The sequence below is a fragment of the Rattus norvegicus genome, chromosome 2 (assembly GCF_021556685.1).
Source record: "Rattus norvegicus strain SHRSP/BbbUtx chromosome 2, alternate assembly SHRSP_T2T, whole genome shotgun sequence".
Classification (NCBI taxonomy): domain Eukaryota; kingdom Metazoa; phylum Chordata; class Mammalia; order Rodentia; family Muridae; genus Rattus; species Rattus norvegicus.
Window position 1 is genome coordinate 128468379 of NC_141535.1, and position 144179 is coordinate 128612557.

Here is a 144179-nt window from a genome sequence, read left to right on the forward strand (position 1 = left end):
GATTGGTCTTCAATAACAACAATAATGACAGAAAGTCCACCTATACATGGAAGTGGAACACTGCTCTATTCAATGACAACTTGGTCAAGGAAGAAATAAAGAAAGAACATAAAGACTTCTTAGAATTTAATTAAAATGAAAATATGACATTCCCAATCTTATGGGACACACTGAAAGTGGTATTAAGAGGAAAACTCATAGTTCTGAGGGCCTGCAAAAAGAAACAGGAAAGAGCATATGTCAGCAGCTTGACAGCATACTTAGAACAAAAGGAAATAAATAAATCAAAGAGGAGCAGAAGGCAGGAAATAATCAACCAAGTAGAAACGAAAACGCCTATACAAAGAATCAACAAAAGCAGGAGCTGGTTCTTTGAGAAAATCAACAAGATTGATAAACCTTAGCCAGACTAACCAGAGGTCACAGAGAGTGTATACAAGTTAAGAAAATCAGAAATGAAAAGGGAGACATAACAGCAGAATATGAAGAAATTAAAAAAAATCATCAGATCCTAATACAAAAGCCTATATTCAACAAAAGTGGAAAATCTGGAGGAAATGGACAATTTTCTAGAGAGATACCAGGTACCAAAGTTAAATCAGGAACAAATAAATCATCTAAACAACCCCATAACTCCTAAAGAAATAGAAGCAATTACTTAAAGTCTCCCAAACAAAGAGACCAGGTCCAGATGGATTCAGTACAGAATTCTATCAGAACTTCATAGAAGATCTCATACCAATACTGTCCAAACTATTCCACAAAATTGAAACAGATGGAGCACTACCGAATTCCTTCTATGAAGCCACAATTACTCTTATACCAAAACCACAAAAAGACCCAACAAAGAAAGAAAACTTCAGACCAATTTCCCTTATGAATATTGACACAAAAAATACTCAATAAAGTTCTTGCAAACGGAATCCAAGAACACATCAAAACGATCATCCAACATGATCAAGTAGGACTCATCCCAGGGACACAAGGATGGTTTAATATACAAAAATCCATCAATGTAATCCACTATGTAAACAAACTCGAAGAAAAGAATCACACGTTCATTTCATTAGATGTTGAGAAAGCATTTGACAAACTTTAACACCCCTTCATGATAATAGTCCTGAAAAGATCAGGAATTCAAGGCCCATATCTAAACATAGTAAAAGCAACATTCAGCAAACCAGTAGCTAACATCAAACTAAATGGAGAGAAACTTGAAGCAATCCCACTAAAATCAGGGACTAGACAAGGCTGCCCACTCTCTCTATATTTATTTAATATAGCATTCAAAGTTCTAGCCAGAGCAATCAGACAGTGAAAGGAGGTCATAGGGGTACAAATTAGAAGAGAAGAAATCAAAATATCACTATTTGCAGATGATATGATAGTGTACTTAAGCGACTCCAAAAGTTCCACTAGAGAACTACTAAACCTGATAAACAACTTCAGCAAAGTGTCCAGGTATAAAATTAACTTAAAAAAATCAGGAGCCTTCCTCTATTCAAAGTATAAACAGGCTGAGAAAAAAATTTAGGAAATGACACCCTTCACAATAGTCCCATATAACATAAAATATCTTGGTGTGACTTTAACCAAGCAAGTGAAAGATCTGTATGACAAGAACTTCAAATCTCTGAAGAAAGAAATTGAGGAAGATCTCAGAAAATGGAAAGATTTTTCACGTTCATGGATTGGCAGGATTAATATAGTAAATATGGCCATTTTGACAAAAGCAATCTACAGATTCAATGCAATTCCCATCAAAATTCCTACTCAATTCTTTATAGAAATAGAAAGAGTAATTTGCAAATTCATTTGGAATAACAAAAAAATCCAGGATAGTGAAAACTATACTCAACAATAAAAGAACTTCTAGGTGAATCACAATCCCTGACTTCAAGCAGTATGACTGAGCAATAGTGATAAAAAACTGTATGCTATTGGTACAGAGACAGGCAGGTAGATCAATGGAACAGAATTGAAGACCCAGAAATGAACCCCACATCTATAGCCACTTGATGTTTGACAAAAGAACTAACACCATCCAATTGAAGAAAGAAAGAATTTTCAATAAATGGTGCTGTTTCAACTGAAGGTTAGCATATAGAAGAATGCAAATTGATCCATTCTTATCACCATATACAAAGCTTAAGTCCAAGTGGATCAAGGACCTCCACATCAAACCAGGTACACTGAAACTAATAGAAGAAAAAGTGGAGAAGACTCTCGAACACATGGGTATTGGGGAAATTTTCCTGTACAAAACACCAATCAATGGCTTATGCTGTGAGATCAAGAATCGACAAATGATTCCTCATAAAACTGCAAACCTTTTGTAAAGCAAAGGACACTGTCATTAGTACAAAATGGCAACCAATGGATTGGGAAAAGATCTTTACCAATCCTACATCTGATGGAGGGCTAATATCCAAAATATACAAGGAAATCAAAAAGTTAGACTCCAGAGAGCCAAATCACCCTATTAAAAAATGGTGTACAGAGCTAAACAAAACATTCTCAGTTGAGGATTATCTAATGGCCAAAATCACCTAAAGAAATGTTCAACATCCTTAGTCATCAGGGAAATGCAAATATAAACAACACTGAGATTCCACCTCACACCAGTCGGAATGGCTAATATCAAAAACTCTGGTGACAACAGATGCTGGCTAGGATGTGGAGAAAGAGAAACACTCCTCCATTGTTGCTGTGATCGCAGACTGGAACAACCACTCTGAAAATCAGTCTGGAGGTTCCTTAGAAAATTGGACATTCCACTACCTGAGGACCAAGCTATACCACTCCTGGGCATATATGCAAATGATGCTCCAACATACAACAAAGACACATGCTCCACTATGTTCATAGCAGCCTTATTTATAATAGCCAGAAGGTGGAAAGGACCCAGATGGCCTTCAATAGAGGAATGGATTCAAAAAATGTGGTACATCTACACAAAGGAATATTACTCAGCTATAAAAAAATGACTTCATGAAATTCATAAGCAAATGAAATGAACTAGAAAATATCATCCTGAGTAAGGTTACTCAATCACAGAACAAAACCCTTGGTATGTACTCACTGATATATGGATATTAGCCAAAAAGCTCAAATTATGCAAGATCCAATCTACAGACCACAGGAAGCTCAAGAAGAAGGATGAACAAAATGCAGATGTTCCCACTCCTTCTTAAAAGGAGGGAAATATCCATAGTAGGGTAAATGGAAGTAAAGTTTAGAGCAGCGACTCAAAGAATGGCCATTCAGAGCCTGACACACATGAGGCCCATATATATATATATATATATACAGCCACTGAAACTAGATAAGATTAATGAAGCTAAAAAATGCATGCAGAAAGGGATTGGATATAGATCTTTCCTGAAAGACACATCCAGAGCATGTCCACTACAGAGGTCAATGCTAACAGGAAATCACCAAACTGAGCACAGGACCCCCTTGCAGGGAATTAGAGAAAGGATTGAAAGAGTTGAAGGAGCTTGCAACTCCATAAAAACAATAATGCCAACCAACCAGATCTTCCAGGGACTAAACCACTACCGAAAGACTATACATGGTCTGACCCAGGTTTCCAACTATGTATGTAGCAGAGAATAGCCTTTATGGGGCACCAGTCGAAGGGGAAGCCCTTGGTCTTGCCAAAGTTGGACCACCAGTGCAGGGGAATATGGGTGAGGGCAATAAGGAAGATGTATAGAGGAAATAACTGTATGGGGAATTGGGAGGGGAGGGAATGGGAGTTTATGGGCAGGAAACCAGGAAGGGGAATAACCTTTGAAATATTAGTAAAGAAATATATAATAAAAAATTTAAAAAATCTTTGAAAATTTAAAAAAAATAAAAAACAAACAAAAAATACCATCGCCATCTCACCAAGAAGGCAGCAATTATCAGTAATTTATAAACATTTGATTTTGTAAGTCAAACAGTCTCTATCACAGTTACTCAGTTTTGTTGTTATAGTAGAAAAGAAGCCATGAACTATATATAAAATTTTAGTATAGCTACATTCTAATTATACTACTTATGAACACTGGAAAAAAAAGACATAAACCTCTTCATCTGGAAAATCCAGAACTCATCACTAGAACAATACAGACATTATACGATGACTTCAGTTATACATTCACATACCAAGGAATCACGTGGATATATTTTGGAGAAATCATTGTTTAAATAAGAGACAAAATGAACCAACTGTAGTCTTAATAATGTTTCATGCATTAAATAAAGCTGATATATGTGAATTTCAAATTTGCAACCTGCAAGATACACTAATGCAATTCAGGATACACAATTATAAATGTGAACATAAGTTATAAACACAGGTCCCAACATTTTAAACATAGATAGAAGAGCATGCTAGAAAATCTAGTAACAGTTTATTTTTAAAATTACACAATAATTATATGCATTAACAAATATGACTGTTAAAACAAAGTTTGCTCATTGATTTCCTATGTATTCTTAATAGTCCATTGCTAACGTTGAGACTATACTGAGACAAAATCTTCCCACAGTCTGCAATGTGTCCTTAAAACATGTAGAATTAGTAGCATTTGGTTGCTTATATAAATCTTTATGAATTTTAATTAAGATGTTAATTAGGTAAAAAAAGTTAATGGTGGAGTTAACATCTAACATTTTATGAAGTGTGAAGAAAGTCACAAATGTGATTTTAAAGTTTAGTTCATATGTAAGGAAGAAAAGATACATTCTTGGTCCACATAAAGTTGAGTTTTGAATTAATATTCTTCTGTTTGGGAGCTTTATTTATTTTAAGTGAAATGTATGCTATTTTCTTTCTACATATGAATAAACTAGTAAACAATAAGAATTATTAAATGAGTTATAATTAAATGAAATTCAGTATTTTTAGCAATATTTCAACACAAAGATAATTCTGTTATTCAGATTTAAATTTTATGTTTTCACTCCATGCTGGCTTAAACATATCACTTTGTTTTCAAATGCATATACATTTTCTTAGTTAGAATTTGTGGCAATGTAGTAGATTCTTTTTTAACTGCAAATGACCTATTAATTTAATAACAGTTGATTTTGACAATTCTACCTCCACTATTATTTCAAAACATTAATGAAGGAGAAAGTTGAATAGAACCCAACTTGTTCTCTTTATAGAGACTGACAGGCACAGTGCTCGCACTACAAGCCACAAAAACAGAAGACACACTTGCATTGACAATCCTCTGGAACCATGAAGAGAATAAATTTTCACTCTTTTTCGAGTGGAAATCGTGGGATTTTGTCGCAGGGATGAAAAGCAGAGAACACAACATATAAGCTGACCACAAAGAAGTCTGGGCATACAAGGTAAATTACTTTTCATTATTTTTTATTGTCTAGCCATTGTACCCGTCCCAGTCACCCATCCAACTTTTTCTTATCCCATTCCTCCTCCCCTGCCTCCAAGAGGATGCTCCACTTTTACCAAGCCTCCTTAGGGCCTCAAATCCTTTGAAGGTTAGGTGTCTCAACGTAAAACCAAATACACTGAAACTAGTGGAAGAGAAAGTGGGAAAGTGCCTCAACTCATTGGCATTGGGGAAATTTTCCAAAACAGTTTGCCAGTGACTCAGGCTCTAAGATCAAAAATTGATTAATGGGACTTCATGAAACTGAAAAGTTTCTGTAAGGTAAAAGACACTGTCAATTGAACAAATCAGCAAGCTTAAATATTGGGAAAAGGTCTTCACTAACCCCACAACCACTAGAGGGCTAATATCCAAAATATATAAAAACTTCAAGAAGCTAACCTCTTAAGAAACCGAACAACCCAATCAAAAATGTGGTTTAGAGCTTAACAGAGAATTCACAAACAGTAACCTCAAATGGCCTAGAAACACTTAAGGAAATGTTCAAAGTCCTTAGTGATCAGGGAAATGCAAATCAAACTGAACCTGAGATTTCACCTTACATCAATCAGAATATCTAAGATCAAACTCAGGTGACATTGCATGTTGGTGAGGATGTGGAGAAAGAGGAACAGCCCTTTATTGTTAGTGGAATTGCAAACTGCTACATCCATTCTAGAAATCAAATTAGAGTTTCCTCAAAAAATTGGAAATAGGTCTACATGATGACCCAACTCTACCACTCTTGCACATATACCCAAAAGATGCCCCACCATACCACAGGAGCACGTGTTCCACTATCTTCATAGCAGCCTTATTTTTAGTAGTCAGAAGCTGGAAACAACTAAGATGGATGGCTGGATACAGAAAATATGGGTCATTTACAAGGTATATTTTAATCCATGTCACTAGACATTTTCCTATAGCTAGATCTCTCATTGTATACACAATAGGAACTAGCTTGGGTGTTAGATCTGGAATATCAGGAATTCAGTCATGCTTCAAATATGCCTATAATTTATCGAATTTATCTTTTGCCTCTTTTGCATCTACCCTTTAACCCTAGCCCAACATTTTTCTCATCATAGCACAACTTTTAGATTGTAAAAATGTCCCATATTTGCTCATTTATTTGTAGGATTTTTTTTCTCTGCTATTCACTCTTAGGGCCACAAATGGCATCTGTTACTTACATCAGCAATACCTCATTGCTTTATAGCTACTTGTTGGTTTCTTTCCCACCTACATCTGACACTGAAACAATTTATGACCTTATATTAAGCATTGGCTAAGGAAAGGCTGCGTATTGGATGCAAAGCTCTATATATTGCATTATTGCCTTTGGGTGTTTTGTTTAGATACTCACCCCACCCCCTAAGTTTGTGACCTACTGTAATGATCTCTAAATCTGGTTCTAGAAAGATAGTATCACACTGTGCTAAAACTTCAAAGACTAATGGGGTGAAATGAGGCTGGTGTGAGAGGAATGTACATCTCAGAGGAGAAGCATGCCCTTGCATTTAAAATCACTGAAATGTTGGGGACCATTAACATCACCTAAGAACTTTAAAGATAAAACGTGCCATAAGACTCCCTGATATAAAGCCTGCCATTTGAATGGAATTGCTTCTTTTCAAGTAGAAGACTGTGACTTTTCCTCTCCCCAGTTCCTTTTTGTTTTAGAAACTGTATACAACCTTTAAACCTGGTTGTTTGAGAATTTTATGTCTAAATATCAGAGCTACAAATTAAAGTTAAAATAAAAGACTCACATTTATATCATAATTATTTGAATGGATAACAATATAAGTTTATAGATTGAGATGAAGCAGAAGGTGACATTTATAATAAAAGAGGAATAAAGTCAGAAGACAAAACCGTTGGGAAATAATTGCGCTCACAATTACATGAATCTTGCAAAATTGTTGAGAAATGGAAAATGGTTTGCAGGATAAGGGAGATGCATGCCATGTTTTGTTGTATTTAACCTTCACGAGAAGAGTAAAATTCTACTAATCCTAGAATCATTATATACATGAAGAAACAAAGATAAATGCAATCACATAGCCTTCTATTAGTTTCATAACTATAGCATAAGTGGATTTTTTAGGCCAATCATAAGAGATATTTAACTTGAAACACACCAATAGGTGATATTTTGACTTCTTCCTTTCCAATTTGTATCCCTTTGATCTCCTTTTGTTCTCTGATTGCTCTGGCTAGGACTTCTAGAACTATATTGAATAAGTAGGTAGAGAATGGGCAGCCTTGTCTAGTCACTGATTTTGGTGGGATTGCATCAAGTTTCTCTCCCTTTAGTTTAATTTTAGCTATGGTTTGCTGTATTTTACTATGCTGTATTTTACTATGCTTAGGTATGGGCCTTGAATTCCAATTCTTTCCAGGACTTTTATCATGAAGGGGTGTTGAATTTTGTCAAATGCTTTCTCAGCATCTAATGAAAAGATCATGTGGTTTTATCTTTGAGTTTCTTTATGTAGTAGATTATGTTGATGGTTTTCCATATATTAACCATCCCTGCATACCTGGGATGAAGCCTACTTGATCATGATGGATGATCTCTTTGATGTGTTCCTGGATTCAGTTTGCAAGAATTTTATTCAGTATTTTTGCATCAATATTCATAAGGGAAATTGGTCTAAAGTTCTCTTTCTTTGTTGCGTCTTTGTGTGGTTTTGGTGTAAGAGTAATTGTGGTTCATAGAATGAATTTGGTAGTGCTCCCTCTGTTTAATTTTGTGGAACAATTTGGACAGTATTGGTATGAGACCTTCTATGAAGGTCTGATAGAATTCTGCACTAAACCTATCCGGTCCCGGACTCTTTTTGGTTGGGAGAATTTTAATGACTGCTTTTATTTCTTTAGGAGTTATGGGGTGGTTTAAATGGTTTATCTGTCCTTGATTTAACTTTGGTACCTGGTGTCTGTCTAGAAAATTGTCCATTTCCTCCAGATTTTCCAGTTTTGTTGAATATAGGCTTTTGTAGTAAGATCTGATGATTTCTTGAATTTCCTCTGATTCTTTTTTTATGTCTCCCTTTTCACTTCTGATTTGTTAATTCGGACACAATCTCTGTGCCCTCTGGTTAGTCTGGCTAAGGGTTTATCTATCTTGCTGATTTTCTCAAAAAAAAAAAAAAAAACAAACAGCTTTTCCTGCCTTCCATTTCTCTTGGGTTGATTTGCTTCTTTTTGTTCTAGAGCTTTTAGGTGGTGCTGTCAAGCTGCTCTTGTATGTTCTCTCCTGTTTCTTTCTGCAGGCACTCAGAGCTTTGAGTTTTCCTTTTAGCACAGCTTTCAATGTATCTTAGTCATTCTGGTTTGTGTGAGGCGGATCTCAGTTTTGTTTTGATTTGCATTTCCCTGATGGCTAAGGGTGTTGAACATTTCTTTAGGTGCTTCTCAACCATTCAATATTCTTCTGTTGAGACTTCATTGTTTAACTCTGTACTCCATTTTAAATGGGGCTTTTTAATTCTCGATAATCTAACTTCATGGGTTCTTTATATGTATATTGGATATTAGCCCTACATCAGATATGGATTGGTAAAGATCTTTTCCCAATCTGTTGGTTGCCATTTTGTCTTCGTGACAATGTCCTTTGCCTTACAGAAGCCTTGCAATTTTATGAGGTTCCATGCACTTCTTAGCATAAGCAATATTTTCTGGGTTTGATGGCTATATGTTTATGGACTAGATCTCCAAGACGTGCAGTTTCTGAATGGCCTTTCCTTCAGTCCTGGTGCCAAACTTTATCTCCATATTTCCTCCTATATTAATATTTCTTGATCTTAGAGCATAAGCCGTTGGTGTTCTGTTCAGGAAATTTTTCCCCAGTGCCCATGTGTTCGAGATTCTTTCCAACTTTTTCTTCTATTATTTTAAGTGTATCAAGTTTTATTGGAGGTCCTTGATCCACTTGGACTTAAGCTTTGTACAGGGTGATAAGAATGGATTGATTTGCATTCTTCTACAGGATGACTGCCATGAACCAGCAGCATTTGATAAAAATGCTATTTTTTTCAACTGGATGGTTGTAGCTCCTTTGTCAAAGATCAAGTGACCCTAGGTGTGGGTGGGTCCATTTCTGTGTCTTCAATTCTATTCCCTTGGTTTACCTTCCTATCTCTGTACCAATACCATACAGTTTTCATCACTATTGCTCTGTAATACATCTTGAGGTCAGGGATGGTGATTACTCCAGAAGTTCTTTTATTGTTCTGGATATTTTTCACTAATATGTGTTTTTGTTATTCTAAATTAGAGATGTATTTCGGTAGTGCTGACTTTTAAAACCATCAGGGACCAGTATATCTCCCAGTTAATGACTAACCTTTTCTATAGGGAAAATTCCTGGACATCCAGAAATACATAGAGAAAAAATTGTTTATTGAAGTCCAAAAATATGATATTTTGTCATTATATTTTCAAAATTATACATTATACATTATGGTGTTTGAATATATAATATGTTATCATGTGTATTACTAGAGATATTATACAGTCTCATAGAATAGATGTTTCTAGGTTGATGATTTATTTTCTCCTCTACATATCATGTAATTATTTTTACTTCAAGCTAACTTACCTCTTAATGGTTGTTCAATAGCTGCCATTCACAACTGAATTGAAATAATTTTAATTATTTTGAGCTTAGCAAAGATAGGGGCATTACAGTTGAAGTACTACTCAAAATCTACACAAAGTACTGTTTTTGTAAAACAAAGCACTAACTGCCTGCCCTCTCATTCCCACCTAAACAGTCTTCTAGTATAAAAGTTAAATTTACATTTTCTTAGTGAATGGTGACTACATACATTGCAATTACAACATAGTGATATTCAAAATTCTATGTTCTAATGTGAGGCTTGAAAATTACGAGTCATGCATGTGTCTGTCGTGAGTCAGGAAACACAAGCATTTTCATAGTATGTCTTTGGGGTCTTTTTTTGTCTTTTTTTTTATTAACTTGAGTATTTCTTATATACATTTCAAGTGTTATTCCCTTTCCGTGTTTCCGGGCAAACACCCCCCTCCCACCTCCCCTTCCTTATGGGTGTTCACCTCCCAACCCTCACCCCATTGCTGCCCTCCCCCCCATAGTCTAGTTCACTGGGGGTTCAGTCTTAGCAGGACCCAGGGCTTCCCCTTCCACTGGTGCTCTTACTAGGATATTCATTGCTACCTATGGGGTCAGAGTCCAGGGTCAGTCCATGTATAGTCTTTAGGTAGTGGCTTAGTCCCTGGAAGCTCTGGTTGCTTGACATTGTTGTACATATGGGGTCTCGAGCCCCTTCAAGCTCTTCCAGTTCTTTCTCTGATTCCTTCAACGGGACACCTATTCTCAGTTCAGTGGTTTGCTGCTGGCATTCGCCTCTGTATTTGCTGTATTCTGGCTGTGTCTCTCAGGAGCGATCTACATCCGGCTCCTGTCGGTCTGCACTTCTTTGCTTCATCCATCTTGTCTAATTGGGTGGCTGTATATGTATGGGCCACATGTGGGGCAGGCTCTGAATGGGTGTTCCTTCAGTCTCTGTTTTAATCTTTGCCTCTCCCTTCCCTGCCAAGGGTATTCTTTTTCCTCATTTAAAGAAGGAGTGAAGCATTCACATTTTGATCATCCGTCTTGAGTTTCATTTGTTCTAGGCATCTAGGGTAATTCAAGCATTTGGGCTAATAGCCACTTATCAATGAGTGCATACCATGTATGTCTTTCTGTGATTGGGTTAGCTCACTCAGGATGATATTTTCCAGTTCCAACCATTTGCCTACGAATTTCATAAACTCGTTGTTTTTGATAGCTGAGTAATATTCCATTGTGTAGATGTACCACATTTTCTGTATCCATTCCTCTGTTGAAGGGCATCTGGGTTCTTTCCAGCTTCTGGCTATTATAAATAAGGCTGCAATGAACATAGTGGAGCACGTGTCTCTTTTATATGTTGAGGCATCTTTTGGGTATATGCCCAAGAGAGGTATAGCTGGATCATCAGGCAGTTCAATGTCCAATTTTCTGAGGAACCTCCAGACTGCTTTCCAGAATGGTTTTACCAGTCTGCAATCCCACCAACAATGGAGGAGTGTTCCTCTTTCTCCACATCCTCGCCAGCATCTGCTGTCACCTGAGTTTTTGATCTTAGCCAATCGCACTGGTGTGAGGTGAAATCTCAGGGTTGTTTTGATTTGCATTTTCCTTATGACTAAAGATGTTGAACATTTCTTTAGGTGTTTCTCAGCCATTCGGCATTCCTCAGCTGTGAATTCTTTGTTTAGCTCTGAACCCCATTTTTTAATAGGGTTATTTGTTTCCCTGCGGTCTAACTTTTTGAGTTCTTTGTATATTTTGGATATAAGGCCTCTATCTGTTGTAGGATTGGTAAAGATCTTTTCCCAATCTGTTGGTTGCCGTTTTGTCCTAACCACAGTGTCCTTTGCCTTACAGAAGCTTTGCAGTTTTATGAGATCCCATTTGTCGATTCTTGATCTTAGAGCATAAGCCATTGGTGTTTTGTTCAGGAAATTTTTTCCAGTGCCCATGTGTTCCAGATGCTTCCCTAGTTTTTCTTCTATTAGTTTGAGTGTGTCTGGTTTGATGTGGAGGTCCTTGATCCACTTGGACTTAAGCTTTGTACAGGGTGATAAGGATGGATCGATCTGCATTCTTCTACATGTTGCCCTCCAGTTGAACCAGCACCATTTGCTGAAAATACTATCTTTTTTCCATTGGATGGTTTTGGCTCCTTTGTCAAAAATCAAGTGACCATAGGTGTGTGGGTTCATTTCTGGGTCTTCAATTCTATTCCATTGGTCTATCTGTCTGTCTCTGTACCAATACCATGCAGTTTTTATCACTATTGCTCTGTAATACTGCTTGAATTCAGGGATAGTGATTCCCCCTGAAGTCCTTTTATTGTTGAGGATAGCTTTAGCTATCCTGGGTTTTTTGTTATTCCAGATGAATTTGCAAATTGTTCTGTCTAACTCTTTGAAGAATTGGATTGGTATTTTGATGGGGATTGCATTGAATCTGTAGATTGCTTTTGGTAAGATGGCCATTTTTACCATATTAATCCTGCCAATCCATGAGCAAGGGAGATCTTTCCATCTTCTGAGGTCTTCTTCAATTTCTTTCCTCAGTGTCTTGAAGTTCTTATTGTACAGATCTTTTACTTGCTTGGTTAAAGTCACACCGAGGTACTTTATATTATTTGGGTCTATTATGAAGGGTGTCGTTTCCCTAATTTCTTTCTCGGCTTGTTTCTCTTTTGTATAGAGGAAGGCAACTGATTTATTTGAGTTAATTTTATACCCAGCCACTTTGCTGAAGTTGTTTATCAGCTTTAGTAGTTCTCTGGTGGAACTTTTGGGATCACTTAAATATACTATCATGTCATCTGCAAATAGTGATATTTTGACCTCTTCTTTTCCGATCTGTATCCCTTTGATCTCCTTTTGTTGTCTGATTGCTCTGGCTAGAACTTCAAGAACTATATTGAATAAGTAGGGAGAGAGTGGGCAGCCTTGTCTAGTCCCTGATTTTAGTGGGATTGCTTCAAGTTTCTCTCCATTTAGTTTAATGTTAGCAACTGGTTTGCTGTATATGGCTTTTACTATGTTTAGGTATGGGCCTTGAATTCCTATTCTTTCCAGGACTTTTATCATGAAGGGGTGTTGAATTTTGTCAAATGCTTTCTCAGCATCTAATGAAATGATCATGTGGTTCTGTTCTTTCAGTTTGTTTATATAATGGATCACGTTGATGGTTTTCCGTATATTAAACCATCCCTGCATGCCTGGGATGAAGCCTACTTGATCATGGTGGATGATTGTTTTCATGTGCTCTTGAATTCGGTTTGCCAGAATTTTATTGAGTATTTTTGCGTCGATATTCATAAGGGAAATTGGTCTGAAGTTCTCTTTCTTTGTTGTGTCTTTGTGTGGTTTAGGTATAAGAGTAATTGTGGCTTCATAGAAGGAATTCGGTAGGGCTCCATCTGTTTCAATTTTGTGGAATAGTTTGGATAATATTGGTATGAGGTCTTCTATGAAGGTTTGATAGAATTCTGCACTAAACCCGTCTGGACCTGGGCTCTTTTTGGTTGGGAGACCTTTAATGATTGCTTCTATTTCCTTAGGAGTTATGGGGTTGTTTAATTGGTTTATCTGTTCCTGATTTAACTTCGATACCTGGTATCTGTCTAGGAAATTGTCCATTTCCTGAAGATTTTCAAATTTTGTTGAATATAGGTTTTTATAGTAAGATCTGATGATTTTTTGAATTTCCTCTGAATCTGTAGTTATGTCTCCCTTTTCATTTCTGATTTTGTTAATTTGGACACACTCTCTGTGTCCTCTCGTTAGTCTGGCTAAGGGTTTATCTATCTTGTTGATTTTCTCAAAGAACCAACTTTTGGTTCTGTTGATTCTTTCTATGGTCCTTTTTGTTTCTACTTGGTTGATTTCAGCTCTGAGTTTGATTATTTCCTGCCTTCTACTCCTCCTGGGTGTATTTGCTTCTTTTTGTTCTAGAGCTTTTAGGTGTGCTGTCAAGCTGCTGACATATGCTCTTTCCTGTTTCTTTCTGCAGGCACTCAGCGCTATGAGTTTTCCTCTTAGCACAGCTTTCATTGTGTCCCATAAGTTTGGGTATGTTGTATCTTCATTTTCATTAAATTCTAAAAAGTTTTTAATTTCTTTCTTTATTTCTTCCTTGACCAGGTTATCATTGAGTAGAGCATTGTTCAATTTCCACGTATATGTGGGCATTCTTCCCTTATTGTTATTGAAGACCAGTTTTAGGCCGTGGTGGTCCGATAGCACGCATGGGATTATTTCTATCTTTCTGTACCTGTTGAGGCCCGTTTTTGACCAATTATATGGTCAATTTTGGAGAAAGTACCATGAGGAGCTGAGAAGAAGGTATATCCTTTTGCTTTGGGATAGAATGTTCTATAAATATCCGTTAAGTCCATTTGGCTCATGACTTCTCTTAGTCTGTCTACATCACTGTTTAATTTCTGTTTCCATGATCTGTCCATTGATGAGAGTGGGGTGTTGAAATCTCCCACTATTATTGTGTGAGGTGCAATGTGTGTTTTGAGCTTTAGTAAGGTTTCTTTTACATATGTAGGTGCCCTTGTATTTGGGGCATAGATATTTAGGATTGAGAGTTCATCTTGGTTGATTTTTCCTTTGATGAATATGAAGTGTCCTTCCTTATCTTTTTTGATGACTTTTAGTTGGAAATTGATTTTATTTGATATTAGAATGGCTACTCCAGCTTGCTTCTTCTGACCATTTGCTTGGAAAGTTGTTTTCCAGCCTTTCACTCTGAGGTAGTGTCTGTCTTTGTCTCTGAGGTGTGTTTCCTGTAGGCAGCAGAATGCAGGGTCCTCGTTGCGTATCCAGTTTGTTAATCTATGTCTTTTTATTGGGGAGTTGAGGCCATTGATATTGAGAGATATTAAGGAATAGTGATTATTGCTTCCCGTTATATTCATATTTGATGTGAGGTTATGTTTGTGTGCTTTCATTCTCTTTGTTTTGTTGCCAAGACGATTAGTTTCTTGCTTCTTCTAGGGTATAGCTTGCCTCCTTATGTTGGGCTTTACCATTTATTATCCTTTGTAGTGCTGGATTTGTAGAAAGATATTGTGTAAATTTGGTTTTGTCATGGAATATCTTGGTTTCTCCATCAATGTTAATTGAGAGTTTTGCTGGATACAGTAATCTGGGCTGGCATTTGTGTTCTCTTAGGGTCTGTATAACATCAGTCCAGGATCTTCTGGCCTTCATAGTTTCTGGCGAGAAGTCTGGTGTGATTCTGATAGGTCTCCCTTTATATGTTACTTGACCTTTTTCCCTTACTGCTTTTAATATTCTTTCTTTATTTTGTGCGTTTGGTGTTTTGACAATTATGTGACGGGAGGTGTTTCTTTTCTGGTCCAATCTATTTGGAGTTCTGTAGGCTTCCTGTATGTCTATGGGTATCTCTTTTTTTAGGTTAGGGAAGTTTTCTTCTATGATTTTGTTGAAGATATTTACTGGTCCTTTGAGCTGGGAGTCTTCACTCTCTTCTATACCTATTATCCTTAGGTTTGATCTTCTCATTGAGTCCTGGATTTCCTGTATGTTTTGGACCAGTAGCTTTTTCCGCTTTACATTATCTTTGACAGTTGAGTCAATGATTTCTATGGAATCTTCTGCTCCTGAGATTCTCTCTTCCATCTCTTGTATTCTGTTGGTGAAGCTTGTATCTACAGCTCCTTGTCTCTTCTTTTGGTTTTCTATATCCAGGGTTGTTTCCATGTGTTCTTTCTTGATTGCTTCTATTTCCATTTTTAATTCCTTCAACTGTTTGATTGTGTTTTCCTGGAATTCTTTCAGGGATTTTTGTGATTCCTCTCTGTAGGCTTTTACTTGTTTATTAATGTTTTCCTGTGCTTCCCTAAGTGTGTTCAGGTCTTTCCTGAAGTCCTCCAGCATCATGATCAAATATGATTTTGAAACTAGATCTTGCTTTTCTGGTGTGTTTGGATATTCCATGTTTGTTTTGGTGGGAGAATTGGGCTCCGATGATGGCATGTATTCTTGGTTTCTGTTGCTTGGGTTCCTGCGCTTGCCTCTCGCCATCAGATTATCTCTAGTGTTACTTTGTTCTGCTATTTCTGACAGTGGCTAGATTGTCCTATAAGCCTGTGTGTCAGGAGTGCTGTAGACCTGTTTTCCTCTCTTTCAGTCAGTTATGGGGACAGAGTGTTCTGCTTTCGGGCGTGTAGTTTTTCCTCTCTACAGGTCTTCAGCTGTTCCTGTGGGCCTGTGTCTTGAGTTCACCAGGCAGCTTTCTTGCAGCAGAAAATTCGGTCTTACCTGTGGTCCCGAGGCTCAGGTTTGCTCGTGGGGTGCTGTCCAGGGGCTCTCTGCAGCGGCAGCAACCAGGAAGACCTGTGCCGCCCCTTCAGGGAGCTTCAGTGCACCAGGGTTCCAGATGGTCTTTGGCTTTTTCCTCTGGCGTCCGAGATGTGTGTGCAGGGAGCAGTCTCTTCTGGTTTCCCAGGCCTGTCTGCCTCTCTGAAGGTTTAGCTCTCCCTCCCACGGGATTTGGGTGCAGAGAACTGTTTATCAGGTCTGTTTCCTTCAGGGTCCGGTGGTGTCTTCGGCAGGGGTCCTGCCGCTCCTGGGCCCTCCCCCACGGGAGCCCAGAGGCCTTATACAGTTTCCTCTTGGGCCAGGGATGTGGGCAGGGGTGAGCAGTGTTGGTGGTCTCTTCCGCTCTGCAGCCTCAGGAGTGCCCACCTGACCAGGCGGTTGGGTCTCTCTCTCACCGGGTCTGGGAGCAGAGAGCTGCTGCCGTTGGGGTCTTTTAATGTTAGGATGAACTTTCTTGCGAAGAGGTCTTTATATGATCTAACATTGTCAACTAACTAAATATCATAAATATAGTTCATTAAGTTATGATTTTACTTCGAATTACAAAGATATTAAAATAACTCAAGAGTTTGAGGTTTTTCTCCATCAATAACAGACAGAAATAAAATTATCACTTCAGCTTGCATGGTTATTGCTCAGTTCAAATGATATTACAGATATCAAATTTGTGGCTATATTAGAAAATAATATACAAATATTAGGCAGGATGCCAGAGCAGGTTGATGTTGTTATTATGCAGATGAAGGCAGGTGCAGGATAGAATGAGGCCTGTCATTGGACAAGAAGGAAGGATGGCAGCAGATAAGTTTTAGAGAGGCAGAGTAGACCAGAGAGAGGAGGAGGAAGCATAGAGGACATGATAGAAGGTGTTAAGATTTCTCCCTGCACACCTTTAATGGATAGATGTGTATCAGATTTTGTGTTGTCTTGATGGGCAAATTATATCTTATCAAGTAGATCAGAGGATACTGTGTAATATGTTCTTTCATGTGGTAACTTAATTGAGTTCAAGAGAGTATATGTTGGCTAGATACATGGGGCCAGCCAAGGATTGGGATGTGCATGCCTGGCATGGTGGAATCAAGTCAAGAGAACTATGAGTGTGGACTGGGTGTCCTGACAGGGTGTCATGTTAGAATGACTTGTGGACAGCAGATCAGAAAGTACGCAGGATGCTTTAGTTCTTCTTAAAAGGGGGAAAGAAAATATTCATACAAGGAGATATTGAGACAAAGTTTGGAGCAAATACTGAAGGAACTATCATTCAGAACCTGTCCCAAATGGGGATCCATCCCATATATGCACATTCATCAAACTTACAGAATATTGATTAAGCCAAGAAGTGTATGCTGACAGGGGTCTGATACAGCTAGCTCCCAAGAGACTCTGCGAGAGCATGACTAATACAGAGGTGAATACTAGCAGCAAGCCATTGAACTGAGAATGAGGTTACCATTGAAGGAGTTGCCACTCCATAAGAACAACAACACCAACCAACCAGAGCTCCCAGGGACTAAACTACTACCCAAAGAGTTCACATGGACAGACCCATCACTCCAGCAGCATATGTAGCAGATGATTGTCTTGTTGGGCACCAATGGGAGGAGAAACTCTTGGTCCTGCCAAGGCTGCACTTCCCAGTATAGGGGAATGTCAGGGTGGGGAGGCAGGAAGGGAGAGTTGGGGAGGGGCAACATTGTGCAGCAATAGAATATATCTAACTAAAGGAATTATGATAAAATTAATAGACTTTTGATTAAGAAAAAAAGAAAGAAAGAAAGAAAGAAAGAAGGAAGGAAGGAGAGAAAGAAAGAAAGAAAGAAAGAAAGAAAGAAAGAAAGAAAGAAAGAGACAAAGAAAAAATGGGGGCAGCATGGAGCTGCTGAGATAAATTAGGGCTAAATCCAATGGCCAGCCAGAACCAGCTAATGAGAAAGTGTGACTGTCAGGGTACAATTAGGAACCACTTTGTAGTTTTTTTATTTTTACTGTAACAACACATTTATGTTTCCTAATTTTTTGAGGTGGGAGTTAAACATTTTTATATACTATTCACCAATACTGCTGAATTCTATTAGAATACACAGTTCTGTGTTAACATTTTATTTTAAGGAATTCAACGCTTTCAGAAAATAGTTAAATGGCAATGGCAGGGGGCTTTTGATGTGGCCTCCATTTTGTGTGACTTATGGTCTCCTTAGTTGGGGTCTGACAGCAAAGCAGCCTCTTTTTTTGGCAAATGGTAAGAATTTCCTCCTGGTATTTGTTGGGTGAACACCTTGCAATTACTCTAAGCGACACTGTAATAGTTTCAAATGATCACTATGAATTGGTTGAAGACTTTCTCTAGTCAGTAACAACTTAGAGAGGTTTTTTGTTCTTGGACAGCATCATTATAAGATCAGATATTCAGATAATATTAGAGGACAATGGAGGCTCTTCAGATGAAAATCTTTCATTTTCATAAAACACTTAGTTTTGATCAGTGTTGATATGAGTCTTAGAGTTGCTTTCTATGCAGTTCTAGTGGTTGCTAACCCAAATAATTGCCCCAATTGCATCTCATACCATGTAACTTCTTCTGCCTATTTAAGACTATAGTACAGAACTTCATGGATTGTCAACAAGCTTACTTTCATCTCCCAAGAGCAGAAATATTAACTTTCAAATAAAGTCATTTTTCTCAGTAGTAGTCTTCAACTTTCACTCTGTTACAAGCTGAGACAGTGACATGAAGAAGTGTTAGCTGAAAAGAAAAGGACCTGGATGGTGTGATCGGTCAGTTGAAGAAGACAGAAGAATATAGACCATCAGATAGACCTGTACAATGTGGGATTATGGAGTCTGGTGAAAAGTATTCAGGGTGAAGGGTGAAGGGCTCTGATAGAGAAGCAAATGTGAGCAGGAGCTTATTTCTTTGGTTTAAAGATCTCCAAATCAGGAACACTACCACCTACTCACCAGCTCCTCCAACACTACATGCTGTTAGAACCTAAATGCCCAACTCTCAACATCAGGTACAATCAAGATAATCAGTACTACTGCCAATTGTACCAATTGTAGGTGTTCTTGGAAATAGTTTTGAGGATGCTGGCAGCCAATGTTCAGAGATAGACATGGATTGAACATTTATAAACTTATCTGGCATTTGGGTCCATACATGCTAGTCTTCAAAGTTCAGAATTATGAAGCTAGATCCATATTTACCAAGCCAATAAATAAATATGATGCCCAATTGAGTTCAAGGCGATGATGACATTGCTAACAGTGTCCTAAAAATAGAAAATTGATGATCTAAAGCCATAAAAATCTATTAATAGTTTGGTCCCATGTGGAATGGTTGAGTCGGTGCCATTTCACTTATCTTAATGTCTGAAAAATATAAACTAATCAATAAACTTTGAAAATACAAAGATAAGCACCATGTTTAAAAATCTAAGGTTGAATCCACTAATTGTGCTAAGTGGACTTTCCGCAATGACCACAAACATTTTACAAAGCATAAATTATATATGAAATGTTTAGTTTATATTAAGGGCTTGCTTTGTCCTGTGGATCAGGAAAATCTTGATTATTTTACACATGATGTTAGCCAAAAGGCCGAGAAGCGATGAAAAAAATCTTGATTATTTTAACATGAACTGCTGCCATTTGAAAATCAATATTTGCGTTTGCAGAAGTTGAATAATTAGAGAATATTTTAAAAGATTTGTATGTATGTAAGCCATATCTAAATAAAATTTATTAGAGGAAATGCAAATATTTGCAAACTTTCTGTATTGTTTCACATGAGAAAAAAAACAGTAACTCTATCAATTTATAAAAATAAACTAGCATAGCTTACCACCTGGTCAGGTGGGCACTCCTGAGGCTGCAGAGCAGAAGAGACCACCAACACTGCCCACCCCTGCCCACATCCCTGGCCCAAGAGGAAACTGTATAAGGCCCCTGGGCTCCCGTGGGGGAGGGCCCAGGAGCGGCAGGACCCCTGCCTGAGACACCTCCTGAACCTGAAGGAAACAGACCAGATAAACAGTTCTCTGCACCCAAATCCCGTGGGAGGGAGAGCTAAACATCCAGAGAGGCAGACAAGCCTGGGAAACAAGAAGAGACTGCTCTCTGCACACACATCTCGGACGCCAGAGCAAAAAGCCAAAGGCCATCTGGAACCCTGGTGCACTGAAGCTCCCAGAAGGGGTGGCACAGGTCTTCCTGGTTGCTGCCGCTGCAGAGAGCCCGTGGGCAGCACCCCACGAGCGAACTTGAGCCCCGGGACCACAGGTAAGACCAACTTTTCTGCTACATGAAAGCTGCCTGGTGAACTCAAGACACAGGCCCACAGGAACAGCTGAAGACCTGTAGAGAGGAAAAACTACACGCCCGAAAGCAGAACACTCTGTCCCCATAACTGACTGAAAGAGAGGAAAACAGGTCTACAGCACTCCTGACACACAGGCTTATAGGACAGTCTAGCCACTGTCAGAAATAGCAGAACAAGGTAACACTAGAGATAATCTGATGGCGAGAGGCAAGCGCAGGAACCCAAGCAACAGAAACCAAGACTACATGGCACCATCGGAGCCCAATTCTCCCATCAAAATAAACATGGAATATGCAAACACACCAGAAAAGCAAGATCTAGTTTCAAAGTCATTTTTGATCATGATGCTGGAGGACATCAAGAAAGACGTGAAGAACTCCCTTAGAGAACAAGTAGAAGCCTACAGAGAGGAATCGCAAAAATGCCTGAAAGACTTCCAGGAAAACATAAATAAACAAGCAGAAGCCCATAGACAGGAGACACAAAAATCACTGAAAGAATTCCAGGAAAACATAAATAAAAAAGCAGAAGCCCATAGAGAGGAGACACAAAAATCCCTGAAAGATTTCCAGGAAAACACAATCAAACAGTTGAAGGAATTAAAAATGGAAATAGAAGCAATCAAGAAAGAACACATGGAAACAACCCTGGATATAGAAAACCAAAAGAAGAGACAAGGAACTGAAGATACAAGCTTCACCAACAGAATACAAGAGATGAAAGAGAGAATGTCAGGAGCAGAAGATTCCATAGAAATCATTGACTCAACTGTCAAAGATAATGTAAAGTGGAAAAAGCTACTGGTCCAAAACATACAGGAAATCCAGGACACAATGAGAAGATCAAACCTAAGGATAATAGGTACAGAAGAGAGTGAAGACTCCCAGCTCAAAGGACCAGTAATTATCTTCAACAAAATCATAGAAGAAAACTTCCCTAACCTAAAAAAAGAGATACCCATAGACATACAAGAAGCCTACAGAATTCCAAATAGATTGGACCAGAAAAGAAACAGCTCCCGTCACATAATTGTCAAAACACCAAACGCACAAAATAAAGAAAGAATATTAAAAGCAGTAAGGGAAAAATGTCAAGTAACATATAAAGGGAGACCTATTAGAATCACACCAGACTTCTCGCCAGAAACTATGAAGGCCAGAAGATCCTGGACTGATGTCATACAGACCCTAAGAGAACACAACTGCCAGCCCAGGTTACTGTGTCCAGCAAAACTCTCAATTAACATTGATGGAGAAACCAAGATATTCCATGACAAAACCAAATTTACACAATATCTTTCTACAAATCCAGCACTACAAAGGATAATAAATGGTAAAGCCCAACATAAGGAGGCAAGCTATACCCAAGAAGAAGCAAGAAACTAATCGTCTTGGCAACAAAACAAAGAGAATGAAAGCACACAAACATAACCTCACATCCAAATATGAATATAATGGGAAGCAATAATCACTATTCCTTAATATCTCTCAATATCAATGGCCTCAACTCCCCAATAAAAAGACATAGATTAACAAACTGGATACGCAACGAGGACCCTGCATTCTGCTGCCTACAGGAAACACACCTCAGAGACAAAGACAGACACTACCTCAGAGTGAAAGGCTGGAAAACAACTTTCCAAGCAAATGGTCAGAAGAAGCAAGCTGGAGTAGCCATTCTAATATCAAATAAAATCAATTTCCAACTAAAAGTCATCAAAAAAGATAAGGAAGGACACTTCATATTCATCAAAGGAAAAATCCACCAAGAGGAATTCTCAATCCTAAATATCTATGCCCCAAATACAAGGGCACCTACATACGTAAAAGAAACTTAACTAAAGCTCAAAACACACATTGCACCTCACACAATAACAGTGGGAGATTTCAACACCCCACTCTCATCAATGGACAGATCATGGAAACAGAAATTAAACAGTGATGTCGACAGACTAAGAGAAGTCATGAGCCAAATGGACTTAACGGATATTTATAGAACATTCTATCCCAAAGCAAAAGGATATACCTTCTTCTCAACTCCTCATGGTACTTTCTCCAAAATTGACCATATAATTGGTCAAAAAACGGGCCTCAACAGGTACAGAAAGATAGAAATAATCCCATGCGTGCTATCGGACCACCACGGCCTAAAACTGGTCTTCAATAACAATAAGGGAAGAATGCCCACATATACGTGGAAATTGAACAATGCTCTACTCAATGATAACCTGGTCAAGGAAGAAATAAAGAAAGAAATTAAAAACTTTTTAGAATTTAATGAAAATGAAGGTACAACATACCCAAACTTATGGGACACAATGAAAGCTGTGCTAAGAGGAAAACTCATAGCGCTGAGTGCCTGCAGAAAGAAACAGGAAAGAGCATATGTCAGCAGCTTGACAGCACACCTAAAAGCTCTAGAACAGAAAGAAGCAAATACACTCAGGAGGAGTAGAAGGCAGGACATAAACTCAGAGCGGAAATCAACCAAGTAGAAACAAAAAGGACCATAGAAAGAATCAACAGAACCAAAAGTTGGTTCTTTGAGAAAATCAACAAGATAGATAAACCCTTAGCCAGACTAATGAGAGGACACAGAGAGTGCGTCCAAATTAACAAAATCAGAAATGAAAAGGGAGACATAACTACAGGTTCAGAGGAAATTCAAAAAAATCATCAGATCTTACTATAAAAACCTATATTCAACAAAACTTGAAAATCTTCAAGAAATGGACAATTTCCTAGACAGATACCAGGTATCGAAGTTAAATCAGGAACAGATAAACCAGTTAAACAACCCCATAACTCCTAAGGAAATAGAAGCAGTCATTAAAGGTCTCCCAACGAAAAAGAGCCCAGGTCCAGACGGGTTTAGTGCAGAATTCTACCAAACCTTCATAGAAGACCTCATACCAATATTATCCAAACTATTCCACAAAATTGAAACAGATGGAGCACTACCGAATTTCTTCTACGAAGCCACAATTACTCTTATACCTAAACCACACAAAGACACAACAAAGAAAGAGAACTTCAGACCAATTTCCCTTATGAATATCGACGCAAAAATACTCAATAAAATTCTGGCAAACCGAATTCAAGAGCACATCAAAACAATCATCCACCATGATCAAGTAGGCTTCATCCCAGGCATGCAGGGATGGTTTAATATACGGAAAACCATCAACGTGATCCATTATATAAACAAACTGAAAGAACAGAACCACATGATCATTTCATTAGATGCTGAGAAAGCATTTGACAAAATTCAACACCCCTTTATGATAAAAGTACTGGAAAGAATAGGAATTCAAGGCCCATACCTAAACATATTAAAAGCCATATACAGCAAACCAGTTGCTAACATTAAACTAAATGGAGAGAAACTTGAAGCAATCCCACTAAAATCAGGGACTAGACAAGGCTGCCCACTCTCTCCCTACTTATTCAATATAGTTCTTGAAGTTCTAGCCAGAGCAATCAGACAACAAAAGGAGATCAAGGGGATACAGATCGGAAAAGAAGAGGTCAAAATATCACCATTTGCAGATGACATGATAGTATATTTAAGTGATCCCAAAAGTTCCACCAGAGAACTACTAAAGCTGATAAACAACTTCAGCAAAGCGGCTTGGTATAAAGTTAACTCAAATAAATCAGTTGCCTTCCTCTATACAAAAGAGAAACAAGCCGAGAAAGAAATTAGGGAAACGACACCCTTCTTAATAGACCCAAATAATATAAAGTACCTCAGTGTGACTTTAACCAAGCAAGTAACGATCTGTACAATAAGAACTTCAAGACACTGAGGAAAGAAATTGAAGAAGACCTCAGAAGATGGAAAGATCTCCCATGCTCATGGATTGGCAGGATTAATATAGTAAAAATGGCCATTTTACCAAAAGCAATCTACAGATTCAATGCAATCCCCATCAAAATACCAATCCAATTCTTCAAAGAGTTAGACAGAACAATTTGCAAATTCATCTGGAATAACAAAAAACCCAGGATAGCTAAAGCTATCCTCAACAATAAAAGGACTTCAGGGGGAATCACTATCCCTGAACTCAAGCAGTATTACAGATCAATAGTGATAAAAACTGCATGGTATTGGTACAGAGACAGACAGATAGACCAATGGAATAGAATTGAAGACCCAGAAATGAACCCACACACCTATGGTCACTTGATTTTTGACAAAGGCGCCAAAACCATCCAATGGAAAAAAGATAGCATTTTCAGCAAATGGTGCTGGTTCAACTGGAGGGCAACATGTAGAAGAATGCAGATCGATCCATCCTCATCAACCTGTACAAAGCTTAAGTCCAAGTGGATCAAGGACCTCCACATCAAACCAGACACACTCAAACTAATAGAAGGAAAACTAGGGAAGCATCTGGAACACATGGGCACTGGAAAAAATTTCCTGAACAAAACACCAATGGCTTATGCTCTAACATCAAGAATCGACAAATGGGATCTCATAAAACTGCAAAGCTTCTTTAAGGCAAAGGACACTGTGGTTAGGACAAAACGGCAACCGACAGATTGGGAAAAGATCTTTACCAATCCTACAACAGATAGAGGCCTTATATCCAAAATATACAAAGAACTCAAGAAGTTAGACCGCAGGGAAACAAATAACCCTATTAAAAATGGGGTTCAGAGCTAAACAAAGAATTCACAGCTGAGGAATGCCGAATGGCTGAGAAACACCTAAAGAAATGTTCAACATCTTTAGTCATAAGGAAAATGCAAATCAAAACAACCCTGAGATTTCACCTCACACCAGTGAGAATGGCTAAGATCAAAAACTCAGGGGACAACAGATGCTGGCGAGGATGTGGAGGAAGAGGAACACTCCTCCACTGTTGGTGGGATTGCAGACTGGTACAACCATTCTGGAAATCAGTCTGGAGATTCCTCAGAAAATTGGACATTGAACTGCCTGAGGATCCAGCTATACCTATCTTGGGCATATACCCAAAAGATGCCCCAACATATAAAAAAGACACGTGCTCCACTATGTTCATTGCAGCCTTATTTATATTAGCCAGAAGCTGGAAAGAACCCAGATGCCCTTCAACAGAGGAATGGATACAGAAAATGTGGTACATCTACACAATGGAATATTACTCAGCTATCAAAAACAACGAGTTTATGAAATTCGTAGGCAAATGGTTGGACTGGAAAACATCATCCTGAGTGAGCTAACCCAATCACAGAAAGACATACATGGTATGCACTCATTGATAAGTGGCTATCAGCCCAAATGCTTGAATTACCCTAGATCCCTAGAACAAACGATAATCAAGACGGATGATCAAAATGTGAATGCTTCACTCCTTCTTTAAATGAGGAAAAAGAATACCCTTGGCAGGGAAGGGAGAGGCCAAGATTAAAACAGAGACTGAAGGAACACCCATTCAGAGCCTGCCCCACATGTGGCCCATACATATACAGCCACCCAATTAGACAAGATGGATGAAGCAAAGAAGTGCAGACCAACAGGAGCCGGATGTAGATTGCTCCTGAGAGACACAGCCAGAATACAGCAAATACAGAGGCGAATGCCAGCAGCAAACCACTGAACTGAAAATAGGACCCCCGTTGAAGGAATCAGAGAAAGAACTGGAAGAGCTTGAAGGGGCTCGAGACCCCATATGTACAACAATGCCAAGCAACCAGAGCTTCCAGGGACTAAGCTACTACCTAAAGACTATACATGGCCTACCCTGGACTCTGACCTCATAGGTAGCAATGAATATCTTAGTAAGAGCACCAGTGGAAGGGGAAGCCCTGGGTCCTGCTAAGACTGAACCCCCAGTGAACTAGACTATGGCGCGAGGGCGGCAATCGGGGGAGTGTTGGGAGGGGAACACCCATAAGGAAGGGGAGGGAGAGGGGGATGTTTGCCCGGAAACCGGGAAAGGGAATAACCCTTGAAATGTATATAAGAAATACTCAAGTTAATAAAAAAAAATTAAACTAGCATAAATAAAGAGCCCTTTCATTGCCTTGGTTGGTAGTCATCAGGTATCTCAGCCTAGTTAAAGTAACTTGAAAGTTTGAGAGTCAGAAGGATATGTAGGAGTGCAGAAAATTAGATGTTGAAATGAGAGGTATTTTTCCATTCTAGGAATTGTGACTTGGTGGGATTTGCACCCCAGTTGTTAATATATTCTGCTGCAAGAGGAAAAGGATTGCTGGTGCTGTGGAGACTAATCCTTTTGAAAGTCCCTTCTGCGGTTTATTTCTAAGTAGCAATAATCCAATTACAACACAAAATGGAAAAATGATGTTTTCTGAGTCTGTACTAGCCGATTTGTTCACATCTGAAGGAAACAGAATTTATTTGACAAGTGCTGATGGCTGTGTGTTGCAAAATGGAATATTTGAGAATAGTTTTGCTCAGAAGAGATATGGAAGACAATAAAATGCATAAAATATTATGTACACTAATTTAGCTTTGATTGCCATTAGTTGAACATTCTCTGACTTTGATATGTTACTTAATAGAAGACCGTGTTTTCAAAAAACTAGAAGGTCATACTCATCAAATGCTAAAATTATTAATTTCATTTAAGCTCATTCATAACTCAATCATATCACTCAAATATATTTCAAGTAGTTGCATTATTTTAATACATAATGCAATTACATTTTGGTTTTTAGGAGTGTTGTTTAAGTATTGACTTGAGCCCTGCTTGCTAACTGAGAGATCATATGGCCATCACAAATAGCCGAAGACACTGATATGCTCTACTGTTCTACTCTTCCATTCACCACACTGAACTTGCCAATTGCTGGCCCCAGCTGGTTTTCTCCCCTTTCCACCCTTACCTTGGGAATCATCCCTAATCTCTAACCCAATTTTCTATGAGGGATCCTATACAGACAAAAGCATTAGATCTCTGATCTTGACTCTGTGACTTGAGTACTACTCCAGCGTGGGGCTCTAGACCGATCAGTACACCAGTACAGTTACATAAGCAACCCCACCCACCATGTGACTCAGTACCACATATCCTATACTTGCTTTCCTGTATCCCTTCTGAATTTTCACTCTCATTAGGGATTACAGACTTTCACCACTAGCCCTATACAGATTCCAGAATGTGCCACAGCCTAGCTCCTATCTTTAGGTAGGGAGTGTCGATGTCAACCTTCAACCTACCTCCTCTCATACAGCTACCCTAGGCACTTAACACAATTTTACTTATCCCTCTGACCCAAGAACTCCTTTTTTTCCAGAGAATGGCACTAGTGCAGAATGATGAAGGACTGAATGCATCCCACCAGCTCTCCAGCCCCACTTCTCCCACTGCTTTCCATTATGATTCCAAGACTGATATTGCCAACTCTGCCTCTACCAGCACTCCGGCCTTGAGGAAGAGTTCTAAATACTTCCCTCAGACTTGTAAAGATCACATGAGAATTTCTGAATTTATAGATGGTCTATTCCACGACTCAGGAGCCTCACTTAGCTGGATATAAGCCATGTCTGTTTCTCAGATTCATTTGAATATCAACACTGAATTGAACAATGTTGCACTCCTAAGTATGATATAGTTAGTGAATCACCTGACATACCTGGGTCACAGGAAATAAAAAAGTCAGTCATCGAAGCATAGATAAGATTTTCTTTCCAAGAAACAACACCAATTACCTGTATGTCCACAGTAATATCCACTGGGAATGATGACATGTAAGACAGTGTATTTAAAACAGCAGTCAAAGAAAGTATGAATAAATGTTGAAGCCATGATTTAATGAAAACAATTCAATATTGAAAATAGGAATTAAAATTTAAAGAGTCATGGGGTTTACAAATGCTCCTTCACAACATCCGAGGACTGGGGGAGTAAAGCAGAATACTAAATCACACTTTCTTTAAAAGTGATATAATAATTTCTGATATCTCATATGATGACCCTATCTCCCAAAATCTTAAGTAACAAAAGGCACTAAAATATATCTACAAATAGCTAACATAAATATCCTGATTTATTTTTATATTATATAATTACCAATTGACTGTGCTCATATAGTATTACTTGTAAAACATATTGAAAGGAATAAACATTTTCAAAAGCCAAAGAGTGCTAATATAAAGAGAGGTATGGCAAGAGTCTGACTGAGGGGCCTAGGAAGGCCTGGAGGGAGCAAGGGGAAATGAAAAGTAGCATCATGACATTTTGAATTAAAAATGAAAAATAAATAAAATAGTAGAAGTTAAATAATTTTCTCTAAGTAATTGCCTTTTATTAAAACATTATTTATTTTATTTTTCACGTGTATGTCTATAATTTGTGTGTTCATGTGTGTTGGCATTTTTGTGAGAGTCTGTAGGTGCCTGCCTGTGGAGGTCCCTGACTTATATTGAGAGTTTTCTTCAATGTTTTTTCTAATTTATCCTTTGATTCATTATCTCCCAGTTCAACCCAAAGTTTTTGATGTGTCCAATCTCAATAGTCAGATTAAGGGACCTTGTAGGATGATGTCATTATGCAGTTAGGCAGGTCCAGGATAAGGCAAGGCCTAAGGTGGGGGAAACGTCTAGGAAAGAGAGAGGAGGAGAAGTGCAGGAATCAAGATGGACAAAACTGAGTAGGATGATCCAGATCCAGATGAACTAGTTCAAGTTTATCTTTTCTAGGTGGGAAGTTTATATCTTTTTAATTGGCAGTGAATTTATTATGTAGATGTAGTGTGGATTGAGAATTTACATATAAATCTGATTGTTGGGTTACAGTCTGTTGAGTCTTGATTTTACCAGGTAGTTGGGAGTATATACTTTAACTACCAGGGGCATTTGCTGAGAGTGTGGGCTGAGTCCATGGCAGGGAGCCCTGATAGGCCAGCTGTTGCTGAACTTCTAGAACCATGATTTTATCAGGTAGTTGAAATCAGAAACTTTGTGGTTAACAGAGAGCCAACGGGAGAGATACTCCAATGTCACATTGGAGCTGGAACTAGTGATCTTCAGGGTAAGTGCAGGAACCTGTCCTGTTGCTTTTTTTTTTTTTTGTGGTTATCTCTAGTTTTTATTCATAAGTGCTGAATTACTCAGCATAATATTCTTTTTTTTAAATTAACTTGAGTATTTCTTATTTACATTTCGAGTGTTATTCCCTTTCCCGGTTTCCGGGCAAACATCCCCCTAATCCTTCCTCCTCCCCTTCTTCATGGGTGTTCCCCTCCCCATCCTCCCCCCATTGTAGCCCTCCCCCCAACAATCTAGTTCACTGGGGGTTCAGTCTTAGCAGGACCCAGGGCTTCCCCTTCCACTGGTGCTCTTACTAGGATATTCATTGCTTCCTATGAGGTCAGAGTCCAGGGTCAGTCCATGTATAGTCTTTAGGTAGTGGCTTAGTCCCTGGAAGCTCTGGTTGCTTGGCATTGTTGTTCATATGGGGTCTGAAGCCCCTTCAGCTCTTTCAGTCCTTTCTCTGATTCCTTCAACGGGGGTCATATTCTCAGTTCAGTGGTTTGCTGCTGGCATTCGCCTCTGTATTTGCTGTATTCTGGCTGTGTCTCTCAGGAGAGATCTACATCCAGTACCTGTTAGCCTGCACTTTGCTTCATCCATCTTATCTAGTTTGGTGGCTGTATATGTATGGGCCACATGTGGGGCAGGCTCTGAATGGGTGTTCCTTCTGTGTCTGTTTTAAACTTTTCCTCTCTATTCCCTGCCAAGGGTATTCTCATTTACTATAACACATCCCTGATTCTGTCTTTCTCAGTGCACCTGAAATCACAATTGAACGTCAATGCCCACCCAGAATTTCTACGAATCCCTTGCCTCTACAATCTGGTACTTCTGCTTATTTGTCTAACACTTTGACCACTCACCCTACTTCTTAATTTCTCAATCACTTTTTGGTATCTGACTGACATATACATTTTTCTATCCAAATCAGTTAAGTCTTTTATTTTATCAGTTTCTATGGGATTCTCATTAGTTACTCTGTGGTTGCTTTCCATTCGTGAACATTTAAACAGGTACAATATGCTGCTTTCAGAATATACACAAATGATTGATTTCACGGAATAGTTATATTACTCTTTCATATGTTCCATAACTGAAAATAGAAAAAATGACATTCAAAAACATACATATGTAACATTTTATTAATATAAAATCTGTATTCCAAGTTAGTTTAGTAGATAACAGATATTCAGCAGAAATATAACAAAAGCACATAAATGAATAATTATTCTTTACTTATGTAATATATCTAAGATTATAATAATAAAATTAAAAGTGAATATTTTATATGCTTTATCAGTATTTGTGGTGCTCTCTCTCTCTCACACACACACACACACATACACACACACACACTCACAAACAAACAACTATGTCAGTTAAGGATTTTTTGTTTCTTTGTTTTTTGATTTTTTTAAAATTTATAAACAAGACTGTTACAAAAAAATCAAAAAGGACAATAGTAATACCAAGTTCACAGTGTATTTGTTGTACCAATCCAAAGTGTTTCATAAAAGGAAAGATGTGACTGACTATCACAACTACTTTTTAAAGTTATTGAAGTATTGGGGATAATGAAATGGTCACAAGATATAATTTAAGCCTGTATTATTGTTGAAATTTTATGAGAACTAAAGTATGTCTTTAACTGAATTCATTGATGGCTCAAATTTGATGCTGGATACAAATCCCTAAAGTAGCAATGATATATATAGGTGGATTTGCTTTTCTCTCTTGCAAAAGTGTGCTTATGCTAAACTGATCTTCTCTGAGGTATATCTATCAAAATGATTTTCTTCTGTGTTTTACCTCCTCCTTCATCATTCTCAGAAATTTATCTCTCTCTTCAAAGGATCAGACACTTCATATCTCAGTATAAGTGAGAAAAGACTTGGGAGTACAGCCCTTTCTTCTCTTTAAGGATATATACCATTTATACAATTTGTACATGGATAGCATTTTGTCATCGACTAAACATGCATTACTGTACACTGCCTCCAAAAGCATATAAGCTATTACTATGGAAATTAGCGAAAGCAGTCCTCTAACATGAAATATAAAATTTACAGTATAAGTAAATAAGCTTCAGACCTCAGCTGAAAAGGACACAATTTAAGAAAAAGAATTATTTATTATTCAGGCATCATTAACTCAATAAGGCAGCAGCAGCAACAGCAACAACAACAACAATAACAACAAAATCACTAGAAGGTACCAATTTAAGAGACATTTGAAGAAGCAGGTTCATTTAATGTCAAAGGCAAAAATAAAAAAGTAAAAATAAAAGACACACGGACAAAATTCTAGACCCAAGAAGCATGGATGAGAGTCCTTTTGAAGTGACCTGTTAGCCTCAGGAATGCGTAGCATGAAGAAAACACTGTAAATGGCTCATAGGGGGCCATATGTTTCAGCATGGAGAGGTAAGAGGCCACCTCTATATAGAAGCATGCATAAAGATCAGAGTGCAGCAGATACCCAAATCTAGGTAAACTCTGGTAACTAATTACTAAGAGGCAAAGATTCCCTTAAAATGTTTTTTTTGAAATTGGAAAAAAAAGGGCCACTTCAATTTACTTTTATTTTTATTTTGTCACTAGCAACTTATCTAGTTTAATCAACATCACCTCTAATTATTCCATAAGTTGGTAAGGGAGTACTGAAATTAGCAATCAATAGTATTAAATATGGAATAGTAAGTAATAATTAAGTTTATGGGAAATTGTCAGATAGGCATAGAGAGATGGATAGGTCAAGAGAGAGAGATGGACAAACATAGCAATATAAGACAGAATTTCTACAAAAATATATCTGACATTGTTTTGTGGTAGCCATCTACACCTGGGCATGAGACCTACCTTAAAGTGTAGTTAATATACCAGTCAGTCTCCAGTGGATAGAACCAATTTCTCCTTTGCAAAAAGATGTGAATTGCAGAAAGACTTCATTTTAGAGGTCAAGGCCTCTGTCTACTTTTCCTCTCCGCCCTTGAAACCAATCTAGCTTGAACTTGTTCAGACTCTGTATGTACTGACTGATATAGTCGCTGTGAATTCCTGTCAAATTTAATGCTATCATGAACTTGTCTTTCATGTTCTATTTCCTTTGTGTGTGAGTTTCTTGTTTAATGGTTTGCCTGTTTGTTTTCTGAAGAGATGTGGATTGACTTGTCCAACATTGATGTAATTTTTCATTCTATCTTAATATATTTTATTTTGCTTATTTTGTTATTTGCTTCTAGGAGTCTGTTTATTTCTAACAAGAACCAGAAGGAAAGTAGATCCAGATAGAAAATTTAGGGGGGAGGAACTAAGAACAGTAGCAGTTAGAGAATCAGAATTCAGATAATGTCGTTTGAGAAAAGAATCCATGTTTAATAAAAAGGGATTATTCTAGATGAGATAATGGCTGTGGGTGAGTGAAGAGTTTGGGGAGATTTAGAAGGAGATGGGGAAGCAGAAAAACACATTCATAATATGCTGCATGAAAAATTCAATGAGAATAAGGAAGAAATAAAAGATTAAATGAAAAAACAGAGAGATTGGAAAAGAAGGGAGGGGTATGTTCAAAATGGCTCACCATGTAAAAACTCTAGTCATTCATTCAGGCCTGATGACTTGAGTTTGATCTTTAAATGAATGTATAAAACTTTTCTGAAGATGAAAGGAGGAGGTGTAGCTGGAAGAGGGAAGGAGAAGGAGGTGAGGAAGGACTAAAAGGAGGTGGGGAAACAACAGTCTAGATTTAAAATAAATAAATAAGTTAATTAGTTTTAAATAAGTTTCTACTGAGGGCACATTTGTAATCCTGCAACCATATAGGTAGACAGTCTCAGGGGAATCATTTGCATGACAGAGGTCCAGCTAATCTAGGTGACATTAGCCTAAGTGAGGTAAGGAGACCATCTCATCTAGATAGAAAAAGACTCCTGTGTGTCTGACATCCAAACTCACATAGGTGTCTTCAAGGACATCCCCCCCCCACACACACACCAAAAAGTCAGTAATTTGATATTTGATATCTTTTGATATCAAATAACTTATTTGATAGGATTTGTAGCAGTCAAGCAGACTCATCTGTATTTAATCCCTGGAATTGAATCACACATATTTTCCTCAGCAATGACATTTTCACATGTTATATGTATGCATATGCCTGGACCTGCAATGGGACACAGCACACAGAAAATCAACCAATCAAACTACAAAAACTAACTAACTAACTAACTAACTAACTAAATAAATAAATAAATAAATAACTTAGTAAATAAATAAATAAATTGATTTTACATGGCAAGAACGTTGGCTTATTAGTTAAAAATGCTTTTGTACAAGCTTACGGTTTGAGTTTGGTCCTCAGAGTGAAGGACAGAAGAAAAGAGCCATTTCCTGAGAGTTATCCCCTGGCCTTCATTAGCACAATGTAGCAAAATCATGCATACTGACACCCACACATCATAATGATCAGAGAGAGAGAATAATGTTCCATTGATTTTGTGTCAATCATAGTAAAGCTGTAGCACTAAACATTTTTTTAAAATATTTTTGTTCCTGTGTGTGTGTGTGTGTGTGTGCACGTGTGTGTTTGTCTGTGTGTGTGTGTATGTGTGTGTGTGTGTGTGTGTCTGTGTGTGTTTGTGTGTGTTCGTGTGCCTTGTAAACTATGTTGCCTACACAAGAGGGAAAAGGGTTCAAGAACTCCTGAATGTTGAGCTTCAAGTGGTTGTAAGCTCCTAATAAGTGTGCTAGGAACCAGGTTTATGTCCTCAGGAAAAACAGTTAGTCCTCTTAAATACTATACCATGTTACCCTTTCAGCCTGTGTCTACCTATTCATAAAGCTAATTGAAAGAGAAGTTTCCATGTGCTCAAACATTTCTTGTTTTTGGTTTGTCTCACACAAAACTAAATATTTAATGATTAGGTTCAATAAATGGGAGAGAGGAGTATATTCAATATCAATGTGTTCCACTATTCAAAAATTAATATGTGAGTGCTTGAGATACTAAAATATGTGAAAAATATTTGATTTGTTCAACATCAGAGATGAATTCTGAAATGCCACAAGATGGAAAAGTCGCAAAAGGCAACGGGCAATGTGGCATTCGATAAAACATGACTTTATTCCCCAGCTTACTGCATGCATAACTTATTGAGGCTTCTTTCAATTTATTATTATCATCATATCCAGTAGTATTATGGCCCCATTCCCTGAGTGATCATAAGATTTTATGAGTTGCTGGCACACATATATCACTACAAGGACAAGAACAAAGACAGGCTCCTCAGAAGGGAAAGAAAAAGTATACTTTTACACTGCTAGAGAAAACAAATTGATGCTGGTGGTCACTGCAAATAAGTATGGATCAACCAAATAAGAAAGGAGGCAAATTGAATGACACCTTTCATTATCACAATGCAGACAGTAATTGTAATTCTGAACAATAATAGGAAGTGGACAGCCTTGCATGTTGACAGCCTAATAGTATACCTGAATCCTAAAAACGAAAAGTCTAATATACTATCACGTACTTTTCTCATAGGGAAAGTGTTCACATACCTTCAAGCCTCCATTCCACAAATGGGTTGAATAATGGAACTCTACTAATTTGTGGTTAGATCTAATAATCTCACAATTTCAACTGTGATAAAGGGAATGAGCTACAGATTGCAATCATTATAAGAATTTATTTACAGAAATAAAAAATCTAAAAATCATAATGTGCTGTAAAAGGAAGAATAACCGAATTAACTTGAGCACCAGGAACAATGCCAGAGTCATCATAATATCTGATTACTTATTATGCAACAGACAAATATTAACAAATCCAGTGTTCAACAGGCAGAACACAGAGATCTAAACAAATGAATTAGAACACCACAAATAAACATATGTAATGAGGCTCCCTGATATTTTAAAGATGTCAAAAACTTTGACACAATACCTCTTAAATAAACGATAATAGGAAAACTGAATATCCACATTCAAACAAAAAAATCATATCCCCTTTCTATCATCCCTGTACACATATTCAATTCATAATAGATCAAGGAAACTAAGATATGACCTACAGTTTGAGGTTGATAAGGGAAGAAAATAAGGGAAATACTTCCTGATAAAAGCACAGAACTTCTGACTATTGCTTGGAAAATAATTTTAAGAGTTGATAAATGGAAATTCATGCAATTAAATGGCTTTTAAACAGCACAGAGTGAAGAGAGAACCCACATAATTTGAAAGAATTGTGACAGGTACACACCTGAAAGAGGTTTAATGTCTATTATAAATAAAGAACTCAAAATTACAGCATAAAACAATAATGGAAGCAACTGATATACAGAAAGTGAAGAGATAATTAGTATAAAAAAGGAGTTTAAAATTGTCAATGGATGCATAAAAATCTTACAGAAATCTTAGTTCCCTAGAAAATGTAAATGATGCCCGATGTTTTAGCCCATCTCTGTCAAAATGACTGTCAGTAAAAGATTTAACAATCAGGATTAACTTTAGACAGTGGACAAACACATGATGGACTCAGATCTGTGGACCACTTATGTTTTCATGTTTCCCCAGTTGTCTGAAATTATTTTTGTAGTGTACCAGCTTCTGGGGCATTTCAGATTGGTTGGGCATATTACTTTTTCTTGTAAGGTTTCTTTGGAGAGACTTGTTGAAGAAATTACAAAGAGGTAACTGAAAAGGGGGACCTTGAGTTTGAAGGAGAGTAAGAACTGGGTATTTGGGAAGGACTGTAGGGAGAAAAGGAAAAGAAGAAATATTGTAATTATATTATAATAGCAAAGAACAAATTGGAAAATTAAAAGAACATTCAACAATTTGATTGAATTATAAAAAGTAGGAAGCTGTAAGATTTTGAGTGTATAATTTGGAACTAGAAACAGTCACTATGTAAACCAACAATGTATTGATTTAAAAACTGAAAACAGATTTATAATATGACCCAGGTATACAATCTTGGGGAAGATGCATTTACAGTATCCCAAGGTACTACAGAATGAATATGTTTATTGTACACAACAGCCAAATTCAGATCTCATGTTTATCACTACATGTATGGATAAGTAAATATGTTATGCATACATATTGAAGTTATTTTTAATTTTTTATTAGTTATTTTATTTATTTACATTCCAAATGGTACCATCCTTCCTGGTTCCCCCCTGTAAACCCCTTATCCAAACCTCATACCCCCTGCTTCTATGTGAATGCTCCTCAAATCACCTACTCACTTTTGCCTTATCGCCCTAGCATGTATGTTCTTTTGTGACTGTGTGACCTCACTCAGGATGATATTAACTAGTTCTATCTCCTTGCCTGTGAATTTAATGAAGTCACTGAGTAGTACTATATTTTGTAAATGTACTACATTTTATACATGTATTCCTCTGTTGAGGGACATCTGGGTTCTTTCTAGCTCTGGCTTTTAAAATAAGGCTACTATGAACATAATGGATTGTGTGCCCTTGTTATATGTTGGAGCATCTTCTGGATTTATGTGTATGGGTGGTAGAGCTGAATCCTCATGTAGTACTAAGTCCAATTTTCAGAGTAACCACCAGACTGAATTTTAGAGCAATTGCACCACCTTGTATTCCCACCAGCAATGGAGGAATATTCCTCTTTTACCACATACTCTCCAGCATCTGCTGTCAACTGAGTTTTTGAGCTTAGACTTTCTGGCTGGTGTGAGATGGAATCTCAGGGTAGTTTTGACTTGCATTTCTCTGATGACAAAGGATGTTGAACATTTCTTTAGGTGTTTCTTAGCAATTTGAGATTCCTCTGTTGAGACTTCTTTGTTTAGTTCTGTACAACATTTTTAACAGGGTTTCTTGGGTCTCTGGATACTACCTTCTTGAGTTCTTTGTATATATTGGATATTGGTCTTCTATCAGATGTAGGATTGATAACGATACTTTTCCAAATCTACAGGCTGCTATTTTGTCCTCATGACAGTGTCCTTTTCCTTAGAGAAGTATTCCAATTTTATGAGGACCCATTTGTCTATAGTGGATTTTAGAGCTTATACTATTGGTATTCTGTTTAGGAAATTATCCCCATACACCTGTGTTTGAAGTTCTTTCCCAATTTGTTGTCTCATAGATTCATTGTATCTGGTTTTATGTGTGAGGACATTGATCAACTTGAACTTGAGCTTTGTACAGGGAGATATGAATGGGTCCATTTCCTCTTGCAAGTACTTTGTTCCCCCTTTTAAGAAGGACTGAAGCACGCACACTTTGGCCTTGCTCCTTTTCGGCCTTCATGCTGTCTTTAAATTATATCTTGGGTATTCTGAATTTTTGTGTTAATTTCAATTTATCAGTCAGTGCATACCATGTATGCTCTTTTGTGATTCTGTTACCTCACTTAGGAAGATATTTTTCAGTTCCATCCATTTGTCTAAGGATTTCATGAAGTCATTATTTTTTAAAAGCTGAGTAGTACCCCACTGTGTAAATATACCATATTTTCTGATTTCATCCCTCTGTTGAAGGATACCTGGGTCCTTCCAACTTTGGGCTTTTATAAATAAGGCTATTATGAACTTAGTGGAGCATGTATCCTTGTTGTATATTGAAGTATCTTTTGGGTATAAGCCCAGGTGTGGAGTAGCTGGGTCATGATGTAAGTACTATGATCAATTTTTCTGAGGAACTGCCAGACTGATTTCCACAGTGGTTGTACCAGCATGCAATCCCACCAACAATGGGGGAGTATTCCTCTTTCTCCACATCCTGGCCAGCATCAGTTGTCACCTGAGTTTTGATCTTAGCCATTGTGACTGGTATGAGATGGAATCTCAGGGTTGTTTTGATTTGCATTTCCCTGATGACTAAGGATGTTAAATATTTCTTTAGGTGCTTCTTGACTATTTTATATTCCTTAGTTGAGAATTCTTTGTTTAGCTCTGTACTCTTTTTTTTTTTTTAAATAGGGTTATTTGACTTTTCGGAGCCTTTCTTCTTGACCTTCTTGTATATATTGAATGTTATCCCTCTATCAGATCTCCGATTGGTAAAAATCTTTTTCCAAACTGTTGGTGCCTTTTTGTCCTATTGACAATGTGCCATGCCTTACAGAAATACCTAGACAAAGTGTGGATCAGAGACTGAAGGAAAGGCCATCCAGGGTTGGGGATTTAGCTCAGCGGTAGAGCGCTTGCCTAGAGAGTGCAAGGCCCTGGGTTCGGTCCCCAGCTCCGAAAAAAAGGAAAAAAAAAAGAAAGAAAGGCCATCCAGAGACTGCCCCAACTGCGAATCCATTCACATACACTCACCAAATCCAGAAACTATTGCAGATGACAAAAAGTGCATGCTGACAGAATCCTGAAATAGCTATCTCCTGAGAGCATCCTGCCAGAACCTGACGAACACATAGGCAGATGTTCACAGCCGACCATTGGACTGAAAAAAGGGTGCTCAATGGAGGAGTTAGAGAAAGGACTGGAGGAGCTGAAGAAGTTTTAAACCCTATAAAAAGTACAACAATATCAACCCACCAGACACCCCTGAGTTTCCAGGGCCTAAACCGCCAACCAAAGAGTACACATGAAGTGACCCATGGATCCAGCCCCATATATATATATATATCTCAGATAGTGGCCTTGTTAAGATACCAATGGGAACAAAGGCCCTTGGTCCTGTGAAGCCTCGATGCCCCAGTGTAGGGGACTGCCAGGGTGGAGAGTCGGAAAGGAGTGTGTGTATTGTTGGGGGAGCACCCTAATAGAAGCAGGGGCAGAGGGGATGGCATGGGGGGTACTGGGGAGGAAACCTGGAAAAGGAATGACATTTGAAATTAAATAAAGAAAATATCCAGGGTTTGCAACCCCATAAGTACAATAATACCAACAAACCAGAGCTCCCAAGAACTAACCCACCACCCAAAGTCTACACATGGACAGACTCATGGCTTCAGCTGCATATGTAGCAGAGGATGTCTTTGTTGGATACGAATGGAAAGAGAAGCCCTTGTTCTGCCAAGGCTTGACACACCCCCCTACACCAACCCAGTGTAGGGAAATGTCAGGGCTGGGAAGTGGGAAGGGGTGGGTTGTTGTGTGGCTGAACACCCTCATAGATGAAGGGGTAGAGGGGATGGGATATGGGGTTTATGGATGGGAAACCAGGAAATGTTATAACATTTGAAATGTAAATAAATACATATTCAATAAAAAAAGTTTCCATACTCCACAGAAAAAGGAAAATATCCAATAAAAGAAAAGAGAAAAAATGGGTCATTTTTCAATTGATTACATGTTGACTACCACATAAACCAGCACCATTTGTTCAATATTATATCTCTTTTCACTGGAGTGTTGTTGCTTCTTTGCTAAAGTTCAAGTGACCATAGGTGTGTGGATTCTTTCTGTCTTCAATTTTATTCCCTTGATCTACATGTCTGTCTCCATATAAATACCATGTAGATTTTATCACTATTCTTTTGTAGTAGAAATTCAGGTCAAGGATGTTCTTTTTTGACTGAGAAGTTCATTTTTTTGTTGAGAATAGTTGTTCTTATCCTGTTTTTGTTGTTGTTGTTGTTGTTGTTGTTGTTGTTCCAAATGGATTTGAGACTCTCTGTGAAAAGCTGAGTTGGAATTTTGATTGTGATTTCATTGAATCTGCAGATTGCTTTTGGTAAGATGACCATTTATACTATGTCAATCCCAACCATCCATTAGCATGGGGGACTTTTCCATCTTCTGAGGTCTTCTTTACTTTCTCTCTTCAGAGCCTTGAATTTTTTGTTTTGTTTTTTGTACATGTATTTCACTTGCATGGTTAGAGTTACACAAAGATATTTCATATTATTTGTGACCATTGTGAAGGGTTTAATTTCCCTAATTTCTTTCTCAGCCCATTTATCTTTTGAGTAGAGGAAGGCTACTGATTTTTTGAGTTAATTTTATATCCGGCCACTTTGCTGAAGGTGTTTATAACCTGAAGGAGTTTTCAGGTGGAATTTTTGGGGTGCCTTCAATATACAATCATATCATCTGCAAATTGTGATATTTTGATTTCTTCCTTCCCAATTTGTATCCCACTGACCCCCTTTGTTATTTAATTGATCTGGCTAGAACTTTTAACACTATATTGAATTGATAGAAGATTCCTTTTCTAGATTTTTTTTTATTTTAGTGAGATTCAAGTTCTTCTTCATTTTGTTTGATACTGGCTACTGGTTTGCTATATATTGATTTTACTATGTTTCTATATGGGCCTAGAATTTCTGTTCTTTCCAAGTCTTTCTAAAATAAAGGAGGGATGAATTTTTGGCAAATGCTCTATAAGCATCTCATGAGATGATCATGTGGGTTTTTTGAGTTTGTTTATATAATGGATTACCTTCATGGATTTCCATATATTGAACCATCCCTGCATCAGTGGGATGAAGCTTACTTGATCATGGTGAATAATCCTTTTTTATGTATTCTTGGACTAGGTTTGTAAGAATTTTATTGAGCATTTTTTCATCAATATTGATAAGGGATTTTTTCCCCTAATTTTCTTTCTCTTTTGGGTCTTGGTATGGTTTAGGTATAAGCATAATTGTGGCTTCATAGAAGGAATTAGGCAGGATTTTTTCTGTTTCTATGTTATGGATTCATTTGAAGAGTATTGGTATTAGATAATTTTTGAAGGTTTATAGAATTCTGCACTAAACCCATTTGGTTCTAGGATTTTTTTGGTTGGGAGACTTTTAATGTTTGCCTCTATTTCATTAGGGGTTATGTGTCTTTTTAGATAGTTTATCTGAACCTGATTTAGCTGTGGTACCCGATATCTGTATGAAAAATTATCCATTTCATCCATTGTTTTCAGTTTTATTGAATATAGCCTTTTGTAATAGAATCTGATTATTTTTAAATTTCTTCAGTTTCTATTATTATGTCTCCCTTTTCATTTCTGACTTTGTTAATTTGGATACTGCCTCTGGTTAGTCTGACTAGGGGTTTATCTATCTTGTTGATTTTTTTCAATGAACCAACTCTAGGTTTTGTTGATTCTTTGTATAGTTCTTTTTGTTTCTTCTTGTTTAATTTCAGCCCTGAGTGTGGCTATTCCCTGCCATCTACTCCTCTTGGGTGTATTTGCTTTTTCTTTGTTGTAGAGCTGTCAGTTGTTCTGTCTAGCTGCTAGTGTATGCTTTCTTCAATTCCTTTATGGAGACACTCCGAGCCACTTGTTTTCCTCTTAGCACTGATTTCACTGTGTTCCATTAGAATGGATATGCTGTGCCTTCATTTTCATTAAATGCTAAAAAGTCTTTATTTTTTTTTATTTCTTCCATGACCAAATTATCATTGACTAAAGAGTTGTTCAGCTTCCATGTATATGTTTGGTTTCAGTGTTTTTGTTGTTTTAGAAGATAAGCCTTAGTCCATGGTGATCTGATAAAATGTAAGGAATTACTTCAATCTTCTTGAATCGATTGGGAATTGTTTTATGACCAATTATATGGTCAATTGTGGAGAAGGTACCATGATATGTTTAGAAGAAGGTATATTCTTTTGTTTTAGAATAAAATGTTCTACACATATCTGTTAAAGCTATTTTGTTCATAACTTCTGTTAGTTTCATTGTGTCTCTGTTTAGTTTCTGTTGCCATGATCTGTCCATTGATGAGAGTGGGATGTTGAAATCTCCCACTAATATTGTGTGAAGTAAAATGTGCACTTTGAGCTTCAGTAAAGTTTCTTTCATGAATGTGAATGTCCTTCAATTTGGAGCCTGGATGTTCAGAATTGAGAGTTCATCTTGGAAGATTTTTCCTTCACTGAGCATGAAATATCCTTCCTCATACTTTTTGGAAACTTTTGGCTAAATGTCCATTTTATTAAAATGGCTATACCAGCTTGTTTATTGGGACGAGTTTTTTTTTTTTAATCTTTTGTCTATCCTTTAACTCCAGAGTTAGTGGCTGTCTTTATCATTGAGGTGCATTTCCTGTATGTAGCAAAGTGCTAGATCCTATTTATGTATTCAGTTTGTTAGTCTATGTCTTTTTATTGGAGAATTGCATCCACTGATATTATGAAATAGTAACGACCAGTGATTGTTGCTATCTGTTATTTTTGTTGTTAGAAGATGAATTATGCTTGTATGGCTATATTTTAGTTTGTGTTAAGAGAAGATAAAGATTTTGCTTTTTCTTGGGATTAGTTTCCCTCCTTATGTTGGAGTTTTTCATCTATTGCTCTTTGTAGGGCTGGATTTTTGGAAAGATATTATTTAAATTTGGTTTTGTCATGGAATATCTTGTTTCGCCATCTATAGTATTTGAGAATTTTGCTGGGCATAGTACCCTGGGCTGGCATTTTTATTCTCTGTATGATGTGTGCCCAGGGTCGTCTGGTTTTTAGAGTCTCTGTTGAGAATTCTGGTGTAATTCTGATAGGTCTGCTTGTACTTGAACTTTTTCCCTCATAGCTTTGATAATTCTTTCTTTTTTTGTGCATTTGGTGTTTTGACTATTATGTGACAAAAGAAATTTCTTTTCTGGTTCAATCTACTTGGGGTTCTGTAGGCTTCTTGTGTGTTTATGGGCATCATTTTCTTTAGATTAGGGAAGTTCTCTTTTATAATTTTGTTGAAGATATTTACCAGCCCTTTAAGTTGGGAATCTTGGTCTCTTCTGTACCTATTATCCTTATGTTTGGTCTTCTCATGGTGTCCTGGATTTCTTGGATGTTTTGGGTTGAGAATTTCTTGCATTTTGCATTTTCTTTGACTGTTCTGTCATTTTTTTCTATGATATCTTCTACACCTGATATTTTCTCTTCTATCTCTTGTATTCTGTTTGTAATGCTTGTGTCTATGCCTGTTGATCTCTTTGCTAGTTTTTTTTCTCTCTCCTGGGTTGTCTTTCTTTGTGATTCCTTTATTTTTTTCTATTTCCATTTTTAAATCATGGTTGTGTTTGTTCAATTTTTTTAAGTGACTTATGTGTTTCCTTCTACCTGTTGACCTATGTTCTCCTCTATTTCTTTAAGGGAGTTATTTATGTCCTTTTAAAGTACTCTACCATTATCATAAGTTTTTTAGTTTGAATCACAAATAGCTTCCATGTATGTTGGGATATCCAGGGTTTGCTGTGGTGGAAGAATTGGATTCTGATGATGCCAAGTAACCTTGGTTTCTGTTGCTTATGATATTTTGTTTGCCTCTTACCATCTACTTCTCTGGTGTCAGCTGTTTTTTCTGTCTCTGATTTGAGCTTGTCCCTCCTGTAAGCATGTTAGCCTGAAGTCTTAGCACTTATTTCAGCACTGCTTGGAGACCAGTACTCTCTGTGGTATTAGGTGTGTCAGCAATTCTGGGATGCCTGTTCTCTCCAGGCAGGATTGGTGTACAGATAGTTGTGGCATACGGTCAGCTCTAGGGTGCAAATGAAAACTGGTAGGATTGAGACCCTGGCTGCACTGTGTTTCTTGGGTCATATGAGCTTTGGCCATGTCCTACTTGGAACGTGTATTTCGGCAGCAGTATTGGTCTTACCTGTAATACTAGGTGGGTCAGCACTCCTGGGAAAACTTCTCTCTTTGGTCAATATTCCACATTGTACTTCTAATTCACCAGAAAGAGTAAATATATGATGTTTTCAGGAAAGTAGGTGTAACTGAAAATCATCACATAAATTGAAATAATGCCAACTCAAAACATGTATAAGATATTTTTTCTCATATATGGAATCTAGAATTTCTGAACACATAGGACAAAAACTTGCTTATAGAAAGTGTCAAAGTGCGTACTATAGCTGAGGGAAAATGTGCCCATGTCTTTGAGAGTCTTCCCCACTTTTTCTTCTATTAGTTTGAATATATCTGGTTTGATGTGGAGGTTCTTGATCCACTTGGACTTAAGCTTTGTACAGGTAATAAGAATCAATCTATTGGCATTCTCCTACATGCTACCTGGAGTTGAACCACCACCATTTGTTGAAAATGCTATCTTTCTTCCGTTGGTTGGTTTTAGCTCCTTTGTCAAAGATCAAGTGACCATAGTTGTATGGGTTCATTTCTGGGTCTTCAATTCTGTTCCAGTGATCTACCTGCCTGTCTTTGGACCAATACCATACAGTTTTTATGTCCTCTCTCCATGTGCTCATGGCTGGCCTCTACCCCTTTAATCCTCCTCTTCCTCCTCCTCAGCCTCTTCCCTCTCTGTCTCTGTTTCTCTCTCTCTCTCTCTCTCTCTCTCTCTCTCTCTCTCTCTCTCTCTCTACCTTTCTCTGCCAACCTACTACCCTTTCAACTCCACTCCCAATGCCTTAATATACTAAAAAACAAAGTAGGAATTTTGATGAGGATTGCATTGAATCTGTAGATTGCTTTAGCAAAATGGCCATCTTTACTATATTAATCCTGCCAATCCATGAGCATGGGAGATCTTTCCATCTTCTGAGATCTTCCTCAATTTCTTTCTTCAGAGACTTGAAGTTCTTGTCATATAGATCTTTCACTTGCTTGGTCAAAGTCTCACCAAGATATTTTACATTATTTGGGACTATTGTGAAGAATGTCATTTTCCTAATTTCTTTCTCAGCCTGTTTATCCTTTTCAGTAGAGGAAGTCTACTGATTTGTTTGAGTTAATTTTGTACACTGACACTTTGCTGAAGTTTTATATCAGGTTAATTAGTTCTCTGATGGAACTTTTGGGGTCATGTAAGTATACTATCACATCATCTGCAAATAGTGATATTTGGTTTCTTCCCTTCCAATTTGTATCCCTTTGACCTCCTTTCGCTGTCTGATTGCTCTGGCTAGGACTTTGCGTACTATTTTGAGTCAGTAGGGAGAGAGTGTGCAGCATTGTCTAGTCCATGATTATAGTAGGATTGCTTCAAGTCTCTCTCCATTTAGTTTGATATTAGCTACTGGTTTGCTGTATATTGCTTTTACTATGCTTAGATATGGGCCTTGAATTCCTGATTTTTCCAGGACTTTTATCGTGAAGTGGTGTTGAATTTCGTCAAATATTTTCTCAGCATCTAAGGAAATGATAATGTAGTTCAATTTGCAGGAATTTTATTGAGTATATTTGCATCAATATTCATAAGTGAAATTGGTCTAAAGTTCTCTTCTTTGTTGGGTTTTTGTGTGGTTTTGGTACAAGAGAATTTGTGGCTTCATAGAAGGAATTTGGACATGCTCCAGCATCATATTTAAATGACAACAGAAAATGACTATGAAAATCAAAACTACATTTTGAATTAAGAAACTGCAAAGTCATGCTGTGAACTGTTCCGTGTGTTTGGCACTTAGGGCTTCTATTCTTTTGTCTGAGACATGGTCCCATTCTCCTGCCTCATTTTACTAGAGTGGGTCTCTATGAAGGCTGTTGGATGGCAGAGTGACAGCATATCAGTTCTCAGTTCATCTTTATTTTTTATTATTGGATATTTTTATTTAGATTTCAAATGTTATTCCTGGTTTCCCACTCATTAGCCTCCGCTTCCATCTACCTCCCCTTCTTCTATAAAGATTTTCTTCCTCCCTAACCACCCCCTTTTCTGCCTCACGCTACCAACATTTCCCTACACTGGGGGGTTTGGTCCAGCCTTGGCAAGACCAATGGCTTCTCCTCCCATTGGTTCGCCAAAAGGCCATCCTCTGCTATATATGCAGCTGGAGACACGGATCTGTCCATGGGTAGTCTTTGGGTAGTGCATCTTAACACACTCTCTGCTACTTTCCTAGGCCACCATCTTCTAGTTTATCTACACTGAGGCCAAAGTCATGAGGATGTTAATTGCCTTGTCAACAGTTCCTCAAACTATCATGTTCTGAGGCTGCAGCTCTGGCCAGTAATTTCAATGTTGTCTTTTGTACACTAAAACCCAGAGCTATAAATCTATGTTGTCGGCAGATTTCTGAATCTCAGAAAACAAATGACATAACATACTCAAGGTTATTTTCCATGGTGGTGAATATCCATAGAAGCTGACATTCCCCATTTTCTCTGTGCGTACTGAAGCCCACAGAGATAATAGTGCCTCAAAAGCTTTAAACTTTAATACTGAACTACACTATGTTTTGATAAATTAATTTAATCTCATGGTAATTGTATAGATTAGGTCCTTATGTGAACAGTAGAGAATCCTTCTCTATGGAATAAGCAAAAGACAAAAGAAAAACAAAAATAAAACTACACTTATTCTCAGAGATAAAGCCATTTGTGATATGTACTATTAGATTTTCACATATATATTATATGTCATAGCATTATAATTGCTATGATGAAACACCATAACAATAGCAAGTTGGGGAGTAAAAGCATTTATTGGCTACATCATAGTTCATTATCAAATAAACTATTCGCAGGAATTCAAAGCAGGGCAAGAAGCTATAGGCAGGAGCTGATACAGAGGCCATGGAAGAATACTGATTACTGGCTTTATCCTTATGGCTTGAACAGCCTGGTTTCTTATGGAACTCAGGACTACAAGTCCATGGATGGTACCAGCTACAAGGGCTAGTCACTTCCTATCATAACTAGTTAAGAAATGACCTACACCTTTACTTAAATTTTGGCCCTTTAGAAATAGTTTGCCAATTGAAGTTTCTCCTTCCTGATGACTTGATTGATATCAAGGTCACATAAATCTATCCAGCTCACCCATTTTATTATTAAACTTGTTAATGAGAATATCAGTAGCGGAATCAGCAAAATAAATTAACTTTTAAATTTTCTTCATCAAAGACCTGAGAGCAGAATAGGCGGACCTTATATGCTCATGTAGCCTTCCTTTGATGGTAGTGAACTGACAGGAGAGTAGTCTTGGGTTTTCTTATTTGCTTAAATCTCAATATAGTTTTCCATTTGTACTTCCCCTCAATTAGTAGACCATAAACTCTAGCTTTTAAGTGAAAACATACTAGAAGTAATAATTCAATTTTCACAAAGACCAAGCCTTTATGTCAACTGACATTAGAGAAAGGAGAAATATTAGAAAATATAAGTTGACAGAGTAAAAATAAGAAATGAAAGAAATGAAAGATCAAGGAAATTATTGGAAAGAGTGTGGAAAAGGTATAAAGACCATGAAAGAAGCTTACACATTAAATATGGAAATAGTAAAAGAGCAATTTGAATCTGTACAAGAAAAGTGGAAAGATGATTAGTAGGCTCTAATTTATCAGTCAAAGTACATACATACTCAACACTTTTAATTAAAGTATGTGTTTTAGTATAATCTTACACTACATTTTCATAAATGAATGATCTGATTAACCTCATTTATCAATCCTCAAATTGTCTGCTTTGTAAAGCTTTAGGCAGTGTCTCATAGGTTTTAATTGTAGAAATGTAATCCCATAAAAAGTATTCTTATTGCCTGTCAGAGAGAGCTTAATCAGTAAGTATGTTAATGTGAGGAACCAATTTCAGCACCTAGTTTCTATGTAAAATGATCAGCTTGATGGTATGTACTTGGAACCCCAGTACTAAGAATGAGAAAGCAGGATCTTGAAGTCTCTCTTCTAGTAAACCTGCCTAGTCAGCTGCAACCAGATCCCAGATGCCAGAGAGTAATTTTCTCTAAAAACAACAACAAAATCTTCCGTTGAAAGGCTTTTGGAAAACAGTACAGAAGGTACACACACACACACACACACACACACACACACACACACACACACACACACACATTGTTACCATAGTGTTAATTCTAATTCAGTTTTGAGATTTTTGCACAGAGAAAATATCAATTTATTATGGAAGACTAAAAGGAACTGTGAGTCTAAAATATTTCAAGGAGAAAAGCTTGATTTTGAATACTTTCCAATATTAATGACAAAAGTTCTGAAATATATCTTGGTAAGCCAGGACAGTCTTATCTTCCACTTCTGAAAGTATTTATTGGTTTGATGGTATGCATTTGGTTATGACAGTGATATTTATGATATTTTCAAATTATCTTGTTTCTACTTAAATACATTTTACATTTAAAATATATTCCTGGGGATGAAAGGAATTAGGAACCTTTGCTACTCTTGAAGAAGGTCATTTCATTTGCCTGAATCTGCATGTTGGTTGGAAACAATCAGTAATTCCAGTTGCACTGGACTCTACACTCCATTGGAACTCTGAATACATCCAGTGCATACATGGTACACATAAATCCATGTAAGCAAAACAGCCTCATAAATAAAATATAATAAATAAAGTTTACACACCTTTACAACCATACTGTAATATTAAGGCAAACAAAATTCCAGTCAATACTGACATCTGAGCCAATCACAACTCTCTTCTACTACATGGATTAATAGTTAACCAATCAATCAAACAAATCAAAATAAATATCAAAAATTGAAATTTTGTTTGTTTACACAGTAAAGTGTTTTTTTAGATATAAAATTTAGCATTATGTACTGTAGCCTGAATTTTATGTAGATTTTGTTTTTATAAAACACATAAAGATTAATTTAGACCAATTTCTCAGACCTTAATTCTGCCACACAGTGGTGGTTTACATTTTTATGATTCTCTGTAAAATAATAATCTTTGGCCATCTTTTCCACATCCATTCCACAGTTGTAATGGAAAGCATATAAATGAGTAAACAAATGAAATAAATAAGTAAGTACACAAATAAATGAGGACACAGGCAAATCATTTATTACTTCCCTAAGGAAGTTATGGGACACAAACAGAAAATGACAAGACAACACAAGGTCCATGTAGTGATTCTTATCTACAAGAATCAAACTTTTCCTTTTTCACAGAGATTTGAATTTAAAATGCCCTTGGGATGATTCATAGTTCACTGGCAGCTGTTTACCTTCAAACACACCTCAGATAATTTAGCCTTCACTCTGGCCGCATTTGAATTCTATGAAAACAAGCTCAGTAAATTCTCCTGCTAACAAGTTAAAGGTTAGATTGTCTTCTGGTAGTGAATTTGCAACCAGGTAGAAAACCAGAGAGACAGAAACTACCAAGGGCCAATTAAAGGTGGGCATTTTAGCTGGCCTCAATCTGTGATTATTATAAACTAAATTCAAGTCGAGTGGCAGAAAATACATTTAATTGGAGCGTAAATATTCAATTTTGCCTTTCTCCATGATTGTAGATGCTATTTTTGATCTATTATAATGAGACCATTGTATACAAAATCACATTTTCATTGCATGTCAACGTAAGATATTTTCTAGTATAAATTTTTTGCAAAAGGTTCAAAATATGCCTATTTTCTAATTATAGAAAAATATATATGATAAAATGAGGAATATTTGATGTTTTATCTATGTTAATATGATTCACATACTTTAGAAAATGGATTGAACTTGTTAAATATTCCCTCAATACTCTGTTAACAATTGATTATTTCTCTGTGTGCTTATATGTCTATGTATGAGCTTCTATTATGACTTTGCAGAGTCCCTTCTTTAAACACTTCCTTCACATGCATTACAATAATTGAATACTCTTTCACCAGTCTGCTGATGCAAGTGCCTTTATGCCCGAAGCCAATTTATTTGCCCTGGATTCTTAGACCCAAAAGAATCAATTGTTGCAACTCTGCTTCAGCTCCTTCACAGTGCCAAAACACTTTTACTGTGAGCTTTCCCACTCACACAAAAATTCTCTGAGATAATGACTCGAGGAGTTTATATTTATGAATGAATGTTTTGGCCATAAGTTTGGGCCTATTCACTGTTTAGGTCATAACTTAATTATCACATTTGTTTTAGTCTAAGTCCCGCCATTTGTCTGGTTACCTGGTCCTCAGTTTCATGCAATGTCCTCTTTTCAGGTGAATCTCTCCTTGCCTGACTCAATCCTAGATTCCTCTCTCTCTCTCTCTCTCTCTCTCTCTCTCTCTCTCTCTCTCTCTCTCTCTCCAGAATGTCCTATCTTCTAATCCTGCCTCAGATCATTGCCCAATCAGATTTTTATTGATAGGTGATTGCTTTAATACAGTGCACAGAGATTATCTCTACAAAGCAGTGCTTCAAAAGACTCTAAAGCACAGACTAGATTGATGACTTGACATCCTATGCTTGTTTGGGGGGGAATTTGATAACCAGAGCTCACTTATTTAATACAAGAATAGTGCATGTTAGACATTTAACTTCGAGTTTATACTAGTATCAGTTAGTTTATCTATGAAATGAGGCATTCAGATTTATTTGTAAAACTAATGTAAAATTAAATGTGTTTAAAAAGTTCTCCAGTTTTCCATCATTTATAAACTGAATTTTGCTCTTACTACCTAATATACTAAGTAAATATAAACTGAAATTTAATGGGATAGTTTAAATGGGATGTGCAGATGGGTTAGAAATGGTGATCCTAGGAAAACTGTCTCAAATCTCATCCAATAAAATATTTCAATATAGTGACAGCCAATAAATTATTCTCATTTTAAAACAAAGAAAGTAGTAAATTATGACACCTTTCCAATATACAAGCGACAACATTATGGAGGAGTTCCATGAAATTGGGAGAATTTCTGGGAACTTTCTCTGGTGCTAGCTCATGCTAATATTGAATTTAGTTATCTATCATAACACTTCAAAAGTACTCGTGTAATAATTAAAAGTATAGTAGGTAGAGTGCACATGTTTTCAAAGACTGATTTTAATAGGGGCTATAGACAGTATCTGACAAATTTGCTCCATGATCTAGAATATCCTAATGGTGAACAATCATGCAGTTTTGGGACCAGGTCACAAGGAAAAGAAAAGTTGAGGAGAATAATTATTGTGCCTTATATTTTCAGAGTATTCACTCGTGTTTAGAAGGCATGGTGGCTTTTCAGTTTCCCTGATATATATTATTTCAAAACAATCAAAAGTCTTAAATATCAAATATTTAAAATTAGAGCAAATGTTCAAAACTAAACTTTAGTTAACACCAAAGTATGAAAGTATAATGTGCAACAGTTACACACATAATAAAATCGAATTATATTACATCTTTAGTTCTTTAAGTGTTGGGCCACCCAGATGCACGTATACAAACTTGAATACTTGAGTTTTCCTGAAGCTCCCAGTAGAAGTTAAATACTGATTCCTAAAAGTTGTCTAGTGACTCCATCACAGAATCTGTGACATGTATATGTTCATTCTCACAGACCTACAGCCTCACGCAGCACATACATACACAGATGTATATAGACACTAATAATAAAGATATTTTTCTTAATCCACTTTTTGTCTTATGCTATTTTCCTTGTATTTTTGGAGGGTGGTAGTATAATTTTAGAAGTTCAAAATAACATTACACATGTAATTGGTTTAATTAAATGTCTTTGAAGATGTAAACAATACATTGTGTATCTTCAACACTAAATGCTAACATAATGTTATTTTCATCAATAATAGGCATGATGTTTCATCAAGAGTTTTACCCCATTATTCTTTTTTTATTTCGTAAATGACTATACTCAATAATTAGCATAAAGTGAGTTCTGATTTAAAATGTTGCTAGAAAATGTGATATGTTTTAAAATTTTGTTAGTTTTCAGTCTTTCTTATCTATGCTTTGTTGTTTTTAAGGTGCTTATAATTTTCAAATATAAAATTGAATTTATGAATGATTTCATCATTTTAGTTATTATAAACCTTCATTTCTATTTTAAGAAAGATATTCTTTAAGAGATTATCTATCCACAAATATCAGACATGGAGTTTCTCCAAAAATCTCCTTCTACAATTGCTCTCTATTTTCAAACATACAGCTGTTAAAAATAAGTTGAAATGTATCTCTATTTATTCTAAATATTATCATCATCTTAATCAGATTATTTATAAGCTCTTTGATCCTTGGCAAAAGGCATGAGTCAATCAGTAAGGTGAAGACAAATAGAAATATATGCTTGGCCACAATGTTTATGATGTCATAAGTATATGTTGAAATCTTTATTTCCATTTTAACCTATCCTTCAATTGCATTGATATAATAATTTGTATTCTTTGTAGGAGAAATCAAAAGAGCACAGGCAGCAGAAAAACTTAAAATTTTAAAGTCTCATTTAGTAAGCCATTCACTTTAATAGTTTTCTTTATCCATAAAAATATTTTGACCTGTTTACAAAGTACACAGGTAAAATTAACGACAATCATGAGAACAAAAATAAATGATTATTTCAGTATCTTAACCATTCAGTTAGTACTGATTAAAGTGAGTTACTGTAGGCTCCATTTTTACAAATAATGCAGCAAATAACACAAGAGACTAGATTGTGCTGAGAGGGATCAGGAAGACAGGATGCCCCCCTCCCACAAACACAAATTTGTTTAATCAAATAAGAAAGCAATCCATACAGCTAGGCATGCATAAGATCTTAGTAAAAATAAGGTACTAAGAGAGAAGATGGGAAAGAAAATAGGGGTTGCTTTCAGTATTAGAAGTGTGGAGAGACCCATGAGAGGGTCAGAGGTTCAGGAGAATCAACAGAAATCTGAATCTGGCAGGTGTAGAAGTGTGGGGTGGGGCTTCTTCAGGATGTGTCTGAGATCTGTGAGAAGGAAGGCTCCCAGGAATCAATTAGGGTGACCAGAGCTTAGACTTAAAGCACTGGGAATATTGAACCTATACAGGACACCTCCTCTAGCAAGGCAGGAACCCCAGTGGAACTACAGGAACACCAACCACCCACAAAATATTATCTATAGGAAACACAGAGATGGGGTGGGACAGAGACTGAAAAAATGTCCAAGTAATAACTGACCCAACTTGAGATCCATCCCCCAACACAAACAATGATACTCTGTTATGTTTGCACACAGGAGCCTAGCATAACTGTTCTCTAAGAGGATCCGCCCAGCAACTTACTGAACAGATGCAGAGACCCACCGCCAAACATTGGACGTAGCTCAGGAACTCTTGTGGAAGAGTTGGAACAAAGATTGAAGGTCCTGAAAGGGATAGGAACTTCGGAGGAAGACCAAGAGTGTCAGCTAACCTGGACCCTTGGAGTCTTTGAGAGACTCACCAACAACCAAAGAGCATACAAGACTGGAGAAAGTTTCCTATACATATGCAACAGATTTGCAGCTGAATCTTCATGTGATTTTTCCCAACAACTGGGGAGCAGGGAGGGCATCTTGAAGTTGTTACTTGTCTATGGAATGTTCCCCTAACAGGGCTGGTTGTTTGGCCTCAGTGGGAGAGGATCCACACAGCCCTGAAGAGTTGATGTGCCAGGGTGAGAGTTTCCAGGGGCCCTCCACCTTCTCAGAGGAAATTTGGAGGGACTTATGTGAGGCAGGGGCTAGGAGAGGGAACAATGGGGCAGGTGGTTACGGGGAGGAATTTAGAGGAAGGAAAGAAAGAGGGGAATTTTTTATTACATTATAATCCCTGAAATAAAATGGAAAAAAAGAATCGGGTACTGAGATTGATGCATTATACCCTGTGCTGTCTCCAAAAGCACTAGTGACACTGTGGTCTGAGCTGCCATCTAAGACCTTGCTGGAAGTCTGTGTTCTGTGCTGTCAACTAAAGTCATTTTGGTGCTCATGAACAGGGCTGCTGCCCAGGACCATACTGGTGTCTTTGGTTTTTGTTGTCCTGGACACCATGCTGACATTCTTGGCATGTGCTACCACTCATTTTTGTGATGATATCCTTAAATTTTACTGTGACAGAGGGCTGTGTTGGTGCCCATGGACATAAGAGACTCCTGTGACAACTTCTACTTTCTAAACACCAATACCCTCTTACCATGGACAGGAAGCCACTGAAGGGAACTTAAAAAAATCTGTTAAGGGGGTTGGGGATTTAGCTCAGTGGTAGAGCGCTTGCCTAGGAAGCGCAAGGCCCTGGGTTTGGTCCCCAGCTCCAAAAAAAAAAAAAAAAAAAAAATCTGTTAAGAATGGCTGTCTTCTGGCATGGTGCAGGTAGGAAAGGAATAAAGTATTTTTTAAGGGGATGGCACTTGGAATTTGTCTTCTCTATAATTAGTATATGGAAAAACAAATTACATTTCTTTGTTCTTTGTCTCTTTGTTTTTTCTTTCTGTCTTCTTTCTTTCCTTCCTTCCTTCCTTCCTTTATTCCTTCCTTACTTTCTTGCTCACTTTCTTGTTTGCTTCCTTTCTTTCATCTCTCCCTACTACTCATCCTCCTTTTCTTCTTGTTCCCTTTCCTCTCCTCCTCCTCCTTCTCCTCCTTCTCCTCCTCCTCATTTGCCTTCTATTCCTCCTCATCCGTTTTTTGCAGACATATCACAAGGGTAAGTGTGTAGACCTGGGAAGGTTTGGACTGACAGGATGTATAATGTGAATTTCTGAAATATTCAATAAAATATTATGTTGGAAAAATATAAGTTCTACATTTTAAAAGTTTATAAAGAGAGCGCTTGCCTAGGAAGAGCAAGGCCCTGGGTTCGGTCCCCAGCTCTGAAAAAAAGAACCAAAAAAAAGTTTATAAGGTTATAATACCACTTCTTGGTAAAAATAGTATAAAATTTGAAGCAAAGACACTGGATGTAGTTGACAAGTTTATTTTCAGAGCTATTAAGTAATCAGAATCAAAGGGTTAATATCTAGTAAAGGAAAGAGTGAGAAACTAAACCCATCATCTTTATGCAATGGTCTTTCTTTTCCTGAACATTAGACTTTAAAACTATTAACACCAACCAGTTTTTTTTAAAAAATAAGCCCTTTAAAATAATCAATTTTAGACTTTCAATTAATCTTTTACAAAATACATCGTGTTCAGTTGATAGATATATACAGTATGTGATGATCAAACATTTGCAATTTTCTATAAAGAAATTTGCTGATTCCTAAGTCAAAACTTTGCAGGTGAGAGGTGAAAGTTTTCAGATATAAATAAATTTCTGGAAAATTAAAAAAAAGTTACGTGGAAAATTTGGCAGTTTGAAAACGATGGTATATGCAAAAATGGGCAATCAGCATTTAACAAAGGAAAGAGATGAAGTAAATAAATCCCACAGAGAATATCTTTGTCAGAAGGTCAGTCTCCAGGCCAAAGGTAATAGAAAAGAATCAGATATTCTCTCACAGTGTAGAAAATGGAGTATGAATAATTCTAATGCCTGATGGGGTCAAGGGGATTTGCATAAGTTCCTACTCTTTCAGAAGAACATTGAATTTTTTCTTAGCAAATTAGTATTGCTACAATAGATATTTTATGACAATTACTTTATAAACACCATATAATTGAAGTTCTTCCAAGAATAGTATAGTGGTTTAAATGAGAATTGTTCCTCATACACATCTATTTGTTCATATTTGAGTGCTTGATTCCCAGAAAGTGATGTTTGGGGTGATTGTAGAATCTGTGGAAGGTGGATCCTTGCTAGAAGAAATATGTCACAATGTGTTCATTGACTCTCACACATTGATTCTTTCCTAATAGCTGTCTGCTTCTTGCTTATGACTGAGGTTGTAAACTCTCAGCTTCCAGGTTCTGATACCATTCCTGCCACATAAGGCTGGGTTACCCTGCCATCATGGATTTTTGAATCATAAGCCCCAAATTAACTCTTCTTTCTGTGCACTGATTTTTACCATGTTTTATTATAGTAACACATAAATAAATTACAGAGAATGTGAAGGAAAGTATCAGTACACAAGGCCCAAACTTTTCTTGATATTTTAATGATCCGACCTGGTTTAAAGAGCTGCTATTGATAAAATAAGTATGCCTAGAGTTAAAGTATAAAAGCATCATGGAAATGGTACTGTGGAATTCCTTTTGCGGTTCACTGAGAATGGCACAACATTATGTCTGCATTATTCTTGTAACAACAATAAGCAGAAAAGGAAGAGCCAGTGTTATGATGAGAGATAATCTCAAACAGGTTTTCTTTTTGCATTATTTGAAAGAGCAATACAAAATGCAATATTTTCAGGTATTAGTGCTACATCAATGCTACTTTTAGGGATTATTAATATGATTATCAACTTCATAGGATCTAGAATAATCTAGATGAAAATTCTGTAAACATCTCTGTGAGGTTACATTTAGATTGAATTAAATGAGGTGAAAAAAATGAAAACAGAATGAAAATGTGACCAGAATCATTCCATGGACTTTGATCCTGCGATAGATGTAAGAAGAATGTTAGTTGAACATCAGCAACCATCTCTATTAGATTCCTACCTCAGATGCAATGTGACTGACTACTCTTCTTGCACTCCAGTTATCCTGACCTATTATGATGTACTCTTTTCTCAGATTGTAAGCCCAAATAAATCTTTCTTTTCTTGAGTCATTTCTGTCAATTATTTTTGCCACAGTGGAAGGTAAATGGAGGAGAATCAAAATTTGACGGCAGTAAGAGCTGTATAGGAGGGTCTTGTCAGAACTAACTCAGCAGAGAAACAAAGAATCACAAGTGAATACAGAGGAAAATGAGATAAAGGTAGGGCACTTAAAGAGTTGTGTAGGATGACTTCTTAAAGTTCATGGCATTTATACTTCCCAGAGAAAATGATTCCTCTTGAACATAAAATTAGATGACATGGATCAGTTCTTAGGATTTCAAATAGCTGTAACATACACATACTTGAACATGATCAAACAAAGCAAACATATATGCATACACACAAATACATGAATATATGTACACATAAATACACTTGTTTTATTTTCCATTTTTAAAGCTTAAAATTTGCTATAAAGTAACAATTTAAAACTCATGTTGATTTTTATTCTCTAGTAATTCTTTTTGGGGAAATCTCAGCCTTACTTTGGCAACTTACTGTGTTGACTGAGATTCTTATCAATGGCTACATATTTCTTATAGTTTAGCTTAACATTATTAACTTAGTAAGGATACTGAACTCATGATTATGACATGAAGTCTTTTAAATTGCTGGAATTTATTTTCTGAGAGATTCTTTTCAGATTTAGTACATCGTTTATAATTAAAATTATTTTATAAATGATTGATAAAAAGTAAAATTATATCAACATAATATAATTATAAACTTCAGTAGTGAAATGAATTTATTCGTCAAATTGCAAGTACATTGGCATTGGAGAACATTATAAGCTGAATTTTAAAGAGATGAGCGTCTTCTTACTACTGTCTAGGAAGATGTTGCCTGTGCTTGCTGTGGTTAATTGTTCTTCACAAATCACCCTAAATGCCACAAATACACATGTCACTCAGTATAGAAAATGTTGGACAATTAATTAATCTCCTAGATGAGCTAAGTTTTTAGTTCCCTGATCAAGAGCTAGACATAAAATTTCCCCATTATTTCCTTTCTTTTTTCCTAGTAGTACCTCTTAGTGTCATGTCAATTTTGAAGGAATGCCGTATTTCAAATCAAGATATAATGCTTTTATAAATGAAAACTCTTTACCTACCAAATTCAGTTAAGTGGTATCTTTTTGTAGAATAGTCAAAAGACAGAATATTCTCAAAAACATTAATTTACAAGTTTGTAACTCAGAATATTTGACATTCAACTATAAGTTGTTCTGAGTTAAAAGACACTTCCTCATTGGATATTCCTATCACTTGAATCAATGTTCTGTTACTATGATCTATTGTCACAAGAACGACAACAAAACATAGGAGTTTGTGGACCGGAAACCTGGAAAGGGGATAATACTCGAAACGTAAATAAATAAAATAACCAATAAAAAAACCAACTTGTTTGTAAGAGAACTTTTTGTTGTCTTACTTCAAATATTAAAGGAATAGACCCCATTCTGGTGGAAAAGGTGTGGGAATAAACGTGAAAGATATGGCATGGCAGCAAGAGCAGGGAGGTGGTGGTCACATATTGTCACAAGCAGAAAGAAAGGGCGGGAAGTGAGATTAGACGGTAAAGCTGCAAGTCTCATCCCTGTCTTAACAACAGTGTAGTACTTGTTCAACTGGGTTATACATTTTATTGACTTCATAAATTTCCAAAGCAGTCCCACCTGCTTGGGATCAAATATTAAACACATGATCTAAGGTATATATTGCCTGTTTAAACCATATTGCCATCTTAGGTATACATAGATATTTCCATCTATAAACAGATTTTCCAGGTATTTAGAAATTTCTCCAAGATTTTGATGACTTTTAATGCTCTCTAAAAGTTTCTACTTTTATTAATGCCTTTAATGAAAACCTTAAGACTGAGTAAACTGTCAGATATTTTCCTATTTGTTTATAATTTACCACCATCAGTCAATATTATTTTACATTAGAAGAAATGAACTTTGTCCACATGCATGTAGTTCATATTCATGTTGTACATATCCAACCAACATGTAGGTGGTCCTCATGTCTTTAGTTCAGTGTATCAAAAGAATTTAAGTCAAAGCATATTTTTCTGCATCTGACTATTTCCTACTTCCTGGTTGCCTATGAACAATTAACTGATTCCCTAAAAATACATCAGGATTCCAATAGAGTACCAGAGAACTGGAAAGACTATTTACTAAGCATTTTGCTCTATGACTTCATAAATTTGTCTCTGGCAGAAGTTATTTCCTCTGAGGAATCTGACATTTAATCTGAGCCCTGAAGGATGAGTAAATATTAAATAGGTGAAAGAGAGGACCAGAAAGATGGCAGTTCTGGCACCCTGTAAAGCAGGTGTGACACGAAACCAATTATGGAATGCCAGACAAAAATGCAAGGTGGCTGTCCCTACAGAGTCAGGCATAAGGGAACAAGGACAACTGGGTGAACAGTAGGAAAAGAGCAGAGATCATAACAACTCTATAAACTCCACCAAAAAAAATTACTTTCATAACTATCCTTTACTGTGCATTTGCCATCACAAGTGTGTGCATTTTGTTTATACATGAGAATTTAATTTCTATTTCAACACTCTAATATATGCACAGAAACTATCACTATCTTTAGTCAGAAACCAATTGATTTTAGGATGTTTCAGCTTGCATATGTTATAAGTAATGCTTCTAGAATTTAAAATTTAAGGGGTCAAATTAGATTAGGTGCTTTTTCACCAGAGGCACCCCTCCATTTTGAGGTGTGATGGAAATTCATCAAATCATGTTAAGTAGGGTAGTGAAATTTGTTCATACAACCCAACTTTGCCACTAGGTTCATGGTTAACATCACCACTTCTTCCTCCAGTAGGAAACGTCTAATTTTAAAAACAAAGGAAAGTGCAAAGTAAAGATATTTTTCATCATTACCTGCTTGATTGATAATAGGTTAGCTTTTTATTTAAGCTACTGATGTGACTTTCTATCTTTCTATGCTCTAGTTGCATTCCTCGTCTTATTATTTATTTCTAAACTTCTTCTCCAGCTAGATCATCATTTCTAAAAACAAGACCAATGAAGTCATATCTTGCGCAAGTATTTTAATATGCTTAAGATGATGACTAAAGCAAAAATCTATATTCTGTATCCCTCTGATTTATTTGTGACTAGTCCATTGATTCTGGTGATAGCCTGAATTCCTTCTAATGTCATGTTCATGTCATGTGGATATCATGATATTCTAGTGTCTCTGTTTTCTTTGAAATATTAGGCTTCTCTCATTACCCTCCCTGGTCTCAGTAGGTATAACTCCTCCTTGGGTCTCAACATTCAGTATTTTTCCCAAAGGACATTTTGCTCATACACATAGGGGTTTAAGGCCCTTGTTTATTTCCTCATAACAAATACAATATTTTGTTCTTATTTTATTCTAAAAATATAGTTACTAAGTTTAAACATTATAATTATTGAACAACCATTGTATGATTGGCTGTGTAGTGATTGTTGCTTTTTCTTTCTTGTTATATTTCCAAAAGATAAGCATTGTATATAACCTTTGGTCAATATTTAGGTATTACCATATTTACTCAACAGTTTGCCTCAATACTGTAGACTATAACTGTGCTAACCCTGTATTGAAGAACAGTAGAATATCATCTTTCAAAATACAAAGTTTTGTCCCCAGCTCTGAAAAAAAAGAACCAAAAAAAAAAAACAAAATACAAAAAAGTTTTTAATCCTTTGCAATACTTGTCTCATTGTTGGATCAGACAGGCAATCAGACTGGAAAAAAAAGACTAGAATGGCAGAGAACACTACCAAGTTCTCAAACATGAATTTTATGTTCACTACACTGTTTTTCCATTAAATGTTAAAATCATGCTATAAACTGCAAAAACATATTAGGCTAGCAGGAAATGGGTGAAAATGATGAGGTGCTTTATGCTAGCAATTGCAAAGGTGACTCTTAAGGATTTGAAAAGAAAACAAGAAACTTAAAGGTATCTAAAATGATATTGTACAGCAGAGGTTTGGATACTCAACTGACAATTAACTTGAAATGTAGTATTTATGGCTGGACTTACAATGTGGTTTTTAGGAAAAAATATATATGAAAAATATACATTATCTAGAACTAAAAGGTGCACTTTGATGAAGAGCAGGAAGGTTTGCTCTGAAAGAGGTTTCCTACTCCTGCTTTGTACCACTTATTGCCTGTTGCTAACCATGACATCAGGTCAAACTATGAGCAACTCTCCTGATACTATACATAGATTTATTGATAGAATTATGACACCATAGAAGCTGTTCAATTAGTGTTAGAGTCATTAACTAGGCAGGGGATATATGGAGAGTGGCAGTTTATTCAATTATACTTATAAAGATGTATCACTGCAGGTAAGGAGTAATAGGAACACTTGTGTGCAAAAGCACTTGAGTGAACTGCTGAGAGATGCTGCTCTCTTTCACACATAAAACAGCTCAGAATTTTGCAGATAATTCAACCTCTAGTTACTTATGTTTTCTTGGATTCCTGAATTAATTGAAAGACCTTGAGTTTGTCAGTAGTTTAGAATGTCATGGGAGGCACTAGAAGAATATCCTGGTGATTAAGAACTCTATCTGTTTTTGGAGAACTCCCAGCTTCAGTTCCCAATACCCACACGGCAACTCAAAATCATCTATAATTCCATTACAGGGTTACATATGATGGCCTTTTCTGGCATCAATGATGTTTTTTAACCACTCGGCCAAATCTGTTTCCAACATAAATTGAGTGTTTACATGGTGACCTGGTGGTATACACTCTGAGAAGAAAATGCATTTAGCTTTGAGAAATTTAGCAATTGCTAATTTTGCTGCATTGTGAGGCAAGGGTTTTAGACAGTTAAGCGTAAAAAGATGTTCATGCTGCATCATCAGCATGAACACTAAAAGTGCCTTTAATTTCTCATTATAAGTAGGTCGTAAGAAGAGATGCTACACAAAATTAACAGCCTAATATTTTTCAGATAGAGTACCTGATATCATTGATAATAATAAGACTGCAGAAAAAAGGACCATTAAAATTAAACATCCCTAGAGTTTGGCATGTGGAATCTGAACTATGTTCAATAGTAGAGATGCATACAGCCAGATTGATAGGTCATGAAATATTGGACTTCTACATCTCAAACAGTAATGGCATAGTGATGTAACTAAATCAAATTGTATTAATTGTGCCTCTGACGGGTCAAGGAAATCGATGGAGAACAGAAACATTCGGATCCCTTAGGGTCCTTACCTGAGCACTACCTTCCATTTTTAGCTGGAGGCTATCCCACAGCACTATGTAACTATTCTATTGTGATACTTCTCAAGAAGGAGAAAAAAAGACAAGATTGTCAGACTTCACAAGGAGCAGAAAAGAAGGCAAGATTAAAGAGAATACACAGTAATATTTGTTTACTCTCCACAGTTGAGAAATGGATCATATTGTTACAGAGAACTACAAAGTCCATCTTTGTATATATAGAAAAGAAAGAATTTTTATGGTCAGTAGACAGACACTAAAGGAAGTATAGGATATGTTGGTGACAGCCTGTGGGATAATAGCAGGTACAAAAACATGTTTTTTGGAAACTCTGTGTTGGGTAAAAGCATACACTGATGTAATATATGACTAAGCACCAAAATACCTTGAAGTTACACCAAGTTGTTATCACTTTGCTGCCATCCATTTTCAAAACCATCTAAGAGAATCTCACAAATTAGATGGTCTTGTCTAGTAGGTTGACAATGATGTGACTAAAAAATAGACTGACCAAAAGCAACTTGTGGGGAAAGGAATTACTTTATCTTTTATTTCAAGGTTATAGTCCATCATTGAGGGAAGCCAAGGCAGGAAGTCAAGGCAAGTACCTGGAGCAAGAAACAATGGAGGAATGCTGCTGGCTACTTTGTTTTCAATATGCTCAAAATAAGCTAGCTTTCTCATATAACCCAGGGTAACCTTCCTAGGGATGGTGTTGCCCAAAATGGAATAATTCTCCTTCCTCTATTAATAATCCATATAATGTTCTCTCTACATATCCAGGATGTATATAAATCAGTATGATCTAGACAATTCCTCAGCTGACTCTCTCTTCTCAGACAACCCCAGGTTGTATCCATCTGACAATTAAAGAAAATTAGGGTACATGCACGATACAAATTGTTGTGAGAATATATAGCCTTAGGAAGAACACTCAAAACTTATCCTTTAGAAAATATATGTTGAAAAAATACCAGCCTACACAAAGAATACCTAATTTTATTGTCAGTCTTTCTTCTCAAGACACAGACTCTAGATTCACTGTTCACATGTGAATTCAAAGAATCTAATATATTTTTATCTTAGGTGGCTGTTTAACTGTTACCTTAAAGTTTTAAGTACATAAAATATTATGTGGTTATGTTTATTTTCATCATTTTTAAAGATATTTTAAATACTGAGATAGCTATTTTGTAAGTTTTTCTTTTTTTTCCAGAAAACAAACTATAATCAGTGGATCAGTAAGATACTCTAAGGGCACATCTGTAATTTAAAAAAATGGTCGAAAATGAGGTCACATATAAACAGTGGTAAGATTTCTCAATCCTGTTGTCCCAGCACTAATTAGATTTGCTTAATTTAATTACTAGTTCAAAGTTGCCAGTGACTCACTAAGTGAACTTACTAAGGTGTTATTGGTGACCATAAGATACTACATTTGGGATAAAGAAGCTGCTAGAATCCTTGTATGATTTTTTTTCAAAAATATGAAGAAAGTAACAAATATCCTAGTGTTGTTTCAGATTTCTATTATAAACTTCAACAGACCAGAGCATAATTCCAAATGTAATCAGTCATAAAATTGAATACCAAGCTACTATTGAAGAATCAATAAAGTGAGAGATGACGGTTACTTCCCAAACAGGTTAATTTCAATATCCTTATTTATAATAGCCAGAAGATGTAAAAACACAGATGTCCATCAACAGAGGAATGGATATTGACAATGTGGTACATTTACAGAATAGAGTACTACTCAGCTATTACTGGAGGTTCCTCCGAAAATTGGACATTGAACTATCTGAGGACTCAGCTATACCTCTCTTGGGAATATACCCAAAAGATGCTCCGACATACAAAAAAGACACATGCTCTGCTATGTTCATAGTAGCCTTATTTATAATAGCCAGAAGCTGGAAAGAACCTAGATGCCCTTCAACAGAGAAATGGATACAGAAAATATGGTACATCTACACAATGGAGTACTACTCAGCTATCAAAAACAATGACTTTATGAAATTCATAGGCAAATGGATGGAACTGGAAAATATCATCCTGAGTGAGGTAACCCAATCACAGAAAAACACTCATGGTATGCACTCATTGATAAGTGGCTATTAGCCCAAATGCTTGAATTACCCTAGATGCGCAGAACACATGAAACTCAAGAAGGATGACCAAAATGTGAATGCTTCACTCCGTCTTTAAAAGGGGAACAAGAATACCCTTGGCAGGGAATAGGGAGGTAAAGTTTAGAACAGAGGCAGAAGGAACACCCATTCAGAGCCTGCCCCACATGTGGCCCATACATATACAGCCACCAAACTAGATAAGATGGATGAAGCAAAGAAGGGCAGGCTGAGAGGAACCAGATGTAGATCTCTCCTGGGAGACACAGCCAGAATACAGCAAATACATAGGCGAATGCCAGCAGCAATCCATTGAAAAGAGAATGGGACCCCCGTTGAAGGAATCAGAGAAAGCACTGGAAGAGCTTGAAAGGGCTGGAGACCCCATATGAACAACAAGCCAACCAACCAGAGCTTCTAGGGACTAAGCCACTACCCAAAGACTATATATGGACTGACCCTGGGCTCCAACCTCATAGGTAGCAATGAATAGCCTAGTAAGAGCACCAGTGGAAGGGGAAGACCTTGGTCCTGCAAAGACTGAACCCCCGGTGAACGTTATTGTTGTGGGCTGGTTGGTAATGGGGGGAGGAGTGGGAGGGGAAGCTGGTATAGAAGGGGACGGGGAGAGGTTAGGGGGATTTTGGCCCGGAAACCGGGAAGGGGAATAACATTCGAAGTGTAAATAAGAAATACTCAAGTTAATAAAGAAAAAAAAAAGATAATGGGGAAAGTACAAGGAATAAAAATGGTGAAACATCATTACGGATGATAAATACTTGGTATTTATGATATACTTTCTTCACTTTTTGGTAAGCTCGATACATTTTCTAATAAAGTTAGATATGAATAAAAAATAATGACTTCATGTAATTCATAGGCAAATGGATGGAACTTGAAAATATAGTCCTGAGTGAGGTAACCCAGTCTCAAAAGAGTACACAGGGTATGTACTTATTGATAGGTGGATATTAGCCATAAAGAACCTCACAATACCCATGATTCAACTACCAGACAAATTGAAACCCAAGAAAAAAGAAGGTCACACCAAAGTGTGGATGCTACAGTCCTACTCAGAAGAAGGGAAGAAAATAATATCTGGGAAATAGAGGAAAAGAGAGGTCTGGGAGGGAGGGAGAGAGGAGGAGCAGGGAAAGGGGGACAGATCAGATAAGGGAAGAGATGGGAAAGAAGGATAGAGGGTCAGGAATTTGGAAGAAGGTGTGTAGCAATGAGGGGGGAGGAACTGGGGATAACCATATAAAGAACTAGATGCCCAGAACCCAAGAGTTTCTTAGTATCCAACACAGATTACATTAGCTGAAATACCTAACAAAGGGGAGATAGAATCTGTGGAGACCATATTTAGTAGATAAGCATAGCCTCCAGTTGAGGGATGGGCTACCCACCCACCTCAAAAATATTAATCGAGAATTCCTCCTGTCAAAACGTAATGCAGGGACAAAGAGTGGATGAGAAACTGAAGGAAAGGCCATCCAGAGATTTCCACATCTAGGGATCCATCTCATCTGCAGGCACCAAATCCAGACACTATTGTGGATGCCAAGAAGTGCTTACTGAGAGGAGCCCAGTATAGCTGACCCCTGAGGGGCTCTGCCAGAGCATGACCAATACAGATGTGTATGTACACTGCCAAACATCGGACTGAGTGTGGGGACCCCGATGGGGTAGTTAGATCAAGGACTGTAGGAGGTGAAGGGTTTTGCAACCCCATAGGAAGAACAAAAATATCAACTAGATCTCCCAAAGCTTTCAGAAACTAAACCACCAACCAAAGAGTAAACAGGGGAGGACCCATGGTTCCAGCTGGAGATGTAGCAGAGGATTGCCTTATCTGGCATCACTGGGAGGGGAAGTCCTTAGTCCTGTAGTATCTTGATTGCCAAGGGTAGAGGAATGCTAGAAAGCTGAAGCAGGAGTAGGTGTGAGGGTGGGGGAACGCCCTCATAGAAGCAGAGGGAGGTGTAAGAGGGTAGGGGGATTGTGGAGGGGAACTGAGAAGGAAGATAATTTCAAAAAGTAATGAAATCAAATCACCAATAAAAAATTTCATGTCATAATCCTTATACACAATGAAAGTAACCCGAGGTAACCATACGGTAACTTGCTTTACACCTTTTTCAGTACTTTCTAAAACCATTATCTCCGTCTCATACCATTGAAACATTTATTCTGTTTTATGGAGTGAACTATTGCCCAATTATAGATTCTAAAATAAAGCCAATTAAGATCTTTACACTAAATTGTTGTAATTTCATCCTTTGACAACAGTAATCACATTTCCCAGTGTGGCAAAGCTCATTCTATCACTTGCTCTCTTTATGACATACCATCTGGTGGTAAAAGACTGAGGACCTTTGCAAATTTCCTGTGGCTGAGAACTACTATAAAAAGACTTCTAGTAACTCTGAATAGCTATGCTCATGCCCTTTTCCAGAAAGATTATCAGCATACAGTTTTTATTAAGAAATATTTTTTTCATTGTGATATGTCTGTGTATATGTGAAGAAAATGCAGGTGCCTGGAGATGGTTGATGGATCTCCTGACCAAGAAGTATAGGAACTGTGAGCCCCTCAGTGGAGATTCTGATAACTAAACTCGGACCCTCAAGGAAAGAAACAAATGTTCTTACCTGATAAAACATGTTTTCCACTCCTGTATTTTATTTTGATAAGATGTAGAACAACAGCTTTTGTGTTGACCTCTGATGAGGAACATTTATCTTAAAGAAATGTTATGTCTGCTATTTCGTTTATAGTTGAATTCTTAGAGAATGTTAGCAGAAAGGTGGAGTAAGAAAGCTACTTGGCACGACAGAGAAGCTGGACACATAAAATCATAATGATCTCTGATAATGGCAACACCATTGGCAATACCAAGGTGGATGGGGGAACTCACAAGACCATAATCCGAAATGAAGAGCAAATCGCGACAAATGGCTGCTGATGGAAGAAGAAGCATCTTTTTCCTAGGGACAAGTTTCCAGATAGGCTATTTGATTCAATTCTCAGTCCACAATGATTAACTTCAAACTCACATGAATAAAAAAAAACACAAAAAAGAAAACACTAAAGAGATGTGTGTGTGTGTATGTGTGTGTGTATGTGTGTGTGTGTGTGTGAGAGAGAGAGAGAGAAAGAGACAGAGACAGAGACAGAGAGACAGAGACAGAGAGGAGAATAATTTAAAAAGAAGTCATAAATTTTGAGTGAGTGAAGAGAAAATAGAAATTTAATGACGATAATAAAGTAGTAGGAAAGATGTAAATAAAAATTAAATAAAATTTAAAAAAGAAATGTGTATATGTGAATATGTGATAATAACATTCTAGTTAATTATCCTCCCTGTTATGCCTGTATGTGTATGTGTAGTGTGTGTGTGGAGGAAGAGAGAGACAGAGAGACAGAGACAGAGAGAGACAGAGACAGAGAGACACAGAGAGAGGGGTGTTCGTTTGTAATATAAAAAAATCCTGATCCTAGCCTCCTTTCCCTCACTTCTCTCAGTTATCCTCTCAACCCTTCTCTCCCAGATCCATTGCTCTTTTGTCTTCCTTCAGAAAAGATCAGACCTCCTAGATATCAACTAAATATTGAATAAGAAGATGTTATAAAATATGTTACAAACTTTCATATTAAGGCTTGACAAGTCAACCAGGTAGAAAGAAAAATGTCTCAGGAGCAGGCAAAGAATTCCAGACACTACCCTTCTCTTACTGTTAGGAGTCCCATAAAAACATCAAGCTACTCAAACATATTGTAAATGTACAAGTTCTAACTCAGATCTATGCAGGCTCCCTGAGTGCCACTTTAATCTCTGTGAGCTTCTATAAGACCTGCTTAGTTGATTCTGTCTGCCTTGTTCTTCTGGTGTCCTATATCCCTATGGCTCCTACAATCCTTCTTCCCTATCTTCAGAGGTGTTTCCTGAGCTCTGCCTAAGTTTAACCTGTGGGTCTCTGCATGCTCCCATTTGCTACTGAACAAACCCTCTTTAATGACAATAATGATTAGGCTAAGCTATGACCTATGAATATAGCAGAATATGTAACGAAATATTTCATTGACTGTATTTTGTTATTGTTTTTGTTTGTTTTGACTCTTGTGTTTGGTAGAAAGGAAAGTTTTTGCAGCCTCTGGTTCATGCCATCTTCACTCACATAATCAAAGGGGAAATTAAAAAAAATATTAAACAATTTGAAGCAAACTATGAGTGGAGATAAAGAACGTTCAAGCTTAGCTTGTATCATTAGCTCCAGTTCTCTCTGGGAGACTGAAGCACAAAGAAAATGTCCCATAACAGACGGCTTTCAAGGCACAGCTCAAATCAAAGCCAAGGTGTTCTAGAATAGTGTTCTGGATAAAGATACAGAGATAGTAATCAGCAGGAAACAAACAGAGAAATTCAGAACAACAACAACAACAACAACAACAACAACAACAACAAATGAAACCAAACAAGCAAACAAGAGATAACAAACAAAAGAACAAGCAAACAAACAAAAACTTAGTTAAAAGCACCAATGACTTCGCGGTTCCCTGGGGTGGTATCTGAAAGTTACTTACAGGATTTGGTTCTGGAGCTCGCACCTCATCTCTCACTAAGTCTCAGATCCTTACATATGAGCAATATCAAAATAAACTCCCAATGGACGTTTATTGGTGTGGCCATGCTGGCTCTTCCACCTGAGAGGAAGGCTAATCAGGGCAATGTGGAGGAGTTAGCATTACCTACAAGAATGAACAACTGGTGAGCTTCAATCATGTTCAGGTCAGAAAACCATCTGTGTTCTTTCATTCCTTTCTTCCTCTTCCTCCTCCTTTTTCCCCTTACCCCTGTTCTTCAACCCCTTATTCCTCCTCTTCATGCACCCTAACCTGCCTTTCCTTTTTGAGTCTTTATTCTCTCAAAGGTTTTTTCCTTATCTCGCTGCTACTATTCATATATCTCTACCAACAATCAAATATATAACATTCCAGCACTATTTGTTGAGGCAAGCATCTCAGTTCCAGTCAATTTTATTTGTATATGCTATTAAGATATTTAAATTGTATGTGGGTCTGTTTCTGTACTATTGAATTTCTTATATGGATCTTTCTGAAACTTTAATATCAGAGTAAATCATAGCACATCTATCTTCTTTTTAACATTTCCTACTTTCTTAAATTTAGGAGGCTGATATTCTTGCCAATATTTACTCAACTTTAGTAGACATTCATTGAGATGCCAGGAATTAAAGTTGTTGGTAGGACAATGGGCCTTATTTTAACAAAACAGGTAAATAAGATAGGATAGAAAGGATAGGTGCTGCTTCTTAAATATTTAACTAATTGCAATCTTCAATTAAAATGATGTGAGACTAAGACTCACAAAGGAGGGAAACACACCATTCCATTCTCATGGACTGTAGAAAGGAAGACACTTTCCCTGTTGGAGAATTTGTATGGCACAATGTAAGAAAAGAAGAGGAGACAGAAATGTAGACATACCAAACTATGGGGAAAGTAAAGTCAAGTAGCTTAGTGAGACTTGTCTTGTCCCTGTCCTAATATGGAGGGCTTAACACAAGGTGTTTCAAGTCAAATTATTTCAGTTAGGTTGGAACACTAAAGAGGACTTCAAAAGGAAGCTCAAAGAGTTTGAATACAAACATGTTTTGTACTCCTGTGTGTACTGGTGTTTGGCAGCTTCTTCTATAAAACCATCACATACTCAACCTACACATTTAGTTATATTTGAAAAAGCATCTTTACTCCAATGTCACAGTAACATCTTTCTCATTGCTTAGTGAGACCTGAATGTCAGACAGAGAATTTGGTACTGTGATCAGATTTCTGCATTTCAAAACTGACTCTTCCAGGATATGAGCCTTAAATAAGCACACTCATCTTAGAAGAGCTAAATAGTCTTCCAGAGCTCTTTCTATACTTGTTCATTATTCAGAGACAACAGCTGCCTAAGAGAATAAAGTATCTACAAATAGCATAATTAGTTTCATCTGTTAGAGTGAACACAAAGCTACTCTAATGTTTATGAAATAAGAAAAATATGTCCAGAAACATTTACTTACTATTTTAGAGATCAAGAACATGTCTTCTTCATATTCTATCATCTGTCTGTCTGTCTGTCTGCCTATCTTTCTATGTATCTATCATCTATCTGTCATTTTCATCTAACAAGCTATAGTTCATTATCTACCTATCATCTATCAACCCTTCTAGTAACCCACATTAATTTCATCACAGTAAAATTCTGAGCAGTAAATCAAATCTGACCTTAGATAACCTTGGTACTGTGATCATAACTAAACTAAACTTGATTCCTAGAACTAAATCATCATCAGGATGATCAAAATAAATATAGTTACTTAGCATTCTGAGGTCACACATGATCTCACTAGAATCAGAGTTCTTACCAGCTTTGGTCACAATCTCCAATGATTGGCAACAGAACTATCAAGGTCTCTATAATCTCCTTACTTCATGGGAATTTTTGAGCACGTGAAAATTAAACATTGTCTCAACTTTTATTGCAGTACATAGGCAATAATAAACAATTAGCCCCTGGTAAGCTAACATTACTTGGGATTGACATACGAAAGCCTTCCTTATAGAGGTGTCATGAGATAAGGTCATTTCCCAACTTTCACAGTGGCCATTGTCAGGTGGTATGTGTCTTTGAAGTAATTTTGGATTAATCCTGCTCATATTTTAGCAAGTATACCTTTAAGAGAGAGGAAAGTTTCAAAACCAATTCTGAACAAAAACAATGGTTAATGCTTTCTTCTACATCAGCTCATGCCTTAGGTCCCAGGTTGGCTTTGACTTGTGTTAGTTACTTTGTCAATTTTGTGGTAAGATATCTGACAAAAAAATACAAATTGGATTATTGTAGTTTACTGATTGAGGGAATGACCTACATGGCAGAGAAGGAGGGTGGTAAGAGCATGAGACAGATGGTCAGTATAGCAGCAGTCAGGAATGAGTGTTAGAAAAATGGCTGTGGTCTGTGTTCAGGTGAAGGTGTCCTTTTATTTATTGTTTTATTAGCCTGAAACCCATGCCCCTTAATGGCATTGCCTGTGTTTAGGGTGGTTTTTTCTGAACTCTTGTTCTTTTCTAAGAGCAGTACTGGGTAACAACAGGGAGACATCTCTCCAGCCCTCAGGTTTCTTTATCTTACCTAGAGACTGACTAACAGTGTCACCTAATTTTTGAATCATAGGTGATAATATATCACAATAACCTTACTGTCAATATCAACCTTCACTTCTCCCTTTTATTCTTTCAATGGTCTCATTCAGAAAGGAAAACAAATTAAAACTCTCCCTATTCATTAACTCTGATCTTTTATCCAAAGAATCTGATGTTCAGGAATAAACAAATTCCTGAGCAAAAATGGAGACATACATGGTATAGCTCTGGTTTTAATAAAAAAATAAATGTTGGCAAGAATTTTATAAACATTGGACCACATACAATATATAGTGATGTTTAATATTATCCAATGATTTATCAATAATTTTGACACACCATTAAAATATGTCTACTATAGGATATACCCTTTCCATTGCTAGGTATTTGATGTGAAAACACTGAAAGGTTATGCCTATGCAAAGATGTTTACAAACAATTGCTTAATGGAGGTGGGATTTGAAGAGAGGCTCCATTTTTATTTTACACAAGTCTAGGAATAGATCACAGCTTTTCAATACAATATTATGCTGTTACCAAATGTGTATAAGCATGGCTATATTCTGATCTTAAATAAACACAAATGAAATTACAAGTTGCAAGATTACTCTTACAGAACATAGTGAAAAGCACAAAGTAACAAGTGAAGATCAAGGATGGCTTCCATAATTAAAATTCCTGAGGAGAAAGGGAGCCATACAGACCTTCAGGATTCATCATCATGTAATAAAAATAGTTGTTAAAATAGAGACAATCTCTAGGATATTGGACATTTATTTATTGGACATTTTTTTGTTTACATTTCAAATGTTATTCCCTTTCCCTTTTTCTTCCCCGGATACAAACCACTTATCCCGTCCCCCTTCCCTTCTTCTAAGTAGTGTTCTCCTTCCCATCCACTCCCCATCCCCTCCTCCACATTCCCCTATACTTGGGCAGGATCAAGGGCTTCTCCTTCCATTCAATTTGTTACAGGAGGGAATAGTTTCATGAGTAATAGAATGTGATAAAATAAAATATAAAATGATGTTACTCTGCATCATATATTATTCTGAGTTTTTATTTTATAATAATGACAACTTTTCAAATTTTCCCATTCTTAAAACTGAGTGAATGGGAAATTGAAAAAGAAAATAGTTTAAAATAATAAGTAGCTAGTGTTGCATACTTTAAGGGCAAGATTTTACTGTCCTTAAATGATAATTTCTAGTAATAAGATTTTCAATTTTTATAGATAAGCTAATGAGAACAATTCATTATTATAGTAGTGTGTGGTTTTAACACCTAACTACCAAAATGTATACATATTTTGAAACAAAGTAGATTTTTTGAATTACTTTTTTTCAAATTGAAAATAGATTATTTATACAATATGTTCGGATTGTGGGTTTTCCTTTTCACCTTGTTTTCCTACCAAATGCTCACCCCTCCTTATTCTCTCATTAGAAAAAATATATCTAGAAAATAATAATAACATAATGTAGAAAACAATACCTTCAGAAAAGAATGTTAACTACCTAAAGACTATACATGGACTGACCCTGGACTCTGACCTCAGAGGTAGCATTGAATATCCTAGTAAGGTCATCAGTGTAAGGGGAAGCCCTGGGTCCTGCTAAGACTGAATGTGATTGTTGGGGGGAGGGCAGCAATGGGGGGAGGATGGGGAGGGGAACAGCCAGAAAGAAGGGGAGGGGGACGGATTAGGGGGATGTTGGCCCGGAAACTGGGAAAGGGAATAACACTCGAAATGTAAATAAGAAATACTCAAGTTAAAAAATAAATAAATAAATAAATAAATAAATAAATAAATAAATAAAAGAAAAGAGTGTTAAGAGTGAACTGACACAGTTGTGTTCTTTTACTATTTCTTTACAGCTTTCCCAGTCCCCTTACACCATAACATGTTCTCTTTCCAATGACTGTAACCAAGAATCTGAAACACAGTAACCAGAGTCCTTCCCCAGAGGCTATTTTCAGGTGATGTCAATGAATATCATAGTTATAAGACCTCACAGCGCTCGATGAGGGGCTGTTACAAAACTCAACAGGAAATACCAGCTTTTATTTAAATACTATTTCCTTGGCTAGATTTAAATTTCATTATGCTTTAAAAAAGATATCTGCCACAGTTACATACAACAGGGGAGTTGTGCATATGAAACCTAATGGTTGAGACCACACACACAAGACCATGTAAGCTCAAACGCTCAAAATCTTAACATGTAGGAGGAATGTGGATAAGAAGTGCAACCCCTGTCTCAGGAGATATCTTAAATGGATAGCTGCTAGGAAGGGAAGAATCCATTTTCAGAGTGTAGAAAATAGAGGTCTATTACACGGCAATGGATGGCAGATCCAAGAATATATGGGCAGGAAAAAATGTACTTGATGGGCTAAAAAGAAAGAGGGGATAAAATGTGGATGGCAATGAAGATGAAGATCTGAAGCTTTTGAGGAGGGTGGAGAATATGATGAAAACACAAAGTATGAAGGTCTTAAAGAACTAATAAAAATGGGGAAAATAAAGAATTGCTTGCTTTCCTGACTTAAATTTTCCTTAAACTTACTGGCATTTAATGCTGGCTCCTGACAATGCTTTTTTTAACATTGTTTTGGAATTCTTCACTCTTTAGTATGCCTAAATTTGTTAAGACCCCGTCCTTCACCTAATTTTTTTTTTCCGATACACCATTAACTTTTATTAATTAATGAACTTATTAATTTTACATCCTGATCGCAGCTTCTACTCCAAGTCTCTTCTCACGTCCTCTCCTCCCACTCCCATGGATATAAACCTAACTTGACATATTAAGATGCAGTAGGACTAGGTGCAGATTCTCCTATTGAACCTAGACAAAGCAGCTTAGTTAAGTGAAATGGATCCAAAGGCAAGCAACAGAGTTAGAGACAGCCTGTATTCCAGTTGTTTGAGCATCAACCTAGACACCAAGGTGTACAGTTGTTACATAGGTGAAACCAGTTCAGGCTCTATGAGTCCCTATGGGCCTAGGTTACTTGATTCTATTGTTTTTCTTGTGGATCCTTCAATTCTTTGTCTCTCTCTTCCACAAGATTCCCTGGTCTCCACTTAACATTTGCCTGTGGGTCTCTGCACCTGTTTCTATGGACTGTTGGTTAAAGCCTCTCAGATGACAGTTATGCTAAGCTCCTGTCGGCAAGTATACCAGAATGTGATTAATACTGTAAGCAGTTTGCCCTCTCATATGGGATGGAACTTATATGTCAGTCATTGGTTGGCCATTCCCTCACTTTCTGCCCCATCTTTATCCCTGCACATTTTGTATGTGGGACAAAATTTGGGTCAAATATTTTTTTGAGTGGTTTGGTGTTCACATCACTTCACTGGATGTCTCATCTAGTTACAGGAGCTTGTCATTTCAGGTCCATATCCTCTGTTGCTAGGAAAATTAGCTAGAGTCACCTTAATCAGTTCTTGAAATTTTCCCTTGTCTTAGGATTCTGGATTGTCTCAAAGCTGACCGCCCCCCTCAACCCAATTTCAGTTCTCTCTCTCAGTTCGCTCTCTGTTGGTCCTCCCCATAGTTTATCCATCCTGTTCCCCACTCTTTTCCTGCCCCTGCTCCATTTCCTAACCTACAACCACCCAATGGCTAATTTATTAGCCCTTTTGAGTGAAATTCAAACATCCTTCTTGGGACTTACTTGAGAATTAGCTTCTTTGTGTCTGTGGATTTTAGTAGAAGGACAACAGGTGGTTTCCAGTTTCTGGCTATTACCAGTGAAGCTTCTATAAAAATATTTGGGGAAGTGTCTTTGTGAGTTGGTGGGTCATCTTTGGGGTATATGCCTGGTTCTTGAGGTAGAACTATTCCCAGTTTTCTAAGAAACCATCAAAATGATTTTCTGAATTTCGCAAATTTCCACATTTATTAGCAACAGTGGAGTGTTTCCCTTTCTCCACATGCTAATCAGCACATGATGCTATTTGAGTTTTTGATCTTAGCTATTATAATGTGTAAATATGGAATCTAAGAGTCATTTTGATCTGCAATTTCTGGATGACTAAAGATGCCGAACATTTCTGTTCTTTTCTTTACACTTCAAATGTTATTCTTTTTCCTAGTTTCCCATCCATAAGTCCCCTATCCCATCCCCATCTGCTTCTTCTGTAAGGGTGTTTCCCCTCTCTAATCACTCCCACTTCCACATTCCCTCCCTGACATTCCCCTACCCTGGGGGTTCCAGGCTTGGCAGAAACTGGGCTTCTCTTCTGATTGGTGCCCAACAAGGCTGTCCTCTGATACATATGCAGCTGGAGCCATGGGTCAGTTCATGAGTACATTTTGGGTAGTGGTTTAGTCCCTGGGAGCTCTGGTTGGTGGGTATTGCTTTTCTAATGAGGTTTGCAAACCCTTTCAGCTCCTTCAATCCTTTATTTCTTTAATTGCTTCTGAGTCATTAGAAATGTCTTTGTTGACGATTCTTTTTAACTTGGTACACCTTATTTAAATTGGGTTATTTTTTGACGGTGTTTAATTTCTTGAGTTCTTTATATATTGTAGATATTAGTTCTCTGTTAGATTTAGAGTTGATGAAAATCTTAGCCATTCTTTAGGTTCTCATTTTGTACCATTGTCCTTTGCTTTACAGGAGCTTTTCAGTTTCATGCTTTAATTATTGATCTTGATGCCTCAAGTATTGGTGTTCTGTTCAGAAATTTGTCTCCTGTGCCAATGTGATCAAGGTTGTTGCCTACCATATTTTCTATTAGATTTAATGTATCAGGTTTTATGTTGAGGCCTTTAATCAACGTGGTATTGAGTTTTGTACAGTTGATAAAATGGATCTATTTATACTCTTCTACATAGAGATATCCACTTATACCAACAAGTTTTTTTGAATGTTATCTTTTTTTATCTTTGTATGGTGTTGGCTTCTTTGTCAAAAGTAAAATTCCTAAGGTTTGGGGTTTACGTCTGAATCTTCGATTTGATTCCATTGATCATTCTGACTTTTTATGTCCAATACTATTGGGATTTTATTATTATCACTCAGTTATATAGGTTAAAATCAGGAATTGTGATACTTCCAGGATTTCTTTTATTGTACAGGATTGTTTTAGTTACTTTATTTGTTTGTTTTGGTTTTTGTTTGCTTGCTTTTTGTTTTCATTTGTTTTGTTTGCTTTCGTTTGCTGTTTTTAATTTTGATTTTCCTAATGAAGTTGAATACTGTCCCTTCATAGTCCATAAAATGGTATATTGGAATTTTGATAGAAATTGCCTTAAGTCCGTAGATTGTTTTTGGTAAGATGACCATTTTTATTATCCTAATCATACCTGTTCACAGGCAGGGGAGATCTTTCCTATATCTGATATTTGCTTCAATTTCATTCTTCAGAGACATAAAGTTCTTATCTACTTGTCTTTAACCTACTTGGTTAGAGTTTCAAGATACTTCATATTATTTGAGGATGTTGGGTGCTGCTTCCCTAACTTATTTCTCAGCTCATTTATTGTTTGTATACAAAAGGGCTACTCTATTTTTTAAATTTTGAGTTAATTTTGTATCCACCTTGTTGATGGTGTTTATTAGCTGTAACACTCAAAATATGTGGGTCATTTATATATAATACCATATATTAATAGATATACGTTTTCTTTCTCTCTAATATGTTCCCACTTTATCTCATCTATTAGTCTTACCTGTCTAGCTTGGACTTCAAGTTCCATATTGAATAAATAGAGAGTTGGCGGCCTTTTCTTGTACCTGATTTTAATGAAATTGCTTTAAGTTTCTGTCCATTTAATTAAAGTTGCTTATTATTCTACTGTGTATTGGTCACTTTTGTTCTTTTTATGTATGTGCCTTATATCTCTAAACTTCCCAAGACTTTTATCATAAAGGGGTGTTGAATTTTTTCAAAGGCTTTTTCAGCATCTAATATGATCATCATGTGAATATTTTCTTTTAGTTTGTTTACATAGTGGATTACATTGATGTATCTTCATATATTAAAACATCCCTGCATCCCTGGGATGAAGCCTACTTGACTTTGAGAGAGGATGTTTTAAATTTGTTCTGAGATTCTGTTTGAGAGTGTCTTACTGAGTATTTTTCCATCAATGTTCATAAGGGAAATTAGTCTGAAGTTCTCTTTCTTTGTTGAGTCTTTGTTTGGTTTTAGTTTTCTAGTTATTTTGTCCTATAGAATGTATATACAAATAAGAGGTAACTATTAAAAGTCAATTTTATTTAGAATTTCAAGTTTCGTGGAGTATAGTTTTTGAATTAAAACCTAATAATTTTTTGGATTTACTTGGAATCTATTGTTATGCTCACCTCACCCCCTTTTCCTTTTTAATTTTGTTAATTTGGATACCTCTCCTGTATTTAGTTTGGCTAAGGTTTCAATGTGTCATTTCAGCTTTGGTAATGTTTCTTTTATGAATGTGAGTACCCTTGCATTTGGGGCAGATATTGATACAACATCTTGGTAAATTTTTCCTTTGATGAGTATGAAGTGTCCCCTCTCATCACTTTGATTAATTTTGATTGAATATCTATTTTATTAGGCATTAGAATGATATCTCTAGATTGCTTCTTGGTCCATTTTGTTGAGAAACCTTTTCCTACCCATTAACTCTGAGTTAGAGTATATCTTTGTTGCTGGAGAATGTTCCTGGTATACAGCAGAATGATGAATCCTGGTTTTGCATTGTTTGTGTGATCCAATGCCTTTTTATTGGGGAATAGGCTCCATTGATGTTGAGAGTTACTAATGACCAGTGATTATGTATTACTGTTATATTGATTTTGGTGGTGCTTTGTGTGTTTGTGTGTGTGTGTATGTGTGTGTGTGTGTGTGTGTGTGTGTGTGTGTGTGTTTGTGCGTCTGTGTGTGATTTCCTTGTTTTGGTGTGACAGGAGTTATTTAATGCTTGTATATTTTGGGGAAGAGTGCAGTTAGCCTCCTTGGGTTGGAGGTTTCCCTCTAATATCCTCTGTGGGGAAGAATTCTTGTATAGATATTATCTAAATTTGGATATGAAATACTTTGTTTTATCCATCTATGGTAATGGAAATTTTGCAGAGTATAGTAGTCCAGGATGTCATCTGTTTTAAACACAGTTGCTTCAGAGACTTCAAGACATATTCCCAGATCTTTTTTCATTCTAGAGTCTCTGTTGAGAAGCTAGGTATCATTCTGATAGGTTTGCCTTTATATTTACTTACACCCTGTATAACTTGTAAGATTCATTCTATTTTCTGTACACTTAGTATTTTGGTTATTTTGTGACAGGAGTATTTTCTTTTCTGGTTCAATATATTTAGTATTCTGTAAGCTTATATGTTTACTGGCATTAAATTCTATTAATTAGGAAAACGTTCTTCTATGATTTTTTTAAAGTTTTATTTTTTTCACTGTCTTCGAGCAGGGAATCTTCTTTTTCCTCTATTCTTATTATACTTAGGTTTTTCATTTTTTATACTGTACCATATATCTTGAATGTTTTGTGTTAAGAACTCCTTAGATTCAACATTTTTTGACGAACATAATTTTTTCGTCTATAGTATCTTCAACATATATGATTATCTCTTCTATCTCTTGTATTCTGTTAGTGATGCTTGCATTTGTAGTTTCTATGCTCTTTTCTAGGTTTTCCATCTCCAGAATTCCATCAGTTTGTGTTTACTTTATTGCTTTTATTTCAATTTTCAGATATTGAACAATTTTGTTCTTCTCCTGCACCTACTTCATTGTATTTTCCTGTATTTCTTTAAGCGATTTATGCACTTGTTCTTTGAAGGCCTCTATCATCTTTGTAATATTGGATTTACAGTCATTTTCTTGTGCTTCAGATATATGCTAGTATATTTAGTGCTTGTTGTGGTAGGAAAGCTGAACTCTGCTAGTGTCAAACTGCCTTGGCTCTTGTGAATTATTTTTTAAACTTGCCTTCAGCAATCCCATTTTCCCAAGTGTCAACTGGCTACCTGAATATTCCTGGAGCCAACATAAATCCTCTGGAAGGTAGTCAAAGTTCCTAATGGACAATGAAGCTCAGAGGTAAAACCTCAGCTCACTGTTGCTGGCTGTGGTCCAGGGGGATGAGGGGAAAAAGGGTATAACATTTATGTTTTTGAGGCTGGCAGGACTGCTTGAGAAGACATACAGAACAACATGGCACAGACAATGAAACACAGAACCAAAGCCATCCTTTTTTTTACATAATGCATTATGCATTCTTCTGACATCAAACCAATCTTAGTATGTTATATTTATTTACCTTTTCATTTATCTGTTTGAGCTTCAGACCTGAGACTTAGAAAATGGGCACTCATCTACCATTACTTTACTGAGTTACAAGTCAGGGGGGAAATTTAAATTAAGCCCACTGTAAACAACTATTAAAATAAGTAATAGAGGAGTTAGAAATCTCAAAGCCACTAAGGAATGAGTAATAGTGGGGCCAAGGCTGGAGTTTAAAAAAGAAAGCAAGCAAATCATAGCCATGTGATGGACAATATTCCTCCCTAGGATCCTATCAATTAATTCTACTGAGAATGGCAAAATGAGGAGGTGAGTCATAAATGCAGAAACATATATATATATATATATATATATATATATATATATATATATATATGCAGTTCTTCATAATTAACTTCCATCCATGTTTTGATTGGAAAACAAAAATACCTAAATTATCAGATTAATTCTGTAAGCAGACACTTTAATACAGAGACAGATGGGACATCACCAGTACTGAGGATACGTCAGTGAGAATGCCATTATACCATTACTGTCAACATCTTTCTTTTTTTAGTTTTTTATTAATCAATTATTAATTTTTGGAGATTTTACATATTTACATTACAGCTGTTATCCACTTTCCCACCTCTCCCATCCCCTTCCCCCTCTCCCAGTTCCTATGAAGATGCTCCCACTCCCACCCACCCACTCCCACCTGAACAACCTGGCATTCCCCTACACTGCAGAAATGAACTTTCACAGGACCAAGGGCTTCTCTACTTATTAATGCCGAATAATGCCATCCAATGCTAGGTATGCAGCTTGAGCCATGGTTCCCTGCAGGTGTAATCTTTGGTTGGCAGTTTAGTCCCCAGGAGATCTGGGGGTTCTGGTTGGTTGAAATTGTTGTTCTTCCTGTAGGGTTGCAGAACTCTTCACCTCCTTCAGTCCTTTCTCTAACTCCTCCATCGAGGTCCCTGTGGTCAGTTTGATGGTTAGCTGCAGGCATTCTCATCTGTATCAGTAAGGCTCTACCACAGCCTCTCAGGAAACATCCATCAGGCTCCTGTCAGCAAGCACTTCTTGGCATCATCAATAAAGACTGAGTTTGGTGACTGCTTATAGGACAGATTCCCATGTGGGACAGTCTCTGGATGACCTTTCTTTCAGTCCCTGCAACACTCTTTGTACCTGTATTTCCACCTATAAGTATTTTGTTTCCCCTTCTAAGAAGGACTGAAGCATCCATATTTTGGTCTTCCTTATTAAATTTCATATGGTCTGTGACTTGTATCTTGGATATTCTGAGTTTGGGGCTAATATATACTTATCAGTGACTATATGCCATGATTTGTTTGTTTGATTGTTTTTGTAACCGGGTTACCTCAGTCAGGATGACATTTTCTAGTTCCATCCATTTGCCTCAGATTTTCATGTAGTTATTGTTCTTATTAGCTGAGTGGTACTCCATTGTTTAAATGGAACACATTTTCTGCATCCATTCTTCTGTTCAAGGACATCTGGATTCTTTCCAGCTTCTGGCTATTATAAATGAGGCTGCTATGAACATAGTAGAACATGGGTCCTTATTATATGTTGGAGCATCTTTTGCGTATATGACTAGGAATGGTAAAGCTGGGTTCTCAGGTTTTCTGAGGAACCAGCAGGATGTTGAACTTTTCTTTAGGTGCTTCACAGCCATTCAATATTCCTCAGAGAAACAATCTTTGTTTAGTTATATATCTCATTGTAAAATACTCAGGTAACAACAGATGCTGGTGAGGATGTGGAGAAAAAGGAACAGTCCTCCATTGTTGGTGGGATTGCAAGCTGGTACAAGAATTCTGGAATTCAGTCTAGATGTTCTACAGAAAATGGAGCTAATATCTACTTATCAGTGACCATATACAATGACTTCATGAAATTCATAGGTAAATGTATGGAACTAGACACTATTATCCTGAGTGAGTTAACCTAATCACAAAACGCGCTCGCGGGTGTGCGGGCGCGCACGCGCACACACACACACACACACACACACACACACAAACAAACACACACACACACACACACACACACACACACACACACACACGGTATGCACTCACTGATAAGTGGATATTAGCCTAAAAGCTTAAATTACTCCATATAAAATTACAGACCAGAAGACGTTCAAGAAGAAGGAAAACTGGAGTGTGGATTCTTAGAAGGTGGAACAGAAATATTCATAGTAGGAGACATGGAGACACAGTTTGGAGCGGAGACTGAAGGAAAGGCCATCCAGAGCCTGTCCCACCTGGGGATCCAGCCCCTAAACACATAGCTATTGAATCCATTCAACATTGCTGATGCCAATAAATACATGCTGACAGGAGCCTAATAAATCTGTCTCCTGAGAGGCTCTGCCAGAGCATGACAAATAACGAGGCAAATGCTAGTCAACCATTGAACTGAGAACAGGGTCCCCATTTGAGGGGTTAGAGAAAGGATTGAAGGAGCTCAAGGGGCTTGCAACAATACTAACCAACCAGAGCTCCCAGGGACTAAACTACTATCCAAAGAATTTACATGGATAGACCCATGGCTATGCAGACCCAGCTGCATATGTAGCAGAGGATGACCTTTTTGGGCACCAAAGGGAGGAGAAGCCCTTAGTCCTGCCAAGGCTGACCCTCCCAGTATAGAGGAATGTCAGGGCAAGAAGGCAGGAATGGGTGGGAGGTTGGGTGATGCTGAAAAGGGAATAACATTAGAAATGTATATAAAAATATCCAATAAAAATTCTAAAAATGAAAGAAAATAAAAATAAAAAAGAATGGGTCGATTTGCATTCTTCCATATGCAACCTCCAGTTGAACCAGCATGATTTGAGGTAAATGCTGTCTTTTTTCTATTGGATGGTTTTAGATCCTTTGCCAAAGATCAAGTGACCAAAGGTGTTTGAGTTCATTCCTGGGTCTTCAGTTCTATTCCACTGATTTATTTGTTTGTCTTTGTACCAATTTCCATGTAGTTTTTCTCACGATTGCTCGATAATACAGCCTGAGGTCAGGAATTATTTTTAAATCTTAAAATGAACAATATGTTTCTGATATTTATCCTTCAAGAGTACAGACCTTTGTACAATATGTGTTTTTTAAATATTTAAAATTAGTATGCATGACTTGACTTGCTAATTTCTTTCAACATATTGCAGATAAAATAGTATTAGTGGAAGTACTTTGCTCATAAATGATTCGTTCTTTGCTGTTTGCCTGTGTGATATAATGTTAAATGCAGACAAGAGTGGTTTTAAGGAACTTTATTATCCTTGGAGCAGTATTTATTAAGCTGTTGGGGTTTTATTGGAATAATGCTGCTTTTTGATCATAAGCTATTAATCTCAGGTTTAGATTTCACTCCTTAAACAGAAACACTTAATTTACACAACATTTTTTTATCCATAGAGTTCAAGTTAATTTTTAGTCCAATAATGGTAGGGATATTTTACAATTTCAGTGAAACTTTTATTTCTGAGTGCATTCAGAAAGAAATCACTCAGGTTTGGCAACTGGGTATATGCAATCACACTTAGACTTTTATAGGCGTCTGCCTTCAAACTCAGCTACACAGAGTGCTGTTTGTTTATACTGGAAATCATATATCATTTAAAATTGAAATCTTCTTGGTCTCTATTTGACTCCCATAATGGACAAATGCATTCCTTTACTAGTTCTGGACATGTGACAACATTGGTCAATTTAAGTAACCAGTTCTTGTCATTTTATAACAGACCATTAGAAGACTTTCTGCTAGTTTATATTACTCCCTCACACCCACACCCACATATTCAGATAGTATACAGATGCATTAGGACAGGGAACTACAGCCTGAGTTCATGAATGATTAAAACTGACAGAAATTCTCAAGACTTTAAGGAACAAGATAAATGGTTAAGAGGCAGTGACTATCCTGCTTATCTTAAAATATGATATTTTGCCAATTATTTATAAATATAAAAATTTATTTATTTATTCATTTATTTTTTTATTTTTATACGTCAGATTTTATTCCCCTTCTGTTCTACATCTCATACCTCCTCCCCACCCACCCGCAGTCCTCCCAACCCCCATCTTCACAAGGATGTTCCCAACACACCCATTGCATCAGAACTCTAAACTTCCAGTGAACTAGACTGTTCTGGGGAGGGTGGCAAGGGGGGGAGGATGAGAAGGGGAACACCCATAAAGAAGGGGAGGGGGGAGGGGGATGTTTGCCCGGAAACCGGGAAAGGGAATAACACTCGAAATGTATTTAAGAAATACTCAAGTTAATAATAATAAAAAAAGAAAGTGTTTCTCATTTGAATTCAGATTTTGGTGATTTCACGCAGTCTATGTATCCTTCTTTCCCCAGGGATCCCTGTCTCTTCCTCCTGAGTGCTAAGATTACAGGCCAGCTGCTCACCACGCACTTTCTTCTGAACTCTGGAACTCTGGTCTTCCTGCTTACAGATAAAGTACTTCACCCACCGAGCTAACTTATGATCCCTGTTTTAAAACGTTTTTCTTTTAAATATCCTAGATACACAATTTCTCTCATTAACTTCTTAATTAATAAATTGAATCACATTTGATGAGGTGAGTTTACTACAAGGAAAGCTGCTGGATGAGAGACTTAGTCCTAGATTAGTCTCCAGCATTTTCTCAGGTGTATATCAGCAACTGAACACCATTAGTTTGAATCCATAAAACATCTTAAGTGACCCTTGTTTTTTCATTCCACACACTTTTGTTTAGCTCTTTATTAATTTTCACAACATCCTCTCACTAAATTATGGTAAAAACAATACTAAATATTTTCATATGAGCAAAACTTAAATTGTTGATTATAATAATATACATATTGGACAAGATAGCTAACACTAATGTTCATATACACACCTCAACAAAAAATGCACTGGAAAGCTAGAAATATACAATACAGGCAAAGAATAAGAGCAAGACATATATATTATTATTTTAAGGAGATACAAATTTAAAATAAGAAGTATGTGCTATGTCAAAAATGCCAATCACAACTCATAGGTAGGAAGACCTGAAAGTAATTTTCCATACAGAACAAAACATAATGATAGAAGTTACCAGTGAACTACGAATTCCAATAGATTACAATATCTATGCTGGGAAATGTCTTATCAAGAATTCCAAACCTTTTGCAGATGATTGTAGAAGATTGTTCAATCTCATCTCCTGACTAACCTTTACACCTGTCACTCTGAGACAAGCAGCAGCACAAAACATATTATCCAATGAAATAACTTTCTGACCTTTCACACTGCAATTCATTTTCTAAGTTTATTTCAGATTAATTTTCATTCATTATCACATTCAAATATGATTTTCTAGTGCTCAATAATAAATGTATTTCCAGATACATTATGATTCATTGTAAAAGCAGAGCTATGATTTAGTATTGTAATCTGGAGAAAAAAATACTGTTTACAATCTATCTCAAAACTATAATCCAGAAAACATGACTCCAGTTACAGGATTGCTAATGAGTTGGCCGCAGTTCTGGTCTTACTAGTGAACAAGCCTAGTCAGAACTGGATTCTTGATTCAGAGAAGCTGTCAATGAAGAAAAATGGTTTTTGTTTTTGTTTTATTTTGTTGTTGCTGTTATTGTTGTTGTTATTGTTTTGCCAAATGCTTGTAATCAATAGATAACTATTTTGGATTTCATTACTCTGACAATAATTTATTGATTTTCCCCATTAATTTACTAATTCACTTTATATCCAGATTCCTCCTGCTTTTCCCCTTCTCCCCTTTGAGAAGGGAGAGGGCCTCCTGGATGTCAACCAATCCTGAAACACCAAGTCATTGCAGAACTAGGAACATTCTCTTCAAATGTGCCACAAGCACAGGTAAAGATAATTTCTTTTGGAGTCAAAGTTCAACTTTTAGGAAGGTGTGTTTCTAAAGAAGGATGACCAAAATGCAAATGATTCACTCCTTTAAAAGGGGAACAAGAATACCCTTGGCAGGGAATAGGAAGGCAAAGTTTAGAACAGAAGCCAAAGGAGCACCCATTCAGAGCCTGCCCCACATGTGGCCCATACATATACAGCCACCAAACTAGATAAGATGAATGAAGCAAAGAACTGCAGGCTTACAGGAACCAAATGTAGATCTCTCCTGAGAGACACAGCCAGAATATGGCAAATACGTAGGCGAATGCCAGCAGCAAACCACTGAACTGAGAACGTGACCCCCGTTGAAGGAATCAGAGAAAGGACTGAAAGAGCTTGAAGGGGCCAACCAGAGCTTCCACAGACCAAGTCACTATCCAAAGACTATGCATGGACTGAGCCTGGGCTCCAGTTGACTGGTTATTTATAGGAATTGGTTCATATCTGTTGATCACTTAGAGTTTAGTATGAAAATATACAATTAAAATATTTAGAAATATATTATTTATAACAAAATAAACACATCTGAACTGGCATTTTCCTCATTGCAGAGAACATATATATATATATATAAAGAGATAGGTAGATGACAGATAGATAGACAGCAGACAGACAGACAGATAGAGAATGAGGGAGAGAATATAATTTTGGGTGGGTATAAAAGTAGCAGTAAATCTGGAAAGACTTGAGGGATGTGTTCAACATTATAATAATATACTCAAAAATTCTCAAAGAACTAATAAAATATCAGTGTAAGTAAATGACAAAAGCTGAAAATCAGATTAATGATTCTTCTATTCTGGCCACAAAATGTATTTGCTGCACACAAATCTCTCTATATTCTCTTAATAACAAAGTAACTAATTTTTAGTTTTCAAGAAACTTGCTTAATAATTTCAAATTATTTAAATAATTCAAAATTATCTGAATGGCTTGTACTGTCCCCCAAGGCCATGATGATGTCTGGGTTTATACAATCAAAAAGGAATATGTATAAGTTGATGGTCTTGCTGAGGCCTGGAATATGTTCGTACCTGTGGCTCATGTTGCCATCAAATGCTAGGCAGAGTTCTATGGTTTATGCTTCAGCTGTAAGACATGTTGATGTCTGATATCTTAGGGGTTTAGCCAGGTCTGTGGCTCTCCTGCAGCCAGGCGCCCTGTTCATGGCTTTTGCTAATAATAGGAACCAGTTGAAAGTCCATAATCCATGCTCCTATAGTCCGTATGGAACAAGTAAACTACTTTCTCAATGATATACATGAATTCATATATGCAGTTGAGAAACGTGGTCAAAGGACACTTCTATGACAACTCCAACCTACCATCTCCCAATTGTAACAGCCTAGACGGGAAGCAATCTGAGAGAACTCTTAAAAAAAAACTGTAAAACTGTGATAAGATGCTGGAAGGGATACAGTCCTACACAGCAGGGATATGAGAGGGGAGGAACTCAGTTCTATTTAGGGGGCAGATCAATGAGAAGTTCACCTTGTCCCAGTGAGTATTAGAGTGTGTGATGTGAAATCAGCAATATATATATATATATATATATATATATATATATATATATATATGTATGTATGGATGTGTATATATATATTACGTTAGAAAATATAATTTCTGCTTTTCTCTTGGGCATGATAATATTCATTTGTATGAGGACTATAATTAATCTTGGAATATGCTTATTTGTGTCATATACAAATATCTTTCTTCTCATAGTGTCTAGGGTACATGGCAGCTGACCATTTCTTTATATTATTCATAGCTATGATAGTTCCACCTGCACCATTACTAAGTGCTTAAATCTCCATGCACAAATTTCTAGAATTAGGTTACAGATGCCCTGAGCTCATTAGAAGGTTACTAGGGGATTGTTTCATCTGTTATACTGTGATATCATGTGCACTTTAACCAGCAATCTGGCATGAGCCTTCTGTTTATGGTACTAGAGAGCATAGCATTGTTGTATATCATGGGTACTGTTAATTACACTGCTAAGCTAAGCATCGTTAAACCTCAAAATGCTCAAAGGCATGTCAGGAGGATTTGCTCTTGCTTAAACTAAACTCCTTTTAATACTATGATTTAAATAAACAATGTGTGTGACAACTGAGGATAGTGCTGTGGAAAATTGCCTGCCAGCTTCAGTGTGCTCAGCTTTCTTTATAACCATGAAGAGCTTTCATTTTTTCAGTCATATACCAGCAGCATCATGTCATGTGTCTATCTGATATTTACCATGCAGGATTACATTGAGTACAATGTGAAAGAAACACATTGTATGTCTGCCTCTGATACATAATCTTCATGATACAGATGGACATATTTTCTAAAACTCAGATTAATGCAAAAGAATAAAATTCGTTGCTGAATACTTGCATTGGATACAATATTTACATTACATTTACATGAATTATTTATAATTTTCTTATAATAAGTGCAGATGAAGCCCTTGTTGTCATGTGTGGGGTGATTTGGAAAGTGTTTAGTTTTGAAATTGAATGGACACCCATAAAAGAACCACCAAACATATATGAACACGTATAGTTGTAAGTAAATAATAAAATTAAATGTTATCATAGCTGATTTGGTTAGGGAAGAGCTAAATCTTCATATTATGTATGATTACTAAAATAATACTGAAACTCATTTTATAGACAACAAAAATTGACAGTTTGTTGATAGATAATACCTCAATAAATATTACCTCTCTGTTGTTCTCTGTTGTGTAAACTAAATTCAGGAAACAAAGAGAATATAGTATTTGTAACACTTTGCTTGCATAACACTTGTAATAATCAATAGTGATCTAAATATAGTTTCTTCATCATGATGATGGATTAAATCACACTTTTAATCATTACAGAAATAACGAGGTGAGGCAAACTTGTATACAAAAGCGTAGAGCAATCAAAGATTCTCCAGGCCCTGGCATTGCATTAGTATGGTTTTAGCACTGGGAAAATGCAATTGACTTTCTTTCTCCTGGTTTCTTCTAAGGCTGAATAAACAAGTGTCTACTTCCCAAAGTTATTCTAAAGGGCATACATAAAATTCATCTGGTAAAGAATATTGTCATTCAGGTGGCATTACTCATGGTGATGTTTTGGTAGACACAACAGACCATGAAGTCTATCAATTGCACACCCATTTTTAAGAAGGATATGTTAATTTATTATAATCTTTACATTTAAACTTATAGAATAAGTTTTAAAAAGACCATGTCATGTGTTTCTTTTCCTCCTTCTATCCCCGTTCCATATATTCCCTCCCTGTCAAATTTGTGATCTCTTTTTCTTTAACAGTTCCTATAAATAAACATAGCCTGCTCAGTCTGTATAAATTTATTTGTAGGTACATGATTTTAGGGCTGATCATTTGGCAGCAAATAACCAATTGTGATATTATGTCTTCAAGAAATACCAGTGAAATGAAACATATGCCTGCTTAAGCAAGACCTGGAAAAAATGTCGTCAAAAGATGTGGTAATATTGAAGGGTGTGATTTTGTAGGGTCTTAAGCCTGAACAGAGAACCACAGGCATTGACAGTGTGCTGAAGGCTGAAGGAATAGTCAAAACCTGTTACTAAGCAATTTCTCAGTTGTGGAGAAATCTTGAAAAGCATATAAAATTTTGTATGACCTAAAATAATAAGACATTTATATTTAATTAAATTATCTTCTACTAGCTATAAATCGATTTCATATTCCCCAAAACAGTGTTTTATGAGTTGCAAGGAAGAAAAACAGTTTGGTGTAATCATTGTCACTGTTATCATCAATTTGTGGTACTGATTTTAATATGAATATTAATATCAAATGTGAATTTGAAAAAAAATTCTTGATTTTTAGATGTTTAGATTGGATCTCTGATTTATTTTTTATTATATTTAAGTTATTTTATTTATTTATGTTCCAGTCATTGCTCCGCTAAGTCCTTATATTTTAAGATGACAGATTAGTAGGATTTTAGCAATACTGGCATAGTGTGAATAAAGGTTTACTTTTTACTAGGATGGGCATGTGAGAAACTATATTCCACAGAGTTTTTACTTTTTAAGGTCACAATAGGGGATTGTTTCAAGGATCATTTTAATGAATGTGTTTGGTATGAAAGAAATACTTATATTCACTGCTTCTAAAAAATGAAATATTAAAATATTAAGCAAATTCTTAAATATTTTTTCAATGAAACACTAAATAGTCTACCAGGAATGCCAAAAAAATTCTTCAAATGAATATTTAAATAATCAAACATCTTAGTATAGTGGTAAGAAATTGAAGCAAACACTTAAAAAATCCAATTCTTCAAAGAGTTAGACAGAACAATTTGCAAAGTCATCTGGAATAACAAAAAACCCAGGATATCTTAAACTATCCTCAACAATAAACACACTTCCAAGGGAATCACTCAAGCACTATTACAGAGCAATAGTGATGAAAATTGTATGGTATTGGTACAGAGACAGACAGATAGACCAATGGAATAGAATTGAGGACCCAGAAATGAATCCACACACCTATGGTCACTTCATTTTTGACAAAGGAGCCAAAACCATCCAATGGAAAAAGATAGCATTTTCAGCAAATGGTGCTGGTTCAACTGAAGGACAGCATGTAGAAGAATGCAGATTGATCAATTCTTATCACCCAGTACAAAGCTTAAGTCCGAGTGGAACAAGGACATCCACATCAAAGCAGATACATTCAAATTGTTGAAGAAAAAGTGGGGAAGAATCTGGAACACATGGGCACTAAAGAAAATTTCCTGAACAAAACACCAATGGCTTATGCTCTAAGATCAAGAATCGACAAATGGGATCTCATAAAACTGCAAAGCTTCTGTAAGGCAAAGGACACTGTGGTTAGGACAAAACGGCAACCAACAGATTGAGAAAAGATCTTTACCAATCCTACAACAGATAGAGGCCTTATATCCAAAATATACAAAGAACTCAAGAAGTTAGACCGCAGGGAGTCAAATAACACTATTAAAAAATGGGGTTCAGAGTTAAACAAAGAATTCATAGCTGAGGAATGTCAAATGGCTGAGAAGCACCTAATGAAATGTTCAACATCTTTAGTCATAAGAGAAGTGCAAATCAAAACAACCCTGAGATTCTACCTCATACCAGTCATAATGGCTAAGATCACAAACTCCAGCGACAGCACATGCTGGCAAGGATGTGGAGAAAGAGGAACACTCCTCCATTGTTGGTGGGATTGCAGACTGGTACAACCATTCTGGAAATCAGTCAGGAGGTTCCTCAGAAAATTGGGCATTGAACTGCCTGAGGACCCAGCTACACCTCTCTTGGGCATATACCCAAAAGATGCCCCAACATATAACAAAGAATCATGCTCCACTATGTTCATAGCAGCCTTATTTATAATAGCCAGAAGCCGGAAAGAACCCAGATGCCCTTCAATAGAGGAATGGATACAGAAAATGTGGTACATCTACACAATGGAATACTACTCAGCTATCAAAAACAATGACTTTATAAATTTCATAGTCATATATATTGAACTGGAAAGTATCATCCTGAGTGAGGTAACCCAATCCCAGAAAAACACACATGGTATGCACTCATTGATAAGTGCCTATTAGCCCAAATGCTTGAATTACCCTGGATGCACAGAACACATGAAACTCAAGGATAACCAAAATGCAGATGGTTCATTCCTTCTTTAAAAGGAGAACAAGAATATCCTTAGGAGGGGATAGGGAGGCAAAGTCTCGAAGAGACTGAAGGAATGCCTATTCAGAGCCTGCCCCACATGTGGCCCATACTTATAAGGCCACCTAACTAGATAAGATGGATGAAGCAAAGAAGTGCAAGCTGACAGGAACTGGATATAGATCTTTCTTGTGAGACACAGCCAGAATATGACAAATACATAGGTGAATGCCAGCAGCAAACCACTGAACTGAGAACGGGACCCCCATTGAAGGAATCAGAGAAAGGACTGCAAGAGCTGAATGGGCTTGAGACACCATATGAAAACAATGCCAACCAACCAGAGCTTCCAGTGACTAAGCCACTGCCCAAAGACTATACAGGGACTGATCCTGGGCTCCAACTGCATAGGGAGCAATGAATAGCCTAGTAAGAGCACCAGTGGAAGTGGAAGCCCTTGGTTCTGCCAAGGCTGGACCCCCAGTGAACAGGATTCTTTGGGGTAGGGCATTAATTGTGGGAGGGGGGACACAGATATAGAAGGGGGAGGTTAGGGGGATTTTGGCCCAGAAACCGGGAAAGGGAATAATATTTGAAATGTATATAAGAAATACCCAATTTAATAAAGATGGAAAAAAGCAAAAAAACAAAAAAATATGTTCAGAATAGTCATTATTCATGAGTAGATAATAATTGCCTTACACAGTATTAGAGTGATAATTCATTAGTCTTAATGAATGGATAAGCAAGTAGAATATTCATAAAGGGAAAAATATTTTTTTCTGATTTTAATTAAGAAGCACCATTTAAAATGATTTTGTCAGATAGTAATGCTAATTAAAGATTAGGGATATAATTTAAACTTCTAACTATATGTAAATCCTAACTCTATATTTAAAATGGAATATCTATAATTTATATACATGGTGCTTTTCATTTTAAATAAATGAAGTTGAAAGTAATTTTTATTGTTATGTCTGATTTATCAAAAATATGAGAACAAATAAAATTATTGATATATCCATCAGATCAATGACAGTGAAATTTTACAAACCAAAAAGGAGCATAAGACAAATCATAATGGCATTCTATTATAGGCATACATCCATGTCTTGTTTGGCAATGAGACCAACTTTCTCCTAAAGTAGGTGGGAACAAACAGAGGTCCACAGTTGTACAATATGCAGCCATGAAAGATATTTAATACCCTCTAACGTCCCAAACAGGACATCCCCATCAAATATCCCACATCCTGGGTTTAGAGACCTCTGAAGAGTAGGGAATGGAAAGATTGTAATTGCCAGAGGTGATGAGGACACCAAAGAAGTAGGATCTTTTAAACACCTCAGGACTGATGTGCATATAGACTCACAAACACTAAGGATGCATAGAAAAAAGATCTGAGGGAAGTGGACACAAGCTCCTACCTCTAAGCCAGGAGATGCCTCCAGTTGATAAGTGCTCACAAATTTAAAAAAAAAATGTGCTATTTAGCAGTGTCTCACTAAAGTGACAAACCACTTTTAAGGGAAATCTTCATGCCTAGTAGTGGAAGACAAACAGAAAATTAATTTAATGGCATTTTTGTATACTTTTTGTTTTATAATGCTTTGTAAGGATGTGTTTTTAAACTGTACAGGTCTTTTTTTGGGGGGGGTTAAATATGGTTTTATAGTTTTATATTGTCTGAGATTTCAGTGGATGGACCTGTCAGTCTCTGCCTGTATGAGCTTTCTGTGCTTTTACTTTGCCTCCTTCTCTTCTTATTTTTTTTTATTTTTCAAATTTGTTTGTTTTATTTTATTTTATTGTTATACATTATATGCTTGGTATGTTTTCCAAGAAACAAGGCAAACAATTATATGTATGAAAATATTTGTTGTGAAATGTAAAAATGGCCAATTTGTTTGAATAATCCCTATATAATGTTTAATATTAATGAATTTTTATAGCTGTATTTTCAAATTTTATCATATCTTATTATAATTGTTATATGGCAATAACATCAACAAGAAACAAGTTTTTCCATTAATCATGAATAAGAACTGTGCATCAGAAGTTTTTTCAACATTTTCACTTTGTGTCTATGTAGCTGTGTTTCGGGAACTAACATCATATATTATACCCACACAATAATGTATGGACACACTAAAGGAATTCTGCTGTACGTATTTAAGCATATGTGGGGTTTGTGTATATAAATGCAATTTTCAAAAGATTTAATTAATTTGAGATAGATTGAAAGCTATAGAAGTTGTTGGAGGAAATGTATACAGGAAAGATCGGAAGTGGAAAAAGGATAAGATTCAGGGATATAAATACATATTAATTGAACCTTGCTGATCTTGACCCACAGCTCACTGCTCCCAAACCCCTTGGGAGAGAGAGCTCACCACCTAGACAGGTGGGCAATCCTGAGACTGCAGAGCTGGAGAGACCCCCAATATTGCCCACCCCTGCCCACATCCCTGGTCCAAGAGGAAATCGTATACCTCCTCTGGGAACCAGAAAATAGGGGTACTTGAGCGGCAGATCCCCCATAGTCCAGACACTACATGGACCTGAAGGGAACCAGTCAACAGTTCTCTGTACCAAAAACCCATGGGAGGGAGACTTAAACCTTCAGAGAGGCAGACATGCCTGGGAAGCCAGAAGCGATTACACTCTACCCACATTTCTGACTCCTGAGGAAAACACCTAATGCCATCTGGGACCCTGGTGCAAAGGGGCCCCGGGAAAAGGAGGAGCAGGCCCTCCTGGTTGCTGCCCTCACAGAGAGCTCAAAAGCAGCCCCCCCACGAGCAACTTGAGCAGTGGGATCAAAGGTAAGATCAACTTTTCTGCCCCAAGTGACATGCCTGGTAGACTCAGGACACAGGCCCACAGGAACAACTGAAGACCAGTAGACAGGGAAGAATACAGGTACACAAGAAGAACACTCTGTTCACATAACTGGCTGAAAGAAAACAGGAAAACAAGTCTACAGCACTCCTGACAAACAGGCCTATAAGACAGTTTAGCCACTGTCAGAAGTAGCAGAACAAGGTAACACCATAGACAACCTGATGACAAGAGGCAAGGGCAGGAACCCAAGCATCAGAAAACAAGACTACATGGTATCATCAGAGCGCAATTCTCCCACCAAAGCAAACACTGAATATCCAAACACACCAGAAAAACAAGATCTAGATTTAAAATCACATTTGATCATGATGCTGGAGGACTTCAAGAAAGACAAGAAGAACTCCCTTAGAGAAACACAGGAAAACATAAATAAACAAGTAGAAGCAAATAGAGAAGAATCGCAAAAATCCCTGAAAGAATTACAGGAAAACACAATCGAACAGATGAAGGAATTAAAAATGGAAATAGAAGCAATAAAGAGAGGACACAGGGAAACAACTCTGGATATAGAAAACCAAAGGAAGGGACAAGTAGCCGTAGATACAAGAATCACAAACAGAATACAAGAGGTAGAAGAGAGAATCTCGGGAGCAGAAAATTCCATAGAAATCATCGACACAATGGTCAAAGAAAATGTAAAACGGAAAAAGCTACTGGTCCAAAACATACAGGAAATCCAGGACTCAATGAGAAGATCAAACCTAAGGATAATAGGTATAGAAGAGAGTGAATACTCATAGCTCAAAGGACCAGTAGATATCTTCAACAAAATCATAGAAGAAAACTTCCCTAACCTAAAGAAAGAGATACCAATAGGCATACAAGAAGCCTACAGAACTCCAAATAGATTGGACCAGAAAAGAAACACCTCCCGACACATAATAGTCAAAACACCAAATGCACAAAATAAAGAAAGAATATTAAAAGCAGTAAGGGAAAAAGGTCAAGTAACATATAAAGGCAGACCTATCAGAATCACACCAGACTTTTCGCCAGAAACTATGAAAGCCAGAAGATCCTGGACTGATGTCATACAGACCCTAAGAGAACACAAATGCCAGCCCAGGTTACTGTATTCCGCAAAACTCTCAATTAACATAGATGGAGAAACCAAGATATTCCATGACAAAACCAAATTTACACAATATCTTCCTACAAATCCAGCACTACTATCCAGCACTATTATCCAGGATAATAAATGGTAAAGCCCAACATAAGGAGGCAAGCTACACCCTAGAAAAACCAAGAAACTAATCGTCTTGGCAACAAAGCAAAGAGAAGAAAAGCACACAAACATAACCTCACATCCAAATATGAATATAACGGGAAGCAATGATCACTATTCCTTAATATCCCTCAACATCAATGGTCTCTTCTCTCCAATAAAAAGACATAGATTAAAAAACTGAATACACAATGAGGACCCTGCATTCTGCTGCCTACAGTAAACACAACTCATAGAAAAAGACAGACACTAACTCAGAGTGAAAGGCTGGAAAACAACTTTCCAAGCAAATGGTCTGAAGAAGCAAGTTGGAGTAGCCATTCTAATATCGAATAAAATTGATTTTCAAGTAAAAGGCATCAAAAAAGACTAGGAAGGAAACTTCATATTCATCAAAGGAAAAATCCACCAAGATGAACTCTCAATCCTAAATATCTATCCTCCAAATACAAGGGCACCTACATACACACAAAAAAACCTTATTAAAGCTCAAAACACGCATTGCACCTCATACACTAATAGTAGGAGATTTCAACACCCCGCTCTTATCAATTGACAGATCATGGAAATAGAAATTAAACAGAGACATAGACAGACTAAGAGAAATCATGAACCAAAAGGACCTAACATATATTTATATAACAGTCTATCCTAAAACAAAAAGATATACCTTCTTCTCACCAACTCATGAAGGGGCTGGAGACCCCATATGAACAACAATGCCAACCAACCAAAACTTCCAGGGACTAAGCCACTACCCAAAAACTATACATGGACTGACCCTGGGCTCTAAACTCATAGGTAGCAATGAATAGCCTAGTAAGAGCACCAGTGGAAAGGGAAGCCCTTGGTCCTGCTAAGACTGAACCCCCAGTGAATGTGAGTGTTGGGGGGAGGGCGGTTATGGGGGGAGGATGGGGAGGGGAACACCCAAATAGAAGGGGAGGGGGAGGGGTTAGAGGGATGTTGGCCAAGAAACCGGGAGAGGGAATAAAAATCGAAATGTAAATAAATACTCAAATTAATAAAGGAAAAAAATAAAATAATAAAATAAATAACTCTTTAAAAATAATAAATAAATAAATAAATAAATAAATAAATAAATACAAATTCAGGTGACATCAAATGCTTGCAAGGATTTGGAGAAAGAGGAACATTCTTCCATTGTTGGTGGGATTTCAGACTCCTACAACCATTCTGGAAATTAGTCTGAAGGTTCCTCAGAAAATTGGACATTGAACTAACTCAGGACCCAGATATACCTCTCTTGGGTATATAACCAAAAGATGCCCCAACATATAAAAAAGACACCTGCTCCACTATGTTCATAGCAGCCTTATTTATAATAGCCAGAAACTGGAAAGAACCAGATGCCTTTCAACAGAGGAATTGATACAGAAAATGTGGTACATCTGCACAATGGAACATTACTCAGCTATCAAAAACAATGACTTTATGAAATTCATAGGCAAATGGTTGGAACTGGAAAATATCATCCTGGGTGAGGTAACCCAATCTCAGAAAAACACACATGGTATGCACTCATTGATAAGTGGCTATTAGCCCAAATGCTTGAATTACCCTAGATGCACAGAACACATGAAACTCAAGAAGGATGAACAAAATGCGAATGCTTTACTCCTTCTTTAAAAGGGGAACAAGAATACCCTTGGCAGGAATAGGGAGGCAAAATTTAGAACAGAGGCAGAAGAAACACCCATTCGGAGCCTGCCCCACATGTGGCCCATACATATACAGCCACGAAACTAGATAAGATCGATGAAACAAAGAAGTGCAGGCTGACAGGAACTCAATGTAGATCTCTCCTGAGAGACACAGCCAGAATACAGCAAATACTTAGGCGAATGCCAGCAGCCAACCACTGAACTGAGAACGGGACCACAGTTGAAGGAAGCAGAGAAAGGACTGGAAGAGCTTGAAGGGGCTCGATACCTTATAAGAGCAACAAGCCAACCAACCAGACCTTCCAGGGACTAAGCCACTACCCAAAGACTATACATGGACTGTCCCTGGTTCCCAACCTCATTGGTAGCAATGAATAGCGTAGTAAGAGCACCAGTGGAAGGAGAAGCACTTGGTCCTGCCAAGACTGAACCCCCAGTGAATGTGATTGTTGGGGAGAGGGTGGTAATGGAGGGAGGATGGGGAGGGAAGCCCATACAGAAGGGAAGGTGAGGCATTAGGGGGGTGTTGGCCCAGAAACAGGTAAGTGGAATACAATCGAAATGTAAATAAGAAATGCTCAAATTAATAAAGATAAAAAAGAAGAGAAAAGAAACAAAAAATTACATATTAATTTTTGAAAACTAATAAAACTGTTACATTTTATGAAGTATTTTTCATAGTCTCCTTAGTCTTTACAAATATACGGTTTGGGTAACATCATCAGGAAGCTAAATCATTGTGTCAAAAAGGAAACACAAACCTAATTCTAGTATAGAAAGGGAGTGGAAACTGTTTTTTAGCAAACATGTATGAGTTCTTCTCATTGGCAGGTTGAGAACCATCCTGTCTGCTATCATCAAGGGTATTCATGAGAGTAGAGACGTTTCTACCCGGAGATTAGTCTTTTCATTGTTACTTCAGGTCACATTCTTTAGATGCAACAATTTTTATTAATATTTCAAATGAAATGAAAACATCAACAAAAAGACAATACTCTGTTCCTATATAAGTTCCACCTCTTTAAACATCTTATTAAACTACCAGTATATCAGCTTTTCTCATATGAGACACCAAATATTAGTCTTATAACATGCTTCATTTAACCAGAATCGAAACATAAATTATGAATGTGACCAGTACAGAAGCAATAGAGAAAAATAACACATTTCTAAAAAGAATTGCTGTGACATTATTTCCATTCAAAATATATGCCTATATATTTTTATTCTACCTGCATTTTCATATGTCAATAAGCTATTATATCTCTTACTGTAAATGAATGTTACTTAACCATTATTCAACATGAGATCTGAGATTCAGACAGGGACACATGTGCAAGTTTAAACAGAACTATAGTGAACCCTGGAATACCTACAGATACTCCTCCTAGGTCTTCAAGATAACAAGGAATCTTTAGTACCATGTTGTAGTAATTACAAAATCACTTACATAATTACTCTATATGTCCATATAGTGATATGCCACTCCAGTATCATCCATAGATTATAGAGTACTTGAAATTCATATTCAGAATATTTAACTTTGTTACTTGGTCTTAGTTCAAATTAACAGACAAATATATCAGTGTATTAATAATATAGCATTGCTCCTAAGATTCTCCACAAACATATTAAAAAATGACATAAGATTGTGAATAATATTTACTTTAAGCTTTGCTACAGAAATCATCACAGCTACTAATTTCATCTTAAATACTGCTAAATAACACCAATAAATACAGTTTTAGACCCCTTAAAATACATGCTGATTATTTAGACACAGCACATTACCATTTTAAACTTAGTTTATCTGGATGACATTTCTGAGGATAATTAGTCTCAATGAACCCAAGATGCTTGAAAAGCTATGCCATTTTAATGAGTGTTTGGGAACTTCCACCCTGGAATTTGTTATTTTGTTGCTATGACAAGGGATCATTTAGCAACAAAAATAGGCATTAAAGGGCTATTCATTATAGTGGGAGAAAAATAAATGAATGGATGTAATCAAATTGCTTGGCCATTCACATTTGTTTTGATGTTCATGGTTCACCATGATTCTATCAACAGATGTATTATTAAACTGCCATTTTAAAATACCAAAATTAGTGAAATATGTGGGAAATTAAGCTGGAAAAATTCTTCTTTGTGTGTTGGAAATTGTTCTCAGTATCTCACACGTGCTTAAATAATCAATGTACCATTGAGTTACAAGCATACCCTGGATAACACACCCAATATAGAGTCTATTTCTAAGTTTATGTAGAAACCTCATGGATCCGAGCTAAGAGAGGCACTTAGAATTCTGACATGACTAAATTATAGTTTGACTTCTTAATCTGAGGCTTCTGAACTCCCTCTTATGAAACATGAGATGATTTGAAATTATAAACACTTTCTCTAAAGTCTTGTTTTTTGAAGGCAGTAAGGTACATGAATGTTTCTGAAGAGCCTACAGTCCATATCTTGAAAAGACAGTCCCCAGGGAAGACACTGTATTTATCTTCCAATTCTTATGGTAGGGTCTGTGTTTAACTTTTTAAGGAACTTTGCTCTCAGTTTTAACACTACCAGCACAAATAAAAATGAATGATCTAAATTTTACTTTTTGGTTGAGTAAATCTAATTTTCAGCAGAAATGAATTGACCTTATTAGCATTCTAAAATATTTAATATCAAGTAATACAAGGCAAACATAAAGTTGAAAAATAACTATTGATATTAGTACTTGTCTGTAGGTGTTTTTCTACCAATCTAAGATTAGATTCAGGAATATCTATGTGCTATAAAATGTGACAACAGTTCAAACATAGCAATAAAGTCCACTGGATATATGGAATAGTGTATCAGATTCCTAAAAGTTGAGATGTTATTCCTTAATAGCACATAGCTAGATTTTTTTGAAAAAGTCATGCTTCTCTTTCTTCTAGCACAGTTCAAAATCTTTTACAAATTATTGTTATTCATGAATATAAAACATCATAACTTGTAGTGGTCTTCAAAAATGTTTAGCTTATATTATTCAAAGTTCCATCGATCATATATCTCTCATAATAGTGATTATCATCTACCAATTTATCATCACTAATCTACCTATTTAATATCTGTCATCCATTCACCACCTATCTTCTTTTCATCTTTCTTCTATATATTTATGTCTTTCTTTATTAATTGTTTTAACATAAGAAGCAAAAAATTCACCATTATTGCTTTGTTCTATACCAATGTAATGTAATCATTGAATGTTGAAGTGTAGAGTATCGCATCTTGCTTTAGTGCACATGAATCATGTTAGGAGGACCTTATAGAATGTCTGCACTCCAGTATACCAAAAATGGGCAGAGATTATTCAAAGCATAAGTAGAAAGATATAGCTGTGATTTTTAAGGTGGCACTGACTGCATATCTAGAACTTGACAACTAAGAAGAACAGGAGTTCGGGCTCATTGTGAGTAAAATAATGAGTTCAAGCCTTTTCAAGGCTACATGAGATCCCGTCTAAAACAAAATTAGCACCAGGACCGACCTCCACTCACAACAAGCATAAACAAAAATTATGAGCTACAGAACTATCAATTGTATTTTATTTGAAACCAATGATTTAACTAAATTACAGAAGTGAGATAAAAGTTCAAAGACCAGGATAGTCAAACCCAACTAATAATGCCTTCTCAGAAAATGTAAGCATTTTAATAAAAGTTTTCTTGAAGCAATTAGTATTTTATGTCCAAGTTGTAAGAAAATAAAAATGTTTAGATGTTATTGAATTCTGTCATTCTAACATGGTTGCCAGAGAGAAATAATATTTTATATTTTAAAAAAGCTTATAACATTTTCTTATGAATTTCTCTAAAATCTATTATAACATCTTTACTTGACTGTGACTTGTGATATGTTCTCATTAATGTGGCTAATAGAAAATTAAGTACATAAGAGAACTATGAAAAGTGCCAATATCTTTCTTCATTATTTATTTTTAATTTACAAATTTCAATAATTAAAACAGGATTTTCCTTTTGAAAAACTTATGTATTTTTATACATAAGTACAATCACTCTAATGTTCTTGAAAAGTGTGTTGGAAAATGGAATGAAAATTCATTTCGAATATGACTTCATAATATATGAATATCCATTAGTGTGGATATTTTTGAGGTTCCTTTGTAAGAATGAGGTCGATGTGTTTCAAAGATAATGCACTTCTGTGTTTATCTTTCCCTCAAGATGAATTTAGTGAGTAATTCAACTCTTGAGTGAAATCTAAACTCACAAAGGTTTCCATGGTAGAAGTGTTACTGGGAGAAAATTCATGAACAATACAAGGTCCAAAAGAACTACACTAGTGTGGTCTTTCTCCCAGCATGTTAAAATAGTTGATGTAGGTTCCATATATGAGACTCTATTTACATATTGGGAAGTTATTTTCATAAGGTTTTCTTTAGTTAATGTTTAATTAACATCTCAGTTACTCCTGATCAATATCCTGTGATGGCTATTAGGCAATGTGCTTTTTTTTTCTAGATTCTTAGTATTTATCATGAAGCTTAACATGTAAAATGTACTAAAAATATTTAGTAAGATTTAAAGTCATTCTCAGATAATGAGTCTCATTTCCATCAATCAGTTTAAATAAACTAATTCTGTCAAAAAGCCATGATCTGCAAATAATATTTACCACATATCTGTGTACTTGAATAAGGAAATGATGCATTAAATATGACACACATTAACATACATTTAATTAATTTAGCTTCTTATGGCTGATAAAAAAATAATGAGAAACTCTAACAGAAATTGCTTTGAGATTTTTCCCCTTGGACTAAATTTACAACCTAGCAGAAGGACATAAATCTGGCAATCAGGAAAATTTGCATATTTGTGAAAGAAAGGTCTGTGAGATGATGGATCACTGTGCACTCATTCTATTGATGTCTTATGAATTCATTTAAGAAGCTGAATCCATTTGGGAGGGAAAAACCTAGAAACTCTGAAGCTAAACACATTAAATATAAAGCAGCAGATGTAGACAGTCTCCTTTGCTTCCGTCTTTGCACATATGCACAACGTTAGCAGTTGACTGTAGAGAGTTCACAAGGAATTACTATGATGGAAGGTTAATGAAACAGAGGAAAAGCTGACACGCCCTAATACTTTCCAAAATATGAGCATTTTAGAGTTAGTATGAATAACATCATCTGTCTACATTAAGTTTGTAAATTAAATAAAATTCTCTCTGATAAATGGAAACATATATATATATGCATCTCTATGTATATATGCATATATATGCATCTATAACTGCTATATTACATTATATTATTTTTTCAGTATGTTGGCTTGAAAGGAGGGTGAGTCAGAGAGTACAGAAACAACTGTAAAGAGAACATTAATTAGATGCATGGACAAAGTACATGATCAAAATGGTTGAGACAGAGTTACACTTAAATGAATCTAGAACCTCGGAATTTATTACTATTATTATTATTATTATTGCTATTATTATTATTATATGAATAATAATGTCTGAAAAGTTCAAAATGTGTGACCAATCTGGCTATGGAAAAAGATAGTTTAACATCACATCTTCATATGCTCCTCCAAATTGAATCCTTTATTGCAATCCCCAGCTATGCAAAAAATAATTACTGTACTCTCCCATCTTCCTCTTTTCCAGTTGTTCCCACAGATCTTCCCCTCCCTTCTGTGCATGTTGATTTATTCCAGGATCGATGTCAGCAAAACAGGTAGGCTAATTGCTTTACTTCTACATCCATTCTACTAAATCCAATCTCTGGGTCCAATCCTTAGTGTCAGACCTGCTGAAGTTGACCTGTCCACATTCCCAGACAGATCCTGGTGGAATAACATGCATCCTTCCCTATAATGAAGAACCTCCACACTTGCTCAACTGTGATCACTGATGCTCTATTCATAATTGCCAGAATTTGGAAACAACCTATACATCCTTGTACAGAAAAAGGGATAAAGAATAACTAAATAACGGATAATTTATATAATGCAGAATTACTCAGCCAATAAAAAAGACATCATAAAATTTTCAGACAAATAGATGGAGCTGGAAAAATCATTCTGAGTGAGCTACCCCAATCCAGAAAGACAAAATGGTATTTACTTCTTTATATGTGGACATTAGATATAATGATAACCAAGATACCATCAGGAAAGGTACAGGGTTGTAGGAATAGAATAAGGGACATGAGGCAGTAGACAAATCTTATTAAGAATAAATAGATATGGATGGAAGGGGTCTGGGATTGGAATGGAAAAGGCAAGTGGGGAGGCATAATGGAGAAGGAAGTGTAGGAGGGAATACAGAAATATATAGCTAAAATTAAGGAATATTTGAATACATACGTATGGAAACTTAATACAGTAGAACCATTTCATATATATATCCATATATATGAAGGCAATCTCGATGAAATCACCATTTAATGGGAGAGACGGTCAGAACTGGATATCTTTTGTCACTAAATGAAGATTCCAAGGGGGTCCTAAAGACGTTCTCAAATGACCCAGGCTATTGCCAAGACGTTAGGCTGTACTTTCAAAACTGACAGTAAGTCTCTACAGCTGAAGACTATACCAACATGGCTCATTGAGGATGGAGATTTCCAGTTGATGCCAACAGAAAGCCTTCACCCCTATATTACAGAGACTTTGGTACTGAAAATAATTCTATGTGTTATCAAAGAGAAAAGCAAATACCAAGCCAGACACATACTCTTTATTTACTAGAGTATATTGCTCACAACTAGATTAGGGCAATGGTGGCAGTAAGTTTGTGGGAGTAACCATGCAACAGCTAATTTGTCATAAGGCCCATTCCAGAGGACAGAATTCATACCCAACACTGCTTGGTTTGCCAAGAACCTTAAAGTTGGAAACTCAGAGACTTAGTATATAACCAAATAATACTGATCTAAAACATGAAAAAATGTAAGGCCAAAAGGAGTCTTATTTTGTAATATTTATATTTATAAATCAATTCCTAATTTGGCTATTATCACAGAAATTCTTCTTGCAGGAGATTAGACAAACGAAATTCACAGCCATAAATTTTGCAGAGTGATGGACTATGGAACACAATCCTATATGGGACTTCTTCACCTTGACCCTCAGAGGTCGGGGAAGCCCACAAAATAGGAGACTGAAATAGTATAAGACCGAGAAGATAAGGATGATTCCAAGAAAATAAAGCTCTCTAAATCCACATGAGCAAATTTCACATGAACTTACAGAGGCTGAAATAGCATACATAAGGTTTGCCCTATTTTACACCAGGTCTTTTATATTTATATTATAGTTTCCAGTTGAGTTAGTGGTTTTATGGAATTCCCACTCGTTTGAATAAGTGGGTCTCTAATTCCTGTACTTTTTCTAATTTTTTCCCTTTTGTTTCTTCTTGTCTAGCTTTAATGAAAGATTTAGATTTATCTTAATATATTTTATCTTGTTATATTTAAAAAAATGGGTGAATTAATGAATGAAACCTTACCACGAGGGTAAAGGGTAACTGTCATTTATACCTACTGAGAGATGGAAAAATCAGTTTTCTCCAATAACGTTAAACTGGATGATATATCAAGCACTCCAAGGCAGGCCTCACGTTAAGGAATTGTGACCAAAATGTAATCAACTCTATTGTGGTGTGTGTGTATGTGTGTGTGTGTGTGTGTGTGTGTGTGTGTGTGTGTGTGTGTGTGTGTGTGCTTTTATTTATTTTCAGTTTGGTGTATTTTGTCTGTTTCTTTCTTTTGGGGGCATTGATTAGTCTTGTTTATTTTCTTTTTCTTTTTTTCTATTTTACTATTTTGGTAGTTTTGTCTTCGTACTGGGATTTTGTTCACCGTTTTGAGAAAATCATGAGAAAGCATGAGAAGATAATCTAGAAGGATCAGAGAAAAGATATGATTATGATAAAAATATATTTAATTATAAAAAGTTGTTTTGAATAATAAAAAATCATTAAAAATTAATCAAAATGCCTCCTTTGTGTTAATAGTGATAATTGAGTTAAATGTCCCTTACCTAAAATTCCAAGGAACACAATTAAGTTTTCTAATTGTATTATGTAATAGTTACATATTTTTGATGAGATAACTCAATACCCAAATTTAGGCATGAATTTTTTTTCCTAAATTTGTTCCCTGCAAGTAATTTCATGTTGTATGAGTTTAATATATGGTTCTGAAAACTGATAATATGTTAACTATTGAGTTTTCATTACTGTCATTATGTTTATTCTCAGAAAAAGTTTTAGTATTACATTGATCTGTATCGCAGTTTTTATGGAGATCCAAGACATATTATTTCAATTAATTTTCATGCCAGTTTAAGGAGGTAGAATTTTGTCCATGGTATACCATGTCCATCTAGCAATGGGTAAATTAGCTTTCATATGATTTTCTACTTACTAATTCTTTACTCATCAGTTACTCTTGGTGTCTGTTGAAACATCATCTGTGATCACCTCATTCTTAACTAGTTCTTATTTTGTCCTGTGGTTCTCCTTTGCTGTGTCTTTCTGATGGTGTTGTACACTATGCACACACCCACTACCTTGTGAATCCACCTTGCTAACACTGTGCCAATGTCACTCTGGTGTTTTGAGCTAATGACACATATCAGACTTGATAAATGCAAAATAAATTATAGAATTTGTGGTGGATAATTCAGAAAACAACACTACCTAAGCTAGTATGACTAAAAATACAATGTGAATATTCTGGTTACTAATACAATTCATTCTTTAGACTAATATCTCCAAATGCATAATAAATACACCACACAATGTAATTTGACAGTGAATATACATTGGTATGTGACAAGACATTTGGCATTGAACATTTAGTAAGATATTCCACAAATATTTCTTAATAGATTATTTTGCATGTGTTCTAATTAATAAAAAATATTTTATTAATGAATGACTCTCCGTGATATTTAATTTATCCATAATTAGATTAAACATATCTTTTCACCCATAGAATGAATGTAATTATATTATTTAAAGGAACCTATATGTAACTTGAAATAATCATATCATTCCAATTAAGCTATTATCAGAAACCCCAGTACCATATTTTCTTATATTTGTACCTCCCATAATTAATAAATGCATAGACTTATCTATGGGCAAACATTATGATTACAGAAGTGTGAAAAAGAAGAAACAAATAGTCATAGTGATGGGGACAGGGAGTAGCAATTAAAAACAAAGGATATACACTCAAAGCATATGGCATGCGTTCATGAAGACCTTATAATAAAACTAAAAAAAAAATAGAAAGGATTCTCTCACCACTTGCCCTCTCTGGAGATTGCTTTGAGAATGTTTTATATTTCTGTTTTAAATTATGAATTTATTATACAGTAGCATTGTATATTATGATTACTTTTGTGAAAAAATATATTTGTTTACTTAATAAATGATATTTTATTGATTTTTTTCAAGAGATAAGTATCATTTTATAGCCTACAACAAACAAATGTTTTAAATCTTTTAATACGTTATCATAATTTTTATGAAAACTTTGAATCTTGGATTCCAAGTTTGTGATATAAATATAGTTGATCTTTTCTGAAACTCGTCATTGCTTTATAAAAAGCAGTGCCATTCACATCATCCTACTTGTTTGCACAGGCACATCAGAATATCCATTTATTGTAAAGGAATTGGTTATGCTAGATTAAGGCCCATCTTAATGACTGATATTTCACTGAATTAACTCTTTGCAATTGTCTCCCAAATCAGTCACATTTTACGTTAGGAATTCACATGGTGATACTATATAATTCACCAATTTGGAGTAAACACAATCCATCCAATTCTGTACTATAAATAAATTCTGTGGGTATAAACAGAGATTGTGATAAATGCCACCCAATTTTCTTACATTGCCTTTTAATGTTGTATGTTAAATGACAGTGGTATCCTGTCAAACTTCAATGGAACAAAATGGACTGAATAGAAAATTATATTACCAATTTTATATGCTTTTTGCGTAGCTCAATAACCAAAATTCAGTAATGTAAATATGTCTTGTCATAAATAGTTATGTTAACTTAACACTACATATAGTCATCTGATTGGAGAAAAAATTAAGAAACTGCCTCCAGAACAAATATTAATCAATTTTAGTTAGAGATTAATGAATTTAAGTACAAGCATATTGTGGGTATGCTGATGGTCTTGGGTTCTATGAAAGGACAAGATGAACAAACCCATGACAAACAAGAGAGTGAGTAAGGAACACTCCTCCATGGCCTCCACATCAGCTCCTGCCCTCTTGAGGTCCTGTCCTGGTTTCCTTCAATGATGAACAATGGTATGAAAAACAAATCAACAAATACTTTCCTCTGCATGTTATTTTTGGTTGAGGTGTTTCAACACAACAATATTATACCTAACTATGATAACACTCATTTATCTTCTTAATTTCTAAATCTAAGGCCTTGGCAGAGCATGAATAGGTTCTGTGTTCTACAATAACAAAATCTAAGTATTTGTTTTCATGTATGACTTGTTCCTCTCTTTGAATCACATGGTTGCATGCTGAATTACTTTGCTTATAGTTAAGAGATCAGCATCACCCATGGAAACCACTCTGAAATAACACACACTTGCTTCTTTCTCCACACAGCATTCTATTTCACTGTGTCTTATATGATACTGTCTGAAATTTGACTTTAAAATACTGTGAAATCAATATGCACTCTTCAAAAAATACATGCAGATTTTGAACTTCTTTTTTTATCCAAGTAGACATATTGAGATGATAATCTTTTACCTTGATGGACAACTGACTGAAGACACAGCTCCCAGTCAGTCATGCATTCAAAATGTGAATGTCCTGAATATTCTGTATATATGGCAGTAATAGGCTATGACTTTTCTGATACATGGCATTGAAAATGAAAATGCATTTTCAACTTAAAATTCTTCCTACATGGAAGATTATTTTTAAGTATTTTAAACATTTTTAAATATTTATTTTAAATATAACTAAAAAGATTAAGTGGAGGTACATTTCTCTGTTTACTGAGTTTAGGCATCAACCTGCATTATAGTTCACATTAATTGTTTTATCAATGTACTTAGATAGCATGCCCTGGTGAGCTTCTGTTGAATCTGGTTATTTTAATTAGTATGCTTGTAACTTTATATTACTGAATTGTAGAAAATTTACAAGTAATTAAAACAAAATAAAATCAATGTCTTAAAGCCCTGCATAGTGGTGAATTAACTTATGATGTAAGGAGACAACGAAAATCTCTTCCATGTAGAGGTTCTCAATTTTTATGTAGTCCTCAGTGACTTGAAAATGTTAAGTATTTACTTGCTGAATAATATGATAAATTATTTACAAGTTTCTTAAAGAGGAAGAGGAAAATATCAAGAACAAAGAAAAAAGAAAGGGAGGAAGGAAAGAAGGAAGGGAAGAAGAAGAAGAAGAAGAAGAAGAAGAAGAAGAAGAAGAAGAAGAAGAAGAAGAAGAAGAAGAAGAAGAAGAAGAAGAAGACGAAGAAGACACAAAAGAAATCAACACAGTGTTTTTGATTACCCAAAATTCTAGACTCCAGCTGTGTCAGGTACAAAGCACATGAGTCATTGTGATAATAGCAGAACATACAAATGTATACTTGGTGTAATTTGGAAAAGCATTCTTTTGTTCATTCTTTGGATAATGAAATGGCTAAGCTAATTTTTTTGAAAATGCATATGGAATCTGTCTAATTATACTTATATTTAAATTACTAAACTCCAAAAATAAGTTTCTGAATTAGTTTCCTAATGTAAATTAATTGAAATTGCTTAAAGACAGTCTTTTATACTTGTTGAAATCCCAATTGTATACATTTACTTTTATACAGAGTTTTGTATTTCTCCTCATTCACTGACAGAAAATATTTTTGCATACATACAGTTAATATCACCTTAATCTAACTAGAAAATTGTTCTTTTTATTATTTATTTGTTTTAGGGTTTCTGTTGCTGGGAAGAGATACTGTGATCTCATAAAGAAGAGCATTTAATTGGGGCTGGTTTACATTTCAGTGGTTTATTTCATCATACTCATGGACAGAAGCATGACAACATGAAGGCAGGCCTAGAGTTGGAGAAGGAATTGAGAGTTCTGCATAGAGATATGCAAGGTTTGAGAAGGGATTGTCACACTGCACATTGCTTGAGCATTTGCTATCTCAAACCCAGTCCCCTGTAACCCACTTACTACAACAAAATCGCACCTATTTCAGCAAGATCATACCTCCTAATAGTGCCATGACCTATGAACCAATGCAACCATTTCCATTCATACTCTTCTCCTCTCACAGATTACATCCAAAAATATGAATACCTCTACTCTCTCCACTACTCCTAGGGCTCTGACATAGAACTCCATTTTCCCTGAGAACTACTTTTCCTCTTCCATATCCCTAAAGAAAAAAAGCAGTCCTCTCACGGATAGCAATCAAACAAGGACAAACAAGATACAATAATACTAGACAAAAATCCTCTTGTCAGTACTGTCAGGTGAGATAACACAAAGGTGAAAACAAGAATGACCAGTTTTGTAAAAATTATTAATAAAATATAAAATAGTTGCAATCATTATTCCAGCAATATGAAGCAAAAAACAATATCAAATATATAATCAAAATAGAAGCATGAAGTCTACAAATAATATCTAGACCAAATGCATGTAGATAGGTTGCAAGAATCATCTTACTTGCTGTTAGTAGTGTCATAAATGAAAACATAAAGTGCAACCCCAGAACAACAGTCTTAAATTCTACAAGCAAGCAATTGCAAACCTGCCGTTGAAGGTAAAAGAAACAATGCATGCTTCTAATACTTTCGTAGACAATGTCAATACAACAGATAGAATGTTGCACATTTTTCACATAATAAATATAAAATTAAACAACCGACAGATTCTTTCATGAAATACAATATGATAGCTAACTTCAAGTTACTCTATGAATGCATAATATACTGCTTTCAATGCTTCACAGAACCAAAAGCACCAGCGAGACCCCAATTCACATTGTAAGAAGTCATGCAAAAAAAAAGCCAACAATCATAAAATACATAAAGACAACTAGCATGGACCCATTCACGCTGTGTAATTGCTGCTTTAGTCTCTATAAGCCCCTATGAGCCCTGTTCGCTTGAATCTATGGAGCATGTTCTCCTCCACCTCTCTGACTCCTATAATTCTCTCCTACTCCCTTTTTTGGTGGGTTTTCACAATGTCCAAGATGAGATTCTCAATGCAGGTCTTCAATTTGGTCTTTCTTTCTACCTAATGGTAGGATACAGAGGTCTATCTGTCTCTGGATCTAATTCAATCAGCTGCGGGAGAAAGCCTCTCTGATGAGCATTTGGCTAGGCATTAATCTAAGAGTATAGCAGAGTATCATTACAAATCATTTTACTGATTTTTTTCTGCCCCAGGTCTCTGAGCTTTCCAGCATTCAGTTGGTCCTCATCCAAACAGGTGCCTATGTTTGGCATAGGTTTCAAATTAGACCAATCATTGGTTGGTCATTACCACAAATTCTACATATCCATTGCTACAACATTTCTCACAGGCAGCAGAGACAGTAAGTCTTTAGTAGACTGGTTGGGGTTCTATTTTCACCAAGGCCCAGTGACAGAAGATGGCCTGATCAGGCTCCATATCTGTCACATTAGGAGTCCCCACTAGCGTCACCGTTTTTGAATTCTGGAAGTTTCTAATGCCATAGCTTTACACATTGCTTCCTAGATGCCCTCCAAATTCTTGTATTTCCCCACATACTGTCTCCATCCATTCCTCCCACTGTCTGGTCTTTTCAGTTTGCAGTCATACTCTCCTTCAAACCACTTGCAAAATATTTTTTGTATTACATCTTCCCAGGGAGTACCATGTGATCCTCCCTTTAAACCTCTTCTAGTTACTTAGCCATTCTGCTCTGTGGCTTACTCAACAACTAAAATCTACTTATAAGTCACTATGTACCATGTTTTTCTTTCACAATCTGGTTTACTTCACTAAGGATGATTTTTTTCTCGTTCCACCCATTTGCCTGCAAATTTCTTGGTGTAGTCTTTTTAAACAGTTAAGTCTGTTTGTATGTATAATAGACATCTTTCAGATATGAATTTGAAGTACGAAGTGCCTCTCCACAGCAACATTTCCCATCTTTAGGTCGCCATTTTGTACCATTGTTTTTTGCCTTAGAGAAACTTTGCAGGTTCACAGTGTTCCATTTGTTAATGTTTGATCTTATTGTCTACACTATTGGCACTATGTTCAGGAAATTTCATCCTGTGCCAACTAGTTCAAGGCTGTTCTTCACATTCTCTTCTGTCAGGTTCAGTATATCTAGTTTTATAATCGATCTACTTGAACTTGAGTTTTTTCAGGGTGATAGATATAGATTCTTCTGTATGTAGATATTTAGTTGGACTAGCACCATTTATTGAAGATATTTTCTATTATTCATTGTACCATTTTGTCCTTTTTATCAAAATTTAGGTATCTATTGGGTATGTGGATTATATCTTGGTCTTTTATTTAATACCTTTTATGAATTTGTCCATTTTTATGCCAATACCATGTTGATTTTATTGTTATAGTTCTGAAATACAAGGAGAAAACAAGGATGGTGACACCTTTTTCACTGTTCAGGATTACCTTAGCTATCCTCAGTATTTTGTTCTTCCATATGAAGTAAAGTGTTTTTTTTTAATGTCTATTAAAGATTATGTTAGAATTTTGATGGGGATTGAGTTGAATTTGTGGATTTCTTTTTGTGTTGTTGCTGTTTGTACTGTGCAAAACATATTAATCCATTAGCATGGATATCCTCTTCAAATTCCTTCTTCAAGTATTTTCAATTCTTATCATACAAGTCTTTTACTTAATTGGTTAGAACTACCGTAAGATATTTTACATTACTTTTTTCTATTGTCAAGGGTGTTGTTTCCCTGAATCCTATTTAAGTCTGCTTGCCTTTTATATATAGGTTTACTAGTGTTTTTTTTAATGAATCATTCATTTGTTTACATCTCAAAAGATATTCCACTTACATGTTAACCCTTACCAAACACTCATCCCATAGCCTCCCTTCCCCTCCACTATTCCTGAATGAGGGTGCTCACACACACACACACACACACACACACACACACACATCCTCACCTGCCTCACCACTCCAGCATCCTCCTACATTAGGGCATCTCTCCCCAGGACCAAGAGCCTCTGCTCTCATTTCTATCAGGCAAGGCCAGCTGCCACTACATATGTATCTAGAAACATGAATCTCTCCAGGTACACTCCTTACTCAGTGATGTAGTCTCTGGGAGAACTTGGATATCAGGAAACCCTATACTGTTCTTCCAATGGGGTTGTAATCCCACTCCACTCCTTCAGTCCTCCTACTAGCTCTACCACCAGGTTTGCTGAGATGTCGGATGGCTCCAAGCATCCACATTTGCATTGGTCAGTTTCTGGCCCTACTTCCCAAGGAATTGCCACACAAGGTTCCTGTTAGCAAGTGTCTCTAGACCATGGGTACAGTGTCAGGTTTATGTGTGCAGACATGATGGACCTCCAGGTGGGGCAGTCACTGGATGGCCCTTTCTTCAGTTTCTCAGTACAGGACTGAAGCATCCACATCGTGGTCTTCCTCCCTTCTGAGCCCTCTATGGTCTCTGGGTTGAATTATGGGCATTGTGAACTTTTGTGCTAATATCCACTTATCAGTGAGTGCCTAATAGTGAGTGTGTTCTTTTGTATCTTCTTTACCTTATTCAGGATGATATTTTCTATATTCATCTATTTGCCTGCGGAGGTCATAATGTAATTATTTTTAATTGCTGAATAGTACTCTATTGTGTAAATGTAACATATTTTTTGTATCCATTCTTCTTTAAGGTACATCTGGATTTTTTCCAGATTCTGGCTATTATGAATAAAGCTGCTATGAACATAGTGGAGCATGTGAACTTGTTATATATTGGAGAATTTGGGGGATATATGCCCAGTAATGGTAAAGCTAGGCGTCCTGGTAGAACTATTTCCAATTTTCTCAGGAACCACCAGACTGATTTCCAAAGTGGTTTTACAGGCTTTTAGTCCCAACAGCAATGGAGGAGTGTTTCTCTTTCTCCACATCTTCACCAGCATCTGTTGTCACCCGTGTTTTAGTTAATCATGTATCCAGCTACTTCTCTGAAGGTGATTATCAACTATAGATGTTCCCTAGTAGAATTTTTGGAATAACTTTGGTATACAATATATAATTTGTTAATAGTGAGACTTTTACATTTTTCCTAATTTGTATCTCCTTGATCTTTTTCAGTTGTCTTCTTGCTCTAAAATTTCAAGTACTATAATGTATAGATATAGAGATAATAAATAGCCTTGTCTTGTTCCTGATTGTAAGGGAACTGCTTTGAAATACTATCTATTAATATGATACTGGACATAGACTTCCAGTACATTGCCTACATTATGTATAACTATGTTCCTTATATCCCTAATCTCTCCAGTATCATAAAAAGTGTTGGAATTTTGGGGCATGTAATGAGTTGATTTCATCATCTTTTTCTTTCAGTTTATATGGTGGATTTAATTACCTAATTTTTGTGTTTAACTATTGCTGCGTGTCAACAAGGGTGCAGAGGGTACCTGGAAGAGAATGGGGACAAGAGATGTGAAGAAGGATGCCAAGACAAGAGTCTGATCAAGGCAACAATTTTATTCTTTCCCAAGGATGTATTTATACCATAACAGGGGTAACAGAGGGAGGGGGTAAGTGGAAAACATTACACAAGCCAAAGACACAGCTCTGTTGTGGTCAGGCAATTGGTTGACATTAACAGGATGTTAGGAAGGTCACAGGTTTGTCATTTCTATTTATCAGCAGGATGTTGGTTTTACAGAAAGGTTACAGGTCATCATATTGGGCAACTTGACGTTACATGTATTTCTCAGCAAGGTCAAAACTTTATCATATCATTACTCATCTTCACCCCAGATTTGTATTAGTCTTCTGCAGTTGGCTGGGGATTTTCAAATAACTCAGTCATACTTAACTCTAACCATAATATTAACTTCAATAATGGAGGATTTCAAGGGCATCGTTCCCAACATTTCCCCCTTTCTTACAGTCAAATGAAAAGGTGACCAAATGGACATGCTCTCCTGGAATGAGCCCTTTGGAAACTGCATCTGTCTTTGGTTGGAGTGATATTTGTCACATGGCCAAGATAATCTTGTGGCCAGGGTCTGTCATGCGATAAAGGAGCAGCTAATGGCGACACTTTTGTCTTAGTCCTTTTATTTGTGAATACATCACTCTCTTACTCATCATTGACTGACCAGCTCAGCTCACAGGGGTGTTGATTCATTGATGTTTCAGCAAAGGCATCAGGACAGCAGGCAGAAAAGAATGTTGGCCTCATTTGACTAAAGGACAAAAATGTCCTTGCCTGGGCTGGGAGGAGATGTGTAGGTGAGCTTGGCCCTCATTAAAGGCATTCTCCATAGCTAGGCTATGATAATATACCTGAATAGGTTTTGCTGCCATATTATCTAACTGTTGTTTAATAAAGCTTGTTAAATGATTAAATGCCCAAGGGCCAAATGATATAACCAAAAGAAGGCCTATTAGGGGGGGCCAACAGAGAGGGAAGCAGGGTGGACAACCAAGGGGAGGTGGAGAACCAATTTTGATATCAGCTCTCAGCATATTTTTCTTCCTCATTTCCTCTTTTCCAAACTTTCTCTGACTTTTTTCATGCTCTCTTTAACCATATTCTAAGACACAGGAAGTATTCAAAGCACTGCCTTTCTCTCACAAACCAGAATTTACTGTGATTGCTCAAAGTGGGGAAATTAAAGGTAAAAAAGTCAATCAGAAATAAATACACTTGTTAGCATATACAGCTTATGTAAAGGGGGGACAGATAATTGTTCTTCTTGATTAACCTCTGACATTTAAAGACACTGTGAGTCAAAAGTAAAATAGTCAGATATATTTAAAACACTGCTCCATTTTGGATAGATATGGAAGTTTAAAAATTTATGAATTTATATGATTGTAAATGTTTACCATGAAATATTATATAAGGGATGCCACCAGGCAGGGAATTACAATTTTAACTAATATTAAACATCTTAAATAATTTGGAAAAAACTCAGCATTGAATTATAACCATCAGAAAAAAAAATAAAGGCACAAATAGGTATCCCATGCATGTTATGTCAGAAATAAGCAAACCCCAACTCAGTACAGTACAGTATCAATAACTGAAAATTAAATAATTTGTTAATACATAGAAGGAAAAATAACATGTTGATTGACATTGTTGAAATTCTCAAAATAAATCAAATAGACAATTCAATTTGGATACCTGCAACAATCATAATTTCATGATCCAAAAAGCCAAACCCTACAAAAGGTATCTCATTGTGGAAGAATACACATCTCAGCTGTGATGGAGTGGGTGCTTGGGCTTCCAATTTTTCTTGTGCAATGGAAATGGACTCCAAGAGGTGAAGTTCTTTAAGGAAGCAGCAACTCCAGGTGGAGCGCAGGCTATAGATGAATTGTGTGTGCTCTGTGGCGTGTTCAGTGCCTCCATGGGCTCCTTCTTGGGGTGAGTGCCCAGAAGCCAGGGAGTAGGAATGTACAGGCTAAATTTAATATTTAGGGAGATGCACCATCCCCTTGTTTTACAATTAAATTTTTCACAACAGGAATCTGGGACATGTAAATTAGTAGGATGGAAGGTATTATAAGTCAAACAATGCAGTGTATAAGGTGATAAAATTCTTAAGATCAGGGGAACTGGGCCAGGCAATAAAGCTATGGGGTGGCCCTTTGAGAGCTGGTAGAACACCAGATCAGGTGACAAATAACGTTCAGTCACACAGCTAAATGAGGAAGCTTTCTTGGGATGAAAATGCTGGTGCAAAAACAATTGCAAGCTTTGTGCCTGTGAAACAGAAAGGCATGCAGAGGGGCAGCTGGAGACTGTTACCAGCTGTTTCTCTGGACTTAGATTCTCCTTTAAGGAGTTCCTCCCTTCAGTGTCAGCTCAGTGGCTCTGCCTCTCAAGAGACCCAGCCTCCAAAGGATACTAGGTTTCCAGTAAGAAATAATAACAAAAGGATGGAGAGATGGTTAGGACCTGGGTGCTAGATGCCAAGCGGTTGACAAAAGAATTGTATGGTTCATCTGCTTTTGGGGAAAAGTTTCTTCCAGGCTGTCAGACATGCCTGGCAACCTTGAGCAAAAAAACAGGAGAAAATAGCATCTCAGTGTTGAAGGGGGCTTGCCCAGGGGGGTGTGATCCAATTGAAGCCTTGGGTATCAGAAAGTAAGCTATAATCAGTGATAACTGGCCTGCCAGGGACTATAAGGATTCTTTCCACTGTCATTCCTGAGGCAGGGGTCACAATTAAGGTGGGCTTCCTGCTCTCCCTGTGCCTCTGAAATTTAGGACTTCAGTAGTAGCCCTTTACCAAGCTATCTCACTGGGTTTGAGGGCCATGGAAAAGAAAACATTGATCCTTGGCCACAGCTTCCAATTGGAGTAAGCTAAAGAGCCCGTGCCAAGACTTTCTCCTGATATCATCCTAGCATAAATACAGCCAAAGCCTGTTCCAAATTCTGTCTGACAAAGCAATGTTACTTGGAGTCTGCTGCAGACTCTTTCTGAAACTATTTTAGGGGCTCCCATGTCCCCCAACTGAGGGCATTTTGACCACAGTGGCAGGAACTGACTGCTGCAGGGATAGGATCGGAGGCACTCTCTATGTCAATGATGACTAGTGGGGAAGGTGACTTAATGCTGGAAATCAACTCCTCTCTTGGAATAGGGCCAGCAGATAAGGCAGGCTCCCTTAAAGAAGTTCTCTTAAAGAACACTTTCCTTCTGTGAGCAAGTGTTGAAGGTCTGGCCACTAGAGGCAACAACTGGAATTTTTTTCAGGGCCAAAAGTCTCATAATAGTCTTTAAAATAATCACTAACTCTCCACTATCTTTTTGCTCTCAAAGAGTCAGCCTCATCACCTTGAAATGCCTCTTACTCTGACTTGGCCTGAGCTGCACAGTTGCCAATGAGCAGCCTGCAGCTTGCTTGCTACCAGGCCCACTCACCTGCCACCCTTAGCCCCACACTTCCTCATTCTGTGCTATCCCTTCCTTAGAATCTGTGAATGCCTAAGCAACAGAGAGATCCTTTCTTCAGGATCCAAGGCAAAGCTTTCAGGTTCTTGTTAATGCCTGATTCAGGCAGGATCACTCGATAACCTGGAGTCCTTCATACACATGTGTGATGAACTGTTGATAGCAGCTAGACTGGACAAGGGAAGCAAAGGGAGGGGCATCTCTCCTTGGGGAGGAGGCTCAAGAGAGAAAGTCAAAACGCCATGGCAGAAAACAATTTCTCTCAAGGAAATTATTTCCAAGTTAAGCATAAAGAAGACCAAGTAAAACTCCTTGACAAACAAAACAAACATTTCCATGATTTTAAACACAGTCATAAGTCCAAGTCCAAAAATGGAAAAAAAAAAAGACAATCGAAAATACTATAGAAAGCAAACTAGACAAACAAGACCAAGACAAGGCATCCTATACACAATTTCCACAGACGCCTGATACCTTCAGTACCTGGTCCAAACTACAGCTTAAACTTAGCTGCTTCTGGGATGAGGCAGACTGTCTGATCCCACCTCCCAATGTGATTGTAGAGTGTCTTCTAGATTCCTTTCTCCTCCTAGAGTGTCCTCTAGGGCCTGTGGCCTGTGAGAACTAGCATGTCTGCCTGTCACAGCAGTAAGCCCCTCACTCGACCCACAGCAACCACCACAGGGACTCTAACCCCTCTCTAGGAGGGGGTACTTGAACCCCCTCTGAAGGGACTCAAACCCTTCAGACAGCAGACACGGACATCACAAGACAACATGAAACAAAGATGAGACAACATGGCGCAGAGGCAAAACAGAAAGTAACACAGAATTCAAAACACAGATTTTCTCAAGCTTACCTCTGATCTCTTTGCCACTTGTGGTCTGGGGGGAGCGCAGTTCTTGGCCTATGCACCAAAATGTTGTAAGACCCCATAGTGGCCTTACCTCAGGTTCGCAACCCACTGAGCACAGATTGACAAAGTGACTGCTGCAATAACATTAGGGTATAAGGTTTTTAATCCACGTACGTGGGTTGCTCATCCACACAGGGAGAGGCAACATCAAACCCAAAAAGAACACAACTTTTATTCATTACAGAGGGTAGACTTCAGCTGGCCCATAAAACAATCACTAACTCTGCACTATCTTTTTGTAACAATTGTTCCCTTGTTCCCTTCTTGGGGAATCATGGACAAATATTTCTTACAAAGTCTAAGAATTTCTTTAAATTTTTTTTCTTGTTTTTTTCTACTTTATTAACTTGGGTATTTCTTATTTACATTTCGATTGTTATTCTATTTCCCGGTTTCCGGTTTCCTGGCCTTCATGCCCCAACCCCTCTCTCTCCCCTTCTCAAGGGGTGTTCCCCTGCCCATCCTCCCCCAATTACCGCCCTTCCCCCAACAATCACATTCACTGCCAGTTCAGTTTTGGCAGGACCAAGGGCTTCCCCTTCCACTGGTGCTCTTACTAGGATATTCATTGCTACCTATGAGGTCAGAGCCAAGGGTCAGTCCATGTATAGTCTTTGGGTAGTGGCTTACTCCCTGGAAGCTCTGTTTGGTTGGCATTGTTGTTCATATGGGGTCTCAAGCCCCTTCAAGCTTTTCTAGTCTTTTCTCTGATTCCTTCAATGGGGTCCTGTTCTCAGTTCAATGGATTGCTGCTGGCATTCGCCTCTGTATTTGCTGTATTCTGGCTGTGTCTCTCAGGAGCGATATACATCCGGCTCCTGTCAGCCTGCACTTCTTTGCTTCATCCATCTTATCTAGTTTGGTGACTGTGTATGTATGGGCCACATGTGGAGCATGCTCTGAATGGGTGTTCCTTCTGCCTCTGTTCTAAACTTTGCCTAAAGAAATGTTCAACATCTTTAGTCATAAGGGAAATGCAAATCAAAACAACCCTGAGATTTCACCTCACACCAGTGAGAATGGCTAGGATCAAAAACTCAGGTGACAGCAAATGCTGTCAAGGATGTGGAAAAAGAGGAACACTCCTTTATTGGTGAGATTGCAGACTGGTACAGTTATTCTGGAAATCAGTTTGGAGGTTCCTCAGAAAATTGGACATTGAACTACCTGAGGACCCAGCTATACCTCTCTTGGGCAAATACCCAAAGATGCCCCAACATATAACAAAGACACATGCTCCACTATGTTCATAGCAGCCTTAGTTATAATAGCCAGAAGCTAGAAAGAACCCAGATGCCCTTCAACAGAGGAATGGATACAGAAAATGTGGTACATCTACACAATGGAATACTACTCAGCTATCAAAAACAATGACTTCATGAAATTCATAAATCTTTTTTCTTAACCCTATTTCTCCAGTCCTGAGTGACTCCTTGAGTCCTGTCACAAAAGCTGACTATAGAATGCTTGTCCCATCACTCACCACTAAAATCTGTGTCTTCCTGGGAGTAACACACATCAAGTCTCTGAGCCAAGGTTGGGCAGTCCATGGTAGCCAGAAGGAGGGGAACAAAGACTCTGAGGGGGTAGCTAAGGCTCTGATGAAGAAGGAAGACAGGCCTGTCTGTTTACAGGGGCCATTCTCCACCAGGAGACCTCCAAATAGCCGCAAGCTGGGCACCATTTATCAACAAGGGTGCAGAGGGTACCTGGAATAGAATTGGGGACAAGAGATGTGAAAAAGGATGCCAAGACAAGAGTCTGATCAAGGTGACAATTTTATTTTTTCCCAAGGCTGAATTTATACCATAACAGGGATAACAGAGGGAGGGGGTAAGTGGGAACCATTTACACAAGCCAAAGACAGAGCTCTGTTGTGGTCAGGCAATCGGCTGACATTAACAGGATGTTAGGAAGGTCACAGGTTTGTCATTTCTATTAATCAGCAGGATGTTGGTTTTTCAGAAAGGTTACAGGTCATCATATTGGGCATCTTGACGTCACATGCATTTCTCAGCAAGGTCAAAACTTTATCATATCATTATTCATCCTCACCCCAGATTTGTATTAGTCTTCTGCAGCTGGCTGGAGATTTTCCAATAACTCAGTTATACTTAACTCTAACCACAATATTAACATCAATAATGGAAGATTTCAAGGGAATCGCTCCCAACACCTGCACCTTTGATATGAACCTTACTTTGTAATAGTAAATAAGTATTTTGATATGTTCTTAAATTTGGTTTGCAAGTATTTTTTTCCATTTTCCATCTATGTTCCTAAAAAAAATTTGTCTGTATTTTGTTTATGTTGATGAACTTTTGGTGTGTTTATTGTTTCAGGATTACTGTGGCCTTATCAAAGAATTTGTTGATCTTCTTCCTGTTTTATTTTGTGGAATAATTAGAAATATGTTGGTGTTCAATGTTCTTTGAATGAATGTTATATTTCTATGATAAAACTATCTGCCCCTAGAATTTTACTGGTTGGGAGTCTTTTAATAACAGCTTCTATATGACTAAGGCTTATTGGTTTATTTAATTTGTTTATCTGATCTTGATTTAACTGTGAGTAAGTGTTATCTATCGGAAAAATTATTTTTTTTAAACTTCCAATATTTTGAATAGAGTTTGTTACAATATGACCTAATGATTCTTGGATTTTCTTATCGTCTATTGTTGATTTGAATATTCTGCTTCTCTTTTAGTTTGTACATGGTTTTGTCTGTCTTTTTGATTACCTCAAATCAAATCTTTGTTTTATTGATTATTTTTATTGCTCCCATTGTTCTCTTGTTTATTTCAGTTCTCCATTTTTTTCTTGCCTTATGCTCCTCTTGAGTGTGCTAACATCTCTTTGTTCTAGAACTTTCAGGTGTGTTGTTAAGCTTTTAGTATGAGATTTCTCCTTTTAATGTAAGAGTTTAGTGCTAGGAAATTTTCTCTTATCATTGTTTTCATTGTGTGCCACAAGATTGGCTATGCAGTGCATTCATTTTCATTGAATTCACAGCATCCTTAAACTCTTTTGTCATTTCTATCTTGACCATTCAGTAGATATTTGTTCAGTTTTCATGAGTTTGTAGTTTTTTGATGTTTATGTTCTTATTGAAATCAACTACATTGATAAAATACAAGAAATTAAATCAGTTTTCTTATACCTGTTAAGACTTGTTTTGTGACACAGTATGTCACAATTTTGGTGAATGTTCTTTGAGGTGCTAAGAATGAAGCACACTCTTTTTCAGTTTCTGTGAAAAGTTCTGTAGATATATGTTAGGTTTATAGGTTTGGTTTATAACATCTGTTCCAGTCTTTATCTAGTTTTTGTCTGGATGTCCTATCCATCAGTGAAGGTGTAGTATTAAAGTCTATCACTATCAGTGTGCAAGAGTCAATGTATGAATTAAGTTTTTGAAATGTTTCTTCAAGAGAGTATACTGAATCTGGAGAAATCACAGACCCTATGAAGCTCAAGAAGAAGGAAGACCCAAATATTGATACTTCAGTCCTTCTTAGAAGGGGAAAGATATTCATGGGAGGAAATGCAGAAACAAAGAGTAGAGGATGGACTGAAGGGAAGGCTATCCAGAGATTGCCCCACCTGGCGATCCATCCTGTATGTAGCCACCAAACTCAGTCACTATTGCTGATGCCAGGAAGTGCTTGCTGACAGGAGTCTGATTTGGATGTCTGCTAAGAGGCTCTGCCAGAGCCTAACTGATACATAAAAGAATGCTTGAAGCTATCAGAATGAGCACAGTGATCCCAATGGATAAGTCAGAGAAAGGACTGAAGGAACCAAAAAAGTTTGCAACCCCATAGGAAGAACAATAATATCAACCAACCAGATTCCCCAGAGCTCCTAGGATTATTCCACCAACCCAAGAGTAGACATGGAGGGACTCAGGGAGCCACATATTTAGCAGAGGGTGGCATTGTTTGGCATAAATAGGAGGAAAAGTCTTTCGTCCAGTGAAAGCTCATTTCCCCAGTGTAGAGGATTGCCAGGGTGCAGAGGTAGGAGTGAGTATATGGAAGGGAGAACATCTTCATAAAATCATGGGAAGGGGGGGATGAGAAAAGGGGGACCAGGAAAGGGGATAACATTTGAAATGTAAATACATGAAATAACCAACCAAAAAAAAAGAATTTTTCCTTTACAAATGTGAGTGCCTTGTATTTGGAGAATGGGTGTTAATAAATGATAGATCATCTTGGTTCATTTTTCCTTTGGTGACTTTGAATTGCCCTTCTACATCTCTTTTGATTTATTTTAGTTAGAAGTCTACTTTTATAGAGAGTAGAATAGTTTATGCCAGCTTGTTTCTACATTCCATTTCCTGTATTTCTTTTCTACCATTTACTTTGAGATAGTACTTATTTATAATGTTGAGCTGTGTTTTATGTATGCAGCAGAAGGACAGTTCCTGTTTTCATATCAATTCTATTAATCTCTGTCGTTTTGTGGGGAAATTGAACCCATTTATATTATAAAATATCAGTGGTCAACTATTGTTAATTCCGGTTGTTGTTGTTGTTGGTGGTGGTGGTGGTGGTAGTGGTGGTGGTGGTGTGCGTGCATGCATGCGTGTGTGTGTGTGTGTGTGTGTGTGTGTGTGTGTGTGTGTGTGTGTGTGTGTGTTTTGGTGGTGTGAGTTTATTTACTACCTGTATCTTCATGGTATATTTACCTTCCTTGGATGAAATTTTTCCTCCCACTGACATTTAAGTTTTGGTTCTGTGATAGGTATTATTTAAATTTGACTTTATCATGGAATATCTTGTTTTCTCCACCTATGGTGATTGAAAATTTTGCTAAATCTGGATGGACATATGTGCTCTCATAAAGTCTGCATGATGTTGATCTAGGCTTTTATGGCTTTTTGTGTTTTTTGAGTTTTTGACTTTCCATTTAGATGTTGGTATAATTCTAACAGATTTTGTTGCTGTAAAATTATAAAAAAAATAAAAATAAAACTAGGTCCATTACCACAGTGCCCCAAGATATCTGGTAGATATCTTTATCTCAGTCAGCAAAGCCTCTTGCCTGCCTTGCTCTGTCTCAGATCACACTGCTGATGGCTTCTCTCTGAGCCTGGCAACAATCTCTCCACCCATATAGTCCCCAAGGCAGTTTTCCACCATGACAGAAATACACATTTCAGTGGAGGCCTCATTTCACCAGCTACCACATACTCTCTTGAACTTAAATCTCCACATGAAAGTACACACAACACAATAACATCTGATCCAACTGATAAGATATAATTACCCACCTAGACGTACAAATCCCTATATACATCCATCCCTAAGAATATTCATAACAACCTGTAATGTGCAGAGAGGAATCTTAACATCAGCCTCCATGTTCTCTCCACTGCTTCTCCTTCTTGCTCCAGTCTCCTCCTCTCTCTAAAACGTTTCTCCCACCCATCCTGCCTTCTTGTACAATGACAGGCTTTGTTCTCCCTTGTACCTGTCTTCCCCTGCGTGATGACATCATCCAACAGATTTAGACCTGGTGATTTCCCCTGGTAGCTTTTACTATGCTTCTTTGTTTGGTATACTTCATGTTTTGACTAACCTTTGATGGGGCAGAAATTTTCTTTTCTGGTTCAGTATAGTAGGTATTTTGTATGCTTTTTTTTTTGGATTTATATGAGGCATCTTTTTTTTTATTAGGCATCTTCTTTTTTAGGTTTATAATTTTTCTTCTATGATTTTGTTCTACATATTTCCAGGCCCAGTTGTGCTGAGATTATTCTCTTCTTCCTGTGACCATTATTTGTAAGTATAGTCTTCTCATAGTACCTCAGATTTCCTGGACTTTTGTTTAGGAATTTCTTAGATTTAAATTTTTTTGGCCAATGTATGTATTTCCTGTATCCTATCTGCAAACCTGAGATTCTCTCTTCCAACCTTTATATTGTGTTGGTGTGCTTTTCTTTGTAGTTTTTCTTTGCTTTCATAGGTTTTCCACTTCCATAGTATTTTCATTTACTGGTTTCTTTATTGTTTTTATTTCCACTTTAATGTCTTGAACAATTTTATTCATTACCTTCATTTGTTTCTTCCTGGCTGTTTTATTGATTTATGCATTTCCTGTTATTTTTGTTTGTTTTTTCATTGAATGATCTTAAATGGATTTATTCATTTCCCCTTTATGAACGTGCATTATCTTCATAATTTTGGTTTCATGATATTTTTCTTATACTTTAACTGTGCTAAAATATTCAGAGCTTGCTGTAGTTGGAGTTCTGGGCTCTAGTAGTTCCCCGGCTATTGTTGATTGTGTCCTTACACTGGCATTTAGACATCTGGGTTTCCAGTGATTCTAAGCCTTGGTAACAATTTCTGTGTTTATCTTTGTTGGATGGGTATTCTCTTTTTCTCATCTTCTTGCCTATGTGGTCTGTGGTTTATCAGAGACGATCCACCTGAATTGCAGCTGAACAACTGGTAGATGACATAGCTGTTTGGTCAAGGCTCACGCTGCTCACACACTTCATCAAAGTTGGAGTTTAGAATGGGGAATAAAGAGATATAGGAAATTGGAGATGAGGAGGGTGGAAACACTGAGAAAGTGAAAGGGTTTGGGGCAGGTGACCTACCTGTGGTTCTAGCTGCTGGCATGGCCTCTAGCTGAGCAGGGTATCTTTACCTGAATCATGGGCTGGTATAGAGTGATAAAGATAGAAAAGGGGACTTGAAATAGGGTGGACTTGCTCCACAAATTGGGGGAAATCTATGGGTGGGTGGCAGATTTAGATTTCTGGAGGTTAAGATTGTCTTTGATCAAGGAGTAGGCCTCTGTCCCAGATTGATGTCTATAATATGACTAAAATTTATATTCTCATCCTTTATATTAAATATGCATTGTAGTTGGATCCTCCACGCAGTAACCATTTTGTCCAATCTTTTCAAACTACTTAAGTTTTGAGAACTACTTTCCCCAAATACAGAATCCCTCCAAATTACATAAAATCAAGAGTAACAACAACAAAGCTGATCAGTCAAAGGTCATGTGACTTCAGAACATCTGTAAACTATCAGTTACTAAAATTTTCTGTATTCAAACCACAGTGGTGAAAGGCATTTTAGGGCTATTCTATGTGTAACACATTTTCCTCCTTATATTGTCAAGTGTTTTTTGTTGCCCAATAAGGCATTGTATGAATAGATGAATTTATCTCCTGAAACTGTGAATGAAGGTCTGGCAAGATGGCTCAGTCAATAAAGCATTTAGCATGGTATATGAGGACCTGAGATCATATTTTTAACACTGAAGAATTAGTAAGGAATCATGATGGTTACTTGAAGGTAAGCCTCGCTAGCATAACCAGTGAGCCTCGGGTTCAGAAAGAGAAATGATCTCAAAATATGAAGTGGAAAGCTATTGAAGAAGACACTGATGTCAACCTCTGGTGACACACACAGAGACACAGGAATGAAAACACATACACTCATGCACTTGTAAATACACACACACACAAATATATGCACACACATGTATGCACAAACACACAGACACACACGCATGCATATGCACATAAACATATGCATGCACCTACACACATGTGTGCATACGCAAGCATATGCATAAACATACAGAGACATGCACACAGAAACACACACATGCACACACACACATACACACACACACACACACACACACACACACACACACTGAAATTGCCTATCTTTATATCTTTAAAAATGGCCTGATGTTGCTTTTGTTTTCATTGTGTACTAAAGTTCCTTACTTGAATTTTACCCAAAATTTAAAATAGTTTATTGCTTAGTGTTTTATTATTGTCCTACATACAAGATAAACATCATAAAAACAATATTACTAAGTAAGCAAATATCCTAATTATCTGTTTTAAATAGAGCCTCCGTGGACATTCATTGTCTTCACTGCACAGTCTGTCAAGGACTTCTCTCTATCTTCTTTATGTACTACATACTGATGAGGTTATATTAATGGCATTCATACAATAAACCCAAACATAGAGAAGACACACATTTTTTCAGTTTTTTCTATTTATTTAGATTTTGAAATCATAATTAACACAAAACATTATATCCTCAGCAGTAAATGGTTGAAATGATAGTTGTGATTCTGTGAGCTTCATTGTCATTGGAGAAGGGCTTGGCAATATTCTACCTGTAAGATCCAGATAATATCCAATGCCATTTCATAGGTTAAGAATGCGAATATTAATGAAATAGTATACGAAAATCTTTACAAAAGTCATAGGTTATTATTCTCAGATGAAAGACAATACTCAGAATTCAACTTTAAGAAATATGGTTGGCTCAGTTAGCATACATTTTTAAGTACTTTACTTAATGATCATGAATGGAATCATTTGGTAAATATGTTGAAATGAACTAGAAGCATTTCAAATATTGGCTTATATTTCTGATCTAATGGCAGATGATAATGTTTATTCATATAATTCTGTTATAAAAACAGTAAGAAGCTAATACTTGCATGCTCTTTATTTTACTATGTATGGAGAGATTACTTGATCAAAAATACTAATTTTAATAGATTTAATATGTTTTTAATAGATTGTTACTTTTGTGTCCATAATTTTGTTATTCCAAGGCATTTTGAAAATACATTCAAAAGATATTAATAGAGAGTAAAAATGTTTAATTATTTTTGGTTCCTTATGATTGTCTTATTATAAGATTTTAATACCTGTTTACTGCTTAAAATAAAATTACAAAACGGATTCAATTAATTTAATGATTTCAAGTTTCTTACACCTTATTTGTGTATTTTTTAAAATTACTTTTGTAAAGTAATTGATAAATAACTTTAAAACACTACATCATATTTTGGTTTTATTTTGCAGAGTTCCCTACATTTATTAAGGTTTCTACTTGAAATCTCTGGAAAAATTTAGGAATAATTAGGTCTCAGTTCATACCCTTGGATCATTTCCTTTATGGTATAGTGATATAATGCCATATTGGGAGGACTTAACAATTGGAAAGTGAAACTAAGTTGACTTAGGTCACTGGGTACATTTCATTTGGGGCAATGTCACACCCTTAGGATTGTCTTCATTCTGTTCTCAATCCTAGATTCCAGAATTCCATGTACCGAACATCTGTGTTTCACTTATTTTCAGACTCTAGATAGACTGAATCATTTGATACTGTAATCAAAAATGAGCTTTGTCTCCCATAATAGATGAGGCATAATTGTTCACAGCAATTAAAATTCTGACTAATACAGTAAGTTTTATTCTTTTCCAAAGGATATGTCTAAAAGTAAATTAAATCCTAGAGTGCATAAGTCTAACAAACTATAATGGTATTAGATGAAGCCACAAGCTATTAAAGCAAGCAAGACAATTCTCTTACCGAAGAGTATTTACTCCACCCCTCCTCAGGACAAATAATAATTCCACTGGTGTCAGGAAAGTCTGAGGAAAGAATATGAACTCTTAGTCCCACCTAGTAATAAGAAGCCTATTTCTGAAACAATAGAGGTTAAAGATTTTTTTGAATAATAAGTTTAGTCAAGTCCTAGTCTTATAACATAATATTCAAAAATTTACAGTTCAGTAAAATCATTTGATACCGAAAATGTCAGAATCTCATCTCAACTTTAATTAACAAAGACATTGAGTATTTGCCCAAAACGAAATGCATAGTGATGTTAGAATTATCTGACAGAAAATTTTAAATGATAAGTATGTGAAAATTTCATGAGAATTATAACCACAGCAGGAGGGAAGGTCCTAATCTTCATCATTGTGGTTTTTTTATGCTGTTCTAGTAGTCAGCAAGAGGGCTTCTACATTACAGACTTGGTAGTTGAAGGAAGGAGTCCTTTAGCTACTGTGTGCATCAGACAGAATGGAGAGCCAGGTGCCTGTTTTATGTCAGTTTTCTTCTGTGTATCTTGACATTCACCATGGCCTCTCTTTTCCCTCCATTTGTTCTCATGAGGGTATATTGCTTTAATCAGCTCGTCTCTTATTTACTTATTTATTTTTCTTTTCACGATGCTACTCTTGCAAATTGGGATAACATGTCTTCAGAGTGAGTGAATTCATAAGGTGTTAATTAAGAAAAGTCTGCTAAATCTGGCTAAGTGGTTTTTAAATAAACTCACATTTAAATGTTTTTAATTTAAGAAACTTTTATGTTTGGTACTTGTGTATAATATATAAGATGACGAAATTATAAGTATTATCAGAGAGAAATCAAAACAAAAAAGAAGTAGACAGTAAGTTCTTCAGGTGAGTGCCTCTGAAGCCTGTGAACCTAAGTACGATCCTCTGAACATGCAGTGCAGAAGGAGGGAACCAGACATCTTTTTCCTGGAGATACACAACATGACAAACCATCTAGGTTACAGGTAATAACTTGGAATGAACCATTTTTGTAAAGTTTAAAAGTATGTCTGACCTCCAAGATGGCTCAGTAATCAAATGTATTTTCTGGCAACATTTATTTTTTGATATATGGAAGATAAAAAGAATGGAATTGTTTGTATGTGTGCACAAATACAAACAAGCACAATTATAACACGTAAGAAAACAATTAAAATTATGAAATATTTATCATTTAGAGACATAACTATATGATAAATATAAAGATAACGTGTGAGCATAGTCTATTCTAAGTACTAAACACAATGACCTTTAGAGAGAATGGAACAATGGAATTTTGGAGAAATTTTTACTAGAATAGTTTTCTGTTCTCTTGTCTTTTGCCTTTTTATGTGAGTTTGTTCCAAAAAGAGCTTTCAGGATAAATATGGGCTTACTGTTCATGTCAGGCTGACTTTCCAAAAAACATTGTTTATGAGACCAAATAAGAGAAGTGGGACATTCAGTAAAATCCCCGTCACGCTGGACAGGCTTAAGCGCGCCGGAGTGTGTACTTCCAGGAATTCCAGAGCATGGTCCTGCACACAGCCTGAAGTCCCATTTCCATTAAAATGCACATATCTTTCCTCTCTTCCGTAAAGTCATGAGCTTTGAAAACCTACCCTTCCTATCTTCCACATACACTTTTGAGCTCATTTGAATCTCATTTTCAAGGTAATGAGTTGCATGGTATCACAGTCACATGAGCACTTGGCACCAAAAGAACGAGCCTGGAAGCCTAAGATAAAGTGTCACAGTCATGGTGCTCAGAATCTGTAACTACACTATAGTTGAGTACTACAGTGAAATTTAATTTAAATGCATTGTCTATAAATATATAAAATTATTTTCCTGTAGATAAATAAAAACATTTTAGGGGAGTGTTTGATTATTAATTCCTATACTGATCATGGTTTTGTTATTAATATATATTTATAAGTTAATAACTAATCCTGGTTTACCTTTATTTGTTGAGTAAAATATTTTATCACTACTTTTCATTCTATTTACATGAAGAAGGCCATTTACTTAATTGAAAATACTTTGAAAATGAAATCAGTAAATATGTTCAAAACATGTAGAAGTCTGAAATTTAATTAAATAATTATTTGTTAAAAAATTGATTTACTACTATGTTTTAGAAATGTCTCTTCCTAAATTGGTAAATGTCATTTGTTTGAATTTTGACTGATTAGTCAAACACTCTTTTAAAGAAAGATTCTTCTGAAAATTCTTGCATCATTTTGCACAGATTATTAATATGTGCATCTAAGAGAAATTCTGTTCTCATTTTTTACTGTTTTCCTGACATTTATTTCCATATATACAAGGGTACAGGCTCTATTTTGGGTGATAATATTTATTAGTACCTATTTTTCCTCTCAGGTAATTGTAAATTTATCCTATACACTTGGTTTTCTCAATATGGTAGTGCTATTCCTAAATTACTTGTCTTAAAATGCTAAAAGATAGCCTCGCACTTACATTCATCCAGAATAGGTAATAAGGTTAGAATGATTAAATATTAATATTCATTCTTAAATATTAGGTATTATAGATATTAGTAACAAGGATTTTAATTTTTGTTACTTCTGTAACCCGAAGTCACTTTAAAAGCCAAAGCTTATTCCATTTATCATTCAATTTTCACAAAAATACAGCTCAGCACTTGCTTTTGCAGCCCTACTCTAAACAGAGTTCTGTACCTGTTTTTGGATACTTTCTTTCAAACTTTTGGAGAAATAAGAAATTTTACAATCTCAGATTAAAAGAAACTCTTGAAGGTATATCTTATAAATAGTCCCCTCATTCTTAATGACAAGTTAGATTAGTTAATAATTTACAGACATACCTTTTAATCAATTTATATTTCCCTCTCTTGTCATCCACAATCTTTGCATTTTATAATTCTGTAATAATTCTATCAAAGATTTTTGTGTGCATTTTTTTACTATTTGACTTATGGGCTAAAATGTTATTTTTTCTACAAAATACAATCAGTCCTCTTTATTTTGGCAGTTTGGCAATATTTGTTGCAATTTTTCTAATATAATCATTTCTTTTTTCTCCCTGCACTGATCAATCCTAAATGACTCCATCACCAATATCTGATACATGAATGGCCTACCACCTCATCCTCCATCGCAATCTTTTTCTGGTTTATCATTTCCAAACAGAGTACACTTTGTCTGTATTGAAATACTAAAATTCTAATTGACATTGCTCTTGTAGGGCCAAACGTTTTACCGCATTTTGATGAGATTATGCTGCTACAGCACAAAATAAATGTCCTACATGAATTCTTTGTTCAGTCTTACGCTTCCTTGCAAAATATTTTTTCCATTATTCCTAAGAGACACAGAAGATGTATGATACTAAGAGAATTTTGTTTAATTTTTTTTATTAACTTGAGTATTTCTTATATACATTTCGAGTGTTATTCCCTTTCCCGGTTTCCGGGCAAACATCCCCCTCCCCCCTCCCCTTCCTTATGGGTGTTCCCCTCCCAACCCTCCCCCCATTGCCGCCCTCCCCCCATAGACTAGTTCACTGGGGGTTCAGTCTTAGCAGGACCCAGGGCTTCCCCTTCCACTGGTGCTCTTACTAGGATATTCATTGCTACCTATGGGGTCAGAGTCCAGGGTCAGTCCATGTATAGTCTTTAGGTAGTGGCTTAGTCCCTGGAACCTCTGGTTGCTTGGCATTGTTGTACTTTTGGGGTCTCGAGCCCCTTCAAGCTCTTCCACTTATTTCTCTGATTCCTTCAATAGGGGACCTATTCTCAGTTCAGTGGTTTGCTGCTGGCATTCGCCTCTGTATTTGCTGTATTCTGGCTGTGTCTCTCAGGAGCGATCTACATCCGGCTCCTGTCGGTCTGCACTTCTTTGCTTCATCCATCTTGTCTAATTGGGTGGCTGTATATGTATGGGCCACATGTGGGGCAGGCTCTGAATGGGTGTTCCTTAAGTCTCTGTTTTAATCTTTGCCTCTCCCTTCCCTGCCAAGGGTATTCTTTTTCCTCATTTAAAGAAGGAGTGAAGCATTCACATTTTGATCATCCATCTTGAGTTTCATTTGTTCTAGGGATCTAGGGTAATTCAAGCATTTGGGCTAATAGCCACTTATCGATGAGTGCATACCATGTATGTCTTTCTGTGATTGGGTTAGCTCACTCAGGATGATATTATCCAGTTCCAACCATTTGCCTACGAATTTCTAAAACTCGTTGTTTTTGATAGCTGAGTAATATTCCATTGTGTAGATGTACCACATTTTCTGTATCCATTCCTCTGTTGAAGGGCATCTGGGTTCTTTCCATTTTCTGGCTATTATAAATAAGGCTGCGATGAACATAGTGGAGCACGTGTTTCTTTTATATGTTGAGGCATCTTTTGGGTATATGCCCAAGAGAGGTATAGCTGGATCCTCAGGCAGTTCAATGTCCAATTTTCTGAGGAACCTCCAGACTGATTTCCAGAATGGTTTTACCAGTCTGCAATCCCACCAACAATGGAGGAGTGTTCCTCTTTCTCCACATCCTCGCCAGCATCTGCTGTCACCTGAGTTTTTGATCTTAGCCAATCGCACTGGTGTGAGGTGAAATCTCAGGGTTGTTTTGATTTGCATTTCCCTTATGACTAAAGATTTTGAACATTTCTTTAGGTGTTTCTCAGCCATTCGGCATTCCTCGGCTGTGAATTCTTTGTTTAGCTCTGAACCCCATTTTTTAATAGGGTTATTTGTTTCCCTGCGGTCTAACTTCTTGAGTTCTTTGTATATTTTGGATATAAGGCCTCTATCTGTTGTAGAATTGGTAAAGATCTTTTCCCAATCTGTTGGTTGCCGTTTTGTCCTAACCACAGTGTCCTTTGCCTTACAGAAGCTTTTCAGTTTTATGAGATCGCATTTGTCGATTCTTGATGTTAGAGCATAAGCCATTGGTGTTTTGTTCAGGAAATTTTTTCAGTGCCCATGTGTTCCAGATGCTTCCCTAGTTTTTCTTCTATTAGTTTGAGTGTGTCTGGTTTGATGTGGAGGTCCTTGATCCACTTGGACTTAAGCTTTGTACAGGGTGATAAGCATGGATCGATCTGCATTCTTCTACATGTTGCCCTCCAGTTGAACCAGCACCATTTGCTGAAAATGCTATCTTTTTTCCATTGGATGGTTTTGGCTCCTTTGTCAAAAATCAAGTGACCATAGGTGTGTGGGTTCATTTCTGGGTCTTCAATTCTATTCCATTGGTCTATCTGTCTGTCTCTGTACCAATACCATGCAGTTTTTATCACTATTGCTCTGTAATACTGCTTGAGTTCAGGGATAGTGATTCCCCCTGAAGTCCTTTTATTGTTGAGGATAGCTTTAGCTATCCTGGGTTTTTTGTTATTCCAGATGAATTTGCAAATTGTTCTGTCTAACTCTTTGAAGAATTGGATTGGTATTTTGATGGGGATTGCATTGAATCTGTAGATTGCTTTTGGTAAAATGGCCATTTTTACTATATTAATCCTGCCAATCCATGAGCATGGGAGATCTTTCCATCTTCTGAGGTCTTCTTCAATTTCTTTCCTCAGTGTCTTGAAGTTCTTATTGTACAGATCTTTTACTTGCTTGGTTAAAGTCACACCGAGGTATTTTATATTATTTGGGTCTATTATGAAGGGTGTCGTTTCCCTAATTTCTTTCTCGGCTTGTTTCTCTTTTGTATAGAGGAAGGCAACTGATTTATTTGAGTTAATTTTATACCCAGCCACTTTGCTGAAGTTGTTTATCAGTTTTAGTAGTTCTCTGGTGGAACTTTTGGGATCACTTAAATATACTATCATGTCATCTGCAAATAGTGATATTTTGACCTCTTCTTTTCAGATCTGTATCCTTTGATCTCCTTTTGTTGTCTGATTGCTCTGGCTAGAACATCAAGAACTATATTGAATAAGTAGGGAGAGAGTGGGCAGCCTTGTCTAGTCCCTGATTTTAGTGGGATCGCTTCAAGTTTCTCTCCATTTAGTTTAATGTTAGCAACTGCCTTGCTGTATATGGCTTTTACTATGTTTAGGTATGGGCCTTGAATTCCTATTCTTTCCAGGACTTTTATCATGAAGGGGTGTTGAATTTTGTCAAATGCTTTCTCAGCATCTAATGAAATGATCATGTGGTTCTGTTCTTTCAGTGTGTTTATATAATGGATCACGTTGATGTTTTTCCGTATATTAAACCATCCCTGCATGCCTGGGATGAAGCCTACTTGATCATGGTGGATGATTGTTTTGATGTGCTCTTGAATTCGGTTTGCCAGAATTTTATTGAGTATTTTTGCGTCGATATTCATAAGGGAAATTGGTCTGAAGTTCTCTTTCTTTTTGTGTCTTTGTGTGGTTTAGGTATAAGAGTAATTGTGGCTTCGTAGAAGGAATTCGGTAGTGCTCCATCTGTTTCAATTTTGTGGAATAGTTTGGATAATATTGGTATGAGGTCTTCTATGAAGGTTTGATAGAATTCTGCACTAAACCCGTCTGGACCTGGGCTCTTTTTGGTTGGGAGACCTTTAATGACTGCTTCTATTTCCTTAGGAGTTATGGGGTTGTTTAACTGGTTTATCTGTTCCTGATTTAACTTCGATACCTGGTATCTGTCTAGGAAATTGTCCATTTCCTGAAGATTTTCAAATTTTGTTGAATATAGGTTTTTATAGTAAGATCTGATGATTTTTTGAATTTCCTCTGAATCTGTAGTTATGTCTCCCTTTTCATTTCTGATTTTGTTAATTTGGACGCACTCTCTGTGTCCTCTCGTTAGTCTGGCTAAGGGTTTATCTATCTTGTTGATTTTCTCAAAGAACCAACTTTTGGTTCTGTTGATTCTTTCTATGGTCCTTTTTGTTTCTACTTGGTTGATTTCAGCTCTGAGTTTGATTATTTCCTGCCTTCTACTCCTCCTGGGTGTATTTGCTTCTTTTTGTTCTAGAGCTTTTAGGTGTGCTGTCAAGCTGCTGACATATGCTCTTTCCTGTTTCTTTCTGCAGGCACTCAGCGCTATGAGTTTTCCTCTTAGCACAGCTTTCATTGTGTCCCATAAGTTTGGGTATGTTGTATCTTCATTTTCATTAAATTCTAAAAAGTTTTTAATTTCTTCCTTTATTTCTTCCTTGACCAGGTTATCATTGAGTAGAGCATTGTTAAATTTCCACGTATATGTGGGCATTCTTCCCTTATTGTTATTGGAGACCAGTTTTAGGCCGTGGTGGTCCGATAGCACGCATGGGATTATTTCTATCTTTCTGTACCTGTTGAGCCCCGTTTTTTGACCAATTATATGGTCAATTTTGGAGAAAGTGCCATGAGGAGCTGAGAAGAAGGTATATCCTTTTGCTTTAGGATAGAATGTTCTATATATATCTGTTAAGTCCATTTGGCTCATGACTTCTCTTAGTCTGTTGACATCACTGTTTAATTTCTGTTTCCATGATCTGTCCATTGATGAGAGTGGGGTGTTGAAATCTCCCACTATTATTGTGTGAGGTGCAATGTGTGTTTTGAGCTTTAGTAAGGTTTCTTTTACGTATGTAGGTGCCCTTGTATTTGGGACATAGATATTTAGGATTGAGAGTTCATCTTGGTGGATTTTTCCTTTGATGAATATGAAGTGTCCTTCCTTATCTTTTTTGATGACTTTTAGTTGGAAATTGATTTTATTTGATATTAGAATGGCTACTCGAGCTTGCTTCTTCAGACCATTTGCTTGGAAAGTTGTTTTCCAGCCTTTCACTCTGAGGTAGTGTCTGTCTTTGTCTCTGAGGTGTGTTTCCTGTAGGCAGCAGAATGCAGGGTCCTCGTTGCGTATCCAGTTTGTTAATCTATGTCTTTTTATTGGGGAGTTGAGGCCATTGATATTGAGAGATATTAAGGAATAGTGATTATTGTTTCCCTTTATATTCATATTTGGATGTGAGGTTATGTTTGTGTGCTTTCATTCTCTTTGTTTTGTTGCCAAGACGATTAGTTTCTTGCTTCTTCTAGGGTATAGCTTGCCTCCTTATGTTGGGCTTTACCATTTATTATCCTTTGTAGTGCTGGATTTGTAGAAAGATATTGTGTAAATTTGGTTTTGTCATGGAATATCTTGGTTTCTCCATCAATGTTAATTGAGAGTTTTGCTGGATACAGTAACCTGGGCTGGCATTTGTGTTCTCTTAGGGTCTGTATGACATCAGTCCAGGATCTTCTGGCCTTCATAGTTTCTGGCGAGAAGTCTGGTGTGATTCTAATAGGTCTCCCTTTATATGTTACTGAACCTTTTCCCCTTACTGCTTTTAATATTCTTTCGTTATTTTGTGCGTTTGGTGTTTTGACAATTATGTGACGGGAGGTGTTTCTTTTCTGGTCCAATCTATTTGGAGTTCTGTAGGCTTCTTGTATGTCTATGGGTATCTCTTTTTTTAGGTTAGGGAAGTTTTCTTCTATGATTTTGTTGAAGATATTTACTGGTCCTTTGAGCTGGGAGTCTTCACTCTCTTCTATACCTATTATCCTTAGGTTTGATCTTCTCATTGAGTCCTGGATTTCCTGTATGTTTTGGACCAGTAGCTTTTTCCGCTTTACATTATCTTTGACAGTTGAGTCAATGATTTCTATGGAATCTTCTGCTCCTGAGATTCTCTCTTCCATCTCTTGTATTCTGTTGGTGAAGCTTGTATCTACAGCTCCTTGTCTCTTCTTTTGGTTTTCTATATCCAGGTTTGTTTCCATGTGTTCTTTCTTGATTGCTTCTATTTCCATTTTTAATTCCTTCAACTGTTTGATTGTGTTTTCCTGGAATTCTTTCAGGGATTTTTGCGATTCCTCTCTGTAGGCTTCTACTTGTTTATTAATGTTTTCCTGTGTTTCCCTAAGTGTGTTCATGTCTTTCTTGAAGTCCTCCAGCATCATGATCAAATATGATTTTGAAACTAGATCTTGCTTTTCTGGTGTGTTTGGATATTCCATGTTTGTTTTGGTGGGAGAATTGGGCTCCGATGATGGCATGTAGTCTTGGTTTCTGTTGCTTGGGTTCCTGCGCTTGCCTCTCGCCATCAGATTATCTCTAGTGTTACTTTGTTCTGCTATTTCTGACAGTGGCTAGACTGTCCTATAAGCCTGTGTTTCAGGAGTGCTGTAGACCTGTTTTCCTCTCTTTCAGTCAGTTATGGGGACAGAGTGTTCTTCTTTCGGGCGTGTAGTTTTTCCTCTCTACAGGTCTTCAGCTGTTCCTGTGGGCCTGTGTCTTGAGTTCACCAGGCAGCTTTCTTGCAGCAGAAAATTTGGTCTTACCTGTGGTCCTGAGGCTCAGGTTCGCTCGTGGGGTGCTGCCCAGGGGCTCTCTGCAGCTGCAGCAACCAGGAAGACCTGTGCCGCCCCTTCCGGGAGCTTCAGCGCACCAGGGTTCCAGATGGTCTTTGGCTTTTTCCTCTTGCGTCCGAGATGTGTGTGCAGGGAGCAGTCTCTTCTGGTTTCCCAGGCTTGTCTGCCTCTCAGAAGGTTTAGCTCTCCCTCCCACGGGATTTGGGTGCAGAGAACTGTTTATCAGGTCTGTTTCTTTCAGGTTCCGGTGGTGTCTCAGGCAGGTGTCCTGCCGCTCCTGGGCCCTCCCCCACGGGAGCCCAGAGGCCTTATACAGTTTCCTCTTGGGCCAGGGATGTGGGCAGGGGTGAGCAGTGTTGGTGGTCACTTCTGCTCTGCAGCCTCAGGAGTGCCCACCTGACCAGGCGGTTGGGTCTCTCTCTCACCGGGTCTGGGAGCAGAGAGCTGCCAAGAATTTTTTAAATAAAGCTTCCATCAGTAAAAGCAATGGCACAGGTGAGGTTTCACTCATTCTCCTCTTAAGCAGGTGACTTGATTTTCTTTAAATTTTCATTTATTTGTTAACTTCATATTCCTTGGGGTTTTCCTTTCCCTCCAAATACATATATAGCCAAGTATCTATCCATATCAGGATATAAATTTCCAGAGCTTCAGGAGATTTATAGCAACCTGACTTTCTTAGGGGGTTTCACTATGGCAGATAGGATTGTAGTCTCTTGTTCCCAAATTAATAGAAAAGTGTGGCATTTCCTATAACATGTAATGTAATTATGAAAGTAAATATTATTAAAATATCATCATAACTCTTAGAATTATTTCTTCTAAGTTAGTTTTTATTTTCCTAATTTATATCACAAATGCTAACCTGTCCCTGTTCACCTTGTCAGGGTTCCTTCTGAATCTCCTTCACCCTTCCCCTGAAAGGATGATCCTGCCTTGTATATTCCCACACGGTACATAAAGTCTCTGCAAGATGAGGAACATCCTCTCCCACTGAAGCCAGACAATGTAGCTTTTTGCTGCAAATGTGTGTGGGGCTTCACAATAGCCCATGTATGCTCTTTGATTGGTAGCTCAGCCTCTCGGAGCTCCCAGGGGTCCAGGATTTTTGAAAGTGCTGGCCTTCCTGTGGATTGTCATAGCTAGCCTTCAAGGCCTTCAATCTTTTCCACTTCTGTTCACTGTTTGGATGTGGGTATCTGTCTCAGTCAGCTGCTACACAGAACCTCTTAGACGACAGCTTTATTAGGTTCATGTCTACAATCACAAGATAACCTAAGTAAAATATCAGGGATTGGTGTCTGACCATAGGATGGGTTTCAAGTTGGGTCTATCACTCTCTGGCCATTCCTTCAGTCCCTGATCCAACTTTGTCTCTTTTTTTCTTTTTGACAGGACCAATTTTTTGTCGAAAGTTTTGTCGATAGTTTTGGGTCTCTATTCTTCCACTGGGGGCCTTGTCTGGCTACTGTAGGTGATCTCTTCAGGTTTTGTAACACTGTTGCGCATTTTGGCTAAGGTCACACTCATTGATTTCTGGAAGCCTCCTTCACCAATCCAGGTCTCTGATGCTTCCTAGAGATTCCTCTTAGTCACCATTCACCACGGACAGCCGCATATTGCCATTTATTCTCCTGGCCTTCTGGGCCTTTCCCCTGTCTCTCCTGTGTCTCATATATGATGACTCTATCCCCATATTCCCCCTCCCCCTCTTTCCGCCCAGAAAGGTCCTTGCCTCTCTCTGCTTCTGGTGATTCCTTTGTTGCCCTTCTAAGAGGAATTTCAGGCATCTTCAGGTGGGCCTTCTTTATTACTTACCTTCTTTGGGTCTGTGAGCTGCATCATGGGTATTTTGTTCATTTTGGATAATATTTATTTGTCAGTGAGTAAATGTCATGCATGTCCTTTTGGGTCTGGGTTACCTCTATCAGGATATTTTCTAGTTCCATCCATTTGCCTGCAAAATCTGTGATGTCTTGTTTTTAACAGCTCAATTCATTTCCGTTATGGAAATGAATCACATTTTTTATCCATTCTTAGGGTGATGGGCATTAGGGTTGGTTCCCATTTCTGGATATTATGAATAAAGTACGATGTAATTTGGAGCACCTGACCTTGTTATAGTGGTTCATTTTAAGCTGTATAGCAGAGCAATATTGATAAAAATCCAATGAGATTAGTACATAAACAAACACGTTGATGGATATACTGAAGACCCAGAAATAACCCTACACACACACACACACACACACACACACACACACACACACACAAATACACACACCTATGAACACTGAATTTTTTTCCTGGATACTGTATTTTTACAAAGAAGTCAAAACCATAAAATGGAAAAAAAAGAAAGGATCTTCAATAAATGGTTCTACTCTAATTGGATATCTTCATGTAGAAGAATGCAAATGAATACATATTGATATCCCTGCACAAATCTCAGGTTCAAGTGAATCAAAGACCTCAACGTAAAACCAGATACACTAAATTTCATAGACTAGAAAGTGGGAAATAGCCTTGAATGGATTGACACATGAGAAAATTTCCTAAATTGAACACTGATGGCTCGAGCTCTAAAATCAACAATCGATAAATGGGACTTCATGAAACTTAAAAGTATCTATAAAGTACAGGAAACTGATAATAGGACAAAATGGCAGTCTACTTATTGGGAAATGATCTTCACCAACCCTATAACTGAAAAGGGGCTAACATCCAAATATATAAAGAACCACAGAAGTGTTAGATACCTATAAACCAAACAACACATTTAAAAATGGAATACAGAACTAAACAGGATATTTTTCTTAAAATATTTTCCTTGCATTTACTCAACTCTGTGTATCTATCTTTCTATCTATCTATCTATCTATCTATCTATCTATCTATCTTCTATTATCTATTTTATCATCTATCACCTATTATTGATCTCTATCATTTATTTATTTGTCCATTATCTATCATCTGTCATCATTCATTTATATTTAAATCTATCATCTATCTATATATTTCTATCTGTGTCTGTCCATCTATCTATCTATCTATCTATCTATCTATCTATCTATCTATCTATCCAACTAGTCATCCATCATCTATGTACCTATCAATCTTCAATCACCACTCTTTCACTTATCTTTTAATGTACCATCTATCTATATACTATTTACTCTCTATCATCTATCTATCTGTATCTACAGTCATCTCTTTCTTGTATATGGATGTGTCTCCCGGGTGTGTTTGTAGGTCAGGGACTAAATTCTATGGATCTGTTTTCTCTCATCAGGTGAGCACTGTAGACTGAACTCAAGTTATCATAGTTAGCAACAAGTGTTTTCACTTCCTGAGGATTCTTGCTGGTCCCTTAAGATTTTGAATTATAGGTATGACAATTCACAACAGAAATTTATAATTAATTATGATACTAGTTTTTCTCACAATCCAAGGAATACTCAACCCTAGATTTTTCCTTAGAGAAAGGAGAATTTGCCATACTCTTATTTCTAATATTTCTAGAAAAAAAAAAAAACCAGGACACTATAAGGTGTAGGAGAATAGAGGAACAATTTGAGGCATATAAGGGCAGAGTCCTAATTGCTAGATGTGACTTTATGAAGTATTGTTCCAATTAAGATCAGTCTCCTTCTTTAGATAAGGCAGAAAGGTGAAATGATATATTTGTGACTAAATTACTTGGAATAAACAAAGAACAATGTCATGTTTTTATTTTGTCATTGTTTCTTACATGTTCCTTAGATAAAATATCTTGCTACAGTGCTCTATAAAAACAGATTGTATGTATTTTCAGAACATTTTAAATAATATTTGCCTAATATATATCTACTTAAAAGGTATGATGTTTACACCATCTGGTTTATGATACAACATAATCACTGGTGGTTTATCATTATCTATTTGACCAACAAAACATAATTTTATAATGACTTAATTTGAGTAACAATAAAAAGAACAAAATAGGTTGCAGTGATGTTAATGTTCCTATTACCTTAATCAATAATTTGATAATTAACAATAATTCAGAACTGAGAATGTATTTTCAAAGTAAGAAATCAGAGACCGTGAACCCATAAAATTTATATATATATATATATGTTATTCTAAAATACATATATGAATTTAGGTTAAATGCTTAAAATTATTTGTAAAAGTTAATTATTACACTTTATTAATCAAATGTATCATTATTATTTTATGTTGTGGTTTGAATTAGAATTCCCTTATAAGTTCATATTTTTGAATATTTGACTCCCAGTTAATGAGGGTGTCTGAGAAGACTTAGGAGCTTTTACCTCACTACAATGGGAATGAAGGCCTTCAGAATTCAAAAGTCAATTTCTTTCACATTAGGTCTCCCTTCCTACAAATATATGTGAATTAAGATACAAACTTACAGCTTTTGTTTCAGTGCCATATCTACCTACTTGCTGCCATACATGGGTACACTTTAATATTCAAGGCCACTTGCTTTCCAAAACTGTGAGCCTGGATTACGATAATTTATTTTATAGTTTGCCTTGATCATGGTGTTTTATCATCACAATAAAAAATAAAATTAAAATGGTAACACAGGAACAGAAATGGCGCTGTAGAAATACTTGAGAGCTACATCATGATCCATAGGCATAGACAGAGACTCTGTTCCTGTTATAGTCTTTTGAAACCTTAAAGTTTTTTCCCAGTGACACATTTCCTCCAACAAGGCCACACATGCTAATCATTTTCAAGTAGTGCCATTCCCTTACTAACAAGCATTCAAATGTGTGAAATAATGGGGTCCATTTTTATTTAAAGCCTCACATTCTACCCCGTGATCACTTAAGCTTAAGTGTACCATATCAAAATGCACAAATGCAACTAGTCTAACTTCAAAAGTCCCCATAGTTTATACATAGTTTGAACACTGTTTAAAAATCCAAAGTTCAAAATCTCTTCTGAGACTCAAGGCAATCACTTTACTGTAACTCCCTCTAAAGTCAAAATCAGAAAGCAGATCACATATTTCCTACATACAATGGCACCTGATATACATTACAATTCCAAAGAGGAGGAAAGGGAGCATAGAAAGGAAATATTGGACTAAAAACCAGCAGGGAACTCTCTACACTTTTTATCTCCACAACTGAAGTCAAAGCAGTCTTCAAATTTCTAACTCCTTTCCATTAATTAACTGCAACATACTTGTCTCTCGACTTGGTTATATACCCAGTGTTAATTTTCCCACAACTTTGGTATCTTCTAACAACTCAGGTCAACAAAATAATCCAGTCTTTATTTTCACATCTCCACACAATAGCTTCTCCGAGACCTTATGCAAAAGGGGGCATTTCAGGCACAACCTTGACCTTTGAGGTTGTTCTAAGCCATGGAAGGAGATTCAAGAATCCTTTCTTTGTATATTTAATTCTAAATCCAGAACCACATCTCCAAAGCTGCTAAGCCCTTCTTGCTGTGACTAGAACTTAGTCTGCTCATTCAAACACATTTTCATCAGTTTTGTGTATTTGTTCTCATCCTTTACTGGTTAGCATGTCCTTAATTCCTTATCACAGGTTGCTAGCTTAGCTGGGTAGAGTCTTGCTCTGAGATCATCACTCCCTTTACTCCATTCAGCACCAAGTCTTTCCTTTGAAGATTTTATCACATTGAGTGCTAGACTCAGCTACATTACATTTCTTGGTTCTCCTATTCTTGACGATTGTACTTTTTGAATTTTTCCTGTTCAGTTGTACATTTTCATTATAGATCAGCATAAAAATGTCCATCTTTAGCAAAGCAACACAGTCAATAAATAATAGTGCCAAGCTTTTCTACAGCATATAATTTGTAGTTTCAGCTACATTCATGGCGTTTGCTTAGAGTCAAGTAGGATGCATGGAAAAGGAGTAATAGTTAAGGAGAATCCCTCAGGCCTTGTGTGTGTGGCACAAAAATTTTGACACGGAAGCCCTTAGAGGTATGCAGAAATCAGTAAAGCACTGAATAAGTCACATCCAATACCTGTTATACTGCTAATAGTAAAATTAAAATTACATTTTTGAGTTAGAGAAATATTTATTTCCACCTATATACATATCACAGAAATGATCATACTATTAAATAATTTCTCAATATTAATATGCCAGGGAGAGTATATGTGAAATGAAGCATATTTTGAGATCAATGAGACTGTTCCATAGGTAAAGATAATTAACTTAGGACATAACATGTATCTCCAGTAGTAAATAAAGAGAAGCTATAATCCTTGATTTTTTTCTATCTTCCACAAATTACATACCACACACACACACAAACACACATACATACCCACATTCATGTATACATCACTCAAACACAACCAGATAAAAACAAAATAATGAATGCTTAACCATAAAAGAAAGAAAAATTCTGTTTTTATATCAATTGTCATAAGAAATGAATCCTTTCTACTTTATTTACATTAACCAAATAAAAAAATTGATACATTTTTAAAAAAAATCTCTTGCCCAATTACACTGATATTAGCTTGAATGTTCATTTCTAATTTCACAGATTTTTGAAGTCTAAAGGTAAATTAAACATTTATTATTGAGTTTATCAGTTCAATATTGAGCAAATAAATACAATTTTTAAGCAAAATGTCATTGAAAAGAATTTCCACTAGGAATCATGAAGAGAATTTTCACTTTAACACAAAATTCTCCAAAGAAAGACCTCCTGCCATTCAAATTCTTATCAAATAGTCTGGCTAACACAAAATCAGATATCATAATAACACATATAATAAGACCGTTTTTACAAGCAATTAAACCTGGTAATCTACACTGATAGGCTGGAAAATAATGACCTGCTTCCCGTTAATAAGTAGCTGAGAAATCTTTGTGGTGAAACCTCAGCACTGCTAGAAATACCTTCTTGTTTTTACACTTTAACATTAAATAATTTTCTAACAGAACTAGTTACACTTATCACAACCATATAAGTAAGGAGAGACAAACCAACCTTTGTTTTCATATCCATTCATCTATGAATTTTCTTGTAAAAAATCTTCTTGACTTAGAACATTGTATTTCTTATTTTTATTTCTTTAATTTATATTACTAAACTGCCTGTTAATCCAATACTA